Source organism: Gorilla gorilla, chromosome 12 (genome assembly GCF_029281585.2).
Source record: "Gorilla gorilla gorilla isolate KB3781 chromosome 12, NHGRI_mGorGor1-v2.1_pri, whole genome shotgun sequence".
NCBI classification, from domain to species: Eukaryota; Metazoa; Chordata; class Mammalia; order Primates; family Hominidae; genus Gorilla; species Gorilla gorilla.
In genome coordinates, this window is record NC_073236.2 from 75,565,877 (window position 1) to 75,695,913 (window position 130,037).

The following is a 130,037-nucleotide window of genomic DNA, read 5'->3' on the forward strand; positions in this document are numbered from 1 at the left end:
AATACAAATTTATAGCTGAGTAAATATGAGCATAGGCTTTAGGAATCCACAGAATTGGAGCTTTGCTTAATACCAGCCGGGAAAATGTGGTTGTCAGTTAACCTCTCAGAGCCTCTTCGAGGCTTGGTTCGCTCATCTATTAAATGAGTCTGAATAAGCCCTACTCCTCCAGGTTGTTGCTAGCATCAAACGAGAAATGTATGCAAAGCCCCCGTGCCATGGCTGACACACAGGAAACATTCCACAAGTGGTAGTGCATTTTCACTAAGTAAAAGGAGTAATGATTTCTTTAGTGTTTTCTTTTAACACAGGGGTTTCTATCCATCCCAAATACAGGAAAGATATTCTAATAAAACAATCATTTATGTGATTTGTGATTACACCGTACAACTCAAGTTCCTGTGGAATGTTTAGCGTAATCAGTCCAAAGCTCTCAGCAAGCTCCCTGGGCCTGATTTTCAAATCCAATGTTACTGTAGCAAAGAACTAAAGGAGGGGAAGAAAAGCACCACTGTATTAAATACACCCTCCTCCCCTTTTTCCTAAAGGCTGTTTGTCCCCTTCTCTTGATAAATCTTCAGTTCCCAGAGAGCAGAGACTCTTGGGAAACAGGAAGTAGCAAAATGCCAGTGAGAAAATCCCCAGATGAAGAGCAGCAATAAGTCTCCGGGCAACAGTGTGGTCAAAAGGGGGAAATTCCCCCATCAGCGCTCAAAAACAGTCCCTCAGGAAAGCTTAGTGAAGGTTAATTTGGGAAATTCCCTCAGAGGCCATAGAACAGAAACAGAAAACTGCTGTTTAAGAGAAATCTGAACTGAGCAAGCCAGTTCATGGCTGCCTGGGGTGCTCTCTGCGTAAACCGCGCTGCTGCTCCAGCATGACTTCCCCCTTTTCATCCTGATTCTGAGGGCAACCCCGAAGGGGTCCAGTTGCCAGAGCCACTTGACACCCATCCTGCCCAGGCTCCCAACCCAGGAGAATTAATGCCGCAACACCCAGCCTCTTGACACGAGCTGCTGCTAAAGCAGATTCGCCTCCCCGTTAGGACCTCCTGTGACCCACCGTCATTCCTGTCCCCATGGTAGACTAGCAAGCCACAGTCATCATACTGTGAGTGTCCCTCACAGTCACTTGCTATAACAAGTCCATCAGGTTTTACTGGGTTTTAATCTAAATGTGACCTTAGGATGACATTTCTTAGTGCTGCTAAGCTCCAAGAGGCAGGGAGGAATCCTCCCCACAGAGAAGAAGAAAAAAAAAATCACATAAACATTGTCCCATGAAAGGCTTAGAATGGAATATCCTCTGATCAGCTGAAGCGGAGAAAGCATATAAACACTGCTGGAAAGGGGCCTGGGTCAGGGGCAAGTACTGGCTCTACGGGAGCCCTGATCTCCAGATGCAAGCGAGGCCCAGTTCCCTGCTGCAACCAGCTCTCCGTGAATCATTTCCATTCCCATAAAACTTCTATTTGGTGTTTTGTTTTGTTTTTTATGTGTGACTTAAAATGACCATTTCAAGAAGATGACAAAAAGGAGATTTCAGTAGAAGAGAGAGGAAAGTAGACTCCATCATGACAGCCTAAATTTGTTTTACTGTATACTTATGCAAAATAGGTATCAAATTTTGGAAAAGAGATTTTAAAGGAGAAAGTACTCTGGGTTTAAAATTCTATTAAAAAATATGCTCTACTAGAGCGCGTGTGCCTTTTTTATGTAATCAGGACCCACTGCTGTATGAGTCACAATTATAGATTCTACTTTCAAATATTTTTTGACTCCTAGAAAACAACCCTGACAAAAATCACTTTTCTGATGTCTTCAAACAAACAGGTTCTTATTCACTTTCATTCCTGTGGTTTTGTTAAGATTCTTTTCTCCAAAAATTGTAAAGATTCTCAGCCACCTAGTTTTTCCTATGCTTGAAAAAAAGCAATAAACCTCCTTTTTAGGTTTGCATGTTTCCTAGCAATTAGAATAGTCCTTAAATTCATTTTGTATACACAAATAGTAATTACAATCGTTACATTTAAGCTACTTTCAAAGTCTCCTACACTTGAAAATTCTAGACAGACTGTCAACATACTCTCAAGAAGTATTCTTTCCATTTTTCTTCTGGGAAACTAGCAGGTATTCAATTCTTAATTCCTAACAAGGAATATTTTTTATTTTGGGGAAAATTTTTCACTGGGTTTCAGCGCCACTATAGTTGTGAATGTGAAATCAATTAAACGAATATGTGGGTCAGCAAAAAAAAAAAAAATCTCTTTAATGCAGGCACAGATGAAACAGATTCCAACATGGGGCTGAGAGTAATAAATAAACTAATAAAAAAAGGAAAGCATGGAGCAACGTTGATAGAAGTAAGCTGTTTGCCTTTGCCCTGGAAAGTTTATAGTGTTTTAAGCAATTGTAAACATGTCAGTATACGTGGATACCGTTTCCATAGCAGCATAGCAACAGTTAGGAGTTTCTCCAAACATATCCAAAGGAAACTAAAAATAGTCTGTCTTCAATATCAAAATACATACGTATACATATTCAGACAACAGTACACAGAATGATGTGTAATGAGAAGTTCTGCAAACACCAACCTTTCACAAAAGTACATTGCGGATAGTTTTAAAAACCATTGAGTTGAGTGTTTTTAGAAATGGAGTAGAAACCAGAGTCTGAGGGAAAGCCACATGCCACAGTGAGTTCTAAGATCAGAGGTCCTTGACAACAACTGCCTTCAGCCATTGCTTTGGCTGCTCTACCTGACACTGCTTTTGCCCTTAAAGACCTCTGTGCCCTATTCATCTTTGGCCTGTACCAAAACTGGAGTTGAGTATATGATATGATACATACTCTGATCTCCATTTATTGCAGTATTCTCTCATCTTCTTAAGTTTTCTAGCCATTCATTTCTTCCTACCTATAGAGATCGGACAGCAGCTGCATTTTGTAAAATAATGTAAAACCACAACAAAAATAATGTGAACCAAGTTCACATTTTCCCAATGAACTGACTTAAACTGATGCTCAGTGACAGAAATAGTGATTCCAAAATGAAGACAGAGTGTCAAGTACATTTTTGGTCCTTCGCTGTTTGTACTTTTTATTTATATCCAAGAATTACAAGTATTTTAAAAGCATCATCTAGTGGGAAATATTATTACTAGGGTATATATAATTTATCATCTAAAAAGGAACACTTGAGAGTGAAAGGGGGTGCTATTTATACTTACATTGGGAAAACAGGTGTAAACCAAGACTGTCTCAGGAAGGCCCAGATGAATGGTCACACAGTGTTACACATAAGAGTGTAAGTGTCTTGAGGGCAGGAATGTTTTATTTATTTTTGTATCTTCAGAATCTACTGCAGTGCTTGACACCTAGAAAGAATTCAACAAATGCTTTTTAAATGAATAAATTTTATCATTGGATTATGTTTTTGTAAAACTTTGAAAAGTATTTTTTATACATAATACTAAGCTGAACATATTTCTTTTTTTAGGTCCATAGTCCACATGTTAGGGTAAAATAAAATCTCATGTAGCACTACAGGGTGAATCTTCTTCATCATCTGATCTTCTCCCTCAAAGTAAAGAGGATAAAAATGGCAAAGTAAAATGTATCCATGAGTCATAAAAAACATAATTCTATCAGTCTGGGAGGGGTTTATGAAAGCACTAAAGAAAGGTTAGAATATGAATTCAGATAGAAAGCAATTTTATAATCTGATTTCTATGGCTATGATCCTGGTTTTATTTTTCTTTGCCAGGAATTTTGGCCCCTAGGGAGAAATGCAGAAGGAGTAGCAAATGAGCACACTGACTGGAAAGAATGCTATTTGTCTTTCACTATGTGGAGTTCAGAAGAGCACTGGCCATTGGCGAAGTCCCAGGAGTGAAGGTAAGAGCCTCTTCTCTTTCTGCCCCTATCTGCCAGTTTTGCAAGGAGTGCCTTAACACAAATCATTTTTCCATTTGATGGGCCTCTAGTCAGTTCTTGGTTTTGTTCATTTGTTCGTTTGTTTTGTTTTGTTTTTAGATGGAGTCTCACTCTGTTACCCAGGCTGGAGTGCAGTGGCGTGATCTTGGCGTGATCACTGCTACCTCCGCCTCCTGGGTTCAAGTGACTCTCCTGCCTCAGCTTCCCAGGAAGCTGGGATTACAGGTGCTCACCACCATGCCCAGCTAATTTTTTTTTTTTGTATTTTTAGTAGAGACAGGATTTCCTCATGTTGGCTAGGCTAGTCTCAAATTTCTGACCTCAAGTGATCCGCCCACCTTGGCCTCCCAAAGTGCTGGGATTACAGACATGAGCCACCACATCCAGCCTAGTTCTTGGTTTTTAAACCACACCAGGCAGGGTGCAGTGGCTCACACCTGTAATCCCAGCTACTCAGGAGGCTGAGGTATGAGAATCCCTTGAACTTGGGACACAGAGGTTGCAGTGAGCCGAGATGGCATCACTGCACTCCAGTCTGCCAGGTACGGTGGCTCATACCTGGAATCCCAGCACTTTGGGAAGCCAAGGCAGGCGGATCACTTGAGGCCAGGAGTTTGAGACCAGCCTGGCCAACATACCAAAACCCCATCTCTACTAAAAATACAAAAAAATAGCTGGGTGTGGTGGAGCATGTCTTTAATCCCAGCTACTTGGGAGGCTGAGGCAGGAGAATCGCTTGAACATGGGAGGTGGAGGTTGCAGTGAGCCGAGATCACGCCAATGCACTCCAGCCTGGGTGACAGAGAGAGATTCTGTCTCAAAAACAAAACAAAACTATAAACCACACCAAAGGATTGCTGGGGGAAGTTATCATTACCTTCAAGCAAAGCACTTAGTGATCCTCCTATGGAAAGGTCTTGCTATCAATCTGCTACCCCTTAGTGGAGAGGCAGCGGAGTTTGGGAGATGGTATTACCTGTCCTTATCATCTCAGACTCTGCAGTCATTCTGTTTGTTTAGGTTTGCAGCCAGATTATTCTACAGGATGTTACCTAGCATATCTGGATCCCAGTTTCTTTATCTTTCAAAGGGGAAAATAATAATAGTATCCCTTCCGGGGTTATTTGTGAGGGTTAAAAGATATCCATGTAAAACACTTGCGACATGAATCTAAGCTATTATTATTGTCTAGCTCTGTATTTCTTTGGACATTTAGCAAGAGTACTACTGAAAAAAATATGTAATTAAAGGCGAAATTTGTACTTTCATGTTTCTAATCCAAATCAACCCAAATGTATGTAACCTAAGGCCAGAAGGAATCTGCTAGGCCTTAGGCCACTTAAGGACTAGATCCTATTTTCATCTCTTTCCCAAGAATTCAATTGTTTATTGCTCTCACACCAAGGAGACTTGGTGTTTTATTATTGTTGTTGTTGTTATTCATTAAATTCCATCAAACTCTACCCAGTTTGTATTCTGGGCCATACCTAGCCACTACATTTTAGGGAAAGCCGAAGACCTGTCCCAGAAGAATGATATCTCTTCTTTAATACCTAATTTAGAGGCTAGGAACATTCCAGATAAGTGAGTTTATTTACAGAATTATGTAAGGCTTTACATTTAATGAATTTCTGGTGTCTAAGGGTAGGAGCAGGGGGAATAGGCTCTTTATAAATACCAAATCATGCTGTTATCTACAGACTATGTGCCCGTTGGTTAAATAGAGCCAAAGTCTGTTCAGTTTGATAATTACTAAATTTGACATTCATAGAGGTTCTTTTTAAGTCTGGGAATAAGAAAACCACAAACTCATTAAATTATGAAATGTTTCAACCCTATTATCCTAATACAATTAACCCACAGACTACATTGCCACAGGAAGTCTTTGGGACAGCTCCTAAGGGTTAGAAAGGCTCAGTAAAAGGGATTTGATTCACCTAAAAGCCACCACCGTGTGTGTGTGGTTTTTTTCTTTTTTTGACAAGGTCTTGCTCTGTCACCCAGGCTGGAGTGCAATGGCATGATCTCGGCTCACTGCAACCTTCACCTCCCAGGTTCAAGCAATTCTCGTGCCTCAGCCTCCTGAGAAGCTGGGACTACAGGTGCACACCACCAAGCCCAACTAATTTTTTGTATTTTTATTAGATACAGGGTTTCCCCAAGTTGGCCGGGCTAGTCTCGATCTGATCTCAAGTGATCCACCCACCTCGGCCTCCCAAAGTGCTGGGATTACAGGCATGAGCCACCACATCTGGCCTGGTTTAAAAAATAAAAGTGAACATTAATCCACTTGATATAAAGTTATGGTTAATGATTCTAAAGAAAGATATTTTTACTCATGCCCAGCAGAGTCTTTATCCAGTAAATCTACACTGGCATTCAAAGTGACAAAGGGCAAAGGAAACAGGATCCAACTTCTTTAAGAATATTTGGGGGCAGGAAACTTGGCCATACATCTGTTTCTTTTGAGTAACAATAGCAATAATTTACTTATCTAGTAGTATTGCCATTTATTCTTTAGCCACATCAAGGGAAATCTAATTATTTCCCACAAAATGAGAACTTCTAATGAAACTTTTCTTATTCAATTCATTTAATAAACTATAAAGGTCTAAATAGCACCTAGATTTTCTTAGCACCCTGACTTCTCCAAACCTCTCCTGAAATGTCCATGTACTATGAATGGGACAAGTGTGGCCGGGTGGAAGTACATGAGACTGAGAATAGGAGATATTGCTTCCTACCACAGTCACGGTTCTGTGACTTAGTCGCTATGAAACTGGGTAAATCTTTTGGCATTAAAATGTTGTCAGAAAACAGGAAATTCACATAGCTTCAAAATGTCACCCCAGGCCGGGCGCAGTGGCTCACACCTGTAATCCCAGCACTTTGGGAGGCCGAGGCAGGCAGATCACGAGGTCAGGAGGTTAGCCATCCTGGCTAACACAGTGAAACCCCGTCTCTACTAAAAATACAAAAAATTAGCCAGGCGTGGTGGCGGGCGCCTGTAGTCCCAGCTACTCGGGAGGCTGAGGCAGGAGAATGGCGTGAACCCGGGAGGCGGAGCATGCAGTGAGCCGAGATAGCGCCACTGCACTCTAGCCTGGGCGACAGAGCGAGACTCCGTCTCAGTTGCAAAGAAAGAAAGATATCTACACAATGGAGAAATTTGTCCTTCAAAATTAAAGTTTATTCATGTAAATACTCCCAGTGGTGGCAAAGATACCTCCTTTAAGGTTGAATTTGTGCTTAAATGTCACCATTCTCATTCCAACCTAGCCTACCTTTCTCTTCTTGTTATTTCTCTAGCTCAGTCCGTTATCTGTTGCCTTCATACCTCTTATCCCAACTCTGAAGTGTTTTATTAATTTGTTTGTTAGATGTTGTGGCGGGGGTGGTTTTGGTCTGTCTTTCTTATTATATCAGCTCCAAGAGAGCAGGAACTGTTTCTGTCTTATGCATCACAGAATCCTCAACTTCTAACACAGAGCCTGACATGCAGGGGCATTCAATGAGTACTTATTGAAAAAATGAATCTATGGATGAATGAGTAAATGAATAGATTTAATTTTTTTAAATACCCCAAGTTATTTGGAGTTAAATCTAGAAGGGAGAAAAATAAGTAATCAGCCTTCTGTGTCGTGGCTAAAAATTGAAGTAAAACACTAAGTATTTAGTCCCGAGTGGTCTACAGACCCTAACCTTGGTTCTGAAGGCAACTCTAAGATAAAGAGTTCCAAAATGCTTTGCAAAATGGTGTCTTTACTAGGATAAGTTCATATCTCCCACTATGATTCCTGGAAGAATAACACTAATTTGAATGTATAAGCTATGCCATCTTTTTTAGTTGTGTCATTTTTTAAAGCAAACCGTATTCCTTACCTCACAGTCCTACATACCCCAAATATCTCACATAACACCTGGAGAGGAATTTTCTCACTGTAAGTCTCACTTTAGGAAACTCCCTGGTCATCAGCTGACCCCATGAACAAAGCGTCCTTTCAATGCTGAGAGCAACCACAGCTGAACAGCAGATCGGATGAACCAATACTGCCATGGCTGTAATGACATCCTTAGAAACGCAAGAGTCCTCACTGAAAGAACAAAGATCAATATTTAGTTTCTTGCGTCCCTACAGGCTGTTCATCAATTTTGTAGCCTCCTGTTTTGCCACTTCCCTCACCTCTAACTCCAATTTGCTCTTCTAGGAAAAGAGAAAGGTCAGGCTGGAAGTACATAATACGAATGCAAAAACACTTCCAACAAAATCCAAAGTTTGAATTACAATAATTGTGCTATGTTGACACCAATATTTGGTATTTAAAAAAAAATAAATCTTTTGCTGTATTTTAAAACATTTCAATGCATTTTAAAAGAATAAATCTTTGGCTGTAGTTTAACACTTTTAAATGCATTTTTGGTAGTAACTAAATGGACTTTATTAACTACCTTACAAGTGAAAGAACAGAAAGAAAGGGGCAAAACTATTGCCTAGTTATCTTTTTTTTTCTTTTCAGACAGAGTCTCACTTATCGCTCAGGCTGGAGTGCAGTGGCAATCTAGGCTCACTGCAACCTCCACCTCCCGAGTTCAAGCAATTTTCGTGCCTCAGCCTCAAATGATTTTTGTGCCTCCGCCTCCTGAGTAGTTGTGATTACAGATACCTGCCACCTTGCCCGGCTAATTTTTGTGGTTTTCTTTAGAAGAGACAGGGTTTCACCGTGCTGGCCAGGCTGGTCTCGAACTCCTGACCTCAAGTGATCCACCTGTCTTGGCCTCCCAAAGTGCTGGGATTATAGGAGTCAGCCACCGTGCCTGGCAGCCTAGTTGTCTTTATATCCATTTTATTCCCTGAAGTCTGCAATACTAAGCATTGCACGGTCTGACTCTTGGCCTCAACCATTCCCAGACATAGACTTTACATGCTGCTGCCACGGTTTCAACTCCCATGATACACTAACCTCCTAATTTTCATACATTTAATTTCTTAATGAAACAAGGAAGAAATTAAGACTAGTCTCGTAGTAATATAGTTAACTTTCCACATAAATTTCTTCAAATAAAGTTTGGAGCTGATGGCATGGTTCGGGAGTGTTTTTGATGATCAGCCAAAATGGGATGTGATATGATATGCAGTGAGGAGCTAAGCCAGGTCCTTGTCACCATCCACCTTTCCTGTTTAGAAAACATCCATTAACATCGCAAAGAGGCTGCCAAGTTAAGTAATTGTAAAAGACTGTCACTAGGGTAAAAATGGAAGATATCTGCCAAATGGAATATGTTGAATGAATGGTCAGTGTCACCCAAGTGAAACCACAGCCAGAGTATGATGTGACAGAGCCAACCAGATTTTTAAAAGAGCTGGGTAGCACCGCGTATGACAAGACCCCCTCATCCCACATTCCTGTGGTGGAGAGCATGGAGGTGACTGAGCTGCTGGTGGCAAACTCATGCCTTCTGCAACTCAATCAGACATCACCAAGGACATTATTATTCTCTAGCTTATGAATAACTATTTTTATGTCTTCACTATTTTTTATAAACTTATTGTTTGTGGAAATAAATCCCCTGGTCATAATGAAATAAAGGAAAAAAGAAAACAATACGACAGACTTTTTTTCAATCAGCGGGGCATATTTTCATTATTTTTCTTATGACAGCATTTTAAAATTATATTTAAAATTACTCATCTCTTATTCATAACCATCCTGTTGATCAAGTGAGGGACAAGAGTAACCTGCCCGAGGTCCCCAGGTATCAGCTGACTAGGGCCTCTGGGCAGTTGTATCACTTTGGTTCCATCACAAGCTTTTCTTTCTACCCCTTCCTCCAGACACTCACCAGGTATGCCATGTCCAAGTGTCCTGGAGCTCCAAAATGACCCTGCCCTTTTCTTCAATAGTTAGTCCCTGTGAAGGGTTCAGTCTCGTGCAAAAATGACAAGTTTAAATGCATCTTTGTTGCATCACCCTATCTGTACCCTTCTGGTATCCTTCTCCTGTGACATTCCATGAAGGGAGTTGTGGGCAGAGTCAGGTTGTACTGGGGTTGCAGAAACAGAGGAATCTTTATAAGATCATCTCTATGCTTAGGCATCAATCCACCCACCTCTTCAGATTCTGCCAAGAACTTTCAATTGGAAGAAGTCAGATAGCTCCATGGAGCCAGAGAGTGGTCCATTACCTTAATGTTGCATTACTCAATTTGTGTTTGAAAATGAATTTATTGGTCTGCCGTTTTACCAGGTTGTGATTTGTCAATTAATATTTAATAATTTTTTTGAGACAAGGTCACACTTATTGCCCAGGCTGGAGTGCAGTAGCACAATCAGGGTTCACTGCAGCCTCAACCTCCTGGGCTCAAGTGATCCTCCCACCTCATCCTCCTGAGTACCTGGGACTACAGGTGTGTGCCACCACACTTGGTTAATTTTTTTGTGTTTTTTTGTAGAGATAGGGTCTCGCCATGTTGCTCAGGCTGGTTTACTATGACTTTTAATTCCATTAGAGTATTTTGCATTTAATTGTACTTTAAAACAAAAATGTTTTATGATATCTTGTTCACTGTTACCCACTCCCCAGTTTACCACACACTTAATCCTTCTAGTTTGGTAGGGTAACACCAAATGCTAGCCTAGATAACTACTAAAATGTCAGTGGTTTAGCACAATCTGTTGGTCAGCTTTTGCTAGGTTATTCTCCTGTGACAAGCAATCCCCATATCAACCGCAAAGGTTTATGTTTTGCTATGGAATATGTTAGCTACGTGTCAGTCGCTCCTCTGCTCCACTTGTCTTCTTTATCTGGGATCCAGCCTAAATGTCCCTTCTGTATATGGGATCCAGGCTAAATGCTGTTCTAGAACAGGAGAAAGGATCATGGTGGAGTCATGCAATAGCTCTTGAAGCTTCTGCTGGAATGTGGTCTACATCACGTCTGCTCACATTCCACTAGCCAAAGCACGTCAGATGACCAAGCCCAACATCAGTGGACAGTAAGGATGCTCTTCCTCCAGAGAAGCTCACCACAGAAGACCCCTGTAGCTCTACAGGTAGCAGATAAAATTTACCTAAAACTAGAATTCTGTTTCTCATTCACGTAATACTTCAATGCAAGTGCCCCTGGTTTGTAGGCAGCTTTCCTTCATGTGATTATTAAAAAACCCAGGCTATTTCCATCTTGTGGTTCCACCCATCTGCATTCAGCCAGCAGATGGGGAAGAGAAAATGAAGATGCCCCTACTCATTTCTTAAAAGTCTGGGCCTAGAAAAAGAGACATGCACACCTTCTGTCACATTTTATCAATGACCACCTGGATGCAAGGAGTCAGGAAGGTAGGACATGCTAAAAAATGTAGCCTCCATATTAGAAGCCACCTCCCAGCAATAACTCCACTATGAAAAGAGGAGGGTAAAGTTTTGATGAATCATTGGCCATCTCTGCCATACAACACCTCAAACTAGCTATCCGGGGTGTGCCTAGGCTTTATTTCTAGACCCATTTATACTGAAATGGAATGGCCAAAAATATTCCAGATCTTGTGATTTGGGTTTTTGTTGTTGTTGTATTTTTTCATTTTTAGTGTAGACCCTACTGAGTCAAATAACAAGGCATAAGCGACTTAGAAAATCACCATGTCCTGGCCAGGTGCAGTGACTCACACCTGTAATCCCAGCACTTTGGGAGGCTGAGGCAGGCGGATCACCTGAGATCGGGAGTTTGAGACCAGCCTGACCAACATGGAGAAACTCCATCTCTACTAAAAATACAAAATTAGGCGGGCGTGGTGGTGCATGCCTGTAATCCCAGCTACTTGGGAGGCTGAGGCAGGAGAATCGCTTGAATCCAGGAGGCGGAGGTTGCGGTGAGCCAAGATCGTGCCATTGCACTCCAGCCTGGGCAACAAAAGCAAAACTCCATCTCAAAAAAAAAAAGAAGAAAAGAAAATCACCATGTCCTTTGTCTAAGGAAACTTTCTACCCCATCTATCATGTTCCAAAAACCAAATAAATAATTTTATTTCTTGATAGTTCAGAAAGAAAACATTAGTAATGATTTTCACAGTTGTCTCTTAGTTTTTCCATTTCGCAGTTTGGGGTTACGCAACCACTAACACCGTTGTGTTTGTCTCCAAACCCCTGAATTTGCACATGCAATCCTTTTGTTGCTTAACTGCCCAAGTGAAAAGAACAACTGGTCATTTACAAGCACAAATTTTTGAGTAGGAAGAGGGATTTCACCAAAACTAGGAATGCAAATACATAAACTAAAATTGAAAATTGACCTCGATGATGACAAATGACTACTTAGAAGAGCTGCTTCTTCAGTCAACGGAAAACCTCTCTATCATCAAATCCCCCAACTACTTCCACCTACTCCCTAGCATAGGCCCTTCACTTCTGCCTTCTCTAACATCTGGTGGTGGCCCAAATGCACAGGATACTGGCTAAGAGCTCATTTGCAGCCATAGCCTCAGGCTTCCAGAGAACTTTGTTTTTAACTTTTTAATAGCACAGTCACATTCTGTCTTGTATCTTAGTAGTTTGTATACAGCTCTCTGTCTCCTAGATAATAATAAACCCCTTGAAATCAGAATCCATGTCATATTTGTCTTTCTATTTCCTACAACACTTACCTGGCACATAATCAAACTTACTATTTTTTTATTTTGAATTAGGTCAAGTTACAGCTTAATCTGGGCTCATACCCTGCAACTGAGGCCACCTTCAGATGGTGCTTCCACTAAGAAAGCTGTGGGATGCCTACGCTGCATTCATTAGGTCAGGCACGTCAAGGTCGCTAATTCTTCTCTTGTAACCCCTCCACTTCTGTCTGCCTTTTCACCAAAGATGCTGATGTCATTGAATCTTGCTTCTAGAGTTTCACATGCTAGAAGAGGAACTCAAGAAGGAAAGGGAAATCTGTCCTGCCCTCACCCCTAGCTTCCTTTTTTCCTTACTTAGTTTCCATGTTGGTCATACGGCAGCCATAGGAAGATGTTTTGGGGTTCTCACTCTGAGGCTCTTGAAAACATAGGAAAGCTGTCCTAAACCTCTGGGTCTCCTTTTTGGTCTCTGCTACCCCCACTCCAATTCATAAGCCAAAAAGGTCATCCTGCTTCTTTTAATTCTTCAGGAAATTGGAGCCTAAACCCAGACAGACCTTTCAGATTTTTCTGTTGTAGATTTAACACATCTCAGCAATATCTGTGAAGAAACCATAATCCTGACTTTACCACAGAGGAAGAAGGAAATGGAGGAAGTGTCCTGGTGTGGTAGAAAGAACCATCCAGCAGCCTGGGCAACATAGCAAAACCCCATCTCTGCAAAAAATAAAGAAAAAAATTAGCCGAGCATAATTGGTGTGCGCCTGTAGTCCCAGCTACTTGGGAGGCTGAGGTGGGAGGATCGCTTGAGCCCAAGAGGGAGAGGTTGCAGAAGGCTGAGATCTCACCACTGCACTCCAGCCTGGGCAACAGAGCAAGCAAGACCCTGTGAAAGAGAGAGAGAGAAAGAGAGAGAGAGAGAGAGAGAGAGAAAGAAAAGAAAGAAAGAGAAAGGAAGAAAGAAAGAAAGAAAGAGAGAGAGAAAAAGAAAGGAAGGAAGGATCCATCCAGGTAGGAATCAGATCTTAGTTTTGAGCTCTGGCTCTTTTCCATTTCACCTGGCTGACCCTGGACAAACCATGTTATGCCCCTCTGGATCTCACTCCTCAGTATAGATGAGCAAACTTGATTAGGATACCTTTAACATCTTTCCTAGGCCTGGAAGTAGGAGTCACTAACATGGCAGGTTGACACTATTGTAATAGAGCCACCGTTTCCGATCTGCTAGAGATATGATTTTCAGCCCAAGCATTTGCCATCTGCCTCTTTTGAGTCTTGGCTGGTAATCCATCAACTGTGCTAGATATAAGATCTTATCCAATGAATTAAGTGATATTTCTTCCATTTTTCCATTTAGAAGAGGCACAAAAGTACACATACCATCCTAATAAAACAGACTTCCATTTTTTAAAAAATGTGACTAGCAGCACAATACTTTCCTAGCATGCCACCTGCCATTATCTCTCCAGGTGTTTGCTGTGGGCAGGAGGCTAACAAGGCCTAAGCTTCCTCTTCTACTTCAGAGCTCACTGAAGGAAATAATGACCCCAAGTGAAGAAAAAGCTCTAATTTCCAGCTCCAGTTCTAGTTGGGGTAGAGAGTTCTGTTGTTTGTCAAGATGTTCTAATGGGCTTCTCACAGCAGGAGTTAGGGTATTATCTGGCAACAGGAGAAAGGAAATGAAAGTGTTCTGCATTAAAAAATGTAAAAGTCTGTCTCCCTTGTGGGCACAGGAATTTGGACAAATACTCCCAATTGTATTTAGAAAAAAAAAATGGTTTCTATTCAGTCTCTGAGAATTGTTGCTTTTTCTTTGTGCATGCTTGCATGTGTGTGTTTGTGGTGTCTGTGTGTGGGGAGGGAGGGTGTGTCGGGAGAGGGAAGTGAAGGAGATGTTCTCATATTCACCCCTACAAAGCTTGCAGGGAGAATGAGAAACTTCTGCACATCTCGGCAGTGAAGAAACCTTGAGGGGACCTTTCCTGAAGGGTTGGAGCTTCCCATTGACTGTCCTGATAAAGTCCCTATGGGGCTATTCTTGATTGAATAACTCAGACCTCGGGCAATGCTGTTGTGGTATCATTAGACTACCTGGTCAGACAAAAGGAGGAAAGCATCTGGTACTGATTTTAATATAATTTCCCCCTTTGGCAGAGTTTCATCCCTGAAGTCAGTTGGTAAGGAACTAAGAAGGAAAACAGAGAGTTGTAGATCTCTTAGGTGGCTTTATTCTTCCTCTATCACTTTCTAGACCTGAGGGTAAAAGAATGGGATGGAGTTTTTCTAAAAACTAGAGCAGCAGAGAAGCAGCACTAAGAAAATTGAAGAATAGGCCATTCTCAGACAGAGGAGACAAGAGAAGCCTTGGTAACATTGGAGCAAGGTTGAGAAGGGCAGTGTGCCTACAGAGGAACCCATGAACAGTTCCCATTGTTTACTGATTTTACCTTGCTAGACTAGAAAATGCATTTGTCAATAGGAATGTTATCATCTCCAAGGGGGCAAATATTGGTTCTTGGTGGATGAACAAAATCTTAGATATTATAATGGCTTGTGGCCTTCCAAATGGCCACAGTAAATAAGCAAATATACAGTGTATCTGTGGAGTTTAAATTTCATGAGTGGAGTAAAGGTTGGGGTGGAGTACAATTAGGAAAAAGAAATGTCTAAAGGTCTCCTTTGGGGGAAGGGTGATAAGGAAAAAAAAAAGGTTGAGGAACAGTGTTCCAGAGCAATTATGTTTAGCTTCAGTTTCAAATTATTCACTCCTGCTTGTAATTCCCTTTTGTTCTCCATCCTTTCATTTAAAAACATATAAGTTATGTGTTTGAGGGGGTGTGGGGAATTAGGCCTCCTGCACGTTAGCTCCCAGCTGGGAGCTCCCAGGGAGGCCTGGGATCCACGTGGAGACAGGCAGTGAAGGAAGCAAGAGCCCAAGGCAGAGATGAAGGCTGTGGGTGGATCCACGGCCACGGGGGCGATTCAGAAACTGACAGGAGGCCAGTTCCGTCTGTGGTTCTTGAACTGTGGTGCCTGGACCAGCAGCAGCAGCGGCATCACTGGGAACTTGTCAGAAATGCAAATTCTCAGGTCCCACCCCAGACCCGCTGAATCAGAAACTCTAGGGGTGGGGCCCAGCCTCCAGGTGAGTCTGATCCTCCCTCAAATTTGAGAGTCATTGGTTTAGAAGTGAAACAGGTGACTCAAGGAAATGAGGAGCTACGCTTTGGGAGAAAGGAAGAAGAAAGCAGAGTTTCAGTAAACTAAAATTTCCCACTCTCTAGTTATTTAATCATCTTTAAAAATTTTCTTTTAGACCTTAGCAATATAAATATTGCTCGTTTCCACTAGGGAGGAAAACAACTCTGCTGTCAAATTTGCTGAGCACAAAGTGAAAGGAAGTCTGCAATCCGTTGGCTAATTAAGACCCATGTAAGTAATCAAGGCAGACAAGTCAAGGACAACGAATCTCAGGCTTGTCTTGGCTGATTCTGCCAACTTCACCGATCACCTAAACTAAATAATCAGCAATCACTTTATTTTGTGTTGTGTAAACACAGTAGAAATGTTCACAAAGTATTCCTAATGTGTAGCAGAAAGATTGTTACTTACTCAGCTTCCTATGTAGGGAAGCTAACATATCTATTCAGGATCACACTGTCACTGATGGCAAGATCCAAGCTCCCAGGTTCTGACTCTAAACTTTCAAATGAAGAGTTCAACTCTTTTTCTTTTTAATTCTCTCCTTCCTTATGAACTACAGCAATTTGATTTGTAACTTTATTTTTTTTTTCTATTTATGAAGCATTAGCAATTATTTGCCCTGAAAACATTTTTAATAAGAAGAAAACTAAGGTTGAATGCAAACAATTTAGTAACAACCCACTTCAGTTTGGTCCTTCTGCGCCTTAGGCCACTGCCAGGTTCATGAACTTGCGAAACCCTAGATTAAAACCCAGGTTCTCCACAGCGCTTTTTGCAGAGTTAATTTCTGTCAGAGACATATTAATGACAGACTTTAGAAGAAACACCAAATAACAGTGACTTTCCAGTAACTTCAGTACTAGTCCCGCCCCTAGGTTACCCTATGAAGCTAGACTCTAGTGAAAATACGCCAACGATTCTTTTCCTGACCAAAACCATAACTGAGTCTCTAGAAAAATTTGTTTGCTGTGATTTGTATTTTTGATATAATAATTATGCCTCCATGCTATTTCTGGTTTATATCTAAAATGACCTTGTACCAACTCTTTTGACTACTCTGGCAAGGAGATACCTAAGATTAACCCTAAACAGGTTAGCTATCTCATAAGGAAGTAAGTCCTCACTCCCTTATGATTTAAATAATCCAAAATACATTTTTTAAACGGTATTGCCCTCCGTCTCTTACTGAACCAGTTAATGTATCACCTTTACAATAACTTTTGTCTGTGTTTCTCAAAAGCCTGTGCTGGCCTTGATCACATGTCAAATTTCAGGTCCTATGAGTTCTTGACCATGTAGTTATTTGGAAGCTCATAGCATCTTTCTCCTTCTGGTGGGTTTTTAGATCATATCTCTTTGCAGATTTGTACAGAGAGGTCTGTTTCAAACCAACACCCTCCCAACTCCCAGATGCAGGCTGAACTAAGAGCTAATGAGAAGGCATTCCTGCAGAAGAAAGGAACTGCTCTCAAGATATGCACAGCCTCAGTGTTGTTTTTTCTTTTCTTTTTCAAACTGAATGTTTTGTAAAGTTCTTTAATTGCCTTTTTATTTTCGAGCAAACCAGAGAGGGAGACCCTAAGTGTCCTATTATATTATCAAGTGAGTACATATGTAAGGAAAGTCTTTTCTTCTATTGTTTTTTTTTTTATTTGAAACACTGAATTAGACAAATAATTTACACTTAGTGGCAGGTGTAATCCTTCTTAAAGACATTTCTTAAGGATCTCCAAGCTTTCCCTGAACAAGCATACGTTTTATTCAAACTATGAAGTAATACCCACTAGAGCCTCTCTGGGTATTGCAAAACACTCTCCGCATGTTCCAAAAGAGCCTTCTTTTAGTACAAACTGTAGGTAAACTAATGAAACCACATCATAAGAGCAAGCCTGAGCCACAAATACTAAAGGCTAATGTTTACTGAGCACTTACTATTTGCCAGGCACAGCCCTGAATGTTTTGCATGTATTCATTTGGACTTCATTAAAAATCTGATGACCTAAGTAGACTTATCATCCTCACTTTACAAATGAGGAAAGTGAGGCCCCGAAAAGTTAAGTAACATGCCCAAGGTCACCCTGCTGGTGAGTGGTCAGGCCAGTAAACAAGAGCTCTCATATATGGCTTGGAAAGATCTTCCCCACCCCCAACCCCCACTCTTTTATCCCAAATCCTCCCTCTCATCCTCCTTCCCACTTGCCTCTTTATGCATTTTATACTGTGGGGTTGGTTAAGCTGGAGCTCTGGTTGCCTTCAAATTCCTTTCTTTCCCTAAACCCTGTCTTAACCTACCCACAGCCCTGCCCCTGACTGGAGTCGCACAGAAAGCCTGAACATCTGACACTCATTGGTCATGCTTCCTCCCACTAGGGACTCATTTCACGCTGTGCTTAGAGATGCATGCAAAAGCATTATCTTCTGCTGCAAGCAGCAGCCCCTAGGATATACATGTGCTCTCTGCTGATGGCTAAATTTGGGGAAACTGAGACACTCTAACACAGCAGGAGCAACTTAATTTCTCAACTGCTTACATTAAAGATGAGACCAAGGATGAACATACCTGGGCTTTTTCAACCTGATGTTTCATCTATCATGCTGCCCCTCCTCCCAAGACTTTCTCTTCCTGAGGACCTCTTGGTGAGAAGTTGCCTACCCCATACCCAAGCCAAAGTGGAATGGCAGAGCCCTGCCAGAAAACCAAGCAACGTTTCTATTAAAGGCAGGTGGCTACTGCTCCTTCCTCTTTCTCCTTATCTGAGATGATTAGAAGTCCAGGTACACAGGACCTGACCCATGTGTCCTACCTTGAGGACCCTGCAGTATTAATTAGTTATCATTGTCTGCAGAATGAAAAAGAAAAGAGCCTGTCCATGAATAGCAAACACCACCCTGTCCTCCTCCCCACCCCACCAAATACTTGTGTCAAGAGCAACTGGAGGCAGCAATTGTTCTATTCAACATTTGCCTAGTTGAGACCATTTTGGGGTCTGCTTTATCTCTGCCAGAGTTCAAATCCATGGGAAGTTTTAGGAGATGCAATAATAATATTGGAGCAGATTTATATTTGCTGCATACAACTTAGATCATATCAAGGTTATCCAAAACTTATCTGAAGAATGTCTCATGTAACATCCAGGAATTTGAGAGCTTGTTAAGGGAAAGCTTTCAAATGTAAGAACAAACACAAAGCCAGACTCCTGGTGTGGCTGAACTGTGGCAGAGATAATTTCCCTCTCATTTCACAGTCAACATGGGTTTATGGTGAGAGCCAGAGACAAAGATTCCTGTCCTCATGAGACTTTCCAATGGCTTATTTTGGGAGATTCTTGGATACCAGCTATTTACTTTCAAAAAGTTCAGTGGGAATTATTTTAATGTAAGAAATACTCATGACAGCCGGTTCGGGGGCAACTTTTCCAAACATGCTGTAACAAAATTGGCACTTTTAGCTAAATCACACCCTGTTCTTCAGACATTTGACTCAGATTTTTCTTTACTACAGTAAATCTGTACTTGGATCATGGAAGCTTGTAGGGACTAGCCATGCCAGTCCCACCTTAAAGACAGAGTTCCAGGCTGGATTGCATTTTCTAGAACAAAGCCTTTAAATATTTTCATTCAAAGAGAACAGTAATGACAGCTTCCAACAATCAAACTGAATATTTTAGTAGAAGCTTTTCTAGACATTTGTGCTGGGATAACTAATGGAACTAATAGATTTAGGAAATGCCAGAACTCCTAATTAAGCCCTGGATACTGCCTGAGATTCTGTATGACTGAATATATTGGGCATTTTATGCCTCATCCTTCATGTAGTCCAACAAACACCTATTCTATATTTATTCTAAAAAACTTTACTAAAAACTTTACTAATATTAAATTTTCTAAATACTTTCTAAAACTTTACTAATATTAATTTTTTACTTAAGATCTTCAGAAAAATTTCCAAATTTTATAAATTGTATACATTTTTGATGCTGCTATTGCTATAAATGTCTTCTGGAAGTTGAATTGTGCCTTTAGGAATATTTTCCCACTACGTCACTGGAATGAGGGTTACAAAAAAAGTCTCTGTACATTCTGCATGCCTTGATTAAATGTATTAATTTTCTACCAAATCACTATTCCTATAAATGTTTAAAATAAAAATGAACATGGTCTTCAAACATTCATTCTAATACTATTTACTCTCCCCCTTTCAAAAACTCCCAAATACTCTAAGTTGCATATTTCTCAGATTCTGTTATATATGATTGCAACAGCAGTGAGTGATTGAAAGACATTTTCCCTAGAGTTTTAAGTCCTTTTCTATGCAAAGTTTCAACAACAAAAAAATTTTTTAAAAATAGAGACAGGGACTTGCCATGTTGCCCAGGCTGGTCTCAAACTCCTGAGCTCAGGCACTCCACCCGCCTCAGCCTCCCAAGTGCTGGGATTACAGGTATGAGAGCCACCGTGCCGGCCAGTTTCAAAGAAATTATAATGAAAGAAAGTTAGGCAGCACAGTAGGAACAAAGAATTCCACTTCCACGTCATAAAGACTCGGGATCAAGTCTTCTAGTTAGAGCCCTAGCTCTAACTAGCTGTGTGACCTTGAGCAAGTTACTTAATTTTCTAGACCTCAGTTTCCTCATGAGCAAAATGAAAATATTAACACCATCCTCTAAGTTACTGTGAGGACTAATTAAAATAATACTTGTATCCTGCTTAATCCAGTGCCAGCACACAGTAAGCTCTGAATAAGTGGTTGTTAGAATTATTACCAACACATGAGAGGGCCAACTTTACATGAGAGACAGTGCTGGGAGGTCTCACATATGCTACCTCATTTAATCCTTCACAATCCTGAGAAGCAAGGAAAAATTCTTCCCATTTTTATGGATTAGGAAAGTAAGGATCAGAGAGGCTGAGTAACTTATTCAAGGTCATATAGTAAAGTGACAGGGCTGGAATTTGCAACCAGGTCTGCCTGACTCTAAAGTTCATTTTTACATGGAAGTTCATCCTTTCCAAATTTCTTTTACTATTTCATGCAAAAATAGAGATTTCCATTTTCAAGTTTGTGTCCTTTAATACATAGCTACATGAAACTGCTTCTTTTATATTATCATAAATAACAAATATATCTTCTGCCATATTTAGTTCTTCATTCAATTTGAGATAAACATATTTTGTCTAAAGGTTTTATTGGCATTTGGAAGAAACTCAAAGTCTGTACTCAATTAAGATCTGTAAACAGAAGGCAGATCAAATCACAGAATAAAGAGATTCCCAGTGCTGGGTATGGATCTGTCTTGATCTAAATTTGGATTTCAATCATTGTAACCCATCTTTATACATTCCTGTCTTCATTCAATAAATATTTATTGAATGCTGTATGAGTTAGTCATAGAGCCTGCCTTCAAGGAGCTTAGGGTTCAATAGGAAAGAGAGATATACAAAAAGACGTATAATTCCAGGCAAGAAACAACGGTAGGTGCTAGAAGAAAAATAGGGAGAAAATGCTGGGGAGTCTCAAGGGTGGGCGTTACTTCCTACTGGGGAGCAAAGGATCAAAGAAGGCTTTGGGGGAAAAGTGGCCTCCTCTATTAACTGCTCCATCCATCTGTAAACTATTCACGAATTTGTTTTAAAATGCAGCAGGTCCCCGGATAATGTTGTTTCGTTCAACATTGTTATAACGTTGATGAGAAAAAAAAAAAATGGCCTCTGCGCCAGGGCCCCTGTCTGTGTGGCGTCTGTATGTTCTCCCCATGTCTGCATGGGTTTTCTCTGGGTACTCCTACTCAACTTTCCTCCCACATCCCAAGATGTGCACATTAGGTAAACGGGTGCATCTAAATGGTCCCCATATGAATGAGTATTGGAGTGTGATGCACTCTGTGATGGGATGGTGTCCTGTCCAGGGCTGGTTTCCATCTCTGTGCTCTGAGGTGCTGACATAGGCTCTCCAGTCACCTGTGACCGTGAACTGGAATATGCAGGTTGGAAAATGAATGAATGAATACAAGTTATTATAAAATAAAAATCTGAAAAGTGTTCAGTAATCACACAAATGCACAACAATAAATGATGCAGCACAAAAGCACTTAGCAAGCCTACCAGATTTGTCCTTGTTTGATTTTGAACCGTATTGGTGGGAGAAGATGCTCCTTATGATTTGTACTTTGCAAACATTTATTCTTTGATTTAACCCACTACCTTTATGCCTACCATCACTCAGTGATTCACCAAAATTGGGTAATTATCCTGTTTATATTAATCTTCCTTAAATGTAGGTATAACTCACGTTTGTTTCAGTGTTTAATATTATAAGTGTTTAGGGTCTTTATTTACAAGTCTGGTGATGTTTCTGTGATCAGAAATATGCCATAGAAACTTAATTCTTTTTTTAAAATGTTATTTTTATACATTTAGGGGGTACAGGTGCAGATTTCTTACATGTATATAGTGCATAGTGGTGAAGTCTGGGCTCTTAGTACATTTTCAACCCTCACCCCTCTCCCACCCTCCCACATTTTGGGGTCTCCAGTGTTTGTTATTCCACTCTGTATGTTCATGTGCACCCACTGTTTAGCTTCCACGTGCACGTGGGAACAGGTGGTATATGACCTTCTCTTTCTGAGTTATTTCACTTAGGATAATGGCCTCCAGTTCCATCCATGTTGCTGCAAAAGACATGATTTCATTTTTCTTTACAACTTTATTCCATGGTGTATCTACACCTCATCTTTATCCAGTCCTCCATTGTTGATTCCCTATGTTTGCTATTGTGAATAGTGCTACAATAAACATGTGAATGCCGGTATCTTTTTGATGTAATGATTTATTCCCTTTGGGAATATACCCAGTAGTGGAATTGCTGACTGGAATGGTAGTTCCATTTATAGGGATGTAACTCTTGTTTATATATCAATTACCCTATGACAAAATTGGTTTTCTTACACATTGTTTCTCAGTTTCCAAGAACCTATGGATAAAGTTAAGTGAAGACTTGCTGTGTAATACAGAAAGTGGTGAATATGTGGGGCTGTGAATGAAACAGGACTGGCCATGAGTTGATCATGTCAAAGCTGAGTGATGGCAGTACATAGAACTTCATTACACTCGTGTGTCTGCTTTACAATATGTTTGAAATTTTGCATTATAAAAAGTTAAGGCGGGGCGCGGTGACTCACACCTGTAATCCCAGTACTTCGGGAGGCCGAGGCAGGTGGATCATGAGGTCAGGAGATCAAGACCATCCTGGCTAACACAGTGAAACCCAGTCTCTACTAAAAATACAAAAAATTAGCCGGGCGCAGTGGCAGGCGCCTGTAGTCCCAGCTACTTGGGAAGCTGAGGCAGCAGAATGGTGTGGACCCGGGAAGCAGAGCTTGCAGTGAACTGAGATCGCACCACTGCACTCCAGCCCGGGCAACAGAGCGAGACTCCATCTCAAAAAAAAAAAAAAAAAAAAAAGTTAAAATATTCTACAAGCTAACTTACCTGTAGGACTTCCACAATTCATTGACATGTACACATGTAAGTGGCTACAGAATGTATGATAATAGTTAGGGCCTGGAAGGACATTAGTGACCACCAGAGTGAAATGAACTGAATCTCCCTGCCTCCCCCTCCATACACACAAGCCTACTCAACAAGATCTCTTTAATGTAAAGCCACAAGTCAGAAAGGGTGAACACAGGGTAATAACCCAGGGACTTGCCTAGAGGCAATGCTTACCTCTGGGCAAGGACTGAGCACATATCCTAATGAAAACAATTCGTGTGTGTTTGAAAGAAAATTGAATTCAGTACAATCGATAACGTTCAGAGGCTTCAGGGGATCTGCAGATGTGGACTCATGGAGCAGCATCCTATCACTCCTATCACTCATGGAGATTTTACACATATGCCTAGGGAAAAACATGGTATCAATTTGTCTCGTGTGGGTGAGACAAAAGCATCCAATACTGCATCGACCCAAGAGTTCTCACTGGCTCTATGTAGCACATACCCCCAGAATATTCAGGTGTGTTATGTAGTGATTTCTATTGAATGCAATAAAATTTTGTTATAGTTATTACGCATGTCACTTAATTCACATACTCTCAGGCATACCAAGAAGGGAGAAGAAAGGGTGAAGGATAGAGTTCAGCCACCTGGCAGCATTCCACAAAAACTGGGCAGATTCATGAAATATTACAGTGGGAGAGGTGCTCAAAATAGTTTTTGCACACTTTTGAAGATAAGAGAGTCTATCTGTCTTAGATATTCTGCCTGGATATGTTACTAGCATCAGGATGTTTTGAGGAGGCCATGCCACCCTGACTCCAACCCCAAATTAAAATTACAGCAGTCAAAATTAGAGTGTCACACGGCCAGGCGCGGTGGCTCATGCCTGTAATCCCAGCACTTTGGGAGGCCAAGGCGGGTGGATCACGAGGTCAGGAGATCGAGACCATCCTGGCAAACACGGTGAAACCCTGTCTCTACTAAAAAATACAAAAAATTAGCTGGATGTGGTGGCGGGTGCCTCTAGTCCCAGCTACTTGGGAGGCTGAGACAGGAGAATGGTGTGAACCTGGGAGGCAGAGCTTGCAGTGAGCGGAGATTGCACCACTGCACTCCAGCCTGGGCGACAGAGTGAGACTCCGTCTCAAAAAAAAAAAAAAATTAGAGTGTCACATGCTACTTTAATTCTGTGTTGTGGTACTTCAGTGGCTTCTCATTTGAAAGTGTTGTGGTACTGCAGTGGCTTCTCATTTGAAAGTGCATAATTATTTTCAAATTATCATATATCATTTCATGGTTAAATTAGATTATCAGCTAGAACTTCCAGGGGGATTGGAATTCTACATGCAAACTAGATTTCAATCCCTATTTATGATCATTTTGGACATCTTTGTTTCCTAAACCCTCAGATCAACTGTTTCCCTGGATAACCCTAAGGCACTGGGAGATATCTGAATGGAAGAGATCAGCGCTGTTTTTTATGGCATGTTTGCAGGAGACATATTTTGTCTGTGTCAGAAACCTAGCTATTCAGTAGGGATATATTTTTCCAAGAACATCTCAAAATATTTCTTTAAGAAAATGTAATTCATCTGACCACTTTCCTCTTAATTAAACCCAGCTGCGTGTGTGTGTGTGTGTGTGCGTGTGTGCGTGTGTGCGTATATGTGTTTTCTGTACCTTATTTCACTAACAGAGAAGGAAGCTCTTAAGGGCACCTCTGCCTTACACACTATGAGTCAAAATGACTTGGAAACTCCCTGGCTATACTGTGATCAGTTGTTCAACTTTCAGTTTTGATAGCTTTAATAATTCTAAGCCACCATGCTCCTGATAGTCTTCTTTCTAAAGAGAAACAGTTGTTTTGTTTACATATGTAGTCAGTATGATAATTATCTAAATTTGTTCCTACCAACCTTGTTTGATCTCTGTAGTGTCAACTGATAAAATCCATCCATTTTGTAGAGCCAAACATCTTTTAGATCTCAGGTCAGAGGTCATTTCCTGGGGGAAAATCAGAAGACTTTAAAGAGGTTGCAAAGCCTGGACTTCCTCACAGAAATCACCACACAGGATAATCTTACAACCTTCGGTTCTTCTAATTTCTACCAGCTGTGTGATTATTTGATTGGTATCCATCTATTCCATGAGACTATATAAATTCCACGAGAGTAGGGCCTTGGTCAGTTTTGCTCACCATTATGTTCTCAATGCCTGGAACAAAGAAGGCCATCAATAAATATTTGTAGAATGAATAAATGAACGTAAAAATATATAAATGTTGTCCATGAATAAGTCAGTAAATTACAGAAATTTCACAAAGAGGTTTTATCAATAACACTTTAGAACTCCACTGTTCAACACAGTAGCCACTAGCCATATATGACTATTTAAATTTAACCTTAAATTAATTAAAATTAATAAAACTAAAATCCAGTTTCTCAGTTGCACTAGCCACATTTCAAATGCTCAATAGTCACACATTGCTGTTCACTACTATATTTGACAGTGCACAATATACAGCATTTCCATCATTGTAGAAAATTCTACTAGCACAATTCAAGCAATTCTAAAATTCGAGGCCAAAGACAGCATTATTTTTTCCAAAATGAGTCAGATCATTATTATTGGTGCCATTGATAATATTAATTGTGCAACTTAAACCTCTTTCCCCTAAAACTATTCCCCCTTGATGACTGAGCTTAAACCAAGTATTTCACCTCTTTTTCTTTCAAAATATATAACAAATAATTTGTCTACTTTGATTTGTAAGGGTCTATATATAGGTTTATATACTTTCCTGAGTACTCAAAAGGATCCTTGAAATTGGGAATATATACTTTTCTAAAAGTGCATTTTTTACACAGGCCAGGCCTCTATGCACTATACGTTGGATAAAAATGGGAAAGATATGTGTTCTAGAAGCCATCATTAGTATATGAGGAATTGGGATTTGTATTAATTTCCCTAATTATGTTAAGTGCGTGATTGCACACATTCTGGAATTGTAATTATGTGTAAATTGATATAGTTTTCCAAATGAATAATATTCAATATGTTTGGTGAGATCCTTTAATTTCAACAATTAAGCTTTTTTTTAAATCAAAGACTCTAGTTACAGTCATCTTATTCTGTAAACTATAAACAAGCATTTTGTTTGTGAAAGCAAAGATCAGAACATTGCCAGAGTTAGGAAAACAAGATTATAACATTTATACTTAATTTAAAGCAATAATTTGATTTAAATACCCATACAAGCAAAAGCATCTTTAATTATATAAGTTTGAGAAAAAGCATAAGAGAATGGTGAAGATATAAAGGAATGGGGCAGATCCTCAGATTCAGGTACACATACTGGGAAACGGAGCACACCAGGAGAAATTCGCAAATATAAATTCATACAAGGCTTCTCTTATAAAGAGCAAGGTTTTATGTCTCCTTTTAGCAAGTTAGACTCTATAATCCCATTTATCTCCATATCTTCATAAAAAAGAAAGATTCTATTCAATAAATCTATGGCTACCTTAACTACACCCAGGTGTTTTAAATTATGCCACAAATTTTGTCAGTCTTTACCATAAAATACCAAATCCAGCTTTTGCTTGTCAACATAGCTAAAACATTATCATTTATCATATTTTAGTACCTTCAAGTTTTCATAACACGTGTGTTCCAAACTCTAGGAAATTAAATATTTGCCTAATACCACACTTTAAAACTTCAAGCCCTACAAATTGAGAAGTACACAATTAACCCATTTTCAAGTGTATTTGCAGAGATTGCACCTGTGCCTACTTATGAACAAATCCTAAGTTTTCTGTTTCACTCTTTCGGTGCTTAGCCTTTATATCTCAGGATTTTTCATTTACAAAATGCATGTCACATTTGACAAAGGTGAAATTGTATGGTTTCAGCACTTGGTTTTTTGAGCAATTCAGGTCTTAATTCTTAGAAGGTAAACCTAGCAGTTGTCAGAATGCCACACAACAAGTTTATCCATAAAGAACTTTCAGGAACGAGCTGGGAGGGAAGGGGTCAGATGAGTAGAAAATTGAATTGGGAAGGTTCATGCCCCTTGTCTCTGTTGATTTCCATGTGGAAATTCAGGACCAGCCAATCGCTTTGAAATCTGTCCTAGAAATCATGACTCTGCAGGAGTTGGAAGCTCACATGCCTTCTAGATTGAGGCATGTAGCATCAATAAGTGAAGGAAGGCTGGGAGACAGATAAGGAGAGATGATTAGAAACTGTGATAAGCTCCATCTGAAAACATTTAGATAGGCTTTTTTTTTTTTTTTTTTTTTATTTTAAGTTTTAAAAGATTGCACAAGCCCATTCCATGCAATCTGTAGAGCTGCCAATTTGGAGTTTCTGCTTTAGGAGACAACTCGAGCTTAGGGCTAGGGTAAGAGAACTACTGGCTGTAATAATTTAAGGAACTTTTTGTTCCAGTAAAAGTCACAGGCCATGCTTTAAAAGGGCCTAGGAGTCTATTTAGAGCAAGTTTTTCATGTTTTATGTTGTAAAACTGTATCTAATTATGAGCCAACTTTAACCTTTCTTCAACTTTTCTCCATCTCTCTTCCCAACTACTTCTACGTTTTGTTGGCTTGAGCAAGGCTACTTTGTTAAACACTGCCTCATACCAAGTTCTTTCCGACCACTGGTCTTATTGCAAACCATAGAGGGCAGATTTATAATTTGCCCAGATTTTGTGTGAAACTATAACAACAAAAAAGGAACTCTAAGATCTGTTGTAAGCTTTGAAGGTGCTGTATTTCTGAAGATAATCTTCCTGCAGGAGGTATTCCTATTCTTAACAGAAACAGATTATTTGAAATGGTTGGGTTTACATTACTCCAGAGTAAACTGGCACTGTGTTTAATCGTGTGTAATTTGGGGGCAAGTAAATAATCTCTCTACTTCAATTTCCTCATGTTTTCATGTGAATGATGATGGTCACAAGATTGCTATAAGTATCATGTGTGCTAAAGCATGTAAAAGTACGTTGTATGTTACCTATTAAGTACTCAATAAATATCTATTTTATTGTTACACATCCCACAATCATTCACTAATTATCCTGAACATTGATGATACATACCATGGCAATGACACTGATAAATTTGGTAATAGTGCTTAAGTAGAAGAGTATCATGAGAGGAAATGGATTGAAAGCAAAGCATAAATGACAACATTTATTGGGTGCTTACTATGTGTCAGACTGTGAATAGTGCTTTCTTTGCATGTATTAAATCTCATTTACTTTTCACAACATCCCCATGAGCTATGAACTCTGAATAACTACATTTTTAAAAACGATTCACGTGGTGATATTTACTCCTTCAATCAGCTAAGCTAGACCTTCTCCAGAAGGTTCTCCAGAATCCTCTCCCCAATATGATTCTGGGGTTGATTTTGCCAATAGTAGAATTTGCAGGAGATTTGGAAGACAGAAGTAAAGCAGCAGCCATTACTCTCTGAAGATTGTCATCTTTCGATACAGCAGTGGACAGACATAAAGGTGCCAGTGGGCTCCAGCTGTCTGCTCTCCTCCACTCCACGTCCTGCCATTTTGGGAGGTCTCTGGCATCAATGATTAATTGCAGTGCCACCTTATACTTGAATGTGACCCTTCTGTGGCAACAGCCCCCCATAGATTTCTCCACCAGCTCCCTATTCACAATCCTATTTCAGCAGCTGGGCATGTCTGCCTTCTCAGGTGAACTGATGGGTGGCCCCTCTGATCTTCTAGCTCCCTCTTCAGACCCTCTCCTCCCCAGTGCCTCCCATAGTAGCGGCTCTGTTTTTCTGGTTGAACCCTGATTGATACACATGTTTAAGATGAAGTAGCTTACCCCAAGATCACTCAGTCTGAATGGCAGAACCAACATTAGAAGCCTTAATCAGCTTCCAGAACCCATGCTCTTCATAACCACAAGGCAGCATTGTCTGAAGGAGAGGGGAAGAAGAAGGAGATAAGGAAGAAAGAAAAGAGAGAAAGCATGAAGACTATAGAGAAAGAGGAAAGAAGCAGAAAAAAAAGAAAAGGAGGATAGAGAAGGCAGGAGGGAGGACTAGATGATAAGCAATGGGGAGTGGGAGAAAAGCGAAGAGGAATAAAAAATAAAGAGAGGTAGGATAGTACAATGTCAGCTCTACTTGCTCTGCCAATGCTTTAGCACAAAGGGGGGAATTTCAAGCACGGCTAATATATGCCACAGGACTGCAGAGTTCTAGCACTCCGGTGTTGAGGGAGCAAGTGCCCTTTTGGTTTTACTCTTCTATTAGGAACTAAATCTAAATTTTCATAAAAGTTTGTTTTTTTTCTTTAACAGAAGACCTAATAATTTCTCTAAGTATTCACTCTATTTTTTGGCCATTTTTAATCTGTTTTTTACAACCTTACATAAGCCAGTGATAAATAACAACTTGCAAAGCAGAGATCTTTACTATAGATTTTACCCCTGAGTTGAAAAATCAAATATTTTTATGCAACAGAACAATGGCTAATAACTTAATTATAGATCATCATGTTCAATTGGGGTAGTTATCAGTTTAACTCTGTATTATTCAACAACACAGATGTGGCAAATTTTGCACATAATTCCAAAATAGAGGTGTGAAGTATCATTTTCCCATGTGACTATTTGGTTTAACCTAGATATTTACTATGTATAATATTACAGCTGCCAGGGAGACATAGAAATTAAAAACAAGATAAAATCTTGTTGAGTTTTATTTTCTACTCTGAGGCAGCTAATTTTTAAAATATCCTGCCCGGGGTACAGGAAGTGCTCCTCAGATGTCCTGATGTGCATGGAGGCAAGAGGACATTATGCCTGATTTAAGGACAAACCATCTCACCCACTGTCATCCTGCATGACTGCTCATGCACTGCTCTTAAAATGCACTTAAAATGACTTGCATTTTAAGCACTGGTCAGTTTGCTTTTGGCAAGAGTGTGCTAGAGCAGGTTTTATGGAGGACAGTGATAGAAGATGTGACAATCTTGTCCCAAAATGCCCCTTCTCTCCTTAAGGACTTGTCTCTCCTTGAAGCTCCAAGATGCCACAGTCCCTGACCAAGGGATCAAGCTATAGAGGGAGAAGGGGACACCAAACTTGCTCTTACAATGGGTTACCTTCTTGCTTTCCCAAGATGGGGTTGGGTAGGGCAGGCCTGGCTCAATATATTATTCAAAAGGCAGTTATTTTAAAAGACTCTCATCTAAATTTACTTCACTAAATGGCAGTGAGTTTTGCCCCTTAAGAGGCTACTCCAGGCTCAGAATGGTATCAGAAGGCAAAAATTGGATTTTTAAAATTTTTATTATAAATAATATAGTGACAAATTATGATTATTATATATGCAACACATATAACTAAATATATAGTTATAGATCATATATACTATTATCTGTAACTATAATAGTAATATATACTATTATCTATGACTATATATTTTTATAATATATAAATATATTTTTATGATATAATGATATATGTGACATATATCATTATCTTATATAAATTATAACAAATAATTGTTAATTATTTATTATCACTGTGAATCAGAAGAGGCACTGTTAGTTCCCTGAGACATCTGGGGCTGGGCCTGGAGAATCACCCTCAAGCCCACTCCCTCAGCCATCACCACATGTAACTGTGCCCATGGAGCGCTAATACCCTCAGCCTTTGTCTTACTTCATAAACACCTTCCCACCCTCCTTTTCCTACTGGTTCTCAGTCCTCCCAGATTCTGGCCTCCTGGTTTATTTTCTTCTCTGTCGCCTCGGACATGACTCAGGTTACTGCTGCTGGAGCCCAGGCCTTTCACTACCCTACTCTGCCAGAAGGCTCTCCCTGACTAGTGATGACTGGGGGTGAGTTCTGTTAGGATTCTTATCCTTTATCCCAAAAAGAATGAAGGCTCCTCAAGCTTCAAACCAATTTCAGAACCACTTGGGGCAGAGACGACACATGACAGCCACTTGTTGCTTCTTTAGCACTGACTTCACACCATCCCCTGGCTATGAAAAGGAATCCAGATACGCAAATAACCTGTAATTATTATGTGGGTGGATTACCATAGCAATGGGTCTGGGTATTTTAGCTGCCTTAGATTATCCCCTAAGGAAGCATTTTACCCTTTGTTGCAACCAGCCCTCTCACTCTGGTTCCAGCCTTCTGCCATGAGCTGAGGTTTTGGTTTCTGTGAGAAGCTGAGTTGAAGAGTGTGTCTTCAAGACAAGAAGTGGTTTGTCAAGGCAAGGCCTCAATCACAAATGGATATTATCTACACATTTTTTTCTGGACCATCAACATATTTACTGAGGTCCTCTCCTTTACCTCCTCCTCAAGTCTCTGACAGCTTTGACCTCAGATTTGCCCCACACTGTGATTCTTCCATTTGCCCTACAGTAGTCAAGATTCTTGTATGCAGACAACTGAAATGGACTTTGTCTTAAGCAGATAAGGAATCTATTGGCAGACTAATAGGTAGCCCCTAGAATTGATGAGAAGCCTGAAGAACCAGCTGCAAGAAATGAACCAGAACCAAGAGAGATTAAGAGATCAGAACAGTCGAATCTACATGTCTGGTCAGGGTACACTGGACTGCTATCACTGACAACCTCTCCCCTACCTCCACAAGACATAGAAATGACCCTGGAAGCCCCATAGACGCTGTTGTCACTAGACATTGGATGCCGCTGCCACTGTCACTTCTGCCAAAATGAGCTATTTCTAGACCTTGCTTCTCCAGTCTAGAGTTATTAGTGGTCTAGATCACATGGCATGCCCTTATTGACAAGAATATGGAAACTGAGTCACTGGCCTTGCACTTTAGTGATGGAAAGTGGGTCCTATAGCTAGCAATTGAGAAAAGGGTTCGACATTGAACACTAAAGACAAAACTATTATATACCTTTACTCAGACATTCTATTTTGGCCCAGTATTTAGCCCCAGAAGACTGCAGACTCCGATTTTGTGTTATGGACCAGGTTTAGGCATTTCACATTCCATGAAGCTCCAACCTGTGCCCATCCTGGTTTTCAGGGTTTACTACTCTAGCTAGACATTTATAGCTTGTAATGACTTTGTCCCAGTAGGCATCCCAAGTTAAGACTATTTTAGTTTCTGCTTAAAATGATCAGGTCAAATTCTGCCCCTAATATACACTTAATTTATATTGAGGCATTTGAGTATTTTGTACAATTACCTAAGGGTTGATAAATTATTTTCTTTTGTGTTCTAGGGTTTGAATAATAATATTTATTAAAGGCCTATTATGTATAGACATATTATAATTGTTACTATAATCTTGTATTATCACTCGTTTTTACAAATGAGGAAACTGAGGCTCAGTGAGGTTAAGTGATTTGCCCACAAAACTAGTAAAGCCAAAATTTAGATTATATTCCGATTCCTCAGCCTGTATTTTCCCCACTGTACCATACTGCCTCACCAGAAAAACTAAGAGTTCTATAGATACATTACTCCATATGCAGGTAGAGCTAAAATTATGCCTACCAATTTTGCTTCAGATTTTAGATGTGTGCTTACTGTTTCTTGCCTGACAATTTACTTTCTATACTTGCCTGACAGAGAAGGTAGCAGATGCACTGTGTGAGCAGAAGAAAAACAAAATGTGTCCTCATGCCAAAGTCAAAATTAACTCTAACGAGAGGGAAAAGTTGAAGGCAATTTGCTTTGTGATAGGGTTTGCTTTAAATCGTCCATGTTTCTACAACATTTTACAAATCATAGATGCTATAGGGAATCTACCTTTAAAAAATTGTTTATTTAATGAAAAGGTTTGCAAATTTTTTCAGAGTAATAGTTAACACTTCTTACTTATTCGCTTACACTTTTTCTTTCCCTGCTTGACTCTGTGATCCATGGATACCATGTATCTTATTCATCTTTTTATCCCTAGTACCTGACAAAACGTAGGAACTCAAAATTTAATGATTTAGTGAAGGGAAGAAGGAATAACAAGCAAACTATTATCAAGGCAATAATAGTATAAAGGAGGTTGGGCAGTCAAGGCTAAGATCTTTTCTCTCCCAACCAGAGTTCTTTACAGTCCTCTGTCAATCTCTTTAATAGGACAGGAGTCTCTTTCCTGAAGTGTAAAAGGATACTTGAAAGGAGGTAGATTCAAATTCAGCTAACACCCACTGAGCACCTGCTGTGTGTCAAGAGCTTTTCATGTATGATATCTTATGCGAAACATCTAATAAGCTCATAGCTATTATTATCTCCACTTTTCGGATGAAATCACTTGGGCTCAGAGAGGTTAAATGCTTTGCCCAAGGTTACACAGCTAATTAAGGGCGGGGTTGGAAGTCAAACCTGGTCTCAGTGAAAGCTCAGCCCTCATTCTACTCCCTCACTGCTCCGTCCCCATAGTGCATCAACCCATGTACAGTCACACGTTGTTTAACAACCTGAATACCTTCTGAGAAATGCATCGTCAGACAATTTTGTCATTGTGTGAACGTCATAGAGTGTGCTTACACAAAACTAGATGGTATAGCTTAGTATGCACCTAGGCCATATGGGATAACCTGTTGCTCCTGGGCTACAAACCTGTACAGCATGCTACAGCCTACTGAATACTGTAGGCAATTGTAACACCATGGTAAGTATTTGTGTATCTAAACATAGAAATGATACAGTAAAAATATGATATTATAATCTTATGGGACCACCGCATATATGCAGCCTGCTGTTGACCAAAATATTGTTATGTGGTGTATAACTGTATCATATTTCAGTAGAATTTTTAGCACATCTTTTTCACAGCTTAGCAGCCCTGCAATAGAGATGAGTTTTATAAATAATAGTCTCTTAAATTATATGAAATATGGTCATGGTTTCCCAAAACATAGTAAGTCCACCATCCCTATTCTATACCATTATCTCTAACCAAGAGTTAGTGTTGGAGGCCACCATTCTCTTTGTACTGTTAAAAGAACTCAGGAATGACCTGTAATAACTTAAAGACTGTTAGGAAGATATCTCTGATTTACAAAAAAAAACAACTGGTTTTTGGGTTTTTTTTTGTTTTTTTTTTTTTTTTTGGATAACTACCAAAACCTGTAGCTTAGTATATAGTCATTTAATTGGCTTATTCCCTGTAAACCCCCTAATGGAGATCACTTCAGAGGCAGCAATGGTTTTGATTGAGAGTTAGGTGCAGATCAGTTGGGGCACTGAAGCCATTTGAGAGGACAATGCAGTACTTTGGAAAATATAAAAGGTGCCTTAAAAGAAGGTTAAATGAGAAAGGATTGGGTTGAGGAGTGGAGTTTAAAATGGTAGTAAGCATTTTAAGAAGGTAAATAAATAAATATACGCCAAACACAGACTAACTTAAATTTTAAAAAGTATTCATAAAGAGACGATAGCCACCAGGATGGTGACATTAAGAACAAAGGGAAGCTCTAATTTCACATTTATGAGTTAACCAAATGCCCAAGGTAAAGTGAAATAGTCCATAAATTATATTTTAACATCAAAACAATGTTAAGTCACTGATTATTACATTGTCCTAAGAAAAAACTATTGCCTTTTCTGCATATTATCAACCAAAAACATTCTCAAAGTTGACTATTTAGGTCATGACCAAGAAGTATCCAAAAGGCAAGAAATCTGCATTTGACCCTGGGTCATTGGGCCCAGTTCCTGTCTCATCTAGGAAGACTTCTCAGTTCAACAAAAATTTTGTCCCGACCCAGAAGCCACTGGCCAATTTCCAGGTCAATACCAAGACATTTGTATAACCAGTTCTAGGCCCAGCAGTTACAGTGACAGAATAATAGCCTCTCTGTCGCTGACCTGAAAAGTCTGTATCCCAGTTTACTGAACAGGCCAATATGGTGCCTACCATATTGACAGCTCCTGTCTAACAGGACTCCAACCCACAGCTCCTGTTAGGAGGAAGAGGCCCCAAGGTTTCCTCAAGGATACATGGCCATGTTTTGTATTTCAGGACCCAACTCCATGGTTGTTGCTAATTGGACCAGGGGAAGGTAACTGAAAGAGCATTTTAGGTTCCCCAGTAGCCTACGAAGTAGTCTGGTTCAAGAGAACTTTCTGATTCAGTATCCAAATTGTACTCACTGGGTTGTATCTGTCTGCAAGATATGTAAAATACAATGATGCAGAAAAAGACAACTGGCAATTGGAAGTGGAAGCAGAAGTAGACACAGAAAGGAGCAGATCTAAAGGGAGAAGCTAAGTTACTTTAGTGGTGGAGCAGTAAATCAACAATGATCCTAAATAACCTTCCAGTTCTATTTTCTGAGACAGCTGGCTATGTTTCCTGTTTTTCCTGAGATATATTATTTATTCAGATTTTCCTGAGTTCTTCTGAACCCAATGCATCAGTTAGAAGTGCCTAATTTTGTGATGGTAATAAGTAACATGAATATTTCAGAGTTTAACACAACAAAAGGTTATTTCATTTTTGCAGAAAAATCTGCCCCAGGTCTGGGACAGTGTCTAGGGTTTACATCCTTCAATATCACAGACTGTTTCTAGCTGGGAACTGATCACTGGCTCTTAAATACTTCTTCCTACCTGTGATATATTACTTCTACTCCCAGCCAATTGGCTGGAGCTCATCATGTGGTTCACCCAATTGCAAGGGAACTAAGAAATGTGATTTTTCCAAGTACTGAGAAGAAGAAAACTGGATACATGGGTGAATCAGTGGGATAACTTGCTACCATCCCTTTAACCCTTCATTGTGACCTTATGTTAATCATTTTAGCTCCTCCTACACATCAGTGAAACCCATCAGGTAGTATTACATTCATGTGATTTACTCGCCTTTGATTCACTCTGAGACACACCTAGACACACACCTCTTGCCACTAGCAAATTTGATGCCTCATGATAAATAAAATTTATAGCAAGAAGGGACTTGCATTGTTGAGTAGATGATTTCAGCTGTGTTTTTTTTTCCTTCTAAAATCAGAATAGTAACAGAGAATGATGGATTTCTGCCATGTGGGGGAAAAAAAAGATTATGAGAGCTATTGAGATCATCTCAGCAGGACCAAACTACTATAATTCATTTCTTTGCAAGTTATTATAGATGGGTAAATTCAATCTAAAAAGAAGAAAAAGAGGAAGGAAGCTAAAATTTACTGAGTATCTACTATGTGCCATCACTTTACACAGATATTATCTCATTTATTTGCCACCAGGCAGTATCTGTGGGCTAGATAGTGCTGTTTTTCAGTTAATTAAACTGAGACATGAAGAAGTTATATGATTTGGCCAAAATCACACAACTAGTACATGGTGCTCCAAGAATTCAACCCAGGTTTCTAAATCCAGACCTCCAAATCCATGCTTCTCATAATTTCATGAAGCATGAAAAGCAGCAAACCTAAAATACACCCTAGGAGAGATGACCCAGATTTTCTGGGGCTATTCCAAAAAGAAATAATGTTCAGGAAGGGCTGAGCTGATTTTAGGAAAGCCCCCAAAGCTTTTGAAGATGGAAATCTCTCTTGCATTCATTTATGCTTTCATTTATTCAAACAGATTTAATGAGTCAGGGTAAAAAGGAAATAAGGATAAAAAGACAAGATTGAAATCCCTGTTCTCTAGTTTCCTCACTATATTTAGGCATAGACCCATAAGTAAACAGACAGACAATTATGATATGGGTTGGCAGCGGGGGGACAGGTAAGAGCTGTGATAGGAGTAGGCAAATGGTATTAAGGGTTCTGACCCAGTGCTGCTCTTCAGTTCCCTGGGAAACAGACTTAGAGGGATATTTGTGTGCAGGAGGCTTGCTTTCAGAATTAGCACCTATAGGGTGAAGTGAAAACAGCTGAATTGGGCAAAAGGCGAAGTGGGATTATGATGTGGTTGCCACAAAGTCCTCAGCCTTTCTATGGGAGAATTATGGAGCTAGGATGGCCTACAGAGTTGTCCCCACTGGAGCAATGGGACCAGGCTTATAAAAGTATAAACTTCTGAATCAACTAATAATTGTAGTCATTCCTGGGCTGGCTCTAGGAAGGAATGCATGATCTTAAGCTCTCTTCAACCAAGGGCAATCTCTAGAACAAAATGTTGCCAAGATCTATCCGTTACCAACATTTCCAGCAGTTAGTGAAATCTGTGCTTCAGTCCCAAGGACATAGAGAAATGCAAGCAGCATACCATAGCATCCACTACACCCATCTCCAAGGAAGATTTCCTGGAGAAGATGGCCTTGGAGCTGAGTCCTAAAGGACTGGTAGGAGTTGTTCAGGAGAATGCCACATACAAAAACATGGTGGGTCTGAAGAGAGTGTGTCCAGGGAGGTTTATCACACCTGTGGAAGCACGTAATGCATAAAGGAAAGTAGCAAGTGCTGAGGTTGAAGAGGTGAGCAGAGGCCAGGTCCTGCAGAACCACGGCATGTTCTGCTAAGAGGTTTGGATTTTTTCCTGACGGCAAAGGGAAGGCATTCAAAAACTATTCAGAAAGAGACATAATTGGATTTGCTTTGTAGAAAGATCATTCTGGCAGCAAGTGGGGATTATGTTCGATGGGGATAAAACTGAAAGAAGAGAAGCAGACTCATTAGGAGGCTGTGACAGTAATCCCGGAAAAAAAGAATAATACTTGAGCTGACAAGTAGCAGTAATGGTGAGAATGGATGGATAGAAAAGGACAGATTCCAGGGATATTAAGTGGGTAAAACTGAGAAAACTTAAGAAATCAACTGCATGTTATGGGTAGGAAAACTTAGACTTAAGAGTGACTCAGGTTGGTTCCAGCCATTTGTTGATACAAATCTGGAGGGAAAGACGGTAGTTTCAGTTTTGAACACCTTGTCTGTGGAAACTTCATGTAAAGATCTCCAGCAACCCTTTCCTGAAGCTAAGGAGAGAAATAAGAGTTGGATAAAAAGTCAGAGTCAATACATAAGTGGTAGGTGGAAGCCACAGGAATGGATGAGATCATTGGAGGAACATATACTTTTGAGTGTACAGAGACACAGGAGAAAAACAATGTTTAAGGTGGAGAGGAGTCCACAAAAAAGTACTAGAAATGTACAAAAAAGTGCTAGAAATGTAGGTAGAAAATCAAAAGAGAGGAAAATTAGAAGTGAGAAGAAGAGAGAGTATCAAAAAGTACCAAGTGCAGTTAAATGCCACTAAAAGAAAAAGGAAGACAATTTTCCAGAATATTGAGGAAGTAGAGGGTCACAAGTGACCTTGGCAAGGAATGTTTCAATGACATGGAGAAGACAGGTCATAATAAAGAGAATAAAGAAAACATAGACGAACTTTGAAGACATTCCGCTAAGTGTAACAATCCAGTCACAAAAGCACAAACTGCAAGATTCCACTTTTAAGAGGCACTGAAACTTCTCAAACTCATACAGACAGAAAGTAGAATGGTGGTTGCCAGAGGCTGGGCAGAGGCGGAATAGAAAGTTATTGTTTAATGAGTAGAGGGTTTCCATTTGGGAAGATGAAAAAGCTCTGGAAATGGATTGTGGTGATTGTTGCAGAACAGTGTGAATGTACTTAATGCCACAGAACTGTACATTTAAAAATGGTTACAATGGAAAGTTTTATGTATATTTTAGTACAATAAAGAAAGATACTAAACAAATGAAAGAGAGATAAGAAAATGGAAGGACTGAATGCAGCCCCCTCTCAAGAAACTTGAATGGGAAGAGAAGGAGAAACAGACTAATAGCTAGAGAAGGGGATAGGGTCAAGGGGTGCATTTTTGGGAGACAGCCAGTGGAGAGGGAGATATTAAATGTACAGCAAAGAGAGATGCAGTACTGTGGGCTGAGCAAGACAAAATGATGTTGAAACAGGGCCTTGAGAGCTGCCTCTGAATCCCTTTCTAGTGAACACTGAGGGAGGTAGGATGACATAATGGAAGCATGATCATAAACAATGGCAAAAGGTCTTGCTCTGCCTAGATGAACTTAAATTGGAAATATTTAGGAAACCACTAATGCTCTCTTTAAGTTTAAAAACAATATCCCATTCATTGTGACTGTTTTAAACCCTGATAAGTCACCCACACAAGTCATTTAAAGATAAAATTGATCAATCACATAATGTAGTGCCTCATGTACAATGAATACAATGAACAATATTATCGTTGTTTCCATTGCAATATGTAAGTTTTTATTTTCCAATTACATGTTAGACGATGTTTTATTCAAGAAAAGGAAAAAAGAATTTATGAATTTTGAAGCTCACTATCAAATTTCAAGAGAAGAATGCTGTGTAAACGTGGCATTTTTTTTTTTAATAGAGTCTTACTCTGTTGCCCAGGCTGGAGTGCAGTGGCGCGATCTCGGCTCACTGCAACCTCTGCCTCCCGGGTTCAAGCTATTCTCCTGCCTCAGCTTCCTGAGTAGCTGGGACTACAGGTGCCTGCCACCACACCCAGCTAATTTTTGTATTTTTAGCATAGATAGGGTTTCTCCATGTTGGCCAGGATGGTGTGGATCTCCTGATCTCATGACCCACCCTCCTCAGCCTCCCAAAGTGCTGGGATTACAGGCGTGAGCCACTGCGCCCAGCCAAAAGGTGGCATTCTTAATTAAATATTTTTCTAATTAAATTTGAATTTACTGTGTGTTATTTTTATGGTATATTATTTAAAATACTTACAAGAAAAATATATACAAATCATGGAATCCTTTAAGTCAAAGAAAAAAATATTTAAATAAAAGAGTAAATTATTTTTTCCAGAGTGAGAAAAGTGGGAAGGAGTTTCTTTAGAAGCACCACATCTAATTCACGTATTTTAGGTCTGTCTAAATGGTCCCTGCAAATTATCATCACACATATGAAAAATAATGCTCAAATACTGTACTGTATTTTCTTCTGTCTAGACATAAAAGTTTAGGAATTACAAATATAGGAATCCTTACCATATCTACTCATGAACATGCACATACACTCAAAGTGCCTGTGGAAGATTTGGCTGTTGGTTATGGTTAAATGAATTTGCATAATTTCTTAGTTATATAAAGATACAAGACCAGGAAATCAGATATAAGCAGAAATGCTCTCAATTTCAGAGCCCTTACGTGAATTGAGTGTTGGGCTTTCTCCAGCAACCTTTAGAATCCTGTTTCAGATACATGTATGATCTCATCATTAAAAGAAACCTTCAGAGTCATAATATGAGTCCATAATAATGATACTAATATACACATAATCTGTGCAACTATATACATTAATCCCAAAAAATAGGTAAATTTAAAAATCCTGATTTTATATATAAGAAGTATGTCACAACTGCCACAAAATATATGTAACCCAAGTATTACACAAAAGCAAGTATGTTTTAGGAGCCACCACCTATATTGTACCAAAAGAATAGGCATTAGGGTATTAAGGATATACCACATTAAAAATGAAAGCTGGCATTGTCCTCTGAGGTCTAAAACATATGAACCAATTAAAAGTTGTAAGAAAAAAAGAAAGGAAATTAAAAGATTGGTCTTTTCTAAGAGGATGTCAAGCAAGCGAAGATAAGGTCTCGTTTCAGCATTTTCTTTAATAAGCAAGAAATAGGGATGTCCTGTATTTACACCATTACTGCTAAAATGCTTCCTTTTCTTTAAAGGAGTACAAAACAAAACATTATGTTCTTTTAATGAGTCTACTATCTGAGCTTCATCAAGGTATGCAAAGTACTATTCTAGGCCAATTACTTAATTGTTGTTTTGACAAGACCTGTCATACCGATTCAATATTTAAATAATTATTTTCTTTTTCTTTTTCTTTCTTTTTTTTTTTTTTTTTTTTTTGAGACAGGGCCTCATTCTGTCGCCCAGGCTAATGTGCAGTGGCATGATCTCAACTCACTCCATCCTTCACCTCCTGGGCTCAAGCAATCCTCCCACCATAGCCTCCCAAGTAGCTGGGACTACAAGCACATGCCACCACACCCAGCTCACTTTTGTTTTATTTACTTATTTACTTATTGTAGAGATGGGGTTTTGCCAAGTTGCCCAGGCTGGTCTCGAATTCCTAGGCTCAAGCAATCTGCGTGCCTCAGCCTCCCAAAATGCCAGGGTTACAGGTGTGAGCCACCATGCCTGGCCTAAATAATTTCTTAGAAAATATAATTATAGGCTGGGTGCGGTGACTCACGCCTGTAATCTCAGCACTTTGGGAGGCCAAGGTGCGTGAATCACCTGAGGTCAGGAGTTCAAGATCAACCTGGCCAACATGGTGAAACCCCATCTCTACTAAAAATACAAAAATTAGCCGGACGCGGTGGCGCATGCCTGTAATCCCAGCTAGTCAGGAGGCTGAGGCTGGAGAATAGCTTGAACCCGGGAGGCGGAGGTTGCAGTGAGCCGAGATTGCACCACCGCATTCCAGACCAGGTGACAGAGCGAGACTGTCTCAAAAAAGAAAGAAAGAAAGAAAGAAAGAGAGAGAAGGAAGGAAGGAAGGAAGGAAGGAAGGAAGGAAGGAAGGAAGGAAGGAAGGAAAAAATAATTATAATAAATGTTTTTTAAAAGGAGAAATATATTCTACATTGTTGAAATACTGTCCTAGTAATAGATGATAAACTTTTTCTAACTTACATATTAATCAGTATATATGTGCTATATGAAGCCTTAAGTTGGAAGAAAGAACTTTCAAAGTAGTTCTGGCACAATGAAGCTTCAAAAATAGGTCTCTCTATGGTTTTATAAACCCAGATCATATCTCATAAAATTTCTGAAGCCAATGAGAAGGCCTATCCAAAGTCAATTACTCTTTGTTACTTAAATATTCTAAATTTTTTGGAACCCACCTTTGGAAACTCTCTGATATTACATTTGGAATCAAAGTAAAAGTAAGATTTTCCGAAAATTGTCAGACTGTTACCACCCATGGTGTCCAAACATTTTGAAACAAAAATGAGAGTGAATGGTTTAATATGGTTTCAAAATGTAATATTAAAATTTGAACTGTCTTGAAAAATCTGGAAAAAGTAGTTGTAGCTATATAGCCTCCATCCATCCACCAGAAAAGTGCCTAGGAAGAAAATAATGTTTTTCTTTCTCTTGTACTTTAAACTACACTCACTTCTTTGATTTTTTTAAAAAAACTTCCCACAATTAGCAAATAGGCTTGGTCAAAACTAAGCCTATTGCCTAATTACATTTTTGTAATCAACATAAAGTGCCACTTTCCAGTGCACATATATTCGGATCTAAATTAAGTAATTATCTCCAACACAAAGTTTTCTTGCAATACAATTAAAATGTTAGAACTATTCAGTATCAAATGGTATTTTGCTTGAATGTTGTCTATGATCATTAACCAATTGAAAAATTCTTACTATTTTTAAATCGTTAAAATTTTTTGGCCATGCACAGTGGCTCATACCTGTAATCCCAACACTTTGGGATGCTGAGGCAGGCGGATCACCTGAGGTCAGGAGTTTGGGACCAGCCTGGCCAACGTGGTGAAACCCCATCTCTACTAAAAATATAAAAATTAGCCAGGCGTGATGGCTCCCGCTTGTATCCCCAGCTACTGGAGAGGCTGAGGTGAGAGATTGCTTGAACCACAGAGGCGGAGGTTGCAGTGAGCCAATATCAGGCCACTGCACTCCAGCCTGGGTGACAGAATGAGACCCCATCTCAAAAAGAAAAAAAAATTCTTTTTCATTAAAAATATGTCAAACTCCTAAGCAGGACATAGGACTTTAAAGTCAATGGAAGTCAGTACAAGTAACTGTGCAATCAATGAAAACATGGTTTTCTTATATTTCTAGGAAAACTTTCCAAAAATTTTTTCACAAAAATTTTTAATCCCAGCACTCTGGGAGGCCAAGGTGGGTGGATCGCAAGGTCAGGAGATCGAGATCATCCTGGCTAACACGGTGAAATCCCATCTCCACTAAAAATATAAAAAATTAGCCAGGCGTGGTGGCACGTGCCTGTAATCCCAGCTACTCGGGAGGCCGGCAGGAGAATCGCTTGAACCCGGGAGGCAGAGGTTGCAGTGAGCCAAGATCACACCACTGCACTCCAGCCTGGGTGACAGAGTGAGACTCCAACTCAAAAAACAAAAAAAACTAAAGAATTAATAATTAATATTTGAGTTATCTGAAAGCTACTGGATAAGCAATAATTGACTAATTTTTAAATATGGAAACCAAGGCTGAGCACAGTGGCTCACACTGGTAATCCCAGCACTTTAGGAGGCCGAGGCAGGCAGATTACAAGGTCAGGAGATCAAGACCATCCTGGCCAACATGGTGAAACCCCGTCTCTACTAAAAATACATAAATTAGCTGGGTGTGGTGGCGCGTACCTGTATGCCAGCTACTCGGGAGGCTGAGGCAGGAGAATCGCTTGAACCAGGGAGTCAGAAGTTGCAGTGAACCGAGATGGCACCACTGCACTCTAGCCTGGTGACAGAGTGAGACTCCATCTCAAAAAAAAAAAAAAATATATATATATATATATATAGAAATCAAATATATTATCCTTCAATTGCAATGAATGTAGTTTATCTTTTTGTTCTTTTGTAGCTTAGAGGACAGAATGTATACCATGATTATCATTATGGGACCAATCATCAATACAGTAATATAGATAGGGAAAGTGTAGGAAATGGAGTTAAACATGCATTAAAGATGTAAAATATACATTGTTCTTTTAAGTAAATGATTTGTTTACTTGGCTGAATACCTGAATTTTAAGTTTGGAGGTTTTCTGAAGAACATCTCATGTCCTTTCTTTCTCACCAAAGTATACTGCAGGGGAAAATCCAATTATTTTACCTTTCTAATAGTTTGAATTCCTGATAAATTATAATTTCTTATAATTTGTAAAAACATTTAAAAATACTGTATGAATCATCATTAAAACATAATCTAAGTTGTTATTAAAGGGCTGGGACTACTGTTGTTTTATTTTTTATTTTTTCTAGGAAAACATGAAACAAGGAAGGACTATTTTTTATTGGGCCCTTATTTATTTTATTAAATAAAGGTTATTTGGCCTTTATTTTTATTGGACCCTTTATTTATTTTATTAAATAAAGGTTAACACAAAATAGCATAAACCTTTATTTAATATGTCTATTTCTACTGTTTCTCTGTATTGAAAACTTTATCTGGTATCATTAGAAAATAGATATTCCACATAGAAGAATTTTCTAAGTACTTGAAACTCATCCCTTTAAATCCACAGATTAGTTTTATTTTAACCATATCTATTTTTAGACTTTAAAAATAAACCATACATTACCCTGTTTTCTTAAACAGAGACTAACCAACAGAATGCAGTTGTTTCTCAATTATTAGAGTCTTAATTTTACACATTCATTATAGTGCCATTTTTATATTCAACCATTTATGCATTCAACAAAGCCCTCAATGACTAGCATAGTATGTTCAGTACTGTTTCCTTCTACACAGAGTAGCCCAGACTGAAATGTTTTTTAAGCGCCTGTGTTTGTAGTTTTTTGTTACAGCAGTGAGGTATAGTGAGAAAAATTAAGCTTTGGTGTCAGACAGACCTGGATTCAAACTCCGGGTCCACTGTTTACTAATTGTGCAATTTGGGGAAATGTATTTGACTTTTTAAAGCCTTAATTTCTTCATCTAAACAATGATGATGGTAACTTGCAGAATGGTTGTAAAGAGTAAATGAGGTAATAACTGTAAAGAGTCCAGTGCTCCCCAGTCTTCAGCTCCCATCCCTGTTGTTCTGCTCTTCACAGCTCTTGCTCCTGCCAGTTCACGGCTCTCTCTCTCTCTTTTTTTTTTTTTTTTTTGAGTCGGTGTCTCACTCTGTCACCCAGGCTGGAGTGCAGTGGTGCTATCTCAGCTCACCGCCTAACAGGTTCAAGCAATTCTCCTGCCTCAGCCTCCTGAGTAGCTGGGACTACAGGCATCACCACGCTGGCCAGGCTGGTCTCGAACTCCTGACCTTTTGATCCACCTGCCTTGGCCTCCCAAAGTGCTGTGATTACAGGCGTGAGCCACCGCACCCGGCCATGGTTCTCTTACTGTTCCCTGTTGCTTCTCAACCGTGAAAATAGGAACCTCTGCTGCTCTGTTCATTGCTGCGTCCATAGACCCTGCTGTTTGCTAGTAGTACCTGAAAGTGTGGACACCAGTAGAAAACTTGTGTTTGAATCCTGACGCTACTACTTTCTACTGTGTGATCTTGGCCAAATTAATCAACCTCTCTCCACCTCAGTTTTCTCATTTGTAAAATGAGGGGAGTCATAATACTTACCTCAGAGGATAAAATCAGTTGCTTGTGGTATTATCCCTCACACATAGTTAACACACAATAGATGTTAGAATCTATAATGAATGGAAAATTTTTGTTGTTTCTAATCTTCTATGGCCCGAGGAATGAAATAATCAGGTTTATTTTAATGAGTTTAAAACAGAATAAATTTTTCTATTAATCAAGTTTCTGAGCTTCAGTATATAGCTTTTTAAACATTTTCTTTTTTTTTTTTTTAAAGCAGCTCAGAGGTTTTACTTTGACTTCTGGGTTAGTGAGTCCTATTTTGATTGCTGGATAAAGATCTCAAGGTAATTGGGATTTTTACCACATAGAACTGCGAGATAGCCTTTTTTTCTTTCTTTTCTTTTTTGTTCTGTTTTGTTTTGAGACAGTTTCCCTCTGCTGCCCAAGTGGGAGTGCAGTGGCATGATCATGGCTTGCTGTAGCCTTGACCTCCCAGGCTCCAGCAATCCCCTCACCTCAGCCTCCCAACTAGCTGGGACTACGGGCGTGTGCCACCACACCCAGTTAATTGTTTTTCTTTTTTTTTTAGAGGCAGAGTCTCACCACATTGCCCAGGCTGATCTGGAACTCCTAGGCTCAAACAATCCTCCTACCTTGGCCTCCCAAAGTGCTGGGATTACAGGCGTGAGCCACCATGCCTGGCTCTTTTTCTTTTTTTCTTACTATATGATTGGACTCCATTTTTTTCTGTTCCACTTGTAAAGATAGATTTGCAGTTTTATGCTAAGCCAAACAGTTTGCCTGTGTTTCCATGTACAAATGTTTGCCTTTTATTCATGGATAGCCAACCGTATCAATAGCCAAGTCCACAGTTCACCATGTTATCAGTAAAGCCGTGATATTTATAAATCTTAACACCTAACTCATTTCATAATCTACTAAAACATCAAATATTTACATTATGTATTCCATTTCCTTGTGTCAATTATCACCTATTTATCTTCAACTACTAGCCCAGTCTAATCCTCTAGCTGAATAATCTGTTGGAATTTGGAAATGGAGAGTAAAAGATAAGGGTAAATAGCTGTTGTTGAGTAGTGAATAGCAACAACTTGTTTAGGATAGCAAAATTATCTCATAAACGTTACATATTCATGGTTCTAATTGAACAATGAAATCTAGTAATTGAATAAACAAATGTTTTAACTGAACCTCAAATTACAAAAGGGCTTATTTTCTTATTTTGTATCAGTTTCACTGCTCTATACCTATAGAACAAGGTTTCTATGGTTCCTTTTTATGCTTATTTATCAAGACATAATATGACTATTGATTCCAACATTAGTAGAATTCTAATGGCAATTTTTTCTGTTGTGTCAAAAGTCATACATAAGCATATGTATCTATGCTGTCATTCTCTTCTGTTCCCTGGACATTTTTGGTTACCCAAGCAATCTAAGGGACTGCTTGAATTACACATTTGTTAGGGTTGGTTGGCCAGGATTTAGGTGTAGCATGCTAGAGACTAGAAATTCTAAAACTTTCCCACACAATGGAAGACAGCTTGGGGGTGAGGGAATTCTTGGCAGTATCAGACTTTCCCAGAAGGCATTTGGCATTTGCTCAGTGATTGCAACATAGCAGACAATTTTCCAAGGGGAAAGGTGAGATGCAATAATGACTGCCAGCTAAACACCATTCCCAAATCTTAACATTACACACAATCACTAATCTGGCCCTTTGTTACCTCTCAAAGCTGTACATGGGGACCTGTCTTCAGAGTAATTTGACATGTTCTGATTTTATTATTAAGTATCAACTAACAATGGTCTGCAACCCCTAGCCCAGGCTGATACTCCAGTTGAATAATCTATAGGAATTTGGAAACGGAGAGTAAAAGATGAGGGTAAATAGTTATGGTTGAGAAATAAATAGCAACGAATTGCTCAAGATAGTAAAATAATGTCACAAGTGGTAATATATGATTGTAATAGAAGAATGAAATTTAGAAATTGAATAAACAAAACTTCAAGTTGAACCTGAATTTATGAAAGGGCTTAGTTTCTTATTTTATATCAGTCCTACTACTTTTATGAACAAAACAAGTTTTTCACTGAATTCTGTTTTATTCTTATCGATCAGTAAAACTACTTCTGAATGATGGGGCTTTCTTGGATGTCTAGTCTTCTAAGAGAAAAAAATTACTTCTCACAAATTTCCTAAATATTAAGTCTGGTCAGTGAGAAACTAAAATGTAGGTATATATCATAGTGATGATAATCTGATTAGCCAAGTTGCTTTCTTTAAAAATACATACTGGTGGGCTTTTCAACACCTTTTCTCCCTCCACATGAAGGGACTTCTTAAACAGTCTTTGTATAGTCTTTGAAATTCTTATATCCAGATAGAAACTGGTGAGTGCGAGCAAAATATCCAATAAACAAAGAATTGAGACCCAGGCTATGGCTTAGGGCATGCTGTTATAAGTTCTCAATGTAAGAGCATCTTAGGAGTGGGGATGATAGGAGAGCTTTATAGGAATTATGGTTTGAGGTTGGGAAGGAGACTGGAATCTGTCAGCATAGAGATGTAAGTATTGTGGTCAAGGATCCCAAGATAGTGGTAGGATAGCTCTATGACTTGACTCCAAGAAGTATCTTAGGTTGGGTATCTGAGCTAGAGGGAAATTTTAACGGTGAGAGTGGAACAAAAGTCAGGTGACTTATTTTCTGTTGTCATCATCAAAGAGAATAGTAGTAGAGGTTAGAGGTTGGAAAAGGTAATTGTGATGCTAATATTTGGAGAATATGATCTTCATCTTATGCATTTCTTGTAGTATCCCTGATAATGTTCTTCAGTCCAGCTCTTGCTTAGTAAGTCAAATACAGAGCAAAAATATATGACTACAATTTATAAAGATCTTGGGGGGCATAAAATCTATTTTCAAATGTAAGTCACAGATAATTCATTTTTTTAATACAAATTTGATGTTGATAAATTAATTCTTCAGATTCTTAATAAATTGTTCTCTAAGGTACACAACCAGGTTGAGACAATTTCCTTTACCCATATTCTGGAATCACTTAGTCTGTTCTTACTAGGCCTTCCCATGCATATACCTTCAATTCCAGGTCAGGACTATTTTCCCTTTCATTGGTGAGGCAACGTCATTTCTGTTTGTGCCCCACCTCTACCTCTCAGCTCCCAGGTAAAACTGATTCTTGCAGTCACCTGACATCTGCATTAGGCATGTCTCTCATTTTCCATTCATTAAAATACCTTAGAACTGCATCCTTTATCTTTATTGAGTATACAACTATCAGTCTCCTCTTTTTTTCAAATCAGGTTTTTAGTTAAACACTTTTATATTTCTCTTTCTAGAACACATGTCATTCCTACCTCTATATATTTTTTTCTCACTTTGGCAGGAATCTTTGTTAGTAAAAATGTTAGCATATCTAAAACCCAATTTATTTACATTTTCTCCTCTCACAGTGAGTTATGGTTACCCTTACATCCACACATATTTTGGGGCAGGATACCCCATCAAGCCCAAGTCTTCTGGAATATAGTCCCATCAAGTTTACTGAAGGTAGGAAGCTTATTCTTCTTTTTAGTTTCCAAATTTCAAGGCAATAGAAATAGATGATAACCTTGTTTCATATCTATACATATGTGCAGATGCTTCTTGACTTACAGTGAGGTTATGTTCTGATAAACCCATTGTAATTTGAAAATGCAAGTCAAAAATGCATTTAATACTCCTAACGTACTAAATATCATAGCTTAGCCTAGCCTACCTTAACTGTGCCCAGAACACTTACATTAGCCTACAGTGGGGCAAAATCATCTAACACAAAGCCTGTTTTGTAATAAAGTGTTGACTATCTCATGTGATTTATTGAATACTATACTGAAAGTAAAAAACAGAATGGTTGTATGAGTACTCACCATTAACACACACAGCTGAAAGTACACTGGGCCTCAAGAATGTTTGAAGTATTGAACTAAAATTAATTGCTGGATGATGAGGATGCTACATCAACAGGGTCATCAATTTCTCTCTCTTCTGATAGGTTGGAGAATCATTGGTAGAAGGCACTGGGGCAGAGACATTTGTTGATATTAAATTCAAAGTATGGTCTCTACTGAATGTGTACAGCTCTCACACCACCATAACGTTAAAAAATCATGTGTTAAGCCATCATAAGTCAGGGACCATCTGTACGTATGCTGATACACATATGTACAGTTGCTACTCGTCATTAATGAATTCAGTATTCGTGAATTTGCCTGATCGCTAAAAGGTATTCATAACCTCAAAATCAATACTGTTGTGGTCATTCATGGACACTCACAGAGTGGCCAAAAATTGAGTCACCTGATGCATATGTTCTCAGATGAGGTTGTGCTCTCTACCCACTTGTTTCAGCTCTCATACTGTAAATAAATATCTTTTTTGCAGTCTATTTAGTGCCATGTTTTTTGCTTTTTGTTGGTGATTTCACTGTTTAAAATGACTCTCGAGCATAGTGACAAAGTGCTGCCTAGGGTCCCTAATCACAAAAAGGCTGCGATGTGCCTTATAGAGAAAATACATGTGTTAAATAAGCTCAACAGAATAAATATATTGTAGTAGTTATAGCAATGAAAAGAAACAAACTAATCCAACAACATGAATAAATCTCACAGATATAGTGAGAAGCAGCTGGATGTAAAAGAGTATAAAATTGTGGAACAGTCACTAATCTAAGGTTAAACAAAATCAAAACACTGGTTGCCTCTGAAAGAGTAAGAGACACGAGACAATCTTCTGGAGAGATGAAAATGTCCTGTGTTCATGATAGCATTGTGGGTTACATTAGTATATCCATTTGTCAAAGTTGTACAACTAATACACGTTACTTCAAAAAAAACTGTTAAAAATAACAATTGAGTTGGGGAGTAGGTGAAGGTATAGATGATGTAAGAGTGATAGACAATTGATCATTGTTGAAGCTAGATATAGAGTACATACATTATTCTGTTTGCTTTGTATATGTTTGAAACTTTCCATAATGCAAAGATTTTTTAAAAAAAGAGAGATATAAGAGATACATCAACCAATGCCGTGTATATTTATTTGCATCTCAATTTTTAAAAACTGGATATTTGACAGTATTGAGAAAATATTTGGGGTTTTTATTTTAGGTGTGATAGTGTTATTGTGCTTATGCTTTTAAAAAAAGATATCCCCCCTTTTAGAATCACATATGGATACACAAAATAAATTTTAGGGCAACTGGGATTTGTATCAAAATAAACCAGTGGAGGTAAAGATAAAACAAGATTGACAAAGAATTGAAACTATGGAAGTTGGATGATGGGTACATGGGTTTCATTAGACTATTCTTTCTCCTTCTGTGTGTTTTGAAAGTTTCTATAACAAAAAGATTTTTAAATTGTGCATTAAAAAAAAAAAATCTCCCATCAACTGAAAAACTCCAGGCTGGCTAAGTCTAGCCAAATGGATAGAACTGCACTTATGCTAATACTACATGATACTGATTTTATCTGAGAAGAGACAAGACGCAGGGCAGGAGCCTGAGCTGGTAACACTAGAAGGGGGCGTGGGGTGACTCAGGTCGGGAGGCTGGAGCCTGGGTGCTTTTTATGTTGACGCAGTGGAGTAGAGTTGTGAAGAAATGTCCCTGAGAGGTAACTGTGGAGGCTGAAGGAGCAGGAGGAGACACAGGATGATTAAGGCAAAGCATGAAACTGCTTGGGGGGATTATGTGACAAAATATTAAAAGCAGTACCATTCGGGAAAGCTAGTTCTGAGGAATCAGTCTCCAAAAAGGCAGAACTCAAATAGGAAAGTTTAACTGGCAAAATCCAGGATTCCTGTACTCAGGTCTATAAAGAGATTTAAAACAAAAACTGAGGCGTTTAGGGCATAACTTGCTACTTTAGTTTCTAGAGTAACTTGGAGAACTAGAGGAAACTAACGAGAAAGGATTGGGTTATGTGGGCACCCAGCTGAAGGGATGAAATAGGGAGAATTAAACTGAGCTTTATGAGTTTATATTCTTTTAATTTACCAAATTTAAATATAGTTGTTACCCTAAGCTCTCTCCCAACCCTGTTCCAGATCTCCAGGATTCTCTAACAATGTAATAAGAGTTTCTACATTACAAATCTGGAGATGGGGATGCCTAACCAACAATATGTTTCTTTTCTACTTAAACACGAATAAAGTAGCATTTTAGAAAGTCAGATGTGTTCTTACAAGTATCCCTGAAATACTTTTAGAAAAAGAGTAATGTAGGTAGTTATGGCAAAGTGTCTGAAATAATTTTCAAAAATGAATGGAAAGTAGGTTCCTACATCATGGCAGACTGAGCTAATGGAAGCCACCTTTTCTGATACGAATATGTAGAAACACTGGGTAAATATAACCACTAAAACAACAATGAAATACATAACTGAGCTTGAGAGAAATAAAAATTCCTGTTATGAGAAAAAAAAAAAAAAAGCTTGGGATGGTAGAGTAGGGGGTAGGGAGAGACTCAAAGCCAGAAGCCCGAATATATGCCCTGGCAGCTGGTAGCCAGGGTTTTAATGCCCACATAGGGACAAGACATGTGCTCTTGCATCTGCAGTGCAGGGGCTACAACTGGGATTTCTGCTAATTCCAGGACATAAAGTCCTATAAAAGCTACACGGTCAGCGAAAAGGAGCCAGAAAAGTTTAGTCTGTCAGACTGGACAAGTACCAAGTAGTTTGTTGTCTGCCCTGAGCTCTAGAGAGAGAAAAAGTATTCTCCTGGGAGAAATCTAAACCCAAAGTTGCATAGCTGGTGAGTGTAGGGTCTAAATTTCCATTGCCTTTGTGGTAAGAGAATCCCAAGTTGAGAAACTTAGATAAAAGCTAGTCCAGGTAGGAGAAAATATTACATATATATATATATACACATGCATACACAGACACATATTTGATGAATGACTGGTAACTAGAATATATAAAGAACACCTGTAAATCAATAAGAAAAAAAAGAAAGACTATATAATTTTTAAATGGGCAAAATTAAACAGCCTCTTTGAAGACAGGATTTCCAAATGGCCAACATTCTTATAAAAAGTTATTCAGTTGCATGCACAATCAAGGAAATGTAAATTAAAACTACAGTGTTGGGGATGGGCACAGTGGCTCATGCCTATAATCCCAACACTTTGGGAGGCCGAGGTGCAAGGATCAGTTGAGCCCAGGAGTTTGAGACCAGGCTGGGCAACATAGAGAGACTCTGTCTCTACAAAAAATCAAAAAATCTTATCTGTATATAGTAGCACAAGCCTGTGGTCCCAGCTACTCAGGAGGCTGAAGTGAGAGGATTGCTTGAGCTTGGGAGGCCTCTTCACTCCAGCCTGGGCACAGAGCAGGACCCTGTTTCCAAAAAATAAATAAATACATAAAACTACAATGAGACACTGCATACTTACTAAAATGAAACCAACAGAAAATAAAATGTTGGTAAGACTGTAAACACATGAATATAAATAAGTATTGACTGCAAAAAGCAATAAAAAGTTGCTTTTCCTCTATACTAATGAATAACTATAATATATAATGCCCAGCTACATGACCAGAAACCTCCAAATGATCCTTCCTTTCTCTTTCCTTTACCTCTTACATCCAAGCAACATATCAAGCCCTATTCATTTTATCTCTTGAAACATCACTGGTATCTGCCCCCTTCTTTTGATTCCCCACACTTACTTGGTTTGTCCATCATCTCTCACCTGCATTACTGCATATTTTCTTAGCTAGTCACTCTGTCAAATACTAGTATGATTTTACAGCACTCCTCTGCTTAAAATCTTTCAACAGTTTCTCATTGCCAAACTCTTTGTCATGACATGGCATATACGACTTCTATGATCTGGTCTCAGAAACTTCCTGACCTGGCCCATGTCACACCCTATGATCTGGGCATACTGAACTGCTTGTAGTTCTTTAAATGGGCTGTTACTTCACTCTTCCCATGTCTTTTTTAACATCACAAGCTCTGCTGAAATGTCTTTGTTCAGCTTGTGAGCACCTACTCATTTTTTAGGATTCAGCTCAATTGCCACCTCCTCTTTGAAATGTTTTTCTGACTTTATTCTCATGTAAAATTGATTATTCCCTTCTCTGCATTTCCCCTTTCCTAAACATCAAAAAGCTTAGGACCAGCTGGGTGCGGTGGCTCACGCCTGTAATCCCAACACTTTGGGAGGCTGAGGCGGGCAGATCACAAGGTCAGGAGTTCGAGACCAGACTGGCTAACATGGTGAAACCCCATCTCTACTAAAAATACAAAAATTAGCTGGGCGTGGTAGTGGGCGCCTGTAATTCCAGCTACTCCAGAGACTGAGGCAGGAGAATTGCTTGAACCCGGGAGGCGGAGGTTGCAGTGAGCAAGATCGCGCCACTGCACTCCAGCCTGGGTGACAGAGCAAGACTCCATCTCGGGAGAAAAGTTAAAAAAAAAAAAGCTTAGGACCAAGACGAATTAATCTTTGTATCCATAGTCTGGCACTGTAGTATGTGCTCAGTAAGTATTCCACGAAAGAATACATGAAATTTGAGATACAAAAATTTAAGTAGTCTATCAGCAAATACATCTATTTTAGGGATGAAAACACAATCTAAATGTTCTCTTCATGGGTTTTCCAATTCTCTCAATTCACAGTATTATTTAAAATTCCAAAATAACTGCTTGTGTATATGTTGACTGCACTAATACTGAGAATTTGTAGGCTGCATTCTTTGGTGTACAAGCAGACTCCTTTAAAACATTGAAATTTTAACTGGCTTGTCTTTGACATTTTCTAAATTTATCTAAAATGTCAGAGCCAGCATTTGGGGCTACAAATCTTTTGAGTGAAAGCCCAGGCCTTCAAATTATGTGCCATTCACAGGTTTAAAATAGGAACATGTTCTATGTTGACTATGAGCTATTTGGAGACTTTGAGGACATTAGGAGAGAATAATTTTATTTTTGGGAGAAATATTGGAGGTAAGAATTCTGAGAGATAACCTACTTAAAATCTGAATATTAAACACACACACACATGCACACACACACACACACAACTTTATCACTCTCAAATCCCAAGAATGTCAGTAAGAGTCCAATAGGCAGTCTAGGGTCAGTATAAACTATGAGAAATTTGGACTAAAACATGGGAAGATATGTTCATTTGAAGTGGATGAAATATTTGCAGTGAAAGGAGAAAAATAAGTTTGCAGCAGTTTCTTCAAGTTATAAGAAAAGACGTGTATCTAATTTCCTCTTCCTCATTTACTAGCAAATTATATTTATTTCATGTTGTTTTAGAAATGACATCAATATTGTGATTTTTCCTTATGTTCTTATCCCAAACACTGTTTTCATGTTTGTTTGAGGAAAGAGTAGAAACACAGTTTTAGTTGATTTTGATATAGTCAGATTGTACAAGAAACTTGAAGTTTACTGAGCAACATCCACAGATCAAAAACTTTTTAGAATTTAAGAGATCCAAGAAACTTTAGTCCCCCAGGATTCACTTTCTTACTGAAATGACTAGATGGCTGAATATACCAAATTGGAAACTGCAGATAAGCAACAAAAGGTTAGCCCCTCTGGTGAAAGAAATGTAGGTATTTAACTAGATATGTACACTGAGCATATGGTAATTGGAGGTGCACTCATTTTCCACGACTGAACTGTTCTGAATTCAAAGGACTGTAGATTCTGAAGAACTGTACAGAACTGTATGGTGGAGGTAAAGTCACAATTTCACAAAGGAATCTACAGATTTTGATATGTAAGTGAATGTCACCATGATTTTCTACACCTGACTTTGGAGAACAAACCCGAACATATGTCTAACCTGTGGGGCATCTACCTTATTATTGTGGTTTGGTTTCAAAGTGCTACATATCAACTGAGCATTTGCTGCATTCCAAGCCTGGGCTAAGCACTTTACATGTATTTTCTCCTTCAAGAAAAACTAATTAAACTAATAGTAAATGATGCCCACACGAAAGATGCTGTATCCCTGGAATTTTAGTGACAAATATAGGAACCTCAGAACTATGTTGAAATGCTGGCAACACGTGGATCTACCTGATTCTGAGAAATATACTCTCTTTCATGAAACTTCTATAGGCTTGTGAGTCTGATTAGGTTCAGCTATACATAACACAGTACAAAACAGCAATGTCTTTATACAACATAGAAGTTTGTTTCTTGGCTGGGTATGGTGGCTCACACCTGTAATCCCAGCACTTTGGGAGGCTGAGGAGGAGGATTGCTTGGGCCCAGGAGTTCAAGACCAGCCTGGGCAATATAGCAAGACTCTGTCTCTATTTTTTTAATATAAAAAAATTTTAAAAATAAAAACAAAACAAGTTTGTTTCTCACTTAAAAGAAGTCAGGAGGTAGAGTCCAGAGCTGGTATGTCAGCTCCATGGTCATTAGGGACATAGATTTCTTCCTTATTTCTGCTTCTCCATTCAAGCTTTTTATTCTTAAGATTTCATTTTATCTCCACTATTGACTTCTTAGCCACATCTGTTTTTTTCATTTTGACGACTGCTCTAAGGTTTAGCTTATGCATTTTTAACTCATCACGATTTACCTTCAAATAATAGTATAACACTTCATGTGTAATATAAGACCTTTCTATATAATTCTACTTCTTCCTTCCATCCTTTGAGGTATTGTTATCAAACTTTACATGTTTGAAGACTTCAGCTAGAATTTTGTCCCTTATATAAAAATGCTGACAGAAATCTTTAATTATGAACCTGATAATACAGTCTTGTCATTTTTATTTTAAAGTCAGTTATCTTTTTTCAAAAAATTTTAAGTCAGGGGGAGAAGTTTTTTATAATTACTCATATATTTATCATTTCTGGCACTCTTCATTCTTTAATATAAATCCAAGTTTCCAAGAAGTTGCTTTAACATTTCTTGAGGTGCAGTTCTGCTGGTGACATCCTCACAGCTTTTGTTTTCTTAAACTTCATTTTTGAAAGATTATTTTCTCTAACTATAGGATTCTATGTGTCAGGGTGTTTTGTTTGTTTGTTTGTTTTGAGACAAGGTCTCGCTCTGTCACCTAGGCTGGAGTGCAGTGGCGCATTCACAGCTCACTGCAGCCTCGACCTTCTGGGCTCAAGCAATCCTCCCACTTCAACCTCCGGAGTAGCTGGGACTACTGGCGTATGCCACCACGCCCAGCTAATTTTTGTATTTTTTTGTAGAGACGGGGTTTTGCCATGTTGGCCAGGCTGGTCTCAAACTCCTGAGCTCAACGGATTCACCCGCCTTGGCCTCCCAGAGTTCTAGGATTATAGGTTTGAGCCACCATGCCAGGCAGGTTTTTTTTTTCAGCACTTTTGAAATGCCTTTTCATGGTCTTCTGACTTGCACAGTTTCTGATTAGAAGTCTACTGATATTTGGCCGGGCGCAGTGGCTCATGTCTGTAACCCAGCACTTTGGGAGGCCGAGGCGGGAGGATCACAAGGTCAGGAGATCGAGACCATCCTGGCTAACACGATGAAACCCCGTCTCTACTAAAAATACAAAAAATTAGCCTGGCATGGTGGCGGGCGCCTGTAGTCCCAGCTACTCCAGAGGCTGAGGCAGGAGAATGGCGTGAACCCGGGAGGCGGAGCTTGCAGTGAGCCAAGATCGCACCACTGCACTTCAGCCTGGGCAACAGAGCAAGACTCCATCTCAAAAAAAAAAAAAAAAAAAAGGTCTGCTGATATTTTGTGTTTATTCCTTTATACATGATTTGCCTTTTTCCTCTGGCTGCTTTTAATATTTTCTTATTATTGGTTTTCAACAATTTAATAGTGACGTATTTTGCAGTGGTTTTTGGGAGTGTGTGTTTACTCTGCTTAGGGGTCCTTGAGCTTCTTGAATCTGTGGGTTTATAATTTTCATCAAACGTGAAAATATTTTCAGCTATATTACTTCAAATAATTTTTCTGTCACCCCTCTGACCCATCTGTCATCTGGAACTCCAATTACGCAAATATTAGAGCACTTGGTATTATCCCATAGATCACTGAGACTCTGTTTTGGGGGGTATTTTTTCATTTTTTTTCTTTGTGTGCTTTCTTTTGGCTAGCTTCTACTGCTATGTCTTCAAGTACACTAATCTTTTCTTCTGAGTGTCTAATTTGCTCTGTGCCTAATCTGCCTCTGAGTGTTAATCCCATCCAGTGAAATTATTTCAGAAATTATCATTTTAATTTCTAGAAATTCCATTTTTTATATCTTTGATTTCTCTCTTTCAGCATACTGAGCATACTTATTGTAATTGTTTCAACATTGTTGACTGCTAATTCTATCATCTCTGTCATTTGTGACTTTATGTTGACTGACTCTCCTCCTGGTTGTAGATTACTTTCCTGCTTCCTTGTATGTCCTAGTTCTCTTGCTACTTCCCAGGCATTTTCACGATCTTCCTGCCTACACCTTAAGTGCTGATGTTCTCTAAGGTGCTATTATTGACTTCTTTTTCTGCTGTGCATACTCTCCATGGGTGATCTCATCCATTGCCATAATTTCAACAGCCATTTATATGATGGTATATTCCAGTTATATCTTCTGCTGCCCAAATCTGTCTCCAGCGCACAAGAGTCATGTACATAACTGATCACTAGCTCATAAGCACACAATCCAAAAATCTGGGATCCATCATTGGCTTCTTCCTTGCAGTAGACACTGTGGTCCACTTCTCAGACTCCATGCTTCTTTTTCTGAGTAATCAGCTCAATTTTCACTGGGATATTTGCACCTCCTCATCACAGCTTTGGTAGAAGCTGACTTCTATGGCTCTAAGGGTACGCACATGTCTTCATCCTAAGATAATTATCCTTGTGCCATCTCCTGGCAGCCATTTTTGGTTTATGTAGGGACATGTGACTAAATCATTGAGGCTTCTGGGAAAGGAGTTTTCTTTCCTTTACAAAAGAGCTTCCAAAAGTGAATCTTTTTCTTATTTCTTCTTGGACCTAAATAGTGAAACTTAAAGCTACACAAGTAGTTGGCAACCGTCATTTGACAATAAAGCTAATACTAAAGAAGAAAAAGCAATTAAAATGAGGGAAAAAAAGTGCCTTTAATGACTTCTCTGATTTGTTGAATCAGTCATCCCTATAGACTGCCTTTTTCCTGAACTTTCTAGCTAGATGGTTCAATAAATCTCCTTTATTGGTTAAGCCAGTTAGAGCTGGGTTTTCTGCTGCTTTCAACCACAAGCATCATAATTCATAACTTTACTTTTCCCTTCACCCCCAAACCTAGGCAATTAGTCACTATGTTCTATATTCTATCCCCTGAATAGTGTCTGATTATCCTCAGTTTTCTCTTCTGCCACTGCCTTACCTTAGTTCAGTCTCTCATGGTTTTTTCCCCTGTAATACTGTAACAGGTCCCGTACATACCACACTCCATAGAGTGATCTTTCTAAAATGCCTATCTTATCAAAATTTCATCTGCTTGCAATCCTTGTGTGGCTTCCCATTGTTTCCAGGAAAAGGTTCATGTTCCTTAGCATATTGTGCAAGATTCTTCATTACCTAAGCTGTCTCCCTTACCTTTTTCAGTGTCTCCTCTTGCCACTCCCCCAACTCCATTCTACTGCCAGCAATGCAACTATTTGCTGAACCAAAATACGTTTGGGTCTCACACCTCTAGGTATTTGTGCTTGATGCTCTCCCCAACACCACCCCCAATGCTCTCACCCACCTCTCTCTTCCTCCTCCCCTACCAAAATACACAAACATGCTAATTCCTAGTTATCTCAAGTGATCTTTGAAGCATTTCCTGATTTTGCGCACATCTGTGGGTAGCTGTGCATTTTCCTATTGTAGTACTTCTCAAATTAAGTCTATTTACCTGTCTCCTCCTTTGCATAGTAAGCACTCTGAAAATAAGAATGTTTCTTTTACATTTTTGTATCTCTATTTCTGGGGCTCAAAACAGTGCCTAGCACAAGTAGACACTCAACAAGCATTTTTTGAATGAGTGTATAATTATATAGTCTGTAGATATAAGGATTTCTGATCTTGAGACTCTCTGAAAGCCTTGCTCCAAAAGTGTGTCTGATTCCTAAGCATTAATCTTTTTCTCCCAGGGTGTGGGGTTCTAGGTAGGTGGAGAAGGAAAACAAAAGCGCTCAGGACGCGTTGCCTTTAGCTCTCCGGAGAGCCAGTAATGTGTCCTGCCTTTCTCCACCCGCCTCCCTACCACCTATCCACACCTGGGTGCCCAAGATGGGTGTAGACTTAGCTGACCAGCCCAACAACATACTCATACCTTGGTTCAGACTTCTCTTATTACCAAACTAAAGTTGGCCAATACACATAAACAATTTTCAACTTGTCTTTTGAACGTATACTTTATGAAATTTGTATGTCTTAAAAATTGTAGGCCTTAAAATGAACGAACCCGGATTCTTTTATAGTAATCAAGTAAAATATAGGGGTCTTAATTCTGTACTTTGCCTTTGCTAATCTTAAAGTTAGATGTGACTAACTGAGCAAAGTAATTAATTACGGGACTTTGATAGTGGTGATATTCCTAAGTTTTATAACCTAATTGTTCAATTACTGGAAACAACTACATTTCGACAAGTCTTAGGTAAAGAAAATTGAATTTAGCCAGAGAAGATTCAATTGAGGGAAGTGAGGGACAGAGGTATTTGTGATTTAGGGTTTGTGGAAGATAAATTACGCAGCAGGGAAGACTGAAATATGGAGAGAAAGTCAGACCTCACTGGGTACTTATGACTGGTAAGGCTAGGAGTTGGAGGTGGAGAAAAGTAGGAAGGACCGTCTAAGGGTTGGATCCCCAACAACACCATAATACAAGACCGTCCTTGTTCAGCCAACAGCAGCACTGAACACGTTCGCTAGTGTGTCGGTGACCATGGTAACCGTGGGAGGGGGCGGCCCAAACCTCGCCCTCGAGCATGCTCAGTGCAGAGCGAGCCCGGTAGGGTGCTGGACAACAATGAATCCCTTTTTTCTTCAACCGGAGAACTACAATTCCCAAGAGCCTTCTCGGTGCGGCGACACCGCCTTCCGCTGTGGCCCTGCCCCGTCCCCTCCCTCAGGCCCCGCCCCCCGGCTAGACCCCTCCCCTCCCTGCGAGTGTATGTCAGTGACCCAGAGGCGGTGTGAGGCGGAGGGACCGTCGGGGGGCGCCGCCGCCGCCTCCACTAGCAGCAGCGGCAGCAGCGGCAGTAGCGCCAGCCCCGCGGTGCGGTCGAATTGGTCCCCAGCCCTCCGGGAGCGCACCACAAAGCAGCCCCAACGCCTCTCCCTGCGTCCGCGGCTCCTCAGCGCTCGGCTCCGTGGTCAACTTCCCCTCGCTGGGCTCGGCTGGCTGGCGCGGAGGGCAGCGGCGGAACGGCGGGCTGTCTGCTCGCGCTCCCCGCGCACAACACTTCACCCTCTCGCCTCGGGTCTCGGGGGCCGCTCTGGGATCCCGGCCACCAGCAATTGTCCGGTAAGTGTGACCGCGGGGCGCCGCGGGATGGATGGCGGCGGGGCCGCCGAGGGGCGCGGGGAGGGCGGACGCGCAACTTCCTCGGCGGCTTCCCCGGCGGCCAGCCAGCCGGCTCTCCCCGCCCGCCTGCGCGCCCCCGCGGCGGCGGGGAGCGGAGTTTGCGGCGCCTCCATCCCGCGCCCTGGCTCGAGGAAGCGCCTTTGTCAGGAACCGGCCCTACGCGGCCTCCCCCTCCGCCCGGGAGCGGGGCGCGCGGCGGCCAACTCCGAGCCCCGCGCCTGGCTGGCCGCGCGCTCCGGCTGCGAGAGGGGAGCTCTGCGGGTGGCGGGGAGGAGAGGGAAATGGGAGAAACAAAAGGGGCGGTGGGTTTCCCTTTTGTTTGTGCGGATCTGATAACTTCTTTTCCTCCCTTACATAACGCAGACTTCAAGTTAGTCATTCTTTTTATTGTTATGATTGTTGTCATCATCTCTGCGCGTCTTTCACATTTCCTTTCATCTTTGGATCTCAGAGCATTTTAAACACGCTAATTAATTTCACCCCCGGGTCCCCTAGGAAACAAGTTAATACGCCCGTTTCCCTAAGTGGGTAAACTGAGGTCGTGAAAAGCTCTCTAATTGATGGATACGCTTGATCTTCTACCGCGCCTCGTGTCTGAGGATATGAAAGCGTTTATGAGGAAGAACCCGTTCTCCAAAGCCCCGTGGAAAAGTTAAAGATGCTCATTTTACTTACAGGTTAACTGAAGTCCAAAAGATGTCTAGGTAATTGTTACGTAGTTCAAACCATAATTCTTCTTACACAGTGTTTGAATCTTAAAACCTCTAAAGACTTAGTGAAAAATGCTCCGAGTAGGAAAATTAATGTAAATCATAAACTCACGTCACCATCTACTTTTATTTTTGTACGTGCAGGTCTGTTAGAGGCAAGAGAGCAAGAAGGGGACAGAGGGCAGAGGTTTTTAAAAAATTTACATTTAACAGATTTTAATCACTACACACAAGGAAATGTGCCTTGGTTTTAACAGCACCAACAATATTCCTGTCGTTTAGTCATCAAACAGTATATCAACAAATGTTATTGAGAACTTTATTCATAAGGTGCTGATTGTGCTGAAAACTGAAGCTTTATATATAAGAAAAGGTCATCTGTTTCGGTTCACAGGCTCTTTACTTTTTCTTACTCTGCAAAATGTTACTTTGTTTTCATTGCACATGATCTTTTGTTTCAGAAATGGCATTGTCCTTTACTGTGTCGAATATGTATTACTCTTACACTTAAGGATAAATGAATTTATTATTCAGTTTGCATAATAGGGTGAATTTAAAATATTTTAATTGTGGTAAAGGTTCACTTTATTCAGTTCTGTTTCAGTTTACGATGCGTTTTCTTTATAGCCAACAAAATATTTTCTGAGTGATAAGATTTACATGTCTCAAAACATTGTTCTTATTGTACAAATACAGCATATGAATTCCTTATTTTTTTTTTTATCTATACCAACAACCTCTTCTGGAGAAAAATCTTTAACTCTGAGGACCTTATTTATTTTGTGAGTTTTTGTTTCTTCGGTACCATACTGGAAAGCACCAAAAATTTAAATCAAGCATCACTTCTACTAGCTCTTTCCTCAGGTAAATAATAATCAGAACTGTAGTAATAGTGAATAGTTTCACTTACTCTAAATTCTCTTAAATTTAATTTTGTGCTATATAGTTGTCCTTACATTTTAGATTTTGGTGGTTGCATCAGAAAATGAAAGTGAGATGTTCGTTATTTTTTTTTTTTTCCCAAAGCCTTCTAACCTGTTCCCTTTCTATAGTATGTTAAAAGAGATCTTGAGTTTAAAATAAATAATTGGAAAGTAGAACAGTTATATGTATGGGAAGTTGCATGTAGTGAAGTGGTTATAGTGCCTAATGTAGTAAATGTACAGGTTTTAAAGAGGAAACTATCACCTAGCTTTTTATTAGCATGGTAGAAGTGCTGTAATGTAATAGTAGTAGTATTTATTTACTTCTAAAAAGTAAGCTGGAAATTTGCCTCAGTGGAATTTGTAGGGGGAGGGAATCCATCCTTTCCTTAAGATTGGCATTTAAATGTTCTTACAGTTGGTTATGTTGAACTTTTTCTGTGGTATTTTCAAGCCAGATTTACCAGGGACATTTGTACTTCAAGGAAGCTACTAACACTGTCTTGGCTCAGTCACTGGAATCCACAGGCAGAAGTTAGTGTTGACTGGCAAAGTCTGGCTTTGCAGGTTTCATAATTTCTTTGAGACCCCTTAAAGGAAATGACTGAAAAGTACGGGGTAGGAAGTTAGTCTAGTACTGCCAAATGCCACTGAGGCAAGTTTCAAAGGGGAAGCCAAAGGATGTTTCCATTTGATTTAACTTCAGCCTCTTCTGGGTTGTCAGAATGTCACTTTTGTATTTTAAGAGTTCTATCATTTCAGAATATGATTTATTATGGTTTTCTAGTAGGTCAGGTGGTAAGGACTGTAGATAGTCATTATGCTTCGTGGACAACTAATGTTTTTAGGCAGAAGCTTCTATATAGCTGATAAAGATTTTAAGCCAAAGACTTAGAACTGAAAACTAATATATACATACACATTTTACCATAATACATCAATGTAGACCTATCCTAGTATTTATTAGGTTAGAAAGGCTTTTTGGATTATTTTATTATACAGATATATTTAACTGTAAATATTAAAATTTCATAATGACTAATATATGATGGCACTGAGGTGGCTTTAGGAGCTCCTTTGGGGGGGGGGGGGAACATGTTATTCCAAAAGTTACATTTATGTCTTTGAGGACAGTAAAGCAGATTTAAAAGCCAGTGAGAAAAGGAAGAAAATCAGCAAAGTGAAGAAAACCTGATGAAGATGTTTTTAAATAATACAATGTAAAGATTGTTGGCAGCATTTATATATAAGGGACAAAATTCTAGTTGAAGTCTATAAACAGTGAATTCCACTTAGCACTTTCTGTTTATAGATTTCTAGCCATCTTTTCCAGATTCCCTCTGAATATATTACACAGGCAAAGTAAATAGAAGTCATTCTTTCAAGGGATTTGGGTTCTTGGAGATTTTTTTACACTTGTGGTAGTGGGGGAGGGGAAGTGCTTATTATATTTTCTTAGTTTTAAGTGTGACCTGTGCCATAGAATATTTCCCTAAACTAATGTGTGGGAACCTCAAGACAAGAATTATTGGTCATTGAAAGATCTGGATATGATTTCAAGTTCTGCCACTAGGTTTTTTTTTTTTTTTGCACGTTGTCTTGAGTAGATCACTTCTATTTTTCCTTCAAAGGCTGAAAATAACTGCCTAACATACTATGTTTAGTAGGTCCTAAATACTTTTAGTTGTTTAATGAATTTACAGGTAATAAAGAGAAAGCACAGTGTTTCTTGAATGGATGTCAGGGAATTTCTAATTTTTTTCTTTTTTGATAGAAAAAAGTAATCAAAACATAAACATCTGATTGGAGTCTTTCAATTAGCTTAGCTACCTTCAGAAATAAGCCTAGAGAAAGAGAGCTTCATCTGGTAGTTTAACAGAAATGAATTGTAAATGACTCTTAAGAAGAATTGACAATTTTTCAGAATGTTGTACTAGATGTTTTAGATTCTTTTTGCCACATAAACTCCACTTCAGAGAAATGGGGTTCTACATAGTACTCTTGTATCGCCCCTGTAATACCTTTACACCTCAAAATACCAGTTGCAGAAAAATAGAATGTGTTGCTGATGCCTATAAATGGGAAAATCCTGACATCTGTCTTCATCCTCCAGTTAATCTTCATGTAGTTTTTAAAAAAATTAATTCAACACACATGTAATTTACTTCCTTTTCAGAAAATTTGTTGCTAATTTTTATTTTATAATGAGCCTCTTGGGATGTTGCTAATTCTAAAAATATGTAATACCCGCGGTTTCCCACCATCTTCTGCAGTTTCTTTTTCTATTATTTTTTTGGCTACAGTTTTCTTTTTCCCCTAAGCTGTCTAAAATAAGCTAAGAAATGTTTAAATGTAGTTGACAGGAAACACAGTCAGTAATTTATCATGCTAAAATTTCAACATACAAGGTGCAGTGAAATCTGTTTTAGGGATAGTACACTTTTGAAGGGGGCTAAAGCAGGGACAGCAAATAAATTTCATTTGGGATACCAAATCTGATTGTTTAGTGGTGGCTGCCTAGAGTGCTGTGTTTAGAAAACTGGGAGTCCTTGTTCAAACTTAGCAGGAAAGAGTACTGTGATTAGCAATTTCTGCTGTTGGTGAGCGGTGGACTTTTGGCATGGATGCCAAATACATTCAGTGTTTATTGATGCCGTTTACATGTCACGGGTCTAGATGCTGATACCTCACAGACTAAAATCTCTGCTTTCATGGTGTTTACATTCTAATAATAAGACACAAACCATAAAATAAATAAAATACATTGCGTTTTAAGAAAAATGGCTGGGCGCAGTTGCTGACACCTGTAATCCTAGCACCTTGAGAGGCTGAGGTGGGAAGATCCCTCTTGTCCAGGAGTTCAAGACCAGCCTGGGCAACGTGGTGAGACCTTGTCTCTACAAAGAAGTTTCTTAAAAAATTAACTGGACGTGGTCCCAACTACTCGGGAAGCTGAGGTGGGAAGATCACTTAAGCCTGGGAGATTGAGGCTGCAGTGAACCATGATTGCACCACCGCACTCCAGCCTGGGCAACAGAGCGAGACCCTGCCTCAAAACAATAGAAGTTAAAAAATAAATAAAAGAAAAATGACCTGATTTATTCAAAAAATTAATAGCAAGAAATAGGGAGGGAGAACTATAAGATTAAAAGAGACTTAAGAGGCTTATCCACCAAATGCAATGTATGAAGCTTAGTTATATCCTGCTTTGAGCAAACTAACTGTAAAAAGACATTTATTCAAAACTGGGGAAATTTAGACTCTGGATATTTAATGAAAAGGATTTGTCCATTTTTTCAGGTGTGAGAATGTACTTTTTAAGTGTTCTTTTAGAGATGTATAATAAAGTGTTTACAACTTAAAATGTGATGTGTGGGTTTTTACTTCAAAATATTGAAAGGGAGAGGAACATAGATGAAACAAGATTGGCCATATATTGAAAATTGCTGAAGGTAGATGCTATATGGATACATGAGGTTTCTTACTTCCTCTTTATTTTTGTGTATGTTTGAAATTTCCCCTAATAAACAGTTTTACACACAAACAGGAAAATAAAGCAGGGAAGGGGAAGGGAGAATAAATGGGATATGTGTATGAGGTTGGGAGGAGGATGCAGTTTTTTGCTTTTTGTTTCTTGTTTTTTGTTTTTGAGATGGAGTTCTGCTCTCATCACCCAGGCTGGAGTGCAGTGGGGCGATCTCAGGTCACTGCAAATTCCCCTTCCTGGGTTCAAGTGGTTCTCCTACCTCAGCCTCCTGAGTAGCTGGGATTACAGGCATACGCCACCACGCCCAGTAGAGTTTTGTATTTTTAGTAGAGACAGGGTTTCACCATGTTGGCCAGACTGGTCTGAAACTCCTGACCGCAGGTGATCACCTACCTCCGCCTCCCAAAGTGCTGGGATTACAGGTGGGAGCCACCGCACCTGGCCAAGATGCAGTTTTAAAGGGTAGTGAGAAAAGACTTAATTGAGAAGATGATAAATAGTTAAAGTGAGTAATGACCTGAAGGAGGTAGCACAGCAAGCCTTGCAGGTCTGCTTGGAGCAAGACATTATACACAGAGGGAATAGTAAGTGCAGTGGCCCTGAGATGGGAGCGTGCCTACAACTGCAAGAAACTACAAGAAGACAAGGGTGTGAGCCAGGCATAGTGGCTTGCACCTGTAGTGCCAGCTACTCAAGAAGCTGTGGTGGGAGGATCATTTGAGCCCAGGAGTTCCAGACCAGTCTGAGCAGCATAACCAGATCCTGTCTAAAAAAAACAAAAAAAAAAGACTAGCGTAACCAGATCAGGGTGAGCGTGAGTACATAAAATCAGCATCAGCATGGGAAAGGAAGGTTAGAGAAGACTAAATTGTGTAGGGCTGGTTATCCATCTTTAAAGGAAAAATATTTTATACACTTATCTAAAATAAGTTATACTTTAGAGTAGTCACCATGGAAGCTATACACTTAACAATACTAGCATTACTCAATATTTTTAGAAAAAAAAATTTTTTTTTTGTCGTCTAAGCCAGTTTAAGAGCCACACGTGAAAATAGCTCATTACTTTGTATTTGCTCCTTGTTTTTAAGGGAAAAAGGGGTGATTGACCACGTGATATTTCATGTTATTTATCAGATATGACTCACAGAGGATCTTGACAGAAAGAAAATGGGAAGTAACTTGAGGCTATTTCTAAAAATCAGATCCAGTCTGAGAAGGCAGTTATTGTTTGTAAAAGTCAGATCCACCCATAGACTAAAAAGGAATTTTAATAATGTTGTGGATAATTGTAGCATCATTTGGAATAAGGGTATATAACCTCTGAGAGTGACTAGTATGGAAGGCACCATACTAATTTGGATATTTTAAGGTCTCACAAAATGCGTGCGCACACACACATACAAGATCATATACAATTCTTAATACTAAGTATCAAAACAGTCATTTCAGGTAAATTTCATTTATATTCTGCATTCAAGACTAAAGGGATGGTATTTAAAACACAGTGAAATTGTTTAAGTCTTGTCGCTATGGCATACACTTGGGGAAGGAACTAAAAGACTAACACATGTTAGTGTTAAGAGATGAATCTGCCTCTTAAGTCTTCTTATATTCATGCTTCATTTCTCAGATTAGTAGTTGTTTTGAGAACATTCTGATTTACCATAAAGAACTGTTTTTATTAATAAAGGCATAGGAAAAATTGGATCTCATCTAAATGTTTAAATGCCCCCAAAAACCTCAATAAATATGGATTGTAAAAATCTACACTCAGGACAATATACATGTAGGATTACTAATTTTGAACAATTACTATACTAGTTCATTCTTTAGAGGTACAGTTTTTCCAACCTGAGAAACTAAACATTTCAGTGATTTTTACTCTCCTGATAATATTGAGTAAAGAAAGCCATTCTTTTTCTTGTTATTTATGTCCAGTGGTGGGGGAGCACAACGTTTTCATTTGTTTTGTTTTGTTTTTGAGACAGAGCCTTGCTCTGTCACCAGACTGGAGTGCAGTGGCGCAATCTCGGCTCACTGCAATCTCCACCTCCTGAGTTCAAGTGATTCCCCTGCCTCAGCCTCCCAAGTAGCTGGGATTATAGGCGCACACCACTACGCCCGGCTAAATGTTTGTATTTTAGTAGAGACAGGGTTTCACCATGTTGGCCAGGATGGGCTTGATCTCCTGACCTCGTGATCCACCGCCTCAGCCTCCCAGAGTGCTGGAATTACAGGCGTGAGCCGCCGCGCCCAGCCTCATTTGTATTTTTAACCAATCATATTTAAAATGTAATGCCATGAAGTAGAACTTATGAACTTTTATTATGTAGTTAATTACATAGTGACCACTAAGAATATAAGTATATAACTGTGTAAGGAATACTTTAACAAAGCTTCTTATTTTAAACATTTTTCAGTAAATTGTTAGGAATCTAGTTCTTCAATTCACTCAGAGTTTTTGTCCCTTTAGTGTGTGTAGATGTATGTATGCGTGTGTATGTATAGATAGCCAGACTCTCTTACCATATACTGTACATACTATCAGGGCTGAGCTGCTAGACTAGATTATTTAACGTATTTTAAACACTAGTTTGTTAACATGGAACAACTGAGCCCATATTTAATTCCTGAGCTTTCCATTAACTCTGAAAGTCTTTTAAAACCTTTGATTCATTAAAAAAAAAAAAAAAAGTGGCAGTGGTTTTTCATAAAGATCTTTGAACTTCTGTGATGATGACCATACTGAAGTGTGACTTATTTTAGAAAGCTTTCATTCAGGCTGTTGATTTGCTGGTAAGATCATGAATCTGTTTTTCATTTCCATTTTTGTGGAATAAATGAATAACTTCTGACGGAAGAGAAAGAGAGGGAAGGCAGCAAGAGAAGGAAGGAAAGGAAAAAACTGGATCTCACAAACTAGTAAATATGAGTATGGATAATTCTCTTAACTTGGATGTGCTTAAGTGTCTATGACCTAATGAGCTAAGGCTCAGATGTGTAAATTAAGTAGAGAATAGAAGTAATAATACGCCTTTCATTTGAAGAGAAGTTATTGCTTTGCAAAAGTGCATCTTACATTTCATGTTGACTTAAACCTTATGACCATGATAAAATCTATACTTAATTTGGGAAATAATAATGAGTAACAATAATTGAGAGATTATTTGAAAATTCAATCTATTAAGCTTTGTAGATTTTTACAGCAACAGGTTCAAGGTTATTCTTCTCAGCTTGTGCATTGCAAGATACTTGTAATTTCCTGCCTGTCTCACTTTCATCTATTCATTACTCTGCCAATAGCTCTCTTTATCATCCTTTGCCAGCTTTAGTCATGCCTATTGCTCTTCAACAGCGTTTTCTATGTTTGTCTGCCATTTTTATACTTATAAAGTAGACTTGGAATGAATTAAGGTTATAAAGTAGTAACCTGTGGATGGCAAGTACAATACTTTTCCTATTTGTGCCATACTTAATCTTTTTAAACTTTCCTTGCCTATTTCTGGTGTGTGCCTTGGTGGAGATCTCTCATCAGACACTAAGAGATAACTACATGACCTGTAGGATGCAATACTTTTTTAACTCAATAATGTAGGAAACAGTAGGAAACAGTTTGAGTTTAAACTCAAACTCATTGAGTTAATCCTGCATCCATCCAGAACCTACATACCTAAACTAGCAAAGTTTGATAGTAAAATTAACAGCCTAGTGGAATTTCAAAAACTATTTTCAGCTCTTGATGTTTGTTGTCTTTTCTAAAAATGTCAAACAATTGGGGACCTCATCATTACTGTAATACTAACCATATATGACCTTAGGGGAAAACTGTACTTCTGTTGAGCATCTCTTTGACAGTCAAGAGGAAAAGATAAAAAGATAAGTAATGTGGTAAAGAAGGTTATAACTTCTTCCTTCCACAAGAATGAATTATGAAGTGACTGGCCCTGATATTTTTCTAGTAACTCATTGTAGTACTCAACGTATCATTTGGCTTAATCTTTAGAAGGCACAGTTTAATTTTATTTTTTAACAATAAGTGAAAACAATTGAAAGTGCTTTGTTGGTTCTTCAAAACTTTAATGTTGAATTCCTGGTTCTTGGCAGATACTATCCGTAGTACTTCATGTTCCTCTGGGTTTATTTCAGATTTAATGAACTGCATGTACTGGAAGCACTAAAAGCTGATTGGCTTTAATTTAAACTACAGTTAACATGATGGATTTTTCTTTGAATTGTTCTCACTGTCATTCTTTAAATTTACCATCAAAGGATCAAAACATCCAAATTACAAAACTAAGTTTATCATTCATGAGAAAATGTGTTAAATACGTATCTTTTGTAAAGTAGCGGCTGCTTCTAATTAGAAACCGGTCCTATAGACATACCTATGTATCAAAAAGCTTTTTAAATATACTTACTGCTTTACTGTTACTTTCATTTAAAATAGGATGATTCAGTTTCTGGACTAGCCCTGTCTGTTCTCCAAAGGAACTAGGATGAATTTTGAGGAGGGGCTCTTAAACTTTGAGCAGATCTGTAACTTCATTGAGAGCAGACATTTTTAAAAATTAATCACTGACATTTATTCAACAAAAAGAAGATCAGATTTTGCTAAAGCCTTTTGGTTGTGTCTCTTTTAGAAATAACATGTTGATTTAGTTGCATATAGTTCAGCTCTTAAGGACCAGTCTTTTAAGGCTTTAGCCAGAATTTGTCTCCTAAAGCTGACTTTAAAATGGCTTCCAAAAGGATTTGCTGAGTTTCAGAACTGAGTAGGCTGCTAATGATTCAGTAGGCCCCCTCATTTTCCTCCTACTCCTTAAATTGAAGGCTCCTTCATACCATCTAGGTACCCTGAGTCATCATGAATAAACTCTAAAGAATTGTCATATGGAAAAACTCTACATGAAGTAAAAATGTCAGAAAGCAGTCTGAGTCAGAGATCATTCATTGATCACAATGATACAATCTATAGGTTGTGGGCTTCATTTTAAATCTTTTAACGTACTTCCATGTATGTCCTTATTATAGGATTATAAATCCTATAATGCCCATAAAACCATCTGAGGTGTTTATTCCCAGTTAATTTCTAATTGGTTTGGTTTTTGTTATCTATTACATGAAAAGGATTTTATATTTTTTATTGAATAAATAGAGAGGAGAGGCAATATGATACAGGATAAAAACCACTATATCAGAAGTTAGGGGACCTGGAGTTCTGGTTTATCTTCTCAATATGTGACCTTATATATTTCATTTAACCTCTTTGAGCTTGAGTTTCCTTATCTTTACAAGGTCAGTAACTCCATCACTCACACCCTCTTTGGAACCAACCCATGGCAGATACAGCTAGTAGCTGTACCTGTATCGGTATCTGTATCCCAAACCAGCTTCAGGTAACTTTTTTATATAGCACTGTCAGAAACTATATATATAATTGCCATTCTGATGAAATCTCTTTGTCATCTCAGCTATATTGGGTCTCTTCCAGCTCCAGGATTCCATGACTTTAAATAATTTGCCTATAGAAAGTCTCTCTCTTCTATCTATACTGTCTCTTCACATTGAGTGCTCAGGGTTGAAACTTACTGTATGAGCTTAAGAATTCTTTGTAGTCAGGGATAGCATGTTTATGTTTCGTTTAGTGATGTTAAAACAAATGATTGAAGAAAACTCATGGGGGTACTTAAAATTCCAAATGAAATGGTAACAAATAAAAATGTTTAGTGCTAATTTGATGGAAACTCATTTTAAGTTCTAAATGTTTATGGCACAGACCTCAGGTTAGTGAAATTCGAAGTGATGTATTTGTCTGGAGGGCACATGATGAAGACATAGGAATCCTAGACCGAGAAATAAAGAGGACTGAGTTCTAGCTTTGCAAACTGTTTCTTTAACCTGGTTAGTGTCTTCATCTATTGTAATGGTATCAGACCAGTGTTTTTCATTAATGTATTATACAAATTACCTAAGGATCATATTATAATGCATATGCTAATTCAGTAAGTATGGCTGGGGCTTGAGATTCTTCATTTTTAGCAGGCTTCTGGGTGCGCTACTGCTATAGGCCATGGACCACACTTTACTTATAAAAGTACTATGCCATTTCCAAGGCTCCTTCTGGTTTAAAGGGTCTTTAAACTATAACTCCACTTCTTTTTCTCCAGCTCTTTCGTATCACTATTAAACTTGTACTTTTTGAAACCACATATTCCTAGACTTATTCCCTATTTTCTCAGTCTGAGAGCTCCATTAATTTTGTTATTTTTCCCTTTCCAGAATGAACTTGACATAGGTGGTCATTCAAGTTAAAGCTAAGGTAGTATAATAGAGTCTTTAATAAGAAGAAAACTTTATTCAGATGCCTCCCCCACTAATTGGTAGCTCTTTTGCCTTGGACAGTTGACTCAGTTTACTTAATCTCAAGGTTCTGAGAACAAGCCTCACCAGGACTTATTAAATCCCTTATCCAAAATGCTTGGGGCAAAAAGTGTTTTGGATTTCAGATTTTTTCAGATCATGGAATATTTGCATTATACTTGGAAGAGCATTTCCTTTGAGAGTCGTGTTAGCACTTGAAAAGTTTCAGGTGTTGTAGCATTTTGGATTTCAGATTTTCAGATTAGGGATGCTCAACCTGTATCTTCCTGGTAAGGTTGTTGAAAGGAATAGAGATAATATATAAAGTTCTCAGCACGATGTCAAGCATAAAGTAGGTACTCAAGAATTGGAAGCTATTTTTATTATTTCTACTGGCATCCTGACTTGGTCTAGTAGAAAGAGAAAAAGGAGGGGGAAAGATCTGTTGCCAATTCAGTACCTTTCTCTGTGAGCCAATTTAAATTTTCAACTGCTTATTAGACATATTAACTAAAATTCTTCAAACTTACCATAGTGAAAAAGACCTCTGTTTTCTTTCCATATCTGTTCTGCCTCCTTCAATACTGGTAGAGATTACTGTTTCTGGCTGGGCGCAGTGGCTCATGCCTGTAACCCCAGCACTTTGGGAGGCCAAGGTGGGTGGATCACTTGGGGTCAGGAGTTCGAGACCAGCCTGGCCAACATGGTGAAACCCCATCTCTACTAAAAATACAAACATTAGTTGGGCGTGGTGGTGTGCGCCTGTAATCTGAGCTACTCCTGAGGCCGAGGCAGGAGAATTGCTTGAACCCGGGAGGTGGAGGTTGCAGTGAGCCGAGATGGCACCACTGCACTCTAGCCTGGGCAATGGAGTGAGACTCCGTCTCAATTTAAAAAAAAAAAAAAGAGAGAGATTACTATTTCACTCTCTACATGCCGGTTAGGATCCTGCCTTTGTTTCTCAAGTACAGTTGGCCTTCTGTATCCATGGAATCTGCATCTGAGGATTGAACCAAGCATGAATCAAAAATATTTGGAAAACAAATACAATAAAAAATAACAATACAACAATAAATACAACTGAAAAGTACAGTATAACAACTATTTTCATAGCACTTACATTTTATTAGGTATTATAAGTCAGAGGTCCCTACCCCCAGGGCATTGACCTGAACCTATGTGTGTATATATATGTGTGTGTATATATATATTAATTGCTAGAACTTTTTGACCCCTGAGAGCTTTAAGAATATATCAAAATTTAAAATTTGGCACTACTTTAACAAATTTAATATAATATCTTATTATTAATTTTCCTGTTAGCTTTAGTAATGAAATTTGTTGATAGCTAGTTTTTTAATGTCTTAAGCAAACTGTGCTTTTGGACCAAGAAATTCATAAAGAACCATGAAAACGAAGGTTCTCTCCTAGGTACTCAGGGCCTCAGGGAGAGATAGGAGTAAAGGGTTATGAAGGGCAGTAACAACAGAGTCTTTATGTGTTGATTTCTAGAACTGATTTTAGTCTGAAAATGAAAACCCAGTTCTTACCAAAAAGGAAAATAAGTTACCCATTGTGTTTTACTCTTCCTTTTTAACACCCAAAGTATGAAATGAAATAAAAAATAATACATTATGGCTTCTAATATCATTTAGATAGCTTCTTCTATTTCCTGTGTTATATTACTGTGTATATGAATGAGCACATCTGTTCCCAAAAGGCTTTAACATTCTATAGTCTCTAGGAAATTTTATTTTTTTCTTCAAATTTCTTGAATAAATTTTATAGAAATATGTGTGCGTTTTTTATGCACCAAATTAAAATGAAGATTTCGTAAGATCTAATTTAGCAAACTTTTTAATGTCTTTCCCTTATTTCTTCAATATTAAGTGCTGCAAAATGAGCAAGACAGTTTCTCCCTTGGAGGAGTGTTCAGCTTTAATAGAAGATAGCACAGGGTCATATGTAACTATAATATAAAACTGGATAAGGCACATAAAAGAATTGCAGATAAACTATGGGAGCTCAAAAAAGATTACACCCAGTTTAGGGAATAAGGAAAAACTTTCAGACTGGGAAAAGAACATCAAATGGACCTTGAAATACTATTAGAATTTTTTACAAGTGAATAGTGATAACGTTAACAACACTTGTTTGCTGAGTATTTATTACATATTCAGTTTCATTTTTTTCAAAAATGTCTGATATATGAACGTAGCATAGTGGCATATGCCTGTAGTCCCAGCTACTCGAGTGGCTAAAATGGGAGTAACCCAGGAGTTTTAGACTAGCCCAGGCAATACAGTCAGACCCTATCTCAAAAGAAATTCTTTTTTTGATATATGTGATATAGAGAGTAACAACCATGTCACTTTAAATTGGGGGGAAAAGTTGGGAAGAATCTGGAATTATGGTGGATTCAAAAGACACATGATTCAAAATTTCAAAATCAAAAGTCACATAGCTTATTGGGACACATCAAATGGGAAGCTTTCTACTGCAGCCACCACAATAATTTTTCGTAGTATATACTAGAGTTGAAAATCATTTCTAACAAAAATTACATTGTGTCTCTGGAGAGGTAATCAGTGATTTGCATGAAAACTTCATAGTACATACATTGCCTTAAAAAGTGCTACTTTAATCTTCTATCATTTAAGAAATTCCTGTGACTTTATGTGGATCATCTATACAAGCAATTGTAGACTATATTCTATTATACCTATTCTAGAATCAGCAATGTATTTATTTGTTTGGTGTTTACGTTAAGTCTTAGTGTGTTTTATAAATAATAGGTTGGTTTGTTTAAAGTGGGCTTTTGAAGATACAGTGTGACTTTAAAAGAATGGTCTTAGAAAACTTATAAATAGCCTAAATATGTACTGAAGAACATTTCATAATCACAAAAAAAGAAATAATATATCTCATGAATTATTAAGAATTTGTTTCTTAAATAAAGTCCTCTTTTTGAAAAGGTATTAAGAAGAGGAATTAGACAAAACTTGTTTGAATATGGTTGTAATTGCAGTTTACTGAGTTATATATTAAAAAGCCCAATTAGTTTAAACAAATACAGTATCTGGGTTTATGGTATTCTGAGCCTCGTATTTTTTCATTGAATGCCAGGGGTATATTAAAATGCCTCCCTTTATGTTTCTATACAAAAGATTGTTCTGACAGTAAGTTTAAGTGATTTTCACAACTTACTGCTGTCTAAAAATTTCCCTTGACTTCACATTTTGTTCTGAATATGTTGGTTTCTTTCCTCCACCCACACAATGTTGAAGGCAAGGGAAGCAAGAGTTGCAAAGTAATACAGTGAATTTGAGAACCCTGGCTTTTTTTCAAAACAAAATAAACCTTTATAATAAGATTGCTTTTTATTGATACCAAAAAAGGGTGGCACTTTGGCAAATGGTCAGTAAGTGTATGAATAGCCTAATTGATTTAGCTGGAATGAATAAGAAGCTTTGCTATTTGTCCTTGTAGATAGTTGGCTCAGTAAACATTGTGATGGTGATAGACCAAATTTTCCATGGTGAAAGGTAAAACAGAACAGCAACAAAAAACTCATCAAACTTATAGATCCAAATATCAGCAATTTTGTGTCTGTGTCAAGGTCTTCAAAGAAGGAGCAATGTGTTAATTAGGATCTCGTTTGAATTTCTATAGTGAAAAAATAATCATGTTAACTTACATAAAACCCAGGAGTTTGACAAATGTTACTATGTGAAAATATTAATAGAGGAGATCCTTGCTGAGAATTTAAATCTGCATGAAATTCATAGATGTGTGTAGAAATTTAAACTTATCATATACTCCACAGTAAACGCCAATAAAGGCAGGTGGCATAATTAGGACAAAGATAACAGTAGAAGCAAAATAAGAATTTTTTAAAAACCTTATGGATGTCACATTAGTCTGACTCAGTCTGTAACTCTAGTTAGAAATGTAAAACTTTAGGGATTTTTGTGCTACTATAAGAAAAGAATCTGCTTTGGGGGTGGGATGTGAGGAGAAAGAAATGTTTGTGGCAATTAAGATGTATATAGTATATTTAAGAAGTACATTTGCAATTCTAATCACTTAGTTCAAAAGGAGAAAAATATATCATGTGTAACTTTACTTTTAATACTATTATTATTATTACATGATTGAAAATAGAAAATCTTGAAAAATTCTAGAGGGTAAAAGTGTTATTTCTAATTCCATTAGCTCCTTTTAAGATAGGAACATTTCATATTAGTCTCCTAGCACAGAATCTGAACCATAATAGGCACTCCATAAATGTTTACTGAACTAACCTGAATTTTAAAAATATCAGGGTGCAAAGCAGAATTATTTTTCTAGGCTTTAAAACTATACCACTGCTCCTTACCCCTGTACACACCTTCGAATCTCAGTTTTGATACAAATAGGTTCTCAGTTTTGGGTGTGAAGAAAACTGGTTGATTTTTTTTTTTAATCTACTAAATGTTGGCCAGAGCTGAAATTGCCTGAAAGGGAACTTGATTTAGCAGAATTCCTTCTTTTCAGAAAGAAGGACTTAGACTAAATTATATGAACGGGAGGAGCGTGTTTTTATCTGAGATGGTTGATTGGAAAAAGAATAGATAAACTAAGGCGGAGAGTTGATTTGAAAAAAGGAAAAAAGATAGTCCTGTCTAGTGGTCAGTCCTAACAGTGTGGTTAAAGGGGAGCTAAATTTCAACTTTCAGGGGTCAGCTGAGACAACCACCTAGATTTTCCAAGTTAGTTCCAATTTCAAGTACAGTAATCCTTTGACAACATAGAAAAGAATTATAGTTAGCAAAATTGCAGTTGTCACAGTCAAGGTCTTGTTGGTAGTAGAGGGTTGGGGAAAAAGTTAAAACAGCATTAAATGAATATATTTTTAACATAATAAAAGTTCCCAGAAGACATCCACTTCAAATTCAAGCCATATTCATCAATGTTAAAAACCTTACTCTTCTCCCTGAAAGTGTGAGGAAAAATAAAATAAACTTAAAATAAAAAACAAGAAAACCTCACTCAACATTGTTTGAAAAACATAACTGATGTTATGATCTACTAAAGCATGGTATCCCAACAAATTTCATACAGAATCATGCCTGTCTGAAACTTTACATTTTTTGTAGAGACAAGGACACTCTGTTGCCCAGGCTGGCCTCAAACTCCTGTGCTCAAGCAATCCTCCTGCCTGGGCCTCCCAAAGTGCTGGGATTACAGGTGTGAGCCACCTTGCTCAGCCTCAAATAAACTCTTAATGGCTTGGAATTTAACAAGTCTTGTGCTTTCATTCTCCTTTATTTTGTTGTTGTTGTTGTTTAATATCAGCACAAGTGTTATTTAACAACCTGGACTTTTACAAATTAATAGGCGTTAAGGGAATCTTTTCTCTGGTCTTGGTAGTCTATCCATCTTTCTAAGAGTATGAAGAGATTTTTCTTTACTATACAGATGTAAAGAGGAGTTAATAATTGTCATACTTTTTGTTTTTTGTTTACAGCAAACTGAATTTTTTCAAGTAAGGTTTTATATTTTGGTACACAGATATTAAAAATCATAATTGAATAATTTTGGGGGGTTTGTTCCAGTCCACCTTCTCCTACTCCCCCCATCCCTAAGTAAACTCATACTTGATCTAATTTGTCCTTGTTCTCAATATCTAAAAATAGGAAGACCATATCTAACATCTACAGAGATTCCTTCTGATTAATTTTGTCCAGGCTAGTTTTACATAGTTTAATAAGCATCCTCCAGCTTTATATACAGTTTCTTACTGCTTTAACATAATTGCATTCCAGACATTTTCATGCAACTCATTTTACTTGAGGAAAGAGCCACATTACTGATCTGTTCTTGATCCATTTACCCAGAGAAAAAGGAAGGGTGCAAACTCATCTTTGGTGATTCCAAGGATCCTGCCTTTCTTAGGGAAAGAGCCTTTCTCCTGGGAGAAATTAAGCCATAATATATGCAAATACTGAGGGATCCCGCATGAGCCTCCTGTATTCATCAACATAGATTTTCACAAATAAACAATAAAAAATTACCAAGACAAATGAGAATCAGTAACTAGAAAGACAACCAGGCTGTGTGTCTTTTGTGGCTTTCAATTTATAGCTTTCCTAATCTGTCTTGTCTTAATATATATGGCACATCTTTCTCTCTCCACCTTTAGATTGACCTCTCATCTATCAGTTAATCTGTTCTGAAAGGTATCTCTATTTGAGATGATTTCCCAAGAGTTGTAAAAGTGAATTTTATGTGTGCTATACAGCCTATGTTTTGGGTCAGACTATTTCAATATTCCGCTCAAATTTGTCAAAAAAAGTAAGCTACCATAATGTAATAATAAACAGACTAAAAATTTAAATTTGATATAGTGCATTATTTTTGTCCTAAACATTGTTTCCAGACATCTGGCACTGGTTGGTTTATTTATTTATTCATGCAGTATGGAATGGTAGAAAGAACGCATGCTTAGATTTAGATCCCAGCTCTAGCCACTTAGTTTCTAAATGACCTTGAACAAATTAGTCTAATTTCCTCATTTGTCATAGGACAATTGTAAAGATTAACATATGAAAGTTCCTAGTACCTACAATATACATGGGTGTTTTCTTCCCCTTTCTGAAACCTAAATTTAAAGGGTTTTCATTAACTCTAGGATAAAGTTCAGTCTCTATCCTGATTCTTAAGGCCCACTATTACAGGTGCTTCTTTACCTTTCCAGATGCATCTCACTCAGCTATTAAACATTGATTCAGCACTTCCTAACAGTCACTGAGCTTACAAAGCCATGGTTCATGATTTCCACAAACTTACTTTTTATTTATCTCCTAACCAAACTCCAGGGAACCTACTGACTTACCCTTTCCTGAGAACACAATATACTTTTTACCCCTTGTCTTTTTTATCTTCATGCGATTGTTTCTTCCACCTAAACTGGTTTTTTTTTTCACTTATCAAAGTCCGGTCTGTCTCTCAAGGTCCAAATTGAATACCTCTCCTATGAAGCTTCCTCTTGTTCCTCTTCCTCCTAAGTAGTAACACTTTTCTTTGAAGTCTTACAGTATTTATGGCCTTTTGCATTAATATGATATCTGTTCTGTACTGATTTAATTTACATCCTTTTTTAGTAAACATAAGTAAACAAATGTTTGGTATAGGGAGGCATACCTTTTGCATTAGTTTGAATACTCCCGTAACTTCTGACCTTATAGTGAATGCTCAGTAATATTTGTTGGGTTAGTAATTGTATTGTTGGTGACTCTAGATGCACTAAATTAAAAGTAGGGAGACCCGCTGGGCACGGTGGCTCATGCCTGTAATCCCAGCACTTTGGGAGGCCAAGGCAGGCAGATCACGAGGTCAAGAGATCGTGACCATCCTGGCCAACATGATGAAACCCCGTCTCTACTAAAAATACAAAAATTAGCTGGACGTGGTAGTGCGTGCCTGTAGTCCCAGCTACTTGGGAGGCTGAGGCAGGAGAATCGGTTGAACCCGGGAGGCAGAAGTTGCAGTGATCCATGATCGTGTGACTGCACTCCAGCCTGGCAACAGAGTGAGACTCCGTCTCAAAAAAAAAAATAGGGAGACCACAGCCCTTGGTTTAAGAACTGCTCCAACATCAAAGCAAATTAAACTGCAAAGAAAGCTCACAATGGTTATTAATAGAAGAAATCATTAATTAGCATTTTATGGAGAGTATAGGTTGAATATCCCTTAACCAGATCCTTGGGACCAGAAGTGTTTTGGATTTTGGAATACTTGCATATATATTATGAGATATCTTCGGGATGGGACCCATAAAATTCATTTATGTTTCATATACACCTTATACAAATAGCTTGAAGACAATTTTATACAATATTTTTATTAATTTTGTGCATGAAAGTTTGTGTTAAGTACTTACATGTGGAATTTTCCACTTATGATGTCGTGTTGCTCAAAAATTTCAGGTTTTGGAGCATTTTGCAGTTTCAGATTAGGGTTGTTCAACCTGTACTAATCTAGGTACTTCTGTGGTGAAGGGATATCATCATCTGGTAACCTAGGTATATTAGTTATTAGAAGATTTTGACTTCTAGCTATTTAACCAAATAGGACTATTAGCTAGCTAGAGGGACAGGCTAGGTAATTAATTAAAACATTAGGTATTTATATTAAATACCAGGCATTGGATTAAATACCAAATCTGTTGGTTTGGTAATGTCTTTGTCCTCAGAGGAATCAAGTGAAACTTATTGGTCATGGGATTATATTGAGCTATGTATTTGAATATTCAGCTTACTTTGATGCTGTTGCTGTGGTGTAATACAAAAATCTATTTGGTCTTTCTACCATGCTGTCTTCCTGGCACAGAGTTCGTATAATGCTGAGAATTTTTTTGAGTGATAGGATGTCTTTTATTATTTATAACAACCCCCTTTCTGATCATAATAGGTAACTTAGGGTGGGGCCCTGAGATGGCATCAGGATGGGGCTGGTCGCCAGAAGGACCAAGAAATTAAGAGGGTTGGGACTATTGTCTCACCCAGTGACCTCTGGGAAAGGGACAGAGGCCTGGAGATTGAGTTTTTGGGTTGGTGAACACATCAGGTTGCTGGGAGGGTGGCATTCCTGGACAGGGCATGGAAGCTCCACTGCCCTAACCTCCCCGCGCCTCCGCCCCCTCCCCTCCCCCCCCCAACATACCTTGCCCTGTGCATCTCTTCCATTTGGCTGTTCCTGGGTTGCATTCTTTTTAATAAACCAGTAAACATAAAAGAAGTGTTTTCTTGTTCTCTGTGAGCTGTACCAGTAAATTATGGAACCTGAGGAGGGGGTTGTGGGAACCCCCAATTTATAGGCTAGTTGGTCAGAAGTCAGGTGGTTTGGGACTTTGATTGGCATCTGAACTTAGGGGAGTCTTGTGGCATGAGCCCTTTAACTTGTGAGATCTGACACTACAGGTAGATAATAGTGTCAGAACTGAATTGATTTGTTGGATGCCCAGTTGGTGTCAGAACTGGAGAGTTGGTGGTTGATGTCAGAGAGAACACTCATTGAACATGATGCAAGATTATCAGCAAAAACATAAACAAAAAAGCACATGTTTATGATTAAAGCTAGTCTGAAACAGATTATGAGATTTAAAATTCCAAACCTAAGTGTCAATTTCATAATTTCTGGTACAAAAAGCACTTCATTTGGGAAAGCTTTCAGTTTTGCTTGTGAAAATTTATCTTGTAGAATGTTCAAATGATTAGTTTCCCTCAGTTTCTCTGGCCAAGAAGTAGGAGTTAACAGTATCTAGAATTTTTAAAATTTATGTAGGTTATAAAGTTGCATAAGATCAGTAATATATTTGAATTCCAGAGGTATGTGCCAGCTTCCAGTGAACCTTGAGTCTACAGCAGGCTTTTGTTTTTAATGTGCTAGAGCTTTATTTGCTTGCTTGCTTCGCTTTATTGAGGTATAATTTTTATACCATTTATGTAAACACTTAAAGGGTACACTTCAGTGGTTTTTAGTATAGTCTCAGAGCTGTGCAGCACAATCAATTTTAGAACATTTTCACCCGAAAAACAAATCTCATGTCATAGCCTTTAGCTATCATTCCCCAATTTCCTATTTTCTCCCCTTTCTTTCCCCTCCCAGGCAACCACTAATGTACTTTCTTTCTGTCTCTGGATTTGCCTTTTCTGGACATTTCATATAAATGGAATCATACAATATGTGATCCTTTGTGACTGACTTCTTTCACTTAGCAGAATGTTTTCCAGGTTCATCCATGTTGTAGTATATATCAGTAATTCATTCCTTTTTATTGCAAAATAATATTCCATTATATGGATATACCACATTTTGTTTATCCGACTGTTGATGGACATTTGGGTTGTTTCTACTTTGGGGCTATTATGAATATTGCTGCTGTGAACATTAATGCACAGTCTGTGTGTGGACATAGGTCTTCATTTCTCCTGGGTATATACCTAGGAATTGAATTCCTGAGTCACATGAGAACTTAATGTTTAATCTGGAGGAACTGCCAGACTGTTTTCCAAAGTAACTACACCATTTTACTTTCCCACTAGCCATGATTGAGGACTCCAGCTTTTCCACATCCTTACCAATATTTGTCGTTATCTGACTTTTTGATAATAGCCATGGGTTTGAAGTGGTCATTGTGGGTTTGATTTGTATTTCCCTAATGGCTAATGAGCATCTTTTTATGTACATATTGGCTATTTGTATATCTTCTTTGGAGAAATAAATGGATCTTTTACCAAATTTTAATTTCATTTATATTTTATTGAGTTATGAGACCTTTTTAGGTATTCTAGATATAAGTCCTTTATCAGATACATGATTTGCAAATAATTTTTCCCATTATGTGGGTTACCTATGGCAGTACTTTTGATACCTAGCTTTCTTTTGTTCGTTTAAAGAGACTGCCAGGTAAACACAGCCCACAAAGTGGGAGTATGAACAGCCAATTTAGGGAGGCAGTGCTCTATCTGGTGAGCAAAAAGAAACAAATCTCCATGGTATGCCTTTCATTAAATTTTTGTCTAATTTTCAGCTTTTTCTTTGTGGTATAAAATTATAACAACATATAGAAAAGAGTGGAGCTAAAGTTGAACACTTGGCCATCTCCTGTAATAATACACAGTACAAGGTAGGAGTTACTTATTGGCTGACTGCTCTGTTCTTTAGTGCTTGTGGTATTGCCTCCAAAATTAATGAAACAGACGCCAACATAGGAGTCCCAAGATCAGTTAGCTAGCTGCACTACTTAGCCCTATGACTGTCATCAAATAACTTACCCTCTCTGAATATAGATTTTTCTCATCTATTATAAAATGAAATTGGAAGGAAAATTGAACAAATTGCACAGTGTATTCTTTAAGGTTCTTTCCAGCTTTAAAATGTAATTATATAATACAGTAATACAGTGATTATTTTTCTTCTTAAACCTTGTTGAAAAATCTTAGGCCTAATGTACATTTTCTCAAAAGGATTGGAGTTAGTTGGATTTGACAAGTAAAAAACTGGGCATGTGTCGATATTCAATACAAATGTACTGTAGAATAGCAAATGCCTTCTGCGTGAATTTGCATTGTGGGATGGAGGAACGTGACCTAAGAGTCACCAGTGGAGTGGAACTAAAGGAAGGAATAATTTATGCACCTGCTGAGGGTGTGGCTAGAGGTAAAGGGACTGTGACGAATGAGTCCTTGATTGCCTTCTTGGAAGTATTCAGAGATCATTAAAGAAGGAGGACGTTCTCAGAGGTCAGTGTGTCCAAGGGTGAAACAAAAACCTAATAAGAAAAATAGGTCCGTAAGAAAAGAGACATCTGAAAAGGCCTAGAAATTGTGAGGTAAGTACACTTTGTTTTGTTCGGTTTTTTTTCTGGAGTTTTTTTTTTTTTTTTTAAGTTTGAGGGTACTGAAAGTTTATCATTTTCCCTGAGCTCAACTGAGGTAATTGCTAGAGGTTCAGACATCGTAGAGGAAAATAAGGAAGTTTAAGACTTTTGTAAGCCAAGCAGGATATGGAAGAGTAGGGGAAAGTCATTGAGATTCAGGTTCATTTGCCAAAGTTTGGTAACTTTGATTCCCACCAAGAACACTACTTCAGGTTTTAGTTATGTTTTGTTTTTGTATTTGACTGGCCTCCATGATGTTATTAATTAAACATCATTGTAAATAAAGCATATATGAGAAGCAAAAAGAAAGCTGTCTTTTTAAAAAATGTAGTTTTGAAAAGCTTAGAAATTTTATTCTAACCCTTTTTTCTTTATGAATACGATTATTTGTCCCATTATAAAAATAGGTCATTATAATACTCTTTTTTTTTTTTTTTTTGAAGACGGAGTTTTGCTCTTGTTGTCCAGGCTGGAGTGCCATGGCGTGATCTCGGCTCACCGCAACCTCCGCCTCCCGGGTTCAAGCTATTCTCCTGCCTCAGCCTCCCAAGTAGCTGGGATTACAGGCATGTGCCACCACGCCTGGCTAATTTTATATTTTTAGTAGAGATGGGGTTTCTCCATGTTGGCCAGGCTGGTCTCGAACTCCTGACCTCAGGTGATCCACCTGCCTTGGCCTTCCAAAGTGCTGGGATTACAGGCATGGGCCATGGCACCTGGCCAGCTCATTATAATACTTAGAAAATATGGAGATTTTATCTTTAATGTCTTTTTAGAACTTTAAAAAAAAATTTCCTCAAGAGATTATTTGATATAAACACAGATCTTTAAAGACATAAGGAATTTTTATACTCTCAGTGCTCTGTTTTTAATCATTAAGATGGTAATGATGATATAAGAACTATTGATATCTTGGTTTCCCTAGGGTTAAGCAGGAAATATACTTCCAAAGTTAAGAGAGTTGGTATGTTGGTCCAAAGAATGGCAGGACCTCAGGTTTTGTTATGGAATCAAGTATAAGACATTGAGAGTCAGCTACAACTACATTCTATTTAGTATGAATATTGAATTTGTCATGTCCGGCTTCTTGAGCAATCTCATCAGCCCGGAATCACATGACAAGGCAGGATCATCAAACAGCAAACCCTAGAATATGCCCCGATCATTTTTGCAGGTATGTTTCCTGGACTGAACAGGTATCAACATTGGATATAAGCAGCCTACCTGGGCAGATTTATTTTGCTGTAACCTAAGTGGGCCTGCTGCCAGCACAAGGAGCAAAAGAAACTTTAAACAGATTTACAGAACTGCTTCAGGGGATGGGACAGTTACAGAATGCTGGGAAGCAACAGAAGTAAACTTGTAGCTGTGTGATAGAGGGTGGTTCATTTTGTGCCAAGGCATTAAGTTACTAGGTACTATTATAGTGATGTTCTCTTAAAAATGATAGCCTTACTGTGAACCAGAACTATTGTCCTGTGGACACGTTGTAAGAAGGCTTTGCAGATAAACTTAGCACCACCAAAAGTATTTTTATACTACTTTTTAAAAAAAAGATAACAATGTATTTATAGGTGGGACTTTGAATGATTCCAATTAAGATCACCAAGGACACTTAACTGACTCTCCAGTCAGGTTTTATTAGCAATGTATCATTCAGTATAGTGTAATTGAATTAAGGCTGAAATTGTCTGGATAGCCATTTACTTAGGTGGCTGTGAACTATGGGTATCAATACTAATTTTAGGGCTCTGCTGTAATAACTAGTAACTTTTTACAAAAGGGTTGAACACTTTAGGGCTACTAAAGAACTTTAATAATAAAGAATATCAAGCATCTAGACTCAAGTTGAACTTTAATGGGTGGAGATTATCGATGATTTGCATGGGCAAATTATTGAACAAGTATGAACAGCATTTACTTGTGAGTTAATTTTAGTATTCTTTTAAATAATCTTAAATGTAATTAATCAGGTTCGCCTTTGGCTATTTGGAGGATTAGACTAGCTCTATGTGTAACCATTCACTATAAGAAAACACAGTTCTTTTCCTGAGACAGCATATGGGGAAATTTGGAGTAGCAGGCAGTACTTTCTAGAATGGAATTTACAAGTGGGATAATCTGAGAACAGCACTTGTCAGTATGTAGGTGCTTTCCATAGCTATTTGATTAAGCTTGTCCAATCTCAGCTTACCTCTGGCTACTGCTGTAGTTCCTCCGTATTCATGAGCGTCAAATGTATCTAATTTATTTTAAAATTGTAAAGAATAAAGCTGGAAATAAACAAGTGTGATCAATTGAAAATGTGATTGAATGTTCACCTATTTTTATGCCTGGGATAATATAGTATTTTATAACCAGACCACAAAAATCAGTTTCACTTAATAGTGCTAAAGGGGCTTCTTTCTTTACATATGAATTGTATTGATTTTTGTGTTTTTTTTAAATGGAGTGTTGCTCAACAGATTGAGTACTATACTAAATCTGTAAAAATAGGTTTACTTATATGAAAAGGTGCTTCAGTATCATAGTTATACTTCTGACATTTATAGAATATTTATGTAGTTAATTCAGGCTGCTTTTTAAGAAATGGAATATCATACTCTTTCTGGAAGTACCTTACTCTATAACTTGATATTAAGCCTGTGTTAAAATTGCTCTGTGCTTCCTCTTACTTCTGTTTCTTTCCTTTTGGGCCACAGACTTCCTTAGGGAGGAGGTGAGGGAGAAGTGAATTCTCACTTCAGTCAATGGAATCTAGAATTATGTAGTGTTTACCTATTTTGCGTAACATAGGCCCACCCACACACATTATGAGGTGCTTAAGTGAAAGAACTGTGAACAGACAGCCAGCTATTCAGTGTGTGGTTCCAACTGTAACTGGCAGATGCTTTAATACGATCTGGATTTTATTTTTCTGTGAGAAGGTTTTCTGTATAGCTTGTGGTGCTAACGATGAAATAGAGAGGTATGTATTCTGTGGCTTCATTTTAAGTGTCACATTGTCAATGCTTCAGGTTAAAGTAAGCTTGCAAAGGGAATAATTTGAAGCATAATTCATCAGATCTTTTCTATTTAACTTTTCACATTTATTTTTTCATATTCAGTTTTAGGAAGTATGTTGTATGGATTAAATTTCCTTCCATCTTAGGGAAGGAGTTAAATAAATCTCAAGCTCCAAGGCTTTTGTGTTCTTAGAGAATATTTACACTATGAATCTCATCTCTCATCAGCCTTAAAGCCTAAGAAATATCACTACAGGTGTCTATTGCCTGTTGATTATTGGTCAACAGAGAACTGAAAGCTGTTCATTTTTAATATTTTTGCAATCCAAGCTACAGTACTTAGGGCTTAAAAAAAAAACAAAAACATATTTTAGAACTTAATGTTGTTCATTGCTTACTTTTCCGTTACAAATTTGAGAATTATGTTGTTGTTTCGTAGCCAGAATGGTGATGCTGTCATTGTACTTTAGTTAGCTGTAGACAGCTTATTCAGAAGCATAGTTTTTCAGCCATAAATCTTTTCCCAAGATCTTCTCAAGAAAGAGATCTAGACCTTTGAGACAACTACAATTTAATATTTAAATATTATCATAAGGTGGGAAAAATTATGAAGAATTTGTTAAAAATATTGACAGTCATACTTTATAGAGATTTTAAGTAATGTTTCTACCTGAATATTCTGTTTGTTCTTCCTCTGATATGGTTGGGAGAGATTTAATAATTTTAGGTCTGATAATTGATTAGGGGGAGTCTTCCTGCTAAAAAATGAATACTTGTTAGTTTCCCAGCAGTGTTCTTTTTTGAAACATTTTATTTTCACCAGAAGAAAAAGTATAATTGAACTTTTTTTCTTTCTATAGGAAATTCATGAAAAGCTTAATCTGATTTCTAGAATACAGACATGCACTGCTCAGTAATGTATGATTGTTTTGGATCCAGTTTTCTAATCTATTTGTGAGAAGGCAGTATTCATTCTCTTGTGTAGGTATAAAATGGATGTTAAATTAGTGACGAGAAAAGTTGTAATTTTGGGGAGAAAGTTGTTCATAATAATTTACCTAATTGGGGTATTTTTAATGTGCTAACATAACAATAATCAAGAGTGGATAAAGAGGGAATTCATAGAAATATCCCAGCTGTATGTATTGTTTTCTTAAAAGGGTTAAATAAGAATATCATACTGAGTGATTTAAAATATTCACTCTGTTTAAACAAACAAAAGGGCCGGGCACGGTGGCTCACACCTGTAATCTCAGCACTTTGGGAGGCCGAGTTGGGCAGATCACGAGGTCAGGATATTGAGACCATTCTGGCTAACATGGTGAAATCCTGTCTCTACTAAAAATACAAAAAATTAGCCGAGCGTGGTGGCATGCGCCTGTAGTCCCAGCTACTCAGGAGGCTGAGGCAGGAGAATTGCTTGAACCTGGGAGGCAGAGGTTGCAGTGAGCTGAGATCGCTCCACTCCACTCCAGCCTGGGCAACAGAGCAACACTCTGTCTCAAAAAAAAAAATTATTGGGAAAACATTATGATTTGGTTAAAGAAAGATTAGATGCTACTTTTGAAAACTTTTTGTGACCCAAAGAGAAAATTAGAACTCTCATAAGATGAAACCTTTTTTCATTACAGTAGTAATAATTGTCATTTTTTAATAATGATTTCTCTCTATTAGTAGTCGACTTTACAATATTGGAGACTTATTTGTAATTTGAATTTTCAACTGCATTTTTCTGTTTTCATCCCTTTTGAATGGAGCTTATAATGGAATTTCGAAACTAAAAGGCTTAAAGTTAGCTTCTCTAAAAGAGCAGAGAATATATGCTCTATTTAGATATTTGATTTAGATGTAGTTTTCCCTCCCCATGGAGAATCAAACATTTATACAGCATTCTACCTTGAAACTAAGTGCAATGTTTTTTGAGGTCTTTGATTGTATTTCCAGTTCTATGATATATTAAGAGTGGTAAAAAAAAATAGAACTTACTTCATTGTATCAAAAGTTATCTACAAAGAACAGATTATAAACATTTCTTAAGATACTGAAAAATATGAATCTCTGAGAAAATAATTAAATATTAAGTGATGGAGCAGCATCACCATAAATCAAGCTTTTGGTTTAAAGGGAGAGACTTGCAACTCTTCCTTTCCCTTAAACAGTTAGAGGCCACTGTAGGAGTATTAATTGGCATAATTTCAATATTGTGTCCCAGGAAATAGGGAGGCTTAAGGAGAGTGAGCAGAGGTGGGAGAAACAGTAGAGCAGTCAGAACCCACTCAGCATTTATCAATTAAGTGTACCACCTTATATGGACACAATTCAGGGCACCCCCAAACAGTTACAACAGTAACATCAAAGATCACTGATCACAGACCACCATAACAGATACAATAGTAATAATAATAATGAAAAAAGTTTGAAATATTGTGAGAATTACCAGAATGTGACACAGACATGAAGTGAGCACATGCTGTCAGAAACTTGGCACCAATAGACTTGCCCATGCAGGGTTGCCACAAACTTTGAATTTGTAAAAAACACAGTATCTGGCCGGGCGCGGTGGCTCACGCCTGTAATCCCAGCACTTTGGGAGGCCGAGGTGGGCGGATCACGAGGTCAGGAGATCGAGACCACGGTGAAACCCCATCTCTACTAAAAATACAAAAAATTAGCCGGGCGCAGTGGCGGGCGCCTGTAGTCCCAGCTACTCGGGAGGCTGAGGCAGGAGAATGGCGTGAACCCGGGAGGCGGAGCTTGCAGTGAGCCGAGATTGCACCACTGCACTCCAGCCTGGGCGACAGAGCGAGACTCCGTCTCAAAAAAAAAAAAAAAAACACAGTATCTGCGAAGCACAGTAAAATAAAGCAAAGTGCAATAAAACCAGATGTGCCTGTACTTTAAAACGTTAAAACTCAATTGTTTCGGCAATTCCAGAGTGCTCATTTGTAACCTTAGTTTTATTATCTGTAAAATGTGGGTTATAATAGTTCCTATCTCATAAGGTTGTCCCAGAGATTAAATCACTTAATACATGTAAAGTGCTTAGAACAGTGCTTGGCACAGAGACTGAATTCAGTGTTAGCCATTATGAAAAGGGACTACCAGTGTGGGATGCTGACTTTAGAAAATGATAGGATTTCCCATGAATATCCTTTTATCTCATGTTTTTGTTCCAAATAACTGCCAAATCCCACTGAATTTGCTGCTTCATGCAGAATTTTATTTGGGACTTTATTGGTTAAACCTAGAGGACTTTCTAGTCTTGCTTTGTGAGGAGCATTTTGTCATTTTAGGAACTTTGGTAATCTAAAATTGTTGAATACAAGCTAAGAATGGGCACAGACAATAAAACTGTTTGGGTTCTTAGTTGTGTGTTTAAAAATGTATTTTCTAGGTGTGGGGAATTAAGTGATTATTTGTGGGTAAGGTTGCAGGACTATATAAACAGCTCTCCTTCCACAATCAGGGAGCACGTGACCCTGTCTGTTCCTAAACTGTCTGGACTCACTTCTAATGTGTATGTTTTTCTTCCTGGTACTACAAGGAATTTACCTTTGTGAAATACCCTGATTTTCCACCCTTAGGTTCCTTTCTGTCCTCATTTTTAAAATAAGCACACAAAGTCCACTTTATTTGCTGAAATATTTGTCGTTGGTCACTACCAGGAAATGGTTGACAAATACAATGAACATTGAGGAAGTGACAAAGGTTCAGATAATCTCAGCACTACTCATAATTGAATAGTTGTTACTAATCTATGCTGAAGTATAACTTTTTTACAGTTTATTTTACATACGAATACGTTCTAGTCTTCTAAATGGTCCTATAATAGGGTCTTTTAGTCTGTTTAGGAATTAGCCCCATTCTACCTTGTCTGGGGTGTGGAGTAATGACATTAGAAAATCTGGACCACTTTACCTCTGGTAGCTTCAGTTTCTCCATTTATAAAATGGGGACAAATGATTGTACTTTATAGTTGTAATAGAAATTAAATGGGGTAATGTATGTTGAGTTAACATGTGGATCTCAGTCCTAGCTCTGCCAGAGTTCTTTGGCCTTCAGTCACTGGGCTTTTCTGACCTACTCAGTTCCCTTATCTGGAAAATAGAGTTCAGACTTTCCTACCCAATTCACAGGGCTATTATGAGGGTCAAATAAAATAATCTTACGTGAAAGCATTTGGCTAATTACCATTCTATGCAAGTTCAAGATAGACCTTACCCCAAGGTTGATTCAAATCGACACCCTCTGTTGACCTAAAAGAATTCTCCCATGCTTGCCAAAACCTGCTTTTAATTTTTCTAAATATGGGCCCCTTAGTCCAGAAGATACTTATCTAGCCTCCAAAGATTTGCCTTTCTCTAAACAGCAGGCTACCCAGCACTAGCCTTATAGCTACTTCCATGGCCACTCCAGCTCTAGTCGCTTTCCTTCAACCATTTGAGAGAGGTAGCCACAATATTAAAATATTTTAAATGTACAGAAACATTAATCATTAATTGCCATCAAGGCAAGATTCTCATTCTCACTCTCAGCCCCTCTTATCAATTCTAGTAAAATACTGAAACTACACCCACTTTCAAAGCCACGGCCTTTACTAACACAAGTCTTAGTATAAATAACCTTTTATTATCAGTATCAGTATAATGTTAGTAAGCAAACATTAAGTACCTTACTGTGTGCCAAGAAGTATGCCAAAAAAAGGGGAAATTTCCATCCTAAGAACAAAGTATGTTGTCTTCAAGATTAGAGCAGTGGTTCTCACGAGGTAGGGGAGTGAGTAGTGGGGAGATAGGAAGTTGAGGCATTTTTAAAGTCACAACTAGAATGTTCTACTGGCATCTAGGTAGAACAGAAAGGCCAGAGATACTGCTGAACCCCCTGCAATGCACAGGCCAGTACCCCACAATATCAAAATGTCAGTAATGCCCAAGTTGAGAAGCGCCAGTTAAAGGAACAAATACTGTCCCTAGGAAAGATGTTAACTCCTTTTCCATCAGGATGAAATAAGTTATCCCTGTAGGTGATAGACTATCAGCATGCTATTTGGCTTCTCTAAGAGAGGAGGGTGGGAATTTACACAGGTGGTGTCCTGTATCTTGGGAAGGGGAACATAGACTTCACTTCCTCCACTGCTGTGTTGAGAAGCTAAAAGACACTAGCAGAAAGTAGTAACCTCCAACTACCACTGCACACCATTATTTCTCCTTTTATGTAAAAATGCTATGTGTTACTCCTGCTGGTTGCAAAAGAATGAAGAAGGTGATTAAATTTTCACTCTTATCAAGAAACTGCTATGAATTAAACTCCAGTCATCAGCTGAATTGGTTTCATAAAATGGTTCCACCGCAAACATACTAAAGCAGTTCTTTCTGTTTGAGTCATCCTTTTGAAATCAGCCACAAGGAAACTCTAGTATAGATGGAAATCTGTTTTATCTGAGATAATATATGCAGTCCACATTGTTTTTCATCATAAAAAAAGTTATAACATTTTCATGTTTTAAAACATTTTCCTTTTTTTCTCAGTACCCCATTATGCCTACCCACTTGCCCACTAAAATAGAAGTGCTCAGAAGATATGTAAACAATCTGCATAAGATTTGTTTTGTCCCTTGCTTAGTATTTGTTTTGCTTTTTTTTTTAGGGCAGGAATTTTGTACTTGTGTTTAGTAGGTAGTAAGCAAAAGGCTGTGTGTGATGTAAATAATGAAAGAAAACATTTGTTATGTTGAGAGACAAAGATTGATTTCTCAGTTTTTCTTCTTTAGGTGAAACTGACAGATATTATAGAAAGTCTTTCCTTTGGGAAGACTTGATATGAAAATAATTGTATTTCACTGGCCCTTAAAAAAGAAATGATTAGAATGTTTAACAGTCAAATTAATAATACTATTCCTAATAAATACATATTTTATGAGTAACTTTTCATGTTCTCCCAGCCCACAAAGAAAATAACACTATTCCAGAATATGTTTATTTAAAAAAATTTTTTTAACTCTGGAAGTTTAGTTCCTGCTAATGAGAGCAACATGCTTTCGAGTATCAAGCAAAGTTTCAAATAGATAAAATAGAAGACAGTTTTATTAGGAAGATTTTCTTTAGCATTTCTTCTAGTCTTGAGTAGAATTAATGGTGCTATTTCATGTTCTTGGTGCTAGATAACATTGGGATAGGGCTGAATACATGAGGTCAAACTAACTTAATTGAAGACCAACAAATGAAGCCAGTAAATGAGACATTCGGATGTTTTTTATGTACATACTCATTTAAAGTTCTCAAGTACATGACTTCAGGAATTTTTTTTTTTTTCTTTTTTTTTGAGACAGTTTCTCTCCGTCACCCAGGCTGGAGGATCACAGCTCACTGTAGCCTCAAACTCCTGGGCACAAGTGATCCTCCCACCTCAGCTTTCTGAGTAGCTGGGGCTATAGGTGCATGCCATGACATTTGGCTAATGTTTTCTGTTTTTACTTTTTTTTTTTTTTTAAATCTTTTGTAGAGACGGGAGTCTTACTATGTTGTGCAGGCTGGTCTCAAACTCCTGGCCTCAAGTGATCCTCTCACCTTGGCCTCCCAAAGTGCTGGGATTTATGGGCATGAGCCACCATGCCCAGCCTAGGAATTCATTTTGAAGAATTCTTTTACTCAGATTTTAAAATATAGAGAGAATATATAAAGACAGTGAGTAGGAAAGCATTGTCTAGGTACTGGTCTTTGCGAAAGAGTATAAACCTTTGGGAAGATCATGAATCTTTCTTCAGAGAACACATAAAAAAAAAGTTCCAGGAAGAATAGCTGTCACAGCACATTTTATTTGCAGTTTAATAAGGCCAGTTGTATATTGATTGATTATATGCCATTTTTAAATTTTGAAAGCTATCTTGGGTCGTTTATGTATAAGTAACTGGTACTACAAAAGTGTTTTATTTTGGGTTTAGATTATCAAATACAGAAGTAGAAGCCAAGATTGAATGTGTTCCTGTGATTGAAACTTTGATGTCACTGATAAAATATCCCCAGATAAGGCCTTCTAAGAGATCTAAGCAGAGTAAGAATATGTCTGATTGGAAATATATTGTTTTTCTTGGCTAATTTGACCAAGGGCTCTAGAAATTATATGGAGGGTATATGCCAGCTGTACTCTTGTTTTTTAGTTTCTTGTCTAAGCAAAAAAATTGTTCTTTTGCTATAGACGCAATAGAACTAAATCTATAGTGTTATGCACGTTACTTGTAAATTCTTATGTCAGGACCAAATGGTCACTTATATTTTTTCCAGCTCCCAAATTCCCTTTATTCTACTTTAGTCCCTTCATTTTCAGAGATGAGGAAACAGATTGCTTTGTTCAAAGACAGCTAGAACCAGAACACAGGCTAATACTTGCTAGCCATGTGATATACTAATGTCAGCCAAATACGGGCATTTACACTTTCAGATGTTTGCCATATCTGTGCACTTACTAATTCTATTTAATACAATTTAAATTGACTCCTTTAAATAAGCTTATTTTAAAAGAAATTTTTTGCTACTATAAATAGAAAACCATTATATCCTTTAAATAGTAACTCTAAATAGGAATTCAAAACAAAGCAATGTTATTAAAATTTAATTTAAAATTAATTTAAATTTAATTGTTATTAAATTTTTAATTATTGCTGTTCTTGGTCAGAAATGTGTCAAAGCATTGTTTTCATGTTTGATGTCAGTTCCTTAATTGTCTAAACAGAAAAAGCACAGCTAATGCCTCTAGTTAAGCCTCTGTATAACTTTTTTAAATGAAATGCTTCTTAGAGGGGAAGTGAGAGGGCATGAATACATGTTTATATACTAAAGTATGATTTCATATATATCAGAAGATCTTATTATATGGAACCAAAATTATTCTTTGGTTGATTTAATTGTTCTTGAAACTTCAGTTTTTACCTTGAAGGTTTTAGTTAGCTTAGCATAAGTTTATTTTTCTAAATAAGGAATATGATTGCCTCACAACTCAGATGTATCACAGTTATGGTGAAATAGCAATATATTGGTTTCTGTAACCTTTTAAATACTGTAATGAATTAAAATCTCTTCAGCAAAAGCAAATATATCTAGGGTGACGAGAGGTGTTTTTAGTGTATTTGAATGATGGAAATGTTTTTCTTAAAATATTTCTGAAGCATTTTTTAAAATAATTTTTTGAATTTATTGATGATAGTAGTTGTGTGTTAGTGTGAATGACTGGTCTAAATGTGTATGTCACTTCCAAGGGATTAGTAGGGGTCAGAATGATTTGTTTTATTCATTGACTTTTCCTTTGACGTGTTCTTATTCATTGGGCTACATACATTTCCTGTTGCCTTCTCACCAAAAGTGCCACTACACAGGCAGTATTTCATTGTACTGTAGAAAAAGACAAGTAGACCTTTTTCATTCATGAGATTCCTATGAAATCTGTTGGTGGAGGTATAAAATGAGGAGACTTTTATGGGCTAACTAGTAGGAGTTTTGCTGTGAAACCTTTGTAACAGGTCTATCAGGAACTAGGGAGAGAAATAAATGCAGGAAATACTTGATCCCATTAAACTGAGGATGAAAAAGACATAATATTTTGGGGATTATTTATTGTAGTGATTTTCCGGCTGATCAGAAGTGTTAATTTTTTGTTATACTTGTGTCAAATACACACACATATATATATATTATATATATATATATATTTTTTTTTTTTTGAGATGGAGTCTTGCTCTGTCACCAAGGCTGGAGTGCAGTGGTGCGATCTGGGTTCACTGCAACCTCTGCCTCCAGGTTCAAGTGATCCACCTGCCTCAGCCTCCCGAGTAGCTAGGACTACAGGCACGTGCCACCACGCCCTGCTAATTTTTGTATTCTTAGTGGAGATGGGGTTTCACCATGTTGGCCAGGCTGGTCTTGAACTCCTGACCTCAAGTGATCTTCCCACCTTGGCCTCTCTGAACTATTTCCTTTACACACATTTAGAACTACATCTAACTGTATTATAGTTTTCACTTTCACCATCAGACAAAATTTAGAAAATTCAAGAGAAGGAAAGTCTATTGTATTTACTCATATTTTTGCTACCGTGTTTTTACATCTCTCATATTTTAAGGTTCTTTTATTTATTTATTTTCTGTTTAGTTAATTTCCTCTAGCCATTCTTTATTTATGGTGGGTCTGCTGGTGACAAATTCTCTCAATTTTTCCTCGTCTGAGAATGTCTTGACTTCCCTTCCATTTTTGTCAGCACCTGAAAAATACTATGCCACTATCTTCTGGGTTCTGTGGTTTCTGATGAGAACTCCACTGTCAGTCTAATTGTCCTATAAATGCAGTGTTCTCTCTCTCTCTCTCTGCTTCCAGGATATTTTCTTTTCTTTTTTTTTTTTTTTTTTTTTTCTTGAGGCGGAGTCTCACTCTGTCACCCAGGCTGGAGTGCAGTGGCGCAATTTTGGCTCACTGCAAGCTCTGCCTCCCGGGTTCAAGCGATTACTCCCACTTTAGCCTCCCAAGTAGCTAGGACTACAAGGCACACCACCACGCCTGGCTAATTTTTGTATTTTTGGTAGAGACGGGGTTTCACCATGTTGCCCAGGCTGGTCTCGAACTCCTGACCTCAAGTGATCTTCCCGCCTCTGCTTCCCAAAGTGCTGGAATTACAGGCGTGAGCCACTGCTCCCAGCCTCTTTGAGTATTTTTTCAGCTTTACTCTTTCTTCTGTCTTTTTGACATGTGTGTCCAGTGACACACGTGTTAGATTTTGCTATAGTCTCACGCACGGGTCTGTAAGGCTCTGTTTTTTGTTTCATTTTGTTTTTCCTATTTTCTCTCTATTCAGATCGAGAATTTCCACTCTTCAGTTTTATCATAGCTGCTTTTAAATCTTTGTCAGGTAATTCTGTCATCTAAGTTTTGGCACCTATTGATTATCTTTTGCATTGTTTTTGTTTTTGTTTCTGTTTTTGTTTTGAGATGGAGTCTTGCTCTGTTGCCCAGGTTGGAGTGCAGTGGCACTGATCTCGGCTCACTGCAATCTCCTCCTCCCGGGTTCAAGTGGTTCTCCTGCCTCAACCTCCTTAGTAGCTGGGATTACAGGCATGTGCCACCACGCCTGGCTAATTTTGTATTTTTAGTAGAGACCAGGTTTATCCATGTTGGTCAGGCTGGTCTCAAACTCCCAACCTCAAGAGATCCGCCTGCCTCGACCTCCCAAAGTGCTGGGATTACAGGCGTGAACCACTGCATCCAGCCTATCTTTTGCATTGTTTTAAATCTTGTTCTTGCTAGGATGAATGATTTTCTGTTAAAACTAGATATTTTCATATTATGTTCCTAGGCTCTGGATATTATCTAAACCTTCTGTTTCCACTGGCTTTTATTGACACTGCTTTGGCAAGGTCATAGGGGGTGCCTCATTACTGCCAGGTGGACATAAAAGTCAAGGGTCCCTACTCAGCCTCTACTGATGCCTCAGGAAGAGGATCCTTCTTGTTATTGCTGGGTGGGGGTGGAAGTCTAGCTGACACCTACTGAGGTAGGTGCTGGGGCATGCCCGGCCATCAGGGTGAAAGTCCTGGCTCCCTAGTTGGCCTACTTTGACATTGCCCTAATAGGGCATTGGAGCTCCTCACTATGGTTTATGAGCTGGAAGTCAAGGCTCCTCACTTAGCTTTCGTTGGTGTGGGTGGTGGTGGGGCAAAACTGTTTTCTGGGTTTGGCTGGAGTGGAGCAGTTACTGTCAAAAGTTTTCTGTCTTGCCAGGCTGTCCCTTTCTTTTTTCTTTGGCTAGAGAGAGCAAGCTTTTGTTGTGGCTCTTTTTGTCTGTGCCAGTTGGCATTTCCAGGTTGCTGCCTTCTTTAGCTCCAAGTCTGGGATATATTAGGCAAAAAGAAAACCCAGAGAATTTACACCACCGTGTCATTCCATGGGTCCTGAGGTCCCTTACTTAGTCTGCCTTCTCTCCACTTTTCACAGTCTTCTCATGTTTTGTATATAATGTCCAGGGTCTTTAGTTATACTTAGCAGAAATAAAAGGGAAAAGTATATCTGCTCTATGCTTCTGTAAGTGGAAGTCTTCAAATTTGCATTTTTGATTCCTTTAAACAGTTTTGTAAAATATATAATCATTATTGGGCAAAATGTCCCATAAAATGTATATACCTTGTGATGGTTTGCATAATATTGTGTTCAAGAGGACTGCTGAAAAATAACATCTTTATTTAAACTGAAACAAATTGTTCACATTATTAATGAAAACTTTTCCCCTCTAGGAAATAATGCAAAAGGTGTCCCAAGGCTCCTGACCAGTGAACAAAGATTTGAGAAAGACAGCCAAGCTCATGTTTTCTCCTGATCAAGAAAATCATCCATCTAAAGCACCAGTAAAATATGGTGAACTCATTGTCTTAGGGTAAGGTTTCTCCATTTGATGACACACACAGTTTAATAATATATGCTAACTTTGGCATCTAGGCTAAAAGTACTTTTTTTTTTTTGGAATTTATATCTTACCTGCTTCCAAAAAGAATTTAAAGCTACAGGTAATGTTACCAAATCAAGAAACTCTTTTAATTCTCATATTCATGCCATCTTTTAAAAGCACTCAAATATGACATAAGTTTTGTCTCACCCTTACCCACAGAAAGGGCAGAGTTTCTCAAAGATGAAATGGAAAGTCCGGGCATGGTGGCTCACACCTGTAATCCCAGCACTTTGGGAGGCCGAGACAGGCAGATTACCTGAGGCCAGGAATTCGAGACCAGCCTGGCCAACATGGTGAAACCCCATCTCTACTAAAAACACAAAAATTAGCCGGGCTTGGTGAGGCATGCCTGTAATCCCAGTTACTTGGGAGATTGAGGCAGGAAAATTGCTTGAACCCTGGAGGCAGAGGTTGCAGTGAGCTGAGATCGCGCCACTGCACTCCAGCCTGGGCAACAGAGTGAGACTCTGTCTCAAAAAAAAAAAAAATGAAATGAAATGAAAAATGTATTTGTCCACTGTCACAGTCATTCCATTTGTCTTCCCTATCCCATGTTTTGCCTCAGCTGACTTTACCAAAAATTCTCTTTCCCTTCCCTGCTTTAAGTCATTTCATGTAGGTTAGTCTTCATTTATTCTTTTGCCTCTCTACAGTAGTTATTGCTTTGTGCTGTACATTTGGGTTAAAGGAGTTGTGTATGTGTATGATGACAGCATAATGCCTCTGAAGCCCAGGACCTAGCTACTTCTTAGCTCCTAACATAATTTCATCCATGTAACTCACAGAAATAGAATCTGAAGATTGAGGAATAGATGATTCTGTTATTCCAAATTATTTCAATTTATTCCACTTAAACTTGCCATAACTATCAAAATGGAGACACAGTATTAGCCTTTCCTAACTAGAGATCTCAGAAACTAGAAAATTGCTCATTTTAGGCCAGGTGCAGTAGCTTATACCTGTAATCCCAGTTTACAGGTGGGAGGCCTAGGTGGGCTGATCACCTGAGCTCAGGAGTTCGAGACCAGCCTGGCCAACATGGTGAAACCCCATCTTCACTAAAAATACAAAAATTAGCTGGGCATGATAGTGCATGTCTGTAATCCCAGCTACTTGGGAGGCTGAGGCAGGAGAATCACTTGAACCCGGGAGGAGGAGGTTGCAGTGAGCTGAGATCAGCGCCACTGCACTCCAACCTGGGCAACAGAGCAAGACTCCGTCTCGAAAAAAATGAGAAAAAAGAAAATTGCTAATTTTATTTTCCCCCTACTGTTTCTCTCCTTTTGCCTAAAAAGCAACTCTAGATATTGCGGTATGTTTGAGAGTCAGGTTGTTAAAGTGAGAATGCGTTGTTTCAGTTGAGACAGTAAGAGAAACTGGGGAAATCATATGGAGTTACTGAGCTTGACTGGGTGTTAGGAATCCTAGAATCCAGCGCTTGTTCAGCACTGCTAGCTGTGTGACCTTGGGCAAGTCACTGAACCATCCTGGGCCTTAGTTTCCTTGTCTGTAAAAATGACAGACAAGATCATCTAAGGCCCTTTGAGACTTAAAATTCTTTTCTCAGAAACAAAGCTTTAAAAGATCATAAATTTAGCATAGTAACTACAGTATTAGAACTTCAAATCACATAGATTTTAATGGTACCAATGACAAACAGCTCTTAACTACCAAAAACTTTTCCAGATTAAATTCTTCTAGCAGGAAATTTGAGAGTCATTTGAAGAATAGTTTAATATTTAGCTTCAGGTTTTAAACTGCCAGTCTTAGCCTATAGGTTCCTCAGTTAATCATTAGCAACAGTAATTGTCTCTGTGTCTGGTACTTGGTGTCTTAAAATGCAGATAATTTTTCTTCTCAACCCTCTAGAAGTGAAGCTGGACAAGGTTTCATGCTGTTGCTACTTAGAAAAGAGCTTTGAACTACAGGAACGCAATGTGGGACTAAAGAGCAAGATCCAGAAGTGGGATGAGTCATGCAACTCAGAGGACAGTAGTGAAGGGGCAGTGAGGAATCGACAGAGGGTCTGGGGGCAACACAAAGCCTAGAATAGCTAAAATAATTATTAGCTAAGGGGCTGTACTTTGGACTTACAGCAAGGCTAGCAACATTACCAAGGGCTTTCTCCAATACAAAGTATTTTATTTTTTATAAAGGGTCAATGTAGTTTCTATATATGGCAGTCATTGAGTAAACTCTCTTCTCAGCTTTAAAACATTCTTCCTTGCCAGCCACAATTACAGGCCATTTTATAATCACTTCCTCCTCCAGCCTCAAAACTGTCCGTGTTCCCTGCTTCGTTTCCCCCTAGATTGACCAACTACATATGGTAGATCATCAAACCCAAGATTTGTCAGGGGGCGGGGGCAGGGGAGGTGGACGGTGAATGAGGAAAGATTATTATTAAGCTACTGCTCATGCCTCAGTGAAGCAGTAAAGAATGACATAACCACATGACAAACATACTTAAATTCAAATTCTGGCTTTGCCAGTGTCACTTCAGAATATAATTCTTCTGAGTCTGTTTCCTAATGTACAAAAATGGGGACAGTGATTTCAATCTGGTAGAATTTTTGCAAGGGTAGATTTAGTGAGGTGATGTGTATGGGATAGCATTCAATAGTGCCTGGTACATAGTAAACACCCAAATATTTTTATTTTGTTTTTAACTTGTTTCCATTGGTTTAGTACTTGCTTACCCTTTAGGATGTATGTGTGTGTGTGTGTGTGTGTATGTGTACATGTTATGGAGAAATGGTCGTAAGATCTGAACAACAAAAGTATGTTTACTACTTAGCAAACATGTCTGTTGGACAGGTTCTGCTAACATAATGAGAGTGCATTTGTACATTCAGGTAGCTAAGACTTAACAAATCTAAAAATTCCTTACTTCAGAAGTTCAGCTATTTAAAGTGTTTGGTTCACAATTAAAGGAGATTGTGTTTTAAACAATACATACTGTACTTTTTAAAGGTTGTATTAGCACATGCAAACAGTTCACCTTAAAAAAACAGAATGAGTCATAAGGAGTCAGACATGCCATTAATCAGTTCTTAATTATCTTCCATAAAAGAGGGAAGGAAAAAAATAGAGATAACTCGAATCTGTGTATAATCCAACAGGTTCTCTGTGACTTGGAATGAAGCCAGAGAGAGAATCTCATTTTGTTTCACACACTGGCACCTGGTATGGAGATCAACAGTTGCTCAAAGGAATTTTAAATAATTATAATGTGTTAATAGATAATTAATTGGGAATTGATTCTGCAAGGCAAAGTCAAACATTTGTTTTATAATTGTGCAGTTCTTGCAAGAGATCACCTATACTTTTTTTCCCCCATCAGGTATAATGGGTCTCTCCCAAATGGCGATAGAGGAAGGAGGAAAAGTAGGTTTGCTTTGTTTAAAAGACCTAAGGCAAATGGGGTGAAGCCCAGCACTGTGCATATTGCTTGTACTCCTCAGGCTGCAAAGGTAAAAAAAAAAAAAAGCTACATAAATTAACTTGGAGAAATTGAAAGACTTTTATGTGTTGTTTGTATTCTCTAGCATTCCCCTTACATTTCTATTTCAGAAATTGCCTTTTGTTTGGATTGGAGAAGAGACTATGGAGACATGGTATTTGAAGAGCTGCCATATGGAAGGGGAATTGGACTTTTAAAAAAAAAAATGACAAACCAGGATCAGTGGGTGGAAATTAGAAGGAAACACCCTGTTTCCTTATTAAAAGAGGTGGGATGGGGGACAGGGCTTTATCTAATACTTAGAATTATGCAGCTGTCTGCCCTGAGAAGTGGGAAGTTCCCACTCTGTTACTAGAGGGGCCTCCCTGGACTGGATGAAGAATGTGATGTATAATATGTGTATTCAGGTATTAGAAGCATGTTTGGATGAGGTAATTTTTAAACTAAGGGTCTTTACTTAAGATTCTGTGTATTGGTTGTATTCATTTTTGGTTTATAACTTCATATATTTTAGCATAGTACCTTGCACAAAGTAGACCTCAATAATTATTAAGTTGAATCAAAGCTATGAAGGCAATATCCAACTGCATCTACAATATAACTTCTCAACCACCTAGCCTATTTCATGCTTCTAGCCCCATTGTATTCTTCTAACAAAATTTCCAGAAGCTGGACCACCATTTCAGGATACTTGGGCTTTTCCTAGAGTGACAGACAAGGAGGGGGAATTTCACATCTTTATATTTTCTGTGAATTCGTCTGCCTCCAATTTTATAACACTGACTTTATGTTACAAAGAATTTAATATTGTAATGAGCAAATAAGAAAAATTAGAAAGAGTTCTTTGACTCCTGGAAGTACCTGTATCTTTAGCTAAGTAGCCCTAGGATGTACATTAATATTATACCATCTGAAGCATATCTTTGTAAGTTAAATAAACAAGAGACAGAAAAATTGGCATTTGATGTGGTTTTAGGTTGCAGCTTCAGTGTCTGAAGGTAATTGGTTTTTCAGCTTTGTTTTATATCCAGTTTGATTTGTGAAAGAATCCTTAGGCCTTGACTAGGACTCCTCCGTTACTATTTGGGAGCCAGTTGGTGCAGAAAAGGGACAGTTTCTTTTTGCTCCTTTGGCGAGAAGGAATATACTAAGCAGGTGGTGGAAGTAAACCTCAGATTGATTGAATCTGAGGAGCTTCTTACAGTAGCTCCCCCCGGAGTGCTCTTGACATTTTGGGTGTGCCACTTTTTCATTGTTCAGGACTTTCCCACATACTACAGGACATTTATGGGTCCTTCACCCACAAAATGCCATTTGAGCCTGCAAATCCTCGTAACAGCCAAAAAATGCACAGAATATTTTCAGATGCCCCTTAGACTGCTAATACTACCTCTGGTTGAAAACCACTATCAGGGAAAATATTTCTAATCCCTGCCTCTGTAATACCATATTCTGTACTTTTCTTCCTATTTTACTCTGCCATGCCCTCATGTTTTCATTGTTATCTCTTTTTCATCTTTCATCTTTACTAGGCAATAAGAATCTTAAGGATCACAGATTGACTCTTGGCTGGGTGCGGTAGCTCACACCTATAATCCCAGCACTTGAGAGGCCAAGGTGGGCGGATCACTTGAGCTTGGGAGTTTGAGACCAGCCTGGGCAACATGGTGAAACTCCATCTCCACCAAAAATACAAAAAATTAGCCAAGCGTGGTGGCATGCCCCGAGGTCCCAGCTACTTGGCAGGCTGAAGTGGGAGGATCACTTGAGCCCGGGAGGCAGAGGCTGCAGTGAGCTGAGATCATGCCACTGTACTGCAGCCTGAGTGACAGAGTGAGACCCTGTCTCAGTTAAAAAAAAAAAAAAAAAAAAAAAAAAGATTGACTCTTCCTTTTTAAATTTTGGAGGAATGTATTTGTGAGGTCATGATGAAAATTAAGCATTTAGTCTGGCAGTCATCTGGGATGAGTAGTTAAAATCCTGCGTTCTAGTCCAGTGAGACTCAAACATAACTTGACATAGTTTTTATTCTCAGTCTTAGAGTAGGTTTAATAACTAACAAAGATTACAATTTCAAAGCACATAAAAACCAATGTTTTAAAATCTCTTTAGCCACTAAGAATTAATTTTCAAAATACTGAGTAATTGTTTCATTGAAAAGTGAGCGTTTAACGGGGCACAGTGGCACATGCCTGTTAGTCCCAGCTCCTTGGGAGGCAGAGGCAGGAAGATCACTTGAGCACAGGAGTTTAAAGCTGTAGCGTGCCATTTTCCTGCCTGTAAATAGCCACTGCACTTCAGCCTCTGCAACATAGCGAAACCTGGTCTCTTAAACATATATATATGTATATGTGTGTGTGCGTGTGTATATATATATATATGTATATATATGTTTAAAACTTGTAAAACAATTATATAGTATATATGAATACCTAATTGTGTAGAAAGAAATATGTAAAACATGCATGTAAATGATCTACACTGCATTCTTGAGGTTGGATACCTCTGTGGAGAAAAGGGAACTGGGAGAGACATGTAGGCAGCCTCAATTGTATCTGTAGTTTAATTCCTTAAAAAAAATCAGAAGCAGGCCAGGCACAATGGCTCACGCCTGTAATCCCAGCACTTTGGGAGGCCGAGGTGGGTGGATCACGAGGTCAGGAGTTCGAGACCAGCCTGGCCAACATGGCAAAACCCCGTCTCTACTAAAAATAAAAAATTAGCCGGGCATGGTGGCATGCACCTGTAATCCCAGCTACTCAGGAGGCTGAAGCAGGAGAATCACTTGAACCTGGGAGGCGGAGGTTACAGTGAGCCGAGATAGCGCCACTGCACTGCAACCTAGGCGACAGAGCAAGACTCTGTCTCCAAAAAAAAAAAAAAAAAAAATCAGAAGCAAAAGTGGCAGTATTAAGCTTTGATAAAGCTGAGTCGTTAGTATAGTCTCTTCTATATTTGGAAATAGGGTATTTCTGTATTCTCTTTGTATATTTGGAAATTTGACAATCTTAAAGCTGTTGTTTTAAGGCTTTATCTATTACAGATTAGTTGCAAATTGAAACCAAGTAAAAGCTTATGATGCCAAACTTCTAATTAAGAAGGATTTTTTCATTTAGCTTCTTTGCTGTATATAATTATTCTCTTCTTTGTGTCTGTTTTCTTTTTATGCAGCCCATTTCTACTTCCTTTGTGTGATGACTAGATTTTTCCCCTCCTTTGATATTATCTTCAACTCATATACATAGAAAACACTTGAAAACAAAACTGAAAAGTTCTTTTTAGCAATGTTTTTAGTTTGAGATAAATCAGAAGTACAGTCATAAGCATTACATCCCTTTCCTTTGGTAATGTTTAATCATTCTATGAATGTTTCTTTTGTTTTGTTTTTTTTAATTTTTTTCTTTTATCTCCTGGGACCAAATCCCAAATGCATTTTTCTGTATCTCACCCAGCATATGGCAAACATTTGTCATCTGTAGAGTCACAAAATGGTTAGAAAACCAGTTAACTTGGCTTATGAGTGAACTTTATAGCTCTCTGAATGACTTCAAAAATAAGATTCCTCTTATTTTGCAAGATTTTCTTATCAGAGCAGTACTATTGTTTTCTGTTTTTATGTGGGATTTGGTTTTGATTATAATTTAAAATACTTAATAAGGGAGTCTAGTGGTTTGATAAAAGAAAATTATGGGCCGGGCGCGGTGGCTCACACCTATAATCCTAGCACTTTGGGAGGCCGAGGCGGGTGGATTGCCTTAGCTCAGGAGTTCAAGAGCAGCCTGGGCAACATGGTGAAATGCCGTCTCTACTAAAAATACAAAAAAAATTAGCCAGGCATGGCAGCGTGCTATGTAGTGCTAAGTAGTCCCAGCTGCTTGGGAGGCTGAGGCAGGAGGATCACTTGAACCTGGGAGGCGGCGGTTGCAGTGAACTGAGATTGCACCACTGCACTCCAGCCTAGGCAACAGAGCAAGACTGTCTTTAAAAAAAAAGAAAGAAAATTATGTTTTTATTCTGTAACTGCTTCTAAGTATTCTTCAGTACCCCATTCAACCCGAGAAACTACTGTCACAGCTGACAGGAGTTATTAACCTCTCTAAATTTCAGGGGGAAAATGTATAAATATGTCATGTATTTGATAAATAGTTTTCCCTTTTTTTAATGAAAAGATTATCTGATTGGATTGACCTGCCTACTAATTTTTGCTATTAACTTTTTCATTCTTAGGCAATAAGCAACAAAGACCAGCATAGCATATCATATACTTTATCTCGGGCCCAGACTGTGGTGGTTGAATATACTCATGACAGCAACACCGATATGTTTCAGGTATTACAACATCTTAAATTTTTTTTCTTAAGAAACGAAAAAGTTAAAAATCTATTGTTGGTGACTTTTGCTGAGGTCAGAGGATTATCAGATTTTTATATTGTATTTTATTAAAATATAGATTGATTGCTAACCCTTATAAATAGAAGTCAATCTAGCATGGTTGAGATGGGCTCCAGAATAAGAATTACTGGTAAATATTACATAACCATTATATGCCTCAGTTTCCTCCTCTGTAAAGTGCAGATAATAGACTCTCCCCTATGACTGTTAAGAGGCTTAAATGATCTAGTACATGTAGAGTACTCAGCACTGTGCCAGGCACTTAGTAAAAACACTTAGTGAATAGTAGCTATTATCCAAAAAAGAAAACAGTAAATACTCTGCATACATTTATGACTTTTTCTACCACTACCTCCCACCTTCCTCTCTAGGCAATAAACAATCCAGGCACTTGCTAACTATTTGTATTATCTATGTGAAATCAAACCTTTTTCTCAGCATGTATTTGGTCAATGCTACTCATGCAATAAAAGTATTTTTCTCTTACTTTTTGTACCAATCCAGTGCTGATATTTTTATAAACTGATAGATTTTAGGACAGTCAATTCCAAAGATGTAAATAGAATCCTTGATCTTCTCCCTTAATATTGAGCTCTCTGAAGCTTAGGCTTTTTAAAAACAAACTTAAGTAGAACATAAATTGCCTGATAATGTTGCTTTTATAATTATTGTCACATTGACTTCCATTTTTCTTTATTTTACAAGGCAAATAAAAGTGAAAAGACCTGGAAATATATTTAATTTCAGTCAATAGTGAAATATTTCTTTGAAGCCACTCCCTCTGCCCAACCCTTTTAATGAGATGAGATACTGAATTTCTTTTCTCTAGTTAATATTAGAATGTGGGCATTTATTATGTTTTCCTCACTTTTACCAAAAATAAATAACATCTTTAAGGAAGATTAATGTTTAGATCCAAGAAAAGCCTAACACAAAGCTTTAGGATGATTTTTCACATTTTGTTTCACTGACAAGCAGTGAAAATGAATGAGCTTAGCTTTTTTTAAAATCAAGATGCTACTAGGCCTGTAGTCTCAGTTACTCAGGGGGCTGAGGTGGGAGGATAGCTTGAGGCCAGCCTGGGCAACATAGTGAGACTTCGTCTCTTTAATAAAATATAGATAAATATATATATGTGTGTGTGTGTGTGTGTGTGTGTGTGTGTGTGTGTGTGTGTGTGTATCTCCAAGATATTTGGTCAGAGGCTAGAATTTTAGCTTCAGAAAGTATGTTATATTTATTTGTTTACCGCTTATCTTTTGTAGATGAAGTTAACTGACATCTTGTGAGTTAAAGATGATAGAGTTACTTGGGGGCAAAACTGAAATTAAACCAGGCATCCTGAATTCTGAAACAATGTCTTCACCATCTAATGAAGGCCCTTAAATAAGTTTTAACAGTTTGGGTTTTGTCTTTTTCATAAAGTAGAGAATTTTTCCCAGTATCATAAACTGATTATGCCCTTTCTACAGGTATTATACCTTTGGAAAATCCAAACATTTCTGCATCAAAAAGACTGTGATGTATCAGAAACTACCTTGATAAACTAGCCAGTCTTTGAGGAATTGTACTGGAAACATTCTAGGATTGTCTACCCTGTAAACTGAACAAGAACATTTATTGTTCAAGTCATCAGATATTCCAACTCCAACTCTATGCTTTGTTTGTCACTATGAAGTACATAAGGGAGACATTACAAGCTGATTACATGCCTAGGTGCTGTACTGACCCTGTAAATCTTAAGCACATTGATTGTGTTGAAGAAGGATGGAGAAAAGACTTTACACTGGTGCCTTTTCATGTAGATCTTTTTATCAGGTTAAGTAGGATTTTTGCCAGCAACCGGTAGAAAAGCATTCTAGCAAAAGAGATGGCAAAGAAGTAGTACACAGTGTGGTGAAAGATTGACGAATAAGCTATTGTAGCTAGTATACACAAATAGCAGGAAATTCGGCTGGATTGGTAGATGGGAGGCAAATCTTGAGTCAGTTTCTAACTATTATCAGAAATAATAAACTACAAATTTTGGATAAGCTATAAGGAACCATTGAGTTTTCTCATGAGGGTAAGGGAGAGTAACAAAAGAGCTGTATTTTTAATGCTAATAATAGCAGGGGAAGAATTATTAACAATCATATTTTGGCATCTGATCACATTCATGGTGGTTTTTTTCTCTTTATAGATACTTAAGTTTCTTCCTTCTCATTGTCATTACAAATATTGCTTCAGTGTCTTAAATATTCTCTTCCAAGACCCAGTTGAAATGTCAGCTCTCTGGAACAGTCTCTTTCCAAATAAGTGCTACTTCTGTTGATTCTGAATATTAGTTCAATCCTTGGCCTATATCTTTTAGCTTTTAAAGAGCCTTTTTATTTGGGGGAATATTTTTAGTTTCAAAGATCTGAGGCCATTTAAGATATCTTTATTTTTAAGAATAAAGAAAAGGAATATCCAATCTTATATTTGTTAACTAGTTTCCCTCTAAAACTATCCAATCTAAATAAAAAGACTTTATACTTGACAATTGGACAAAAACACTAAAGAGGTTTATCTGAAAGTGTGCTGATACGAGGAACTTGAGGCTAAAATATGTAAAGAATGACTTTTAAGAGTCTTTATCATTGTAGAGGGTCAATATTTTTTCTCAGTACCCACATTCTTCAATTTTATGGTACTGCTTTATAACAAATACATTCATGAACTGATAATTTCCAAATGTTTGCTTTAAAGCCCTGTGACACTTGTCACTTTTGTCATCTCCCCGTTGATTTCCTTTTTTCTTTTCAACTTTCAAAATGAAATTAACTTATTTACTAGCTAGTACCTCTGAAGATATTTTTAAATCTCTGACACCTCACCCATCCAGAACTCTTATCTGGGAACCTTGTCTCTCTGAAATATCCCTAAGAACCAGGAAGAGTATATATATAAAATAAATGCCACAAAGTTGATGCAGTGAAATTCCTTTTCTATTCTCCCTAGAGGATCCCTTAGGCTCTCACCAGAACCTTTTGAAATACTTTTCTCTGAAATAGGTTATTTGATTTCTCAACCCATAACAGAGTAAGTGTAGCCAGTTAAAAGAGGGGCTTGTTGCTGGAAACAAGCATGACCAAAAACAAGGAGTGATAGCTGACAACCTGACAGAAAAGAAACAAGAAAATACGTGAAGTATACATAAGACCTCAAAGCAAGGCTATGTAAGCCCTTGACATAAGGACCAGCAGTCTTGTACACCTCTTATAGCACCTGAAGACATCACTGCATTTCAGCTTAATGTAAGTGGTATTTATAGTGTAATGTTCTGCAGTTATCCTAAAAGATTTACTTATATATGTTCACTATATTCTGTTAAATAAGGTAGAATATCTCTTTAAATATCTCTAAAGAGAAAAAACCTACATGATACACATATTTCCATCCAAAAGGGTTAAAATTAAAATCTGCAGCCATCTAGAAATCTCAGCCATTCCTGAATTCTTCATTCCCTAAGGGTTTCGTATATTATTGTAAGTTCTCATTTAATTCCATGCTCTAAGTGATTACTTCATCAGAGACAGTCTGACTGATTAGTTTTCAAGAGTATAGATGCCCCCAGCGTTAAGTATGGTAAACTTCAACTTTAGAAATTTCAGAGACCTAATGTTCTCTCCTTATTGTGCCCTTCTTGAATGGATTTTCCACTGTGTTCTTTGAATGGGTTTATAGGTATTTTTTTTTCCCTCAGATTGGCCGGTCGACTGAAAGCCCCATTGATTTTGTAGTAACTGACACAGTTCCTGGAAGTCAAAGTAATTCTGATACACAGTCAGTACAAAGCACTATATCAAGATTTGCCTGCAGAATCATATGTGAACGGAATCCTCCCTTTACAGCACGGATTTATGCTGCAGGATTTGACTCATCAAAAAACATCTTTCTTGGGGTAAAAAGCTTTTTTTCTAAATGATGCTTTCTTTTATACTAGCTTTCATTCCAAGTTACAAGTTACAAGTTGGAAGCTCACTGCTATTATTTCTACTAGGAGAAGGCTGCCAAATGGAAGACATCAGATGGACAGATGGATGGCTTGACCACTAATGGTGTTCTTGTGATGCATCCACGCAATGGGTTCACAGAAGACTCCAAGCCTGGAATATGGAGAGAAATATCGGTGTGTGGAAATGTATTTAGCCTACGTGAAACCAGATCAGCTCAGCAGAGAGGAAAAATGGTAAATACTGAATGGTATTTTCTTAATTAGCTACAATAAACACATAGGATGAGTAGAACTGAATGCATTACGTACATTCCAGAAAACTCTTAAATCTATTGCCAACACAGAATACTATCAAACACTGACTACCAAATTCTATACTAGAGGACAGTCTCTTTAATATTTCGTTTAGTAGCCGGGCGTGGTGGCTCACACCTGTAATCCCAGCATTTTGGGAGGCCGAGGCAGATGGATCACCTGAGGTCAGGAGTTCGAGACCAGCCGGACCCACATGGAGAAACCTGTCTCTACTAAAAATACAAAATAAGCCAGGCATGGTGGCGCATGCCTGTAATCCCAGCTACTCGGGAGGCTGAGGCAGGAGAATAGCTTGAACCTGGGAGGCAGAGGTTGCGGTGAGCCAAGATTGCGCCATTGCACTCCAGCCTGGGCAACAAGAGCATTTTAGTAAACTCTGGAAGTTCATTCTTCTGTCATATCATGTTAATATATTTTAAAACCTAAGCTTTCTTAAACTAAACAGCACTCTCTGATCTTTTCTGTTGCCATCTGTATATCTTTGACCATATTTACCTCATTAAAAATATTAGACTTATTGATTAGCCAGATGTTTTAATCATAAGTTGTCTTTACCATAAGGCTAAAAAGAAATATGTTAATGTTTGATATTTTATCCTTGATTTTCAAACTTAACATTTTTCATAACTACTGTCAGTTTCTTGAATATTTAGTGAAAATCCTAGGAAATCTCATTTCTTGAGTAAGGAGTACTTAAAACCAAAACGCTTATGTAAAAATCCAAAACAGAGTGGTGAATATGTTTTTCAACTCTTGTCTCCTCTAGGTGGAAATTGAAACCAATCAGTTACAAGATGGCTCGTTAATTGACCTCTGTGGTGCAACATTGCTATGGCGTACTGCAGAAGGCCTTTCCCACACTCCTACCGTGAAGCATTTAGAAGCTTTAAGACAGGAAATCAATGCAGCACGACCTCAGTGCCCTGTAGGGTTCAACACACTAGCATTTCCTAGTATGAAGAGGAAAGATGTTGTAGATGAAAAACAACCATGGGTATATCTAAACTGCGGCCATGTACATGGCTATCATAACTGGGGAAACAAAGAAGAACGTGATGGAAAAGATCGTGAATGTCCTATGTGTAGGTCTGTCGGTCCCTATGTTCCTCTGTGGCTTGGATGTGAAGCTGGATTTTATGTGGACGCCGGCCCTCCAACCCATGCGTTTAGCCCGTGTGGGCATGTGTGTTCAGAAAAGACAACTGCCTATTGGTCCCAGATCCCGCTTCCTCATGGTACTCATACTTTTCATGCAGCCTGTCCCTTTTGTGCACATCAGTTGGCTGGTGAACAAGGCTACATCAGACTTATTTTTCAAGGACCTCTAGACTAACAGACCATTGTCCTGCAGGACTACATTATAAATTTATAAGCTAAGTGAGTTGGGTTTTCAAACCTGTTGTCCACGTCACAGTTTTTCTGCTCTGGTCATTTGCATTAAGATGAAGAATTTTTTAAAACATTTATAATAAATAGTAGCAATTTCTGAGCAAAAATCTGGGAAACTCAAGCAAAGGAATTTCTGAAAGTATCAGTCTTCTGAATTCTGAGTTTTGAAAATATATTTTGAGGAGAAAAAGACATAGTCTAATTTGATGCCTTCCTTTTAGTGTTTTTGAATCACCTATCCTCAGTGCTGAAATTGTTTTGTATAACTGAGGGTACTGTTGGTTCAAACTATGTTAGTTTACAGTTTGTTGCAAACATTGTAAAATACAGCGACATGTATATTAACTTTTTTCTATTTATCTTTATTATAGAAAATACCTTAGAATGTTCTTGATAGAGTAGCATGGTAACGATGGTGTCACACCCTTGGTGTGAATGGTAGCTTAGTGAGCAACCTAGCTCAAGGATTTGCAAAGTTAGGAAGAAGGACAAGAGAGCCTCTCTACCCACCCCAATCTAAATATGGAATTTGGTAAATTAGAATACTTTGTAATTTGTAAGACCAAATTCATACTAATTACCCGCGTGAAAGGTGTTTGTTTTTAACCACATTGAAGATAATCAGGAAAGATTTTTTCTTAACGTTTCTCTCGCGCGTAGTACTATAACAAAAACTTAATGCTAAGAAACATTTTATATGCTCCTTTGGATATGCAGTTTAATCTAGATTATCTATTTTTCTCCCATGATAACTAATCTGTTTTTAGTATCAGCAGCATTTGGCAAGTTTATTTTTTGGATATAAACTGTGGTTCATCTGTTCACTGTTTCTAGAAAAAAATCATTCCCATAAGAAAAAGTATAAATTAGCAAGAAAGGAGAGTGACTTGATTTGCTTTTGGAAAAAGAAATGCTTAATTAATTATTCTGTATTTGGCCTTATTCGGGCATTAGGAAATCTAGAGATCTAAAGGGTTGAATGGCAATAGTGCCCCCGTTTTTAGCAGACCAGCCTTAACTCTGGGTTTGAATCCTAAGGAGATTGCCACAGTGAGACTTAAGCAAATGTTTGGCTGGCAGATGAGCACCAATGACTGCAGCGTGGAGTGACACACTGCATGGTCTGTTTATTCTCTAATTCCAATATGTTTTTTGCTTCCAGAAGCAAGAAAAGTTTCTTCTCTCCCCTCCTTCCCACCCTTTTTCAAAGGCACCACAAGTATAGACAGTTGCACTACATCAAATCTTTTTTTGACACTTGTAGAAACCAGTACACTTTTAGATTAGACAATATCTTCTTTTAATATTTTGATTTGTTTTCCTTTAGTTTGAAAAGTTGTATAATACTTAATTGACTGTAGCAAAGTTTTATATGTGGTAGCATAGCTTTAATTTATCCTATTACAAAACGTTCTGAATTTTCTTTTGGTTTTTAAAAAACAAAACTTGTTGCTTAGAAGCCATGAATTATTTTATTTTACTTCAACTGTCGAAACTTCCTTGTTTTAAAAAATGATCATTTGGGTTCACTCAGGAAATGCATGTCAGGAAACTTGTATTATAAGTTGATTAGTTGTGATGTATCAGTAACTGCTGTTACCCGTTTTTCAAAGAAATATAATTGATTTTGAAGTTTTCTAGATTGTCACATGCTTTGTGACTAATGCAAGTAAGCAAGTCCTGTGTTGTATTTGTTCTAGTCATTTCTATTCAGGCTATATATTGTAGCTTAATTTTTATTTGCAATTAATTTATTTAAACTAAGTAAATACTTTTCAAAATACATAATTGAATTCGTCTCTGTGAGTTCATTTTTGCATAATCGAGAATGAGAAACCAGAAGTGAAAACTGAACAACTCTATTCCACACTCCAAAAATACTCATTTGAAATAGATGAAGAGTTTGCATTTAATGTAACACTGTAAAGTCTCTGGTTCTTTTTTTAAAGCATCTCTTATTAATAAAGGAACTTTGTTAGTGGTTGAATAATTGAGGCCTTTTCTAAGTTAAGCCTTGCTAGGGAGTTGGCACCTGTAAGTTGCATGTTAGACTATTTAAATAGTGGCTTCGTAACCATAAAAGTTGCACGTCCTTCCCAAAGTTGCCTGCATTTTCTTCTAACAGGTAAAAACAATCTCTTCTAACAGGGAAAAACCTGGCTCATTTTCTATCAAATTCAAGTTTTAAAAATTCAGGCAATTTAAATGATCAGTTGGGTGTTTGTTGTTCAAGCAGAACTGTTATTTTGTCATGGCCTAATAGAACACTTTTACTTACTCAGTTGTATTAAGGGAATGTCAGTATTCTGGCCAAGGAGGAGAAAAAGTTGTATTTAGGTCTCCTAAATGCATTCTCAAGAAAGATAATCTTTATGGCTTAACTCTTTTATCAAAGTAATCTTTATATTTAAATGCTACTTAATTTGTTCAAGGAATTAAATTTCCCTTTATCTAAAATGTTAGGGTAATGAAGCAAGACATGAAGCCATTCAGACATCAGAGTTCTTTTACTAGGTTATCCTCTTGCAACCTTCTTTGCTTACTTCCCTCATGTAAAAGTCTTCCAGTACATGTAAAGCAGGGTAGGAATAAATAATAATGTAAGTATGTAATTACTTCTTTTTTTTTTTGAGACGGAGTCTCACTCTGTCGCCAGGCTGGAGTGCAGTGGCATGATCTCGGCTCACTGCAAGCTCCACCTTCCGGGTTCACGCCATTCTCCTGCCTCAGCCTCCCAAGTAGTTGGGATTACAAGCGCCCGCCACCATGCCCAGCTAATTTTTGTATTTTTAGTAGAGACAGGGTTTCACCATGTTGGTCAGGATGCTGTCAATCTCCTGACCTCGTGATCCGCCCACTTTGGCCTCCCAAAGTGCTAGGATTAATTACTTCTAACATTTGAGTGTCCCACTTCACTCTTCCCGTCTGACCCAGACTGAGGGCACTGGTGAAAGTCCACTTATTATGTCTCTAAGGTTATAAGCTCAACATAACTCTAACACTTCGGCCCTTCGTTGCAATGGATCATCTTATGCTACCACTTCTTTTTTTATTTAAGACAGGGTCTTGCTCTGTTGCCCAGGCTGGACTGCAGTGGTGCAATCACAGCTCACCACAGCCTCAACCTCCCAGGCTCAAGCAATTCTTCCACCTCTACCTCCTGAGTAGCTGGGACTACAGATACACACCACCATTCCTGGCTAATTTTTTTCATTTTCAGTAGAGACTCCGTCTCACTAGATTTCCCAGGCTGGTCTCAAACTCCTGCTCTTAAGCAATCCTCCTGCCTCAGCCTCCCAAAGTGCTCGGATTACAGGTGTTGAGCCACCACACCCTGCTGTGCTACCACACTTTAGAGACCACTGGTTAATAAACCTATGTTCCATTCCCTTCTCTTGTTTTCTCAAGCACTGCCCTATAGCAAATCAGAACAGCAAAACTCTGCATCACTGAACTCTGTTATTCTGTCTGTCACCCCCACTTTCAGAATTACTCTTATATAAGTATTCTTTAATGTTTTATCCTCAAATTTTATCTACTTTTTTTTTTTTTTTTTTTTGAGACGGAGTTTCATTCTGTCGCCCAGGCTGGAGTGCAGTGGTGTGATCTCGGCTCACTGCAACCTCTGCCTCCCAGCTTCAAGCAATTCTCCCTGCCTCAGCCTCCCCAAGTAGCTAGGATTACAGGTGCCCACCACCACACCTGGCTAATTTTTGTATTTTTAGTAGAGACGGGGTTTTGCCATGTTGGCTAGGCTGGTCTCGAACTCCTGGACCCAAGTGATCCACCCACCTCGGCCTCCTAAAGTGCTGGATTTACAAGTGTGAGCCACCACGCCCGGCCTCTGCTTTCTTAAAACAGATTTTTGTATACCCACTGTGCACCAAGCCCTGTCCTAAACTGGGTGAAATAGCAGGAAAAAAAAAAAAATCCCTGCCTTCATTGTGTTTGTATTCTAGTGTACAAGATAGAAATGAGCAAGAAAAAGTAAATATATGTATATATACAATATGATAGTGAACTGTGCTGAGGGGGCAAATAAAGTAAAAAGAGGAGATGCAGATGCAAAATGTCATATGCTGGGGCAGGAGGAGAAGTGTTTGCAATATCAAACAGGAAGGCCAGGGAAAGCCCCACTGGGAAGGTGGTATTTGAATAAAGCTCTAAAAGAGCTGAAGAGAGAAGGGAGTGGCCACGGGCATTTAGGCAGAGAGCTCTACAAGGCCCTTGCAAGGGCCCTGACATAGAAGCATGTTTGGGATATTTCTACAATAGCAAAGAGGCGTGTGATGCCAAGTGGTATGAATCAAGGAAGAGTAGCAGGTAAGGTCAAAGAAGTAAAACGACAGAATTTAAGTGACAGATGGGGATGCCAATAGATTATGGAGAGCCCCCTGGGATTTATGGCTTTAATTCTGAATGAGATTGGGACATTGGAGGGTTTTGAGCAGGTGAGTGACTTAATGTGACATATTTTAATAGGATCTGAATACACTGAAGGTGGGATCAGGGAGAACATTGCAGTAATCCTGGAGATAAATCATGGTTTGGATAAGGTGGTGGCAGTGGAGGTGGTTTGAAAAGTGATCAGATTCTGAAAGTGTTTTAAAGGCAGACCTGACAGCATTTGCTAGCAGATCAGCTACAGGGTTTGAAAGACAGAAGAGGGATCAAGGATGACTCCACTCAATCAGCCTCAGCAACTGGAAGGATGGAACTGCCATTTGTTGAAGTAGAGATTATAGGAAGAACTGTTTAGGGGATGAGGCTCACTGGTGGAGGAATCAGGAACTCCGTCCTGAGTATTAGACTGAGGCACCTGTCAGACAACATTTGCCAAAGGAAGGACATCTCCACTTTTAACTACTATGAAAGTTCTCAACCATTATGATCAGTGTTCTCTGTATACCCCACGCTAGCTTAGAAACAAAAAAAAAGTATCCCTCCTGATGAATGGTGAATTTCCTTTCATTGAAATAGAGAGTTGGGACACGTCTCATGGTTCTCTCTTTGCTTTGGCTTCCCTCTAAGGAAATGAAGTTTTGTTTTCAACTATAATCGCTTCATTTAGCGAAAGTATTCTGATAAAGTTTTTCTTCCTCCTCGCCATATACACCTTTTTCCTTGGCTCTTGCCTTTAAAAAAAAAAAAAAAAAAAAAAAACAGTCTTCAGTTTTCTTGAATCTTAATATTTTGCTGCTTCAAATCCTTTTTGGCAGTGGCAGAGCACAAGTTGTGCTTTGCTTTTAAAGTTTTTGAAAAAATATTTGAGTGCTTATGGAAAACAGAATTCTTAAACCTATAAGTTCAGATTTTAATGTCCAGTTTCCCTGAAGGAAATAGGCCTGTATTTGATAATTATCAACAAAAAACAGTAATAAAATCGAGTTTTCCAGGCTGGGCGGGGTGACTCACGCCTGTAATCCCAGCACTTTGGGAGGCCGAGGCAAGCGGATCACGAGGTCAGGAGATCGAGACCACGGTGAAACCCCATCTCTACTAAAAATACACAAAGTTAGCCGGGCGTAGTGGCGGGCGCCTGTAGTCCCAGCTACTTGGGAGGCTGAGGCAGGAGAATGGCGTGAACCCGGGAGGCGGAGCTTGCAGTGAGCCGAGATCACGCCACTGCACTCCAGCCTGGGCGACAGAGCGAGACTCCGTCTCAAAAAAAAAAAAAGATCGAGTTTTCCTAATAATCGCCATAAAATACCATGTCCATGCATTGTGTTAGATGATGGAACAGGAATGTTGGGTTATTTAGGTTGACATTAAATTGTCAACTCGGCTATGTGTGTGAATATTAAGCCACAGCATACAAGCATTCCTCACAGCTAACATGTGCGTGTATGCTATGTGTCAAGCACTATTCTAAATGTACCCTACTAGGAATATTACTGATATTATTTTAAAAATCAAAGCATCCCTGTGAGGAAACAACTGCTACATTCATTTTACAATGGAAACCAGCCATAGCAATGTAACTTGCCCGAGATTCACGTGTCTTTTAACTGGGGGACTTGGAATTTGAACTTTGGAAGTCTCACCCAATTTGTGTGTACATAATCGCCACATTTTGTTGCTTCCCCATTTTAATGATGGAACACATTGAAGGAATTCTTTTGCGAGTTGGTAAATAAGTATGATTTCTGGCACATGACAGATGTTCGAAAACTATTTCTTGGATGATTGAAGAAAACTGAGAACTCTGGACCTTTAAGCTACTTAATACTGAGTAGAAGCATTAATAAAAATAGAAGAATAAAGGTTACATACAAGCTATTATTTGATCAGAAAATATGCTTTCACTGGCTGAAAAATAGGAAGGGAAAAGGTGAAGATACTACAAAAAGTGGCACTAACTGGAAAGTTGACAAGGCAACAAGAAGAAAATTGATGGTGCCAGAATAGAACAAAAGGATTGCCCTGGAAGAAAGAGAAGAAATATCAATGATAGCCAAAAAGGATGTCATCCAGACATTCAAATTTTTAAGAACCTACTTTAATGAGGAAAGGCACAACAAGCAGCCAATATTTAAAGGGAAAATTAAGATTTCCTGAAGTTATATCGTGTTACCGTATAACTATTAATAAAAATAATAAAATATAAACTAGAGAGGATCTTGGACATCAAGTTACAGATGAGGAAATGAAGGCCAAGATGAACTGATTACTGATTGACAGATCTGGTATTAGAACTTCCATGCCTATGTCTATCCTCCAAGACTCAGTTATATTTCCATGTTTTGTTTGTTGAAGCAGAGGTAAGAACATTGCATTTTAAGTTTTTGTTTTTAAATTATAAGTGTCTGCAGAGTAAAACTATCAACTCTTGTTGTCATGTAAACAATGATTCCCAAATGTAAGGAATGATCTGCTTCGGATTTCATTTAACTAAAAGGCTGCCTAGTTTGGAAATGAAAGACAAAAGCAGGGAAAGAGAATCAAGAGTTGTCCAGTAGACTCACTCACAGTCCTTTGGTATGCTATATAAATCATTATAAATCATTCAGCTAATATGAGTGCTCATTCAATGACAAGGCTCTTATTTTACTCTACTATTTGTTATGGAGTTAGGACAGTTATTTTGCCTAGCATACCTCTGCAGGAATGCAATGTATTCAGATACTGTTCACTTTCAATTGGCTTCTTTGTCAAATGACCTTTGGGAAATTAGTTATTTGAAATGGAGATGGTAATGTTTTATTAAAATGTTAAAATCACTATACTATCAAGCAATTCAAAAAAATCTTTCTCAATTCACGAAGTAGTTGAACAATAGTAACCTGAACCATAGTGACCATAAAGTTGTCTAAATTTGGGGCCTGGCACAGTGCCTCACGCCTGTAATCCTAGCACTTTGGGAGGCCGAGACGGGGGGAGGGTCACCTGAGGTCAGGAGTTCAAGACCAGCCTGGCCAACATGGTGAAACCCCGTCTCAACTTAAAAAAATACGAAAATTAGTGAGGCATGGTGGCGGGCACCTGTAATTCCAGCTACTTGGGAGGCTGAGGCAGGAGAATCACTTGAACCTGCGTTGCGGAGGTTGCAGTGAGCCGAGATCACACCACTGCACTCCAGCCTGGGCGACAGAGCAAGACTGTCTCAAAACAAAAAACAAAGTTGTCAAAATCTGGAATCGTGAGGGGCAGGAGTTGAATTGGACCAGGTGTATAGGGACAAGAGAATGAACGGTTCACACAGGCTGTCTGCTATCTACAGCCAGGAGCTCCCAAAGTAGTATGGGCTCAGGTGGCAGCTGCGGAGGGGCAGTGGGAGGAATCCCCCACTGTGAGTCTTCCCAAGTTGTTTTGCACAGGGGTTGGGGAAGAGAGAACAAGCAGTTTTTTGGAGATTGGTCTCTCTCCCCAACTCCCATCTCCCTCTTTTTCTCTGTCTCCCTCTCCTCTCTCATAAACACACCCACCAAAGAAATCCTCCAAATTCTGGAATAAGTATAGCTTCTCAAGGTGACTAGGTTGAAAGAAACAGTGTTCACTTGAGTGTGTAAATTCTAACATGTTTCTTAGTGTCATTTCTATATTAGTCATACTGCATGAATGCAAATGTTGATTCTATTTTTCATTGATTTTATTCAAAGAACTCAACTGTGACAGGAATCCCTGAATCAAGTATACTATGCAAAGTTGGTATCTTGTTGCAAAGGTAATACAACTGTGAAGTGATACTTGTTATGATGAAATTAAAGTCAAAGATATGACTCTTGGGATGTAACCTTTTGCAGAGAAGCATTAAAAGAATGTTATTCTGCTTTGGTATATGCTATAGGACTTTTAAAGTTTGAGAGCTAACAATCAAGAGTTTCTTTGCAGCTGCTTTTATGGTTTCATTATTGCTACTGATTTCAAATATAGCCATATTTATTTACCAAAGTGTTTTCATTCCTCTTTAAATACAAAAGGACCATTGAAAATGTTGTCTGGGTGGAATTTCACAAATACAAGGAATTCTTCAGACAAGGCATGGGTCCAAGCCTTAATCCAGTCTGGCCTCAGATACCAGTCCTTAAATGTTCCTTTATCAAAGTAGGTAACAATGGGCCGTTATTCACTGTAAATAAACTAGGGACTGAGTGAGGGGAGTTAGAAAATATCAAGATAAGCAGTTTGTCCTTCGGAGAGGATTCAGTTGTACTGAAGCCAGCATTTCCTATCATTTTGTAACATACTTTTATTTTTAACTCCTTGGCTCTGTGGTCATGAATCTCATTACCTACCATTCTGTGGGAACAAAGTAATTCAGCCCTTTGGCATCAATGAATTAATACTTCTTCTACCCTATTTTAGTTCCTTGGGGCTTTGGTGGTGGCCCTATGTATGGAATTAGACTTGCAACAGCAGATGGTCTCAGACTAACAAATTTACAGCCTCTTTATTTTGGGAGCTCAGTGGGCTCTTTGAAATAAAACAAAATCGGAGCTTTTTTTTTTTTTTTTGAGATGAAGTTTTGCTCTGGTTGCCTGGGCTGGAGTGCAGTGGCGCAATCTCAGCTCACCACAATCTCTGTCTCCCGGGTTCAAACAATTCTCCTGCCTCAGCCTCCCAAGTAGCTGGGATTACATGCATGTGCCACCATGCCAGGCTAATTTTGCATTTTTAGTAGAGACAGGGTTTCTCCATGTTGGTCAGGCTGGTCTCGAACTCCTGACCTCAGGTGATCCACCCAACTCGGCCTCCCAAAGTGCTGGGATTACAGGCGTGAGCCACTGTACCCAGCTGGAGCATCTTAATGTATTTTAAAGTTATCCTCAGTCTAAGGAGCTTTTTAATCATTCAATGGCTAATGGAAAGGATAATCCAAATTATCTGTAGCTGAAACACTTTTGAAAGGATATATAGTTTGGAGGACAGAGTACAGAGCAATGACCCAACATATCAAATTCTCTAACAACAAATTCCAAGGAATTTGTTCCTATTAGCTTGTATTGGAATGTAATTCTGTGTTGATCTGTGACACTAGTTCAAACATCTTTTTGATCTGCAAAAATGTTTTGTCATAATGGGAATTAAAATAGAAAGTTGATCTTCACCTTTTCATTCATTCCTTCATTACGATGAGTTAAGCCTGCTGACCAATGAAATGTCCTACAAAATGGGAGCAACATGAGCAAAATAATTGACATAACAAGGAGAAATACACACTTTTACTCTGAGAATATTACATTAATTTGACCTTTGTCATTATTGTTGTTTGTTATGACTGACATTTTGGACTGCTGATTAACCTGGATTTCCAGATATCCTTGGCCTGATTTGTAAGTACATCTGTAACCACAGGACCCAGCATCTACTAGAGAGGGTTTGCAACAAGAAGCTCATACCTCACTGAGTGAAAATGTTTCAAAAACATCTATTATGTCACTTTGTTTCTTTAAAGTTTCCCTTTATGTGGAAAGGTGATAAAAGGCTTTATTTAGAGAACTAAGTATAATTAAACAAAAGGGAATCTTATGTAGTGACACTATTTTCCTGGCTGGAAAAAACACATTGACTCTTAAGGTTCTTTATGTGCTTCTGTTTGCATGGTTCATTTCCAGCTAACACAGCATTTCGGAAATGCCAACATTTGCTTTTTGTTTTCTGGTGTTGTGTCTAAGCAAACTAATATGGGTGCCAAGAAGATAATGCTGTGTTTTTAATGGAATGCCAGATCATCAGTTCTTTTTGAAGTGGGGTTTGAGTTAGTTATTATGTTAATAAATCTAAAATTTGATCCCCTTTGTTGACCAATTATTTTCTCCTGAAGAAAAACTGTCCTATGACCAGCAATCTTGCACACATATATTGGGGCTAATATATACTGGAATGAATGGATAAAAGAGTGTGAATAATGCAATACATCACAATCAATCTGATTAGAAAAACAGCTCAGAGCAAAATTATCTGATAATTTAAGATACCAAAATTCTTTTTTTTTTTTTTTGGTGTTTGTATTGGAATTTAATTATATGTTGACCCATGACAGCTTTCCACTAGCCATTACCAAAATCTCTTTTTTGGTATTTTAAATTAGTAGCATGATTGGTACCTGTATGATTGGAAGTTAAACTATCAGCTATTATTCTGCTTCTTAAAGGCTAGGGGGGCTTGTCAATAGAGTAAGGGTCTCCCTCTCTTAAACGGAGGTCTGTCCAAGAGAAAAAAGTACTTACAGGAGACCTGAGGAGATTATGAGAAATAAGATGTCTTGCATACAGTCAGCCTGCAGTTAAATATTCATTGAATATTTGAGCAGATTAGAACTGGAGCCTTCATCCTTCATCTGTTGAAGAACTATTTTTAATTTTCTAGCAACCTTAAGATCACTGGATAGGAGAGGAACTCCACTCTTGGGTGGAGAAGTAAAGTAGGAAGAGTCTAGACTGACAGTTGTGATAAGCCTTTTTCTCTCTCCTTGTCCTGTGGGACTCCTGGGGAAACCTCAAACACAGAGGCCTGTTGACAACTTAAATTGGAAAGCAAGAGCTGATTTTAATTTGATCTTTTTTTCCTGCTTGAGTATCACAATTTACAATGCTCTGGTAAAATTAGTGATTTTTAAAAAAATCATTAAAGATGTCTAGAGGGGAATTCTTTCTTTTCAGTCACCATGAGAGTGGTTGTTATATAGAATATTTCTTAATTGCCTGACTACCCAGACATGTTTATCCACTAGGAAAGTGAAGCATGTATTAAAAACTGAATACCTACTTTGGGTTCATTTATTCAGTAAAAATATATTGAGCTGAGAGGCTCTGGAAATACAAAGATGAATAAAATAGACATGGTCCTTACTCTTACAATGCTGCAGTCTTGCAGAAGGTAAATAAGCAATTACAATATGGTGTAAGTGCTATAGCAGAAGGAAAGATCTTTGGAGAACAATCTGGAAGTTCCTCAAAAAACTAAAAATAGAACAACCAGACGATCCAGTAATCCCACTGCTGGGTATATACCCAAAATAAAGGAAATCAGTATATTGAAGGGATATCTGCACTCCCATGTTTACTGCAGCACTGTTCACGATATCCAAGATTGGAAACAACCTACATGTCCACCAACAGATTAATGGATAAAGAAAATGTGGTCCCCATACACAACGGAGTACTAATCTGCCATAAAAAAAGAATGAGCTCCTTTCATTTGCAACAACATGGATGGAACTGGAGGTCATTATGTTAAGTGAAATAAGCCAGGCACAGAAAGACAAAGTTTGCATGTTCTCACTTATTTGCGGGAGCTAAAAATTAAAACAGCTGAACTCATGGAAATAGTAGAAGCATGGTTACCAGAGGCTGGGAAGGGTAGTGGGGATATGGGGGAGAAGTGAGGATGGTTAATGCATACAAAAAATAGAAAGAATGAATAAGACCTAGTATTTGCTAGCACAACCTGGTGACTATAGTAAAAAATAATTGTACATTTAAAAATAACTAAAATAGCAAAATTGGATTGTCTGTAACACAAAGAATAAATGCTTGAGGTGATGGATACTCCATTTACCCTGATACAATTATTACATATTAACACGCCTGTATCAAAGTATCTCATGTACCCCATAAATCCATACACCTATTATGTACCCACAAAAATTAAAAAATTAATTTTAAAAAAGAGGAAGAAGACCTTTGGGAGCACATAGAAGGGGCACTGAACCAGACTCTGGAAATCAGAGAAGATGCTATAAAAGGAAATGATAGGAATCAGGGACTTGAAGGAAAAGAGAAATAGCTAAAGATGGGGGCAGAGTGGCAGGTGGGGACAGTGAGAAGAGGATTCCCAGCAGAAGGAATGTCTTAGTTTTTGCAGTGACTCAGCACCAATAGAGAGTAGTGCATACTTGAGAAAATGGAATTGAATGTGGGTAAATGGAGAGTAAAAGGAGGTGAGTGGCAAGAAAAGAGGCCAAAGACACAGGCAGAAGACACATGGACAGGCTTTTGTAAGCCAAGTCTAGATGTTGAGCTTTATCCTATGGGCCATAAGGAATCAGAGAATGGTGTGATTAAATCTCAATGCTTCAGGCCAGGCGTGGTGGCTCACACCCATAATCCCAGCACACTGGGAGGCCGAGGCGGGTGGATCACCTAAGGTCAGGAGTTCAAGACCAGCCTGGCCAAGACGGTGAAACCCTGTCTCTACTAAAAATACAAAAATTATCCAGGCGTGGTGGTGGGCACCTGTAATGCCAGCTACTCAGAAATCTGAGGTAGGAGAATCACTTGAACCTGGCAGGCGGAAGTTGCAGTGAGCAGAGATCACACCACTGCACTCCAGCCCAGGTAACAAAAGGGAAACTCTGTCTCAAATAAATAAATTACCACGTTTGAAAGATCACTGTGGCTGTACTGTGGAGAATGGGTGTGGAAGACTGGAGGCAGAGAGAGAGAAAGTTATAGAATAGCCCAAGTGAACGATTATGGGGAACTGGAATAAGGGAAGTAGCAGTAGGAGTGGAGAGAGATGAATGGGTCTGAAACATATGTAACATATGTAAAAGTAAACTTGGCAGGGCTTTATGATTGTTTAGATGAAAGTGTATCCATGACAGGCTTGGGCAATTAGATGGATGGTGGTTTTGATATAGGAGTTAAAAAGAAATTATTTAGGCAGATAGTGACAGTAAGAAAGTCCTAGATAAGGTTTTCCTTTTAATGAAAAGCAGCCCACAAATCATTTTCTTTTCTAACAGAGTGCAGCCTGTAAAATAAAGCTGCAGACATACAAAGGCAAGCTGGAAGCTTGCACGGGTGAATGCCGGCAGCTGTGCCAATAGGCAAAGGCTACCTGTGGGTTGGCATGTTCAACATGGCGGCTCCATCTTCCGTTTTTCTTGCCGACCACATGTACAGTAAGGAGCAGAAAACATGGCGCCGGCCAAGTAGAAAATTCCTTTGCATAATACGAGGATTAGGGTGGGGTGATTAGGATTAGACTGAGATTAACATTTAAGGGGTAGGATGAAAGAAAAGAAACCCATAACAAAGACCAACGGGAAGAGCTGTCAGAAAGAAAAAGAGATAGAAAACCAGAAGAGATCAATGGCACACAAGCCAAGAGACAAGAATCATTTAAGGAGAGATGGTTTGCGATGTCACATTACTGAGGAGCAAAGTAAGCTGAGGACTGAGAAATGTCCAGTAGATTTAGCTACAAGGGAAGTTGGCAACCTTGACAGCATTTTCATGGAGTGACAGAAGCTGAAGCCATACTTCAGAGGTTTTGAGAAGACCCTTAAGGATGAAGAAGTGGACTCAGAAAAGTCAAGTAGTTTGACTATGGTTGGGAAGAAAAGGAGAGGGAGAGGGCTCACTGAAGCTTCCACCTCCTGGGTTCAAGTGATTTTCCTGCCTCAGCCTCCCAAGTACCTGGGACTACAGGCACCTGCCACCACACCCGGCTAATTTTTTGTATTTTTTAGTAGAGACGGGGTTTCACCATGTCAGCCAAGATGGTCTCGATGTCCTGACCTCATGATCCGCCCGCCTCAGCCTCCCAAAGTGCTGAGATTACAGGCGTGAGCCACTGCGCCCAGCCTGAAGGGGTAAGTTCTTATCTAATGGTTTCTTACATGTTCCCTCTGAAATAAGCAGAGGTCAACTGCTGAGAAGTGGGAGAAGGAGAAGTGAAAAGTTTGAGGAGCATAAATGCCTGAAGTGGCTACCAGAGAGAATTGGAGAGACTGCTATGCAGCACTGAGGGCCCAGTTGAGGTTGGTGAACATACCTGATATCGGAACTGATCTGCTTAGTCATGTAATTTGATCATCAGCATTTAGAACTCCCCATATTGGGGTGTGAGACAGTTAGATTAGCCCAATATTATTACATTAGTTGTGTTTGGCTACAAATGACAGAAAAGCCCAAGTAAGAATTGCTTAAATGGGAAAAAGGTTAATTGCTCTCTTCCATAAAAATCCAGGTAGATGAATAAGGCCAGAATGGAGGTCTATGATGTCAGGAATCCAGATTATTTGTAGCTCCTTGCTTTGCCATCCTTGGTGTTTGGCTTCTATGTCATAGTTCAATACAATTTCTCCAGCTCCATTCATTTTGTTTGCATTCAGCCAACAGGAGGAAGGATCAGAAGAGGGGCATATATGAAACTGCCTTTGCAAAAATTATAACAGTGAGAAAATACGACAGTAAAGGATATCTGACCTAACCCGACTCCATCTTGCCTTTAACCTCCAAGCTGCCTGTCAGGCCTCTAAGCCCAAGCTAAGCCATCATATCCCCTGTGACCTGCACGTACACATCCAGATGGCCGGTTCCTGCCTTAACTTATCTTATCTCTGTGCCCCAATCCCTTATTTCCATGCCCTGACCTCTTATCTCTGCGCCTCAACCCCTTATTTCTGTGCCCCGACCCCTTTCCTGCTTTTCTGGAGGGTAAGAACCCCCAAACCCCTTCCCTCCGTGTCTCTACTCTCTCTTTTCTCTGGGCTTGCCTCCTTCACTATAGGCAACCTTCCACCCTCCATTCCTTCGTCTCCCTTAGCTTGTGCTCTCAAGAACTTAAAACCTCTTCAACTCACACCTGACCTAAAACCTAAATGCCTTATTTTCTTCTGCAATGCCACTTGACCCCAATACAAACTCGACAGTGGTTGCAAATAGCCAGAAAACGGCACTTTCAATTTTTCCATCCTGCAAGATCTAAATGATTCTTGTCGTAAAATGGGCAAATGGTCTGAGGTGCCTGACGTCCAGGCATTCTTTTACACAACAGTCCCTTCCTAGTCTCTGTTTCCAATGCAACTCGTCCCAAATCTTCCTTCTTTCCCTCCCGCCTGTCCCCTCAGTCCCAACCCCAAGTATCGCTGAGTCTTTCTAATCTTCCTTTTCTACAGACCCATGTGACCTCTCCCCTCCTCCCCAGTCTGCTCCTTGCCAGGCTGAGCTAGGTCCCAATTCTTCCTCAGCCTCTGCTCTTCCACCCTATAATCTTTTTATCACCTCCCCTCCTCACACCTGGTCCAGTTTACAGTTTCATTGCGTAAGTAGCCCTCACCCACCTGCCCAGCAATTTCCTCTTAAAAAGGTGGCTGAAACTAAAGGCATAGTCAAGGTTAATGCTCCTCTTTCTTTATCAGACCTCTCCCAAATCAGTGAGCGTTTAGGCTCTTTCATCAAATATGAAAAACCCAGCCCAGTTCATGGCTCATTCGGCAGCAACCCTGAGACGCTTCACAGCCCTAGACCCTAAAAGGTCAAAAGGCCGTCTTATTCTCAATATACATTTTATTACCCAATCTGCTCCTGACATTAAATAAAACTCCAAAAATTAAATTCTGGCCCTCAAACCCCACAACAGGACTTAATTAACCTCACCTTCAAGGTGTACAATAATAGAGTGGAGGGAGCCAAGTAGCAACAAATTTCTGAGTTGCAATTATTTGCCTCCACTGTGAGACAAACCCCAGCCACATCTCCAGCACACAAGAACTCCAAACGCCTGAACAGCAGCTGCCAGGGTTCAGAACCTCCAGAACCTCCTCCCCCAGGAGCTTGCCACAAGTGCCAGAAATCTGGCCACTGGGCCAAGGAATGCCCACAGCGCGGAGTTCCTCCTAAGCCGTGTCCCATCTGTGCAGGACCCCACTGAAAATCGGACCGTTCAACTCACCGGCAGCCACTTCCAGAGCCCCTGGAACTCTGGCCCAAGGCTCTCTGACTGACTCCTTCCCAGATCTTCTTGGCTTAGCAGCTGAAGATTGACACTGCCCGATAGCCTCAGAAGCCTACAGGACCATCACAGATGCTCTAGGTAACTGTCACAGTGGAGGGTAAGTCTGTCCCCTTCTTAATACGGCGGCTACTCCACATTACCTTGTTTTCAAGGGCCTGTTTCCCTTGCTTCTGTAACTGTTGTGCGTATTGACGGCCAGGCTTCTAAACCTCTTAAAACTCCCCAACTCTGGTGCCAACTTAGACAATACTCTTTTAAGCACTCCTTTTTAGTTATCCCCACCTGCCCAGGTCCCTTATTAGGCTGAGACACTTTAACTAAATTATCTGCTTCCCTGACTATTCCTGGGCTACAGCCACACCTCATTGCCACCTTTTCCCCCAGTTCAAAGCCTCCTTCACATCCTCCCCTTGTATCTCCCCACCTTAACCCACAAGTATAAGACATCTCTACTCCCTCCTTAGCGACGATCATGCACCCCTTACCATCCCATTAAAACCTAATCACGCTTACCTCGCTCAATGCCAATATCCCATCCCACAGCACACTTTAAAAAGATTAAAGCCTGTTATCACCCACCTGCTACAGCATGGCCTTTTAAAGCCTTTTAAACTCTCTTTACCATTCGCCCATTTTACCTGTCCTAAAACCAGACAAGGTTTACAGGTTAGTTCAGGATCTGCACCTTATCAACCAAATTGTTTTGCCTATACACCCCGTGGTGCCAAACCCATATACTCTCCTATCCTCAGTACCTCCCTCTACAACCCATTATTCTGTTCTAGATCTCAAACATGCTTTCTTTACTATTCCTTTGCACCCTTCATCCCAACCTCTCTTCGCTTTCACTTAGACTGACCCTGACACCCATTAGGCTCAGCAAATTACCTAGGCTGTACTGCCGCAAAGCTTCACAGACAGCCCCCATTACTTCAGTCAAGCCCAAATTTCTTCCTCATCTGTTACCTATCTCGGCATAATTCTCATAAAAACACACGTGCTCTCCCTGCTGATCGTGTCTAATTAATCTCCCAAACCTCAATCCCTTACAAAACAACAACTCCTTTCCTTCCTAGGTATGGTGAGTGCGGTCAGAATTCTTACACAAGAGCCAGGACCGCACCCTGTAGCCTTTCTGTCCAAACAATTTGACCTTACTGTTTTAGCCTAGCCCTCATGTCTGCATGCAGCGGCTGCCACTGCTTTAATACTTTTAGAGGCCCTAAAAATCACAAACTATGCTCAACTCACTCTCTACAGTTCTCATAACTTCCAAAATGTATTTTCTTCCTCATACCTGACACATATACTTTCTGCTTCCCGGCTCCTTCAGCTGTACTCACTCTTTGTTAAGTCCTACAATTACCATTGTTCCTGGCCCGGACTTCAATCTGGCCTCCCACATTATTCCTGATACCACACCTGACCCTCATGACTGTATCTCTCTGATCCACCTGACATCCACCACATTTCCCCATATTTCCTTCTTTCCTGTTCCTCACCCTAATCACCCTTGATTTATTGATGGCAGTTCCACCAGGCCTAATCGCCACATACAAGCAAAGGCAAGCTATGCTATAGTACAAGCCACTAGCCTGCCTCTCAGAACCTCTCATTTCCTTTCCATCGTGGAAATCTATCCTCAAGGAAATAACTCCTCAGTGTTCCATCTGCTATTCTACTACTACTGAGGGATTATTCAGGCCCCCTCCCTTCCCTACACATCAAGCTCGAGGATTTGCCACCACCCAGGACTGGCAAATTAACTTTACTCAACATGCCCCGAGTCAGATAACTAAAATACCTCTTAGTCTAGGTAGACACTTTCACTGGATAGGTAGAGCCTTTCCCACAAGGTC

General features: G+C 38.7%; 1 protein-coding gene and 1 long non-coding RNA gene across 8 annotated transcripts in view; both read left to right on the forward strand.

Moving 5' to 3' along the window:
• The window catches only part of LOC109025776 (uncharacterized), a 20,272-nt gene extending 363 nt beyond the window's left edge, over positions 1 to 19,909 (forward strand). Inside the window, exons 1-6 of the long non-coding RNA XR_002004752.4 lie at positions 1 to 1,832; positions 2,034 to 2,129; positions 3,766 to 3,896; positions 12,612 to 12,714; positions 15,856 to 15,971; positions 19,246 to 19,909. The exon at positions 1 to 1,832 is cut by the window's left edge and continues 363 nt beyond it. This is a non-coding gene — a long non-coding RNA (uncharacterized lncRNA). The remainder of the gene's footprint in view (positions 1,833 to 2,033; positions 2,130 to 3,765; positions 3,897 to 12,611; positions 12,715 to 15,855; positions 15,972 to 19,245) is intronic.
• Positions 19,910 to 60,643: 40,734 nt separating this feature from the next.
• Positions 60,644 to 113,778, forward strand: PELI1 (pellino E3 ubiquitin protein ligase 1). 7 transcript variants are annotated; one of them, XM_055378016.2, is made up of 8 exons: positions 60,905 to 61,001; positions 61,557 to 61,765; positions 98,241 to 98,380; positions 101,796 to 101,925; positions 106,143 to 106,244; positions 110,035 to 110,232; positions 110,332 to 110,520; positions 111,368 to 113,778. In XM_055378016.2, exons 3-8 carry the CDS (start codon positions 98,310 to 98,312, stop codon positions 111,932 to 111,934), a joined length of 1,257 nt encoding a protein of 418 aa, XP_055233991.1. In that variant the 5' UTR covers positions 60,905 to 61,001; positions 61,557 to 61,765; positions 98,241 to 98,309; the 3' UTR covers positions 111,935 to 113,778. The 7 variants fall into 7 exon arrangements, with proteins under 7 accessions (XP_055233990.1, XP_004029367.1, XP_055233991.1 ...); XM_063695855.1 differs by lacking the exons at positions 60,905 to 61,001; positions 61,557 to 61,765 and adding exons at positions 61,772 to 62,635; positions 100,322 to 101,638; XM_004029318.5 differs by lacking the exon at positions 61,557 to 61,765 and having other exon boundaries at positions 60,870 to 61,001.
• The last annotated feature ends 16,259 nt before the right edge of the window (positions 113,779 to 130,037 follow it).

Excerpts from the sequence above, each read along its gene's own strand:
- PELI1 (XM_055378015.2), top strand. The coding sequence starts at position 60,648 with ATGTCAGTGACCCAGAGGCGGTGTGAGGCGGAGGGACCGTCGGGGGGC. Across the intron at positions 61,002-106,142 it reads CGGCCACCAGCAATTGTCCG|GCAATAAGCAACAAAGACCA; the intron begins GTAAGTGTGACC and ends TTTCATTCTTAG. Across the intron at positions 110,233-110,331 it reads CAAAAAACATCTTTCTTGGG|GAGAAGGCTGCCAAATGGAA; the intron begins GTAAAAAGCTTT and ends TATTTCTACTAG.